We start from the raw sequence: 137091 nt of genomic DNA, 5'->3' as shown, positions 1-137091 counted from the left end.
TCTTGGCCAGTGTGTAATTACTCGTGTTTATGCAGCAGCCTGCTCAGTGGATGTTAGTGGAAAGAATGACTCTCACTTTTACATACTGTGCTGTATGTAGTTTCCTGCTTCCCTGGTACTGGGCCTGCCCGGGGTTGGCCCCATTTAGGGAGCTCATGCTGTGGCGTCTGGGGTGGGAGGTAGATGGTACTCCAGTGTGGGGGGCTCAGGGGCAGAGGACGGGGGCACCTCCCAACCTCCCCAACCATCATGCTAAGACATAATCAGTAGCAAGATTACTGAATGCTCACTATATGCTGGGCTCTTCTTTTTTCTTTTTAATGTTTATTTTGTGTTTATTTGGCTGCACTGGGTCTTAGTTGTAGCACGTGGGATCTAGTTCCCTGGCCAGGAATCGAACCAGGGCCTCCTGCATCAGGAGTGTGGAGTCTTAGCCACTGGACCACCAGGGAAGTCCCTGGGCTCTGTTCTTAACATGAGCCCTCTGGTGTTTGCTGCAGCCCCACCCGTTACAGGTGGAGGCTGATTATACCCATTTCACAAATCAGCAAGCTGAGGCTCAAAGATGCCATCTTTCCCAAGCGAGGGGCTCAAGGTGGGCCTGGCTGCTCCAGGAGGCTAGGTGTGTAACCTTGCAAGATCCCACCCCCAGCCCTTCCCACCCTCTGTGCTCTCTCCTAGCTGCTCCCATGGTGGCTTGGCGTCAACTCAGCCACCTGTGACTCAAGCAGGCTCCGTTCCCAGACTGTCGCATTGGCCTGAGGCCCAGAAACTGCATCGCGGGAGGCTGCAGGCCAGGTACCCAAGGGACAAGAGGACGGATCCTTTCCTGGCCTGCAGAGGTCCAAGAGGAGGACATGGGGTCCCCTCCCTGGTGGTTCTCCATCCCCAAGGGCAGCCCAGCCCCCACAGAGGAATCACTGCTGTAGAGGCTGTGTAATCTTGGGGCAGTCACTTTCCCTCTCTGAGCTTCTGTCTCCTGTGAAATGAGGTTCTGGTAATTGCCACCCAGGGCTCTTAGAGGAAAGTGTTTATTGAGCACCTACTGTGTACCAGGTCAAGTGCCAGAAGGAGGAGATGCAGCAGGGGGCTCGCCATGGTCCTGGGGGAGCAGACCAGTGAGACAGTCACGAAAGAGTGTGGTGGGAAACTCAGCAGAGAGCCGGTACCCAATCTAGGGTGGGAGTCAGTCATGCTCTTCCAAGGAAGGGGCTCTTGAGATGAGTCCTGCAGGGGGGAGGGGTTACTGATGTGGTGGCCAAGATTGGAACCCACTTCCAAGCTGTGGAACTGTGGGAGACTCCCCTCCAGCCTCAGTTTCCACATCTGTAAAATGGAGACTCAAACTGTATACCCATCTTCTAGGATTGAAAGGACTCCACTCAACGACACAGGGGAAAACCAGGGCTCTCAGTGGCCCTGCCCAGCTCTCATTCATTGCTCCAGAAGCCTAGCTGAAGGGCGGGATGAGGCCTTGGACGCTGCCCACCTCAGGACCTTTGCATGGCTCTTCCCTCCATGGCAGCACCTTTCTCCCAGCCACCATCCCGTCTCACCCCTTCCTGACTCATGTCTCCACCCCTTGCCTCCTCTGTCCCCTCCCTGCCTCCTCGGCACTCTCCCCACTTAAGACACCATGTAATTTACTGATTTATCCTGTTAATCATGGGCTTTTCCTTCTTTTCTGCTGTGGAATGGCTCCAGTAGACACAGAGTAGGTGTCCAGTAAATGCTGGCTGAATAAACAAATGGTCCAGTGATGCTGAGGGCTATAGGTTTTGCCCCTGGAAGTGGGGGTTCTGGGGGGGTCTGAGTGGGGAAGTGTCTGTTGCTGCCTGAAACCACTGTCTTATCATCTCTCCATTCTTGGTCAGTGTCAGCCTGTTCCGTATACTGAGAGGGAGCCCGGGAGCATGTAGTAGACCCTCAGTGACCGGCAAGAATGTGCACATTGGCATTGCTGTTCTATTGCATTTAGCAGGGACACGGAGGTGGGCTTAGCCACTGAATGGCCTCTCTGGGCCCAGCATCCCCAGCGGGATGCTGCCATGGGGGCAGAGGTGGGTGTGGGAACGGGGTGTAGCTAAGGATTCCAGCCTCCCAGGTGGTGGGGTGGCAGTACCTGGTTGCCAAGGTTACGAACACCTGTGATGGGGATGTTGCCATGGAGACAGACCCCTGGGAGGAGAAGGCGGTTCCAGATGGGGGAGCTGTAGGTTGGGCAGGGGGTCTGGAGGTGGCTGCCAGCCCCAGGGGCTTCCCTAGCACCCCGTGTACCCCCCCAGCTGTGGGTGCAGCAGGGCCCTGACTCTCCCCGTCCTGTGTCCTCGTACCTGGGAAAGCCCGCAGGACCCCTTAGGCAACAGTAATGATTTCTAAGATTAAAGGCCTTCTCTTCTTTCCTTTCTCTGGTGAGATGTATAGGACTGGCAGTCGGGGCCAGGGGAAGCAGGGGTCACATGGCCTGGGGAGCTCAGCTGTGGCCTCGGACAAGTGGCTTTCCCACTGTATTGGGAGTGGAATCCTGGGTTTCTGGGAGACAAGAGTGCAGAAGGATTGAGGCCCTGGACTCCAGACCCCAGGGGCTACCCCAGGTAGGTCCCTGCTGGGACCTCTAGGAGGTTGACACGGGCCTGTGCTGTTTACGGGTCTACCCGACCCACAATAAACAGTGGTGTTATTTACTGAGTCAACGTTTCCTCGGGCTGTGCGTGGGGATGCTCCCACTGAACAAAGGGGCCCAAAGCCAGCAGGACAAGCTCTCAGAGTTGCAGAGGGTGGGAACGGCCCAACAGCAGAGAGCCCAGTGAAGGCACAGGCTGGAGGGCTTCCCAGACATGGCACTGGGGCTTCTGCAGCTTTTCTGTGTGGCCACACAGGGGCCTCAAACTGACACTAATTCCTGAGTAAGGTGGGCCCTCGGTGGCAGCCCCCAAGTCCCAAGTAAGCGTAGGTCCCTGATATGGTTATGATAAACAGTCTCCTCAGGGCCTCCTTGCATGTGCCCCATGGAGCTTACCAAAACCCAGCTCTTTTTTGGTTGAATTGACCTATCTGACTGCAGCCAAGGGAACCCACAGCAGGCACCATCATGATCTAGTTGCAGGGTCCTGGGGCCTGAATCACCCACTGGGGCCTGGGGCCTGAATCACTTGCAAGGATTTTCAGCAAGTAAATCTAGCAGTAGTAAGCAGTTTCAGATTTTGCAAATAGGGCTCATCTTAGTTCCTCCTTTCTTCTTTTTTAAAAAATATTTATTTGGCTGTGCTGGGTCTTAGTTGTGGCATGTGGGATCTAGTTCCTTGAGCAGGGATGGAACCCAGCCCCCTGCATTGGGAGCATGGAGTCTTAGCCCCCTGGGCTACCAGGGAATTTCCTTAGTTCTTCCTTTCTGACATTTATCATTAATTTCATTTTCCTGTCCTTTCATACTGTTCAGGCTCTCAAGTACAATGTCCAAGATGACAATGGACATCCTTTCCTTGCTCCTGGTCTTAGGGGGAAAGCTATCAGGTTTTCACCATTTGTGGTAATGTCAGCTGTCAGTTTTTCACAGATGACCTTTATCAGGTTGAGGAAATTCCCTCTTTCTATTCCCCAAGATTTCAACCTGAATTGAGTGTTGAATTTTGTCAGATGCTTCTTCTGCAGGTATGAAAAAAACGGGCGTAGGGTTTTTCTCCTTTCTTGTGTCAATGAAGTGAATCCCATTCACAGATTTTCCAGTGTTAAACCAACATGGCATTCCTGGCATTGGCCATACTCTGTGGTCATGACGTACAATCCTTGGGATCCAATCTACTGATGTTTTGTGAAAGATCCTTGCATCTGTATTTTTAAATTATTTATATTTAATGGAAGGATAATTGCTTTACAATATTGCATTGATTTCTGCCAGACATCGACATGAATCAGTCACAGGTACATGTATGTCCGCTTTCTCTTGAACCTCACTCCCACCTCCCATCCCTTCCCAGCCCTCTAGGTTGTTACAGAGCCCTGGTGTGGGTTCCCTGAGTCACACAGCAAATTCCCATTGGCTGTCTGTTTCACATATGGTAGTGTATATGCTTCCGTGCTACTCTCTCCGTCCCCTCCTCTTCTTCCTCCCACCCTCCTGTGTCCATAGGCCTGTTCTCTATGTCTGCATCTCCATTTTGTGCTAAGTCATTTCAGTCATGTCTGACTCTTTGGGACCCCATGGGTTGTAGCCCGTTAGGCTCCTCTGTCCACAGGGTTCTCCAGGCAAGAATACTGGAGTGGGCTGCTATGACCTCCTCCAGGAGATCTTCCTGACCCAAGATTGAACCTGCATCTCCTGCATTGGCAGGCAGGTTTCTTACCACTAGCACCATCTGGAAAGCCCCTGGGTCTCCATTGCTGCCCTGCAAATAGCTCCATCAGTATCATCTTTCTAGATTTCATATGTATCGCATCTGTATTCATGAGGGATATTGGTTTGTGGTTTTCTTTTTTCTGCATTGTTTTTTTTTTTTTTTGACAGATTTTGCTTATACTGCCCTCATGTAGCAGTTAGGGAGTGTTCCTTCCTCCCCAGGTTCCTGAAGCTGGATTAGTGTAATTTGTTCCTAAAACCTGACAAAGATCCCACAAAAAAAGAAAACTACAGGCCAATATCACTGATGAACATAGATGCAAAAATCCTTAACAAAATTCTAGCAATCAGAATCCAACAACACATTAAAAAGAAAAAAAAAAAAAAAGTTTTGGGATCAATTCTGAAGTAGAGTTGTCAGTACTTGTCAAGGGTGACCCCAGGGTTTTTTGGACCTGGACTATTCAAAGAGTTGTGGGGATGAATCTTGGGGTGGGGATAGCTGTGGAGGCAGCCGGAGGAAGGGGGAGTATCAGCTTGCTGCTAAATCGCTTCAGTCGTGTCTGACTCTGTGCGACCCCATAGAGGGCAGCACACCAGGCTCTCCCGTCCCTGGGATTCTCCAGGCAGCTTGGGGCACGTTAATTTGGGGTTCCTCTAAGACATGCAGTAGGTGTGGATGTGTACTTTGGGGGCAATGGGGTCCAGGAAAGGTCAGAATTTCCCAGCGACAAGGTGGAGTCCAAAGGCATATCTGTCCTGATTTCAGGCTCCTGGTCAGCCTCGCCCACACCCTTATTTCCCTGCCTCTCCACCAGCCCCCCTCCCGCCCCAACACACACACAGCCTCATCTACAAACCAGGAATGGTGTTTTCCGTCTGGGTTCTTCATTCCTAGGTAAGCCCTGACCCCTGCTGGCTAGGGTCAGCATGGCTGGGGACAGGGTGGGTGGGTGCTGGTTAGGGGTGGGGAGTCAGGGAGCTGACCTGGGCCCTGAACATAAGCAGGAAGCATGAGAAGACATGTGCTCGCCAGCAGAGGACGTTTATTGAGCATCAGAGCCTACCCCCACGAAGCTCCCAGTCTGATGAGGAGGTGTCAGGGGGACCTATTTCTGTGGATAGTGGAGGCTCCAGGTGGGATTGGAGCTGCAGGGGGAAGTGGGAAGCAGGAGGGCCAGACCCCCGGGGCAGGGGCATCGTCAGTCTCACCTGGGCGAGCCTGAGCTTAAACCAACAGCCCCAGGGATCGAAGACCCCTTCTCCACCCAACCCCCCATTTGCAAAGTTGACCAAAACTTCTTAGTTTTACATCCATGTCCACGCGGAACTGGAGTCCTCTCCTGTGTCACTGGCCAGGACCCTGGGGGTGGACAGCCATGCCCGGATCACCCTGGGGGGCTGCAGGGCTCTGCGGTGTCCCTGGTGCTCCGGGTTGGAGTGAGGGCTCCAGGGGCTGTGGGTGGCAGACCTGGATTGTGAGAGCAGGGGAGTCTGTTTCTTCCCAGTTCCTCCAGTGCCTTCCCCTCCCAATATGTGCCCCCCTTTATGCATCCAGGGCTTTCCCCTCCCAATGTGTGCCCCCCACACACACATCCAGCTTTGGGTCTTACTTTCTGCACCCACATGATGGGCTTCCGAACACAAGAGGGACATGGGGGGCAGATGGTGCTGGAGGCAGCCCACCTCTGGGCTAGAACCCCGGCTGTGTGACCCAGGACACGTTGGTTGACCTCTCTGGACCTTAGCTTCCTCATCTGTGAGTGGGGATAATGAAAGGGTTTGGGACTGGTGGCAGCTGAGTGAACAAGAGCTGAGTGAAGCAGGTACACATCAGCCCATCCTGTCACTAAAGCCGTTCAGGGGACAAGGCAGTGAGGGAGGGGCAGGGCTGACCGTCAGCAGGGTCAAGATCCTGTTCACCTTCGAGAGATTCTGGAATCTGCCATGGGGCGGTGTGCCGGGAATCTCGGTTTGGTCCGGGCTCCAGCTGCAGTCTGCAGGGATCTCTGGTGATGTCCCCCAGAGCGGGGCCTCAGCAGACAGCACCTGGGGCCTCTGGGCCAGCACCTGGAACCTGTAGGCTGCAGTGACCGTGGGCACGTGGAGCAGGACAGGTCCCCCGTCTGATGGCTGCAGCCCCCGGCTGGTGCTCCAAGGGCGCTGACTGTGGGCTGGGAGCTGGAAGGGCGGGATCCGGGCCGGGGTCAGTGGGCTGCCTCTTGAGAGCATGGTGGGCTGGCAGGCGGGGTGGCCGGCCACTGGGGATTTATACCGGCGTGGCGGGGGAGGGGGGAGCAATATCAGTGTCACCAGCCAGGTTGCTGCGTCCTCGTTTCTCCCTGTTCCTGCTCTAGTCTCCGCCTCCGTATCTGCCTTTCCCTGTCTCCCTCAGTCTCTCTCTGCATCTCCCTACCTGCTTCTGGCCATCTCTTTCTCAAATTCCTTGTAAAATATTAAAATTTCAATATAACACTCAGTGTAAAATATTAAATATTAAATTTCTCCTTGTGAAATATTAAAACAGTTAAGGACAGTCTAACATCCATTTCTGATCATCATCTTCAGTCCCAGGTCAGCAGGATCTTTCTAGATCCTTCTCTCTATATATATTTAAAAGCATAGAAACGTAAGATTTTCTTAAAAAGGATCATCTTGACTAAATGGTGTTACACCACCCGCATGCTACACTTGTATGTCAGCAAGTCTCAGTGACCTATCCACTGCGTAACAAACATCCCCCAACATAGGGGCATAAAACATATTAATCCTCGTGATTCTGTAGGTTGGCAGTGAAGTTATTCTGCTGGTGTCACCTAGGTTAACTCAGGGAATTTGTGGTTATATTTAATCCACCTCTGCACAGACAGCTCTGCCTCTCTGTAATAAGTCTCTGTGTGTGGCTGGAGGAACCTGAGTCTCTACAGCAGATCCCCTAGTGATGGGCAGCTAGGTTATTAAAAACAAAGTCAAAGTGACTCTCCAGGGTGGTTCAGTGAACAGGCTCATTTCATCTGCCTTTCTGGGGCATTCTGCCTGAGCCCCCAGGAGGTCGGGGTCTCTCTCTCTTGGCCCCCACAGCATTGTTCCCATCCTTAGACTTGAGGGCAAACACCTGTGCTCTTAACCAACTGGGTAGGGTCCCAGTGCCTGGCTGCAGAGTGGATATTCAATGGCTTTTCTTGAGCTTAAGAGGGAAGGAACGGGACCTCAGAGAGGTTGGGACACTTCCTGTCAGTCACATAGCAAGTGGGGGAAGGAGAACTGGAGCCTTGGACTTTGTGGCCACAGAGAACTTGTCTGTTCATCAGCTGGGAGGGGAAGGGTGGGTGGAGAGTGGTCTGAGGCCTGGGGGACTGCTGTGTGGGGGCAGAGGGTCCAGAGACAAGCCTGGCTGGGGGCTGGAAAAATCAGGTGTTCTTGAGTTTCTGTCCTAGCCCTCGGCTACCTCAGGGGCTCTAAAGAGGTCTGATTAGCCTCCAGGCCTCGCTGCTCCCCTACCCCTCCCACCTCACCCTGGGGTCCAGGCCCCTGGGCTCTCTGACCCTGAGTTCTGGGTCTCCGCCTTTGTATCTTGGTCTCAGACAGCACAGGCTGTGCAGGTGCAGAACAGAGGTTCCGGTGCCTGGATTCTCAGTCCCTCCACTGTGAGAGCCCCCTGCCTGAGTCCCAGGCACCAGCTGTCGATTGCTCCCCAAGACCAGAGCACAGGGGTTGGATGTTGGCAGGCTGGGTGCGTGCAGATTCTAGGTCACAGCTTTCCCCGGGGCTGTGACCCCAGCTTGCCCAGGGCCCCCCCATGCTGGCCAGGGGGCGGGAGGAGGCAGGGCTGCCAGATGGCAGGGAAGTGGGGCAGAGGGAGGAGCATGTGGGATTGGCTAGCGGCCCCACAGCTAATTCCTGGCAGCAGGGGCTAATGCTGCTGGGCCATGGCAGAGCTCAGATCTCTGAGATAAGCCAGCTGTTCTCCCTTTATTTGTTGGCGACGACGGAGGACAGGTAGCGAGGGAGTCATCCAGCCTGGTCTCCTTCTGTAGCCACTTCCAGTGTGTCCCCAGGTGTTGGGGGAGGGATCCCAGTTTAAACTGCCAGGACAACTCATGCCTACTCCTGGCCTCCCCCATCCACCCTCATCAGTGCTCCAGAGTGACAAATGAGAGACGAGCCTGCTGTCAGCAGGGATGGGCCCATGGGGGCAGGGTCCTAACAAGGACACTGGGTTTATGGAACGAGGCCAGGAGAAAGCCGTGCTCCTGAGGACAGGGACTGGGGATGTTCATGATGATGGCCTGGGGTCACCGGCTGAGGGGCAGGGTGGGCTTGTCCTCTGAGACGAGCGGGGAAGAGGTTCAGATCACCTCTGGGGTTGTGGGCCAGGTGGATAGCAGGCTGCATCTAGTCTGTCCTTTGTGGGGACATGGCTGTGCTGGGACATGACAAAGTGGACCCGGCTCTGCAGGACCCCTTGGGCCAGAGCATAGAGGCACTGAAAGGACAGGAGCTGCCGCTGAGAAGGTTGGCTGGGGTGTCCACAGAGGCGGTGACCCCTGGGGGGGTCTCTGCAGAGGCATGACCCATTCCCCGCCGGCACTATGCATGCTTAGTCACCACCAAGTCCCCAGCCAGGGCTCAAACTCTGCCAAATGAACCAAATCCCCAGGTCCGGGTTTTGCCAGAACACCAAAGCTGAAAGGAAGGTTCCAGGGCTCCTGGACACTTGAGGTTTGCAATTTTATTAAGAAAACAAAAATGTAAGTTATACAAAAAAGAGTTCCATTTGGACGGGTGGCCAAGTCAGAGGAGCAGTGGCCTGGCTGCTAGGCATCCTGCTGCTGGATGAAGGGGTTGGGGATGGCCTCCATGCCGTCCTGCGGGCAGATGAGCACCACCGAAGTGCCCCTGCACACCACCAGGCCCAGCTGCCGCGTGTCCTCTGTGAGCTTGTACTGGTCGTCGGGGTCTGTGGGAGAAGAGGGGTGGCAGTGAGGCGGTGTGGGAAGATGCCCGGAGATGTGCCTGGGTGGGAAGAAGTGGGGTGTGGGGGTTGGGGGGAGGGAAGGCAGGCCAAGCTCCCACCCCCGACCTCTGCTTCCCCCAGCCTGTTGGCAGCTTCTCTGGAGATGGATGGAGAGGCTTAGGAAGAGCTCTGGAAACAGCCCTGTGCAGCCTACCCTCCTTCCACAATGAGAACACAGCCCCGGGGAGATGGACCGAGTGCTCAGAGGGGCGGTGGGGAGAAGAAGAACCCATCTGCAGGATCTGGGCGTTCCTGGAGGGCCACCATTCACCCCCGCACCAACGGGCTGTTCCCAGTGGGGGGAAGTGACAGCACACGGAGGAGATCTTACTCTCAGAGATTACTGCATGATGGGAGAGGCTGAGTTGGGGTGCAACTCCCCACCCCCAGACCCTGCAGGACAACAGCTGTCCGAGCCTGCCCGTTCCCTCCTGGAGCTGCAGGGATGGGTCTGGCTGGCTCTGGGCCTGGGGCTGTTCTGGGGTGAGGAGAGGGCAAAAAGTCGCTGGACCAGCAAGCCAGGACCCCATGTAAGTGCATGGCACACACCAGCTCATGTGGTTCTCCCAGCAGCCCCACAGGGTGAGGCTGTCCTTTTCCAGAATGTCATCTGCCTGAGGATGCTGGGCCAGGACCCCAGCAGCAGGACTCTGGGTAAACCCCGAGGGAAGACAGAAAACGAGGGTGGGCAAGAGGCCCTACAGGGTTGCTCCTCCCATAAAGAGGGCCTCTGCCTGGTGGCCTTTGACACTTGCGTGTGGCCGCATTTACTCTGCACCAGAGTAACGTGTACTTCAACATCGACAGTCCCTGGAGGAGCGAGACCCCCTTCTCTCCTGAACCTGGGGGCTCCATCATGCTGCACTCAGGCTGAGCTGGCGGGTCTGGGGACTTGTGGAGACAGGGATGGGAAAGGAAGGGGAGGGGACCCTTTGTCAGCAGCAGGAGTTGACAGACAGAGACAGCAGGAGAGAGGGGGTAGGATGAGCCCCCTGGAAGCCAGCTTTATCGCGGCGGATGCAGCACCTTTCTAGCCCCACCAGGCAGACTTAACTCCAGCAAGTGCTCAGGGTCGGTGATGAGTGAATCCGGAAAACACTCCACTCTTGAAGTCCCGAGATTACAGTGTACTGAGCCCCACCAGGACAGTGGCAGAGCAATCACACCTGTCAGCCGTCTGACCCACCAGGTGCCATGCTCACGGTGGCTCAGCACGTGGGTGGCGGCCCAGGAACAGTAAGAAAGGCCTGGCAAGGACGCTTCCAAGCCCCGCAGCTGCACTCACCTCGCATGTACTCGATGGTGCCGTCCAGCACGAGGTTGAGCAGCGGGTCGAACCCTTTCAGGATTCCACTGGCTTGTCGGAATCACCAAGCAGAGAAGAGAGATGGACAAGCATAAGATCAATGGTCATTCTGGACAAAGTGCGAGCCGCACGAGGGTGTCAGCACATGAAATTGGGGTGCCCTCACTGGTGAGGGGCCACCCCCCAGCCAGATGCAGGTGTGGCAGCAGCCTCTCCAGGGACAGGACAGATGCAGGACCAAAGGGGGAGCAACGGAAGGGCTCCTGGGAGATGAGCAGTGACAGCTGACCCCACACCATGGCCGCCGCAACAGTCGGCAAATCCGCCTGCGCCTGTTTTGTAAACAGTTTAACTGGCACCGGGCCGCGCTCGTTTGTTAAATGTCGCTGTGGTGGCTCAGCTGCTGCAATGGTGGAGTTGAGGAGTTGCAACAGAGACCGTCTGGCCAGCACAGCTGAAAATGTTCCGTCTGGTCTTCTGCAGAACAAGTCTGCCAGCCCCGCCTGAGTACAAGGCCCTGGCTCTGCTTCCTCTACTGTTTACAGCCCTCCTCAAGCCTGTGATGGCGCTCACCAAGTGGGGTGATGGACAGTGACAAATCCAGTAATACATCTGGGCACTTGGCCCCGGGCAAGGTAGTAAGCCCACACCTGTGGGTCCTCCCTTCTTATATGGGAGAGGTGCTGCAGCAGGTGGGTGGGATTCTCAGATGAATCCAGCATTCCCCCACCGCCCCCTCTGGTGTGGGATGGAACCCTCGATCAGACATCGGTCTGGTCAGGCTGTAAAAGAGGGCGTTGTGGATGTGATCAAGGTCCATGAGTCAGTCCACCCTTAGTGAATCTAAAGGGAGGCTATGCTGGGTGGGCCTGACCTGACAGGTGAGCCATTAAAAGGATGGGCCCTTTCTGAAAAGAGAAGTTGAAAAAATGAGATTTTCCTGCTAGCCTTGAAGGACTTAACTGCCATGCTGTAGACAGTGTCCGTGGCAGGGGCGGTGGGCAGCCTCTAGGAGCCCAGAGGATCCCTGCCCAACACCTGCCAGAAAACGGGGAGCCCGGGCCTGAGATGACGGGCTCCCAGAGACACTCCCTCACTGCAACCTCGTCAGAGACCTGAGCCCAAGGCATCCAGAGTCTGGAACCACAGGTGCTGTGAGATAAAAATGGGTTGTTGAAGCATAGAAAATGAACAGAAGGGACTTCCCTGGTGGTCCAAGTGGCTAAGAATCCATTCTGCAGTGCAGCAAATGTGGGTTCCATCCTTGCTCAGGGAACTAAGACCTTACACCGCATGGAGCAACTAAGCCATATGGCATAATTAGAGAGACCTGGCCTGGAATTTGAGACCTTATGCAGCTAAATTTAAAAAAACACACACAAGCGCCTTGAGCCCCATCTCCTTGTACATCCCAGAACCGGCATGGTGCCAGTGTTTGTTCAGATTCAGAGCCTCACTGGGCTGGGTACCTAGACAGGCAGGCACTGTGTTTTTAGCCACTCTGATGCTACCCAGGTGTCCACATCTCAGAGGAGGAGGGGTCTGAATCACCATCTTACGAACAAAGAAACTGAAGATCAGAGGAAGCTGAATAAGTGAAGCACTGGGTGCTCACTAAGTGTCAGGACCTTGGCTAACGACATTACCCTGTAATTTCATCACCACTGCTGAGGTAAGTGGAGTTAACAGCCTCTGACAAATGAGACAGACTCAGAGATGGTAGCGACTTGGCCAAAGTCCCACAGCCAGTGAGCTGGGGCTCTGCCCTGGACCGCACTCTGCACATAACTCTGCATCATCTTTCCTGCCAGTCTCCTCACCAGATCGCAGAGAGAGATGCAGAGTTAAAGCCTCACAGTAACTGAAAAAACCTGCCAAGCCCTGACAGCTGCTGCTGCTGCTAAGTCGCTTCAGTCGTGTCCAACTCTGTGCGACCCCGTAGGTGGCAACCCACCAGGCTCCCCTGTCCCTGGGATTCTCCAGGCAAGACCACTGGAGTGGGTTGCCATTTCCTTCTCCAATGCATGAAAGTGAAGTCGCTCAGTCGCGTCCGACTCTTCGCGACCCCATGGACTGCAGCCCACCAGGCTCCTCTGTCCATGGGATTTTCCAGGCAAGAGTGCTGGAGTGGGGTGCCATTGCCTTCTCCGGTGACAGCTGCTACCAGGAGCTTATACCTGACTCGGGATGCAGAGTCAAGCAGAGCTTCCCAAAGCAGCTGAGAGCTGCCTGCCTCACTCAAAAGCAAAAGGCTCATTCTTTACCCTAGAACAGTGGTGAACAAGGAGATGAGGTCTGCTTTCAACAGGTGCCTCAGGTGGCTTCGTGTAAATTGAGTATAGGGCCTGGGTTCTCAACTGGGGCAATTCTGCCCCTGCCAGGGAACACTAGGCCATGTCTGGGATGCCTGTGGTCATCAGGACTAGAGGGCTCCTGGAATCGAGTCGGTGGGACCAGAGACGCTGCTCCACACCCTACAGCGCCCAGGACGGCCCCCTACAGAGAACAATGCGGCCTTAATGTCAGCAGTGCCGAAACTGAGAAACCTTGGTGCTGAGGGTGCCCGTGGGGGTCTGGGGCAGCCGCCTGGGTGAGACAAGACACAAAGGAAGCAGAGACCTGAATCCCAGCCCTTGTGGCTGCGGGTGAGGTTTGGGCCCCTCTGCGTGCATCAGTTTCCCCACCTGCAGAAGGGGTGTAACCGTTCCTACACGCCGGCGCCAGCAGCAGGCCGGACGAGTTGTCCGAGCCAAGCGCCTAAAGCGCGGCCCAGGCATCCGTTACCGGTACCGCCTCCCGTTACTCCTCGTGGACCGTGGAGGGGGAGGGCAGCGGGGCCTCACCTTCTCTGCCTCCCTGGAACTTCACTCGGATGGTCTTGTCGATGTACTTGGACAGGTCCAAGATGCTCTCTTTCTTTTTCTTCTCTTTGTCCTGCAGGGGATGCAGAGCGCTGTGAGGCGAGGAGCACGGCCGGAGTCTGTTCAGTCAGCCCCGCCAGCCCCGCCAGCCCCGCCAGCCCCGCCAGCCCGACGAACCCCGCCAACCCGGCGAACCCCGCCAACCCCGCCAGCAGCGCCGCACGCTCACCGCCATCTTGTCGCGCTGCGTCGCTATGCGCAGGCGCCGCCACTGCGCCCTTTGTACCTACCGCTGCGCGCATGCGCGAAAGACGCAGGGCGCCTGCGCGGCGCTCTGCGCCGGGGCGTTGCTGGGAAACATCTGCCGACGCCTGTGGCGGGGACCGGGCGACATGGCGGCGGCGGCGGCGCTGGCGCGGCTCGCAGCGGCCTTCCTTCTCCTCGCGGCCCAGGTGAGGGCGGCGCCGACCCCGCTGGCCTCGCCGGCCGCGGTGCCCCGGCTCCTCACCCCTCCCCGGCCCCGCGCAGAACCCCGCCCTGCCCGGCCTGGGGCCAGCTTAGGGGATCCGCGCCCCCGGTGCCGGAACCCGTGGGCCTGGGGCCCGGCCGTGACCTTGCGGGTCTGTCCCCCGGCCGGTCTCCCTTCCCTCTCTGGACGCCGTTCCCAGCCGTGGTGTCACTGGGTTCCGCCCGGATCTAAAGTTTGAGGTTCTACTACCCCGCTCCCTTCCCGGCCCCTGCTGGTCTTGTCTCGGGGTCTCCAACCGCCTCTGGGACGCCCTTATCTGACTCCGTGGCCTTAGCCGGGGGCTACCGCTCTCTGACCCTGGCATCCCCTGAAAGCGATACTACCCCTATTCCCCGTGGTTGTAGCCAACTGTCCAGCGTGGCACCCAGTGTCTGGCGGCGTCCAGAAGCAGCCAGGAGCCCAGCCCTGGAGTGGGGTCGAATCGCCGCCCCATCTTTTTCTCCAGTGACCTTGGCAGGGGAGTTCCCGCTTTGAGTTGGTCGTCTGCAAAAGGAGGAGAAGTGTACAGTGCACAGTCAGAGAGAGGATGTAGGGGATCACGGACGCGGGGCATGCTACTTGTTTGTCACTTGACCTCAAGGGTCGCCACTAGGGGACAGACCTGGAGATGGTTGATGTACAGTACCATGAGTGCATTTTTAATTTTCCAAACCCTCCCTCTCTCCCAAATTCCACAACTCTGGAAATGGTGCCACCCTCCCCCAACAGCCCTACAAACTGGGCCATTAACCTTGACCTTTCTGTGCCAGCCCCCCAACCTCTGCTTCAGGCTGTTGGCTTCTCTCCAAGGCCGCTTTTGTCCCCCAAACTCCCAGTTCATTTTCAGCCCTGCAGGAGGGCTCTCTTTCAAAGTGTGTCAGATCTTGTGTCCAAATGAGAGCTTTCTGGTGCCACTGACACATTCAGGAGGACTCTGTGATCCGGCTGACAGAAAACTATCCTTTGCTTCCAGCTTTAACATATTAAAGGCACTTTGCTCACTGGGCTCTGTTTCCCTGAATCCTAACTCCCCCCAACGTTGTGTTTCTGGTCTCAGCTTAGGGGTGCCACATTCCAGCAGCTTTCTGGCCCACCCCCTCCCCAGCTGCTTTGCCAGCCCTCTGTACTTCCCCCAGCCCTCTTTGCTCGTCTTCCTCAGCAGTCTGACCCATTGGAAGCAGGGATTTTGAGCTCTCTAAATATTTAGAAAAAGAAAAAAAAAAAGTGGCAAAGCGATAGGTGGGCAAAGGGTCACAAGAACACCACAGAAGGAACAGTGCGATTGGCCTGGGAATGATTTTCAGAAGCAAGAGGCAAAGGTACCGTAGGGGTGTTCTGGGGGATGAGTAGGAGTTTGCTGGGTCAAGAAGGTGTTCCAGGGAGAAAGTTGCAGGTGACGAGGGCAGGGCTGGAGGTGTGAGATCTGGTGATTTTTATTTTTTTAATAGCAGATATTTATTTAATTTTTATTGGAGTATGGTTGATTTGCTGTATTGTGTTAGTTTCAGGTGTACAGCACAGTGAATCGGTTATATATATATCTACCCCTTTTTAGATTATTTTCCATATAGGCCATTACACAGTACTGAGTAGAGTTCCCTGTGCTATACAGTAGGTTCTTGTTGTTGTTTAGTCATTAAGTCGTGTCCAACTCTTTTATGATCGCGTGGACTGCAGTCTACCAGGTTCCCTGTTCTTGGGGTTTCCCAGGCAAGAATACTGGAGTGGGTTGCCATTTCTTTCTCCAGGGAATCTTCTCAACCCAGGGTTCGAACTTGAGTCTTCTGTATTGGCAGGTGGGTCCTTTACCACTGAGCCACCTGGGACATACAGTAGGTCCTTGGTAGTTATCTATTTTATACACAATGGTGTGTGTATGTCAGTCTCGTTCTCCTCCTCACCTCCTGAGAGCTGATGATTTATCTGGAGATGGTGAGGGTCCACTATAGTGGCCCATAGGACGCTCCAGTGGTTACACCTGAGGAAGGTGGAGGCCTGTCAGGCACTCTGGCCGGCGGGGCTGTGGGGGGAGCAGCAGTGGAGCAGCTCCAGCATGGGATAAAGGGCAGGCGGGGCATGCGGCCTCCTTGGGCTGGGCTCCAGGGGAGTGGACTGCGCTGGTCGGAGCAGGGTGCTGAGGTGTTTGGATTTTATTCCCAGCTGGTTGAGGGTTTTGAACTTTACCCTGAGTGTGGGCAACCAAGGAGAGTGTGGGAGTGAGTGAGGAGGGCACCTGGGCCAGCTCTTTCTAGGACAGACCCCTGGGCATGGTTCTTCATGGCGCCCAAGGGTATGGCCAGCTCTCCATGGGGCCAGAGGATGCCTGCTCACGACCGTGAGCTCACTCCCAATCATTCTGTGATTGGACGAGGGATTGGACACCCCCACACCATTGGTACAAGTTGTGTATACAGTGGCCAACATGGGGTCTGTTACTCAGCAGATCTGAACGTGTGGGTGCCTTCTCTGCCCCTCACCTGCCCATGTATCCCTCCACCATCCCCCCACCTGTCCCCACCCCTCACCTCCCCTCCTCACCCCTCCTGCATCTTCCCCTTCACCCCTCCCCTGCCCCACATTGCTCCACCTAAACATCTCTTTCTAAGCTTCCCAGGTCCTGATTACCCCACCCTCTCCTAGAACTCACCAAGTGTTACATAGACTGCTCCCCATCTGGATCCCTTGGCTTCTAAGCACCCTGGCATGGATGCTGTCAGTGTCATCTTGAAGCATAATTTCCCTAAAGTTCCTGAACCTGCTTTGTGGTTGTAGTGCATTGGGAGGTGGCCTGTTCTTAGTGGCTTTTCTCATTCTCCAAACTGGAATGGGCAGTGCCGGAATGGGGGGAAGGAGGGGCACTGAGAGCTCTGGGCCCTTTGGAAGACCTGCTCCCAGTCCTGTACCTCCCCCGGGAGGAGACCGTATCCACAGCAAGACTGTGTTCTCTGGGCTTTGCCACAGCCCAGGCTGATATCTTAAGGGAAAGCCAGCTGTGCACATTGTGGTGGGGTGGGGTGGGGGGGGGGGGCGGGCTGGGACGTGTGCTCTTGTGCTTCTAAGTGACCTTTTTAAATTAAAAAGAAATGCTTCTAGCCATTCCTGTGTTATACAGGCAACTCAGGGCTCATAGACCAGGGGTCAGCAGACGTTTTCTAAAAGCTTTTTGGGTCGCATGGCCTCTGCTACAACTCCCTGGCTCTGCAGAAAGCAGCATAGGCTCTGCATTCAGGAACCAGGCAGCCATGTTCCAGTAAAACTTTACTGACAAATACAGAAGGTGGGCCGGATTCAGCCTGGGGGGTTGAGGGACCACAGACTCCCTGCAGTGGCCCAAGGTGGGGGCGTGGCAGGGGCTCTGAGTGTGGCACGGTGGTGGGGAGAACCTGGAAGCCAGGGCTCCTAGTCCTGCCTCAGGTAGAGGGAACAGGGTTGGCTGGGCAGGGGCAGGTGCAGGTGCAGGACGACGCTGACCTTCCCTCCCTCAAGCGCTGGTGGCAGCGCCTGCATACCTGGCTTCTCTGGCGCCCCATGCCCTGTAAACACAGCTTTGCCAAACACTTGACCCAGCAGCCCCAGGTGATACACCAAGACGCAGGGCCAGCTGGGGACCCCAGCCCCTCTCTGCACCACCGCCAGCTGACCCTGGCCTATGTTCACAGAGGACCGGCCTTCTGAGAGCCAGTCTGTGTCCCAGGCATGCTGTCTGGGCCACGGCCCCTGGGGACCCCTTGCTGAGTCAGAGCCCCCCCGCTCCCCAACTACAACACATTCTGGGGTGGGTGTGGGTCTGTCACCAGCACAAAGGGGCTCCTGCCTGTTGTCTCTGGGGAAGATTCTAGGGGGATACTGAGGGATACAGTCTGTGTCTCGCCTCCGTGTGGTACAGAGAGATGGATCCTGGAACTGCTGTGTGCAGAGCTGGGGTCCTGTTGGGCCCCTCTGGCTCCAAGAAGCCAAGGGGCTGGGGTGGGCCCAGGCCCTGTGTGTGTGTGGCGTGGCTCTACTCCTCCCTTTCAGCCATTGGAGCCACATGGAGGGGCCCTGGCACGGCCACGGTTGGTGTGCAGATTTCCCTGAGGAGGCTTGGCCCTGCCCTCCCTTGTGTCCGCCTGAGCTGAGGGCCCCAGCTGGGCTGGCAGAGGGCGGGACCATCCAGAGCTGAGCGGGGCCATAGGCCAGCCCCTGCCTACTCTGACTCCACCCCCTGTCCAGGTGGCCTGTGAGTATGGCATGGTGCATGTGGTGTCTGAGACTGGTGGCCCCAAAGGCAAAGACTACTGCATCCTCTACAACCCGCAGTGGGCCCACCTGCCGCATGACCTCAGCAAAGCGGTGAGTCCAGCGGGTGGCCCTGTGCTGGGGCCCCTCCCCATGGGGCTTTCCACCCAAGGCACCTCTCTCTCCACTCCTGCCCTGGGTCCTGGGGGGGACTCTGGAGGATGGATCCTGGGGAGGGCCCCTGAGGATGGAGGAAGTGCTCTGCTGGGAGTCCGAGGAGGGACGTGGCCCCAGAGGAGCTCCCAGCCTCTCTGGGCCCCGGTTTCCTCGGTTGTAAGTACAGGATTGGGACACTGCTGTGGGATGTCCCCTGTCCGGGGCATCAGCCACCTCCCATCCCTCCCACCATGCTGGGCTGGGGTGGCTGGCCAGAAATCCTTAGACAAGTGACACAGAGGTCTGCCCATCCCTGTCGTTGGGGCGGCCCAGACATGCTGCTCCCTGGTCCGGCCTGACTCCTCCCAGAGAACACGGATGCCCGGTGCCTGGTTTAGCAGGTGGATCGATTGTCATCACTAAGGCCAGAGCTCCTGCCTGCCCCGTGTGGTGTCTGTGACGGGCTCCAGACGCCCTCATCTGCCTGGTGATTGGGGTCTGTGTGTTGTGTGTCTGTGTGCACACGTGCATGCATGTGTCTGTGTGTGGTGTGGGTGTGGGTTGTGTGTGTGTGCTGGTGCGCATGTGTGTGTTTTGTGCAGTGCGTGTTGTGGGGCTGGCCCCCCCAACCTTGCAGTGAGGCAGTGTGGGGTGGCAGTCACTGGTGGCCTGGGTGCCCCGCGGGGTCCTTGCCACCTGGCTGCCCGGGCCACCATCCCCTCTGCCTCTCTGAAGGCCTCCCTCCCTCAGTCTCTCCTGCAGGTGCGGGACTGGACCAGCTCCGTGCTCTGCTCTCCCGCCGACCTCCCCCCAAAAGGCTTCAGCAACCAGATCCCGCTGGTGGCACGGGGGAACTGCACCTTCTACGAGAAAGTGCGGCTGGCCCAGGGCAGTGGGGCCCGCGGGCTGCTCATCGTCAGCAAGGAGGCGCTGGTGCGGCCCCCAGGCCTCCTGGGCAGCTTGGGACCCTGGGGGCGGGACCGGGTTAGGGTTTGAGGCAGGGGTCTGGGCAGAGGAGACAGGGAGCTTGGTTTTCTGACTGTGGTCTGGAGGGGGTTGTGTCCCAGAGCTGTGCTCGGGGTATGACCAGGCCTGGGAAGGATCTCTGAGGGGGTGGGTGGCGTGGGCCATGAGCCAGCCTCTTCCTCCCCGAGACTGACTGGTGCCCCCAGCTCAGCCCTGGGAGGGAGGGGCTGAACCCACAGGCTTGCCCTCCTGGCCCTGAGGACCCCGACACACATGCAGGACCCTCCCGCCGGCTCCGAGGGCAGGCCGGCTGTCGGTGGCTCGCAGTGCCCCACCCAGGGGTAGTCATCCTCTTCTGCCCCGGGCCCCACAGGTCCCCCCGGGAGGCAACAAGACGCAATATGAGGAGATCGGCATTCCCGTGGCCCTGCTCAGCTACCGAGACATGCTGGACATTTTCCAGGTAGGGCCGCCCACTTGCCCCCCACTATCTGCAGCTGGGCCAGGGCCCAGGGAGATGGGCCCACAGTGCCGTGAACCTCAGGAGAGGAGACCCCAACCCTGCCCACATGCCAGAGACCTTAAGTGCCAGCCCCCCTCATGCCTTCCTGGCCTGACCTGGGCTGACCAAAGGCTTGGTCGGCTTTGATGTGGGGAGTCGGGTCCAGAGCAGGTGAGCATCAGCACACGAATGAGGTGGGAACAGTCAGGGTCCCACTCTAGGTTCCCCGTCTCCCCACCGAGGGACCCATTGTCAACCTCCTGGCTGCTTCACATACACCTGGTTAGCTTGTCCCAGCAGGGCCCACTTCTCTGGGGTCAGACGTGTTGGGCGAGGGCATGGGGTGGGGCGAGGTGGGGTCTCCCCAGCCTTAGCTCCGTTGTGCTCTCCGAGGCAGACTTTTGGCCAGGCAGTGCGGGCAGCGCTGCACGCCCCCAAGGAGCCCATGCTGGACTACAACATGGTCATCATCTTCCTCATGGCCGTGGGCACCGTCGCGCTCGGGGGCTATTGGGCTGGGAGCCGGGATGTCAGGAAGTAAGTGCCCTGTGTGTGTGGGTGGGTGCTAGCCAGGCAGCCTAGACACTGGGCAGGGGACCGCAAGAGGGGCCTCTTTAGAAAGGCAGCATGAAACCCAGGAGAGCTGCTGAGAGGCCCCTGGGGTTCTGGCCTGGCCGGGCAGGGGCGTCCCCTGGAAAGCAGCAGCCCAGGGCAGCCTGTGGGACAGTTGGGGCGGGGCCGGGGCCAGGGCCAGGGTGGCCCCATGGGACCCACAGCCTTCCTCCCAGAGCACCGCCACAGCCTGGCCCAGGTGCCAGAGCCCACCTCCGGTAGTCCTCCCTGTGAGGACCAGAGCTCCCGGCGCCTTCCCGTGAGGTCCTGGGGGCAGGGTACTCCGTCGGGGGACCCTCATACACATGGTGGGCCTGGACGGGGGCCAGGTACGCTGCCCCTCCCCGTGCCTGCAGCCCCAGAAGCAGTGCCAGCCACAGGGCGCCCCTTGACCGGCCCGTCTTTCCAGGAGATACATGAAGCACAAGCGGGATGATGGGCCCGAGAAGCAGGAGGACGAGGCTGTGGATGTGACGCCGGTCATGATTTGCGTTTTCGTGGTCATGTGCTGCTCCATGCTAGTGCTGCTCTACTTCTTCTATGACCAGCTTGGTGGGTCCCCTGCCTCAGCCCCCAGGGCGGTGTGTGGGGGGTGGAGGCTGTGGTCCCTGCCTTCAAGGAGTGCCTCAGGCGGGGCCGCCCCTCCCTTCCCTTGGTGCGCCCCCCTGCCAGGGGAGTGAGGTGCAGAGCCCCCCTCAGCCCCTCACTGCTGCCCGCCCTGCAACTCCCCCCCAGTCTATGTCATCATTGGCATCTTCTGCCTGGCCTCCTCCACCGGCCTCTACAGCTGCTTGTCCCCGCTCGTGCAGAGGCTGCCGTTCTGCAAGTGCAGGTGAGCCCCCCGGGGCGGCCCGCACTGGCTCTACTCGCAGCGGTCCCGCTCTGCCACCTCTCGGCCTCTCCCCTCCCCGTCCTGCCTCTGAGGCGCCATAGCTTCCGTGAGGCTGAGGGCCCTCTCCAGAGCCCTCGGTTAGTCTGGCGCAGTGCATGCATATGGCAGGTGCCCCCTCAGGGCTGGCTGGGGGCTCCTGGGGAAGTGGGGATGGCTCTGAGCCGGCCTTCCTCCCCCCACATCCCATTCAGGGTCAGGCCCGCTGGGATCCGGGTAGGGGTGGGGGGCACCAGGTAGGGCAACAGGGGGATGGATGGGAGGCTTTGGGACGGGAGTTGAGCTGAGCCCACGGTGCTGGGCAGCTGGCACCGTGAAGGTCAGAGTCCTGATGCCCCTGCCTGCCTGCAGGGTCCCTGACAACAGCCTGCCCTATTTCCACAAGCGCCCTCAGGTCCGCACACTGCTCCTGGCGCTGCTGTGTGCGACCGTCAGCGTGGTGTGGGGCATCTTCCGGAATGAGGACCAGTAAGTGCAGTGCTGCCGCCCCAGGGGGGAGGTGGGGCAGCAGGGTGCTGTCCTCGGGTGCTCTGACCTCCTTCGCCTCCCGGAGCTGTCTGACCCGGGCACTTGGATCCGGGCCAGCTCCCAGTTATGAAAAGCCCTGCTGTCAGTGCTCTGGACGCAGTGACTGCATGCTGTCCAGGTGCCGACCAGGCTCAACGGATGGCTGCCCAGCTCTAGCTGCCTCCTGGCCTGTCTGGTGCCCTGGGGTCTGCAATTGCAATCTGGGCGGAAGATGCCACTGGCATTGCTGCCCGGGCGTGGAGCCATGGGCTCAGCGGCAGCCTGGATGTGGCCTGGCGCCACCGGGCCCACTGCTCTGCCTCTGCAAACACTCGTGTCCCCTGGGCAGCCTCCCACCAGAGGCAGCCACTGCCGGTCCCCATGTCCCCACCCCCGCTGTCACCGACACCATCTGGCACTTTCTCTGAGCTTCTCTGGGGCTGTTAAACACTCTTGGCTGTGCTGCCGTTTGGAGCCACAACAGATTTAACTGGCAGAAGGAAAACGTGAAAATATTTGGAGTTCTCTGTACACAAAAAGAATATGAGCTCTCAAGATTAAGTCCCAGCCAGAAGGCCCACTCCCCCACTTGAAATTAGAACAGGGTCTGGTTTCTACCATGTCTGGGCACCCACGCGGGGCACCGTTCCCACCAGTGCCCTGGCCTGGAGACTGACCCTGTGCTCAGATGAAGCTCTGAGGAGTAGGGGCAGGGAGGATGGAGCAGGTGGTGGGGGCCAGTTTCCAGCAGGGGAGCCCCAGTACTGGAGCTTCATCAGAGCATCAACTTGCAAATTTGGAAGTGGCCCTGCGTCCTGGGGCTCCAGACTGTGTCCTCAGAACCCCAGGCCTCTATTTCCCAAGAGAGTGTATGTGGCACCTGGCTGGGAAGGTGGGGTGTGTGTGTGCGAGTTTTCTTTTTCTAAATCACTTAAAAGATATTTTTGAAAAGTTTGAATCTGTAGTTGCAGAGCTCTCCTCTTCTCACCCCCTGCCCCATCCTGTGCCCCAGGAGTGAAGGCCACTGTTGCAGAGGGATGGGGCCATGGCACTTGGGGGAGGCTGGGCACCGGTGGCTTGGACCAGGTGGCTGGGGAAGGGGGGGCTGACTGGTGGAGGCTCTCAGGAGACCCTGCCGGAGGATGAGGCTGTGCTGCATTCCAGGTGGGCTTGGATCCTCCAGGACGCACTGGGCATCGCCTTCTGCCTCTATACCTTGAAGACCATCCGCCTCCCCACGTTCAAGGTGAGGGTCCTCCAGGGTTTGGGGAGCTCTGGATGAGGGCTGGAGCCTCCTGTGTCTGCCTGCTGCCCTCCTGCCACGTGGCCTTGCCCAGGGTCTTCTGCTCTGAGCCCAGCCCCTTGTGGGTGGTATGGTTTTTGCTTTTCTGTCCCTCTGGCCACCTTGGGCTTGAGGATTAGCACAGAGTTGCCTCCCGGCATGGCTGCTGCACTGGTGAAGGCTGGGCCAAGGGGATCCTCCCTGGTGATGTTGCAGTGTTGGTGAGGTGAATAGAGGAGAACCCACAGATGAAACCCACAGGCAGGAGGATGGGGCTCTGCCTGGAGCACCAGGCTGGCACTGTGACCCCAGCTGAGGCCCGACCCCGCAGCGGGAACCTAGAGACACACAGGGAAATGCAGAGATGGTGCTCAAACTTGGGGCTGGCCAGTCATGGCCGTGTGTCTCCATCAGGAACTCAGAAGCGAAGGGGATTCCCTGTTGGTCCGGAGCTTAGGACTTGGTTCTCTCACTGTATACAGCTGGGGTTCCATCCTTGGCTGGGGAACTAGAAATTCCATAAACTGAACAATGCTGCCAAAATGAAGAGAAGCCCAGATCTTGGCTCTCCCTGAGCCTCTGCTGCCCATGCTCTGATGTTCTCATCAAGGTGGCAAGATGTTCCTTCCTACAGGGAAAGTCCGAGCCTTGGGCGGGGTTGCTGATGCATCCTGGAGGGTCTGTGTGTCAGCACCCTGAGTGGGGGTGGGGGTGGGGCAGAGCTGGCGGAGGTCCCCAGGTGGAGGGCAGCCCTCCGGACGCCTGGTCCAAACGTCCGTAGGCCTGCACACTGCTGCTGCTGGTGCTGTTCATCTACGACGTCTTCTTCGTGTTCATCACGCCCTTCCTGACCAAGGTGGGCCCTGCCGCAGCCCACGACCCGCCCTTGCCTGCCCGTACCCCATGGCCCTTCCCCAGCCTGCCCACGCCCTGCCCCTTGGTCCAGCTGCTGCATTCAGCCTCTCCTGACGCAGCGCCCCCCTTCTCTTAGAGCGGGAACAGCATTATGGTGGAGGTGGCGACCGGGCCTTCGGACTCAGCCACCCACGAGAAGGTAGGAGTATCCTGCGGCGAGGTGCTGAGTGTGCAGGGAGCAGGGCTGGCGGGTACTGGAGACACTGCCCCTCTCTGCAGCTGCCCATGGTGCTGAAGGTACCCAGACTGAACGCCTCACCGCTGGCCCTGTGTGACCGCCCCTTTTCCCTCCTGGGCTTCGGGGACATCCTGGTCCCAGGTACTGGGGCTGGGCTTGGGTGGCCTGGGGGTCCCTGGGGGTGCTGGACCAGAGGGGCTGGTGGGTCAGTGAGCAGAGGTGGAGCTTGGCCGGATGGACCAGGACGGCAGGGAGGTGACTCCATGGAGGCATGGTCCCAGTTGCACAGACCTGCCCGGCTTTCCAGCTGCTCTGTCCCCAAGGTCCCTCCGCCTCAGGTGGCTCCTCAGCAGGTGGCCACTGAGCTGGGGTTTGCACTGGTCTGAGGCCTCAGTCACCTGCCAGGAGTCCAGGGCGGCACCAGGCCAGCTCTCTCCTGAGCTGGGGAGGAACGCTTGGTGCCCCATCCCTCCATGGGAGCACTGTTGCCCAGCTGGGGCACGGCCAGGCCGCTGCCCACAGCTTCCGCCCACGGCCTGTCTCTGCAGGGCTGCTCGTGGCCTACTGCCACCGCTTCGACATCCAGGTGCAATCCTCCAGGGTCTACTTCGTGGCCTGCACCATCGGTAAGCCCACCGTCTGGTCTTCCCCCTGTGTCACAGCCTCCTCACTGTACACTGTGGTTGCTGTTTCTCTGTTCTTTTTGGTCTTTATCTTTGTCTTTTTCCTTTTGTCTTCAGTTTGTTTTCGTTTCCAAATTCATTGACACCGACAGGATGCTTCCTCATTTTCTGTCAAGGCTGGTGGTTTCTAAGATGGTCCAAACCACTTCTCTTGTCCCACTGGGTCAGCTCTTCAGGATGAGTGGGGGTGCAGAGGGCACAGGCCCTGCCGCAGCCACCAGTGGGCCAGGCAGACGAAGGCTGGCCTTCCTGGCTGGCGTACCTTTGAGCCACTGCTGCCCGCCCTCCCCTGGGTTCCTGAGGTTGGGACCTGTCCTCCATGCCGGCCCCCAGGGTCACAGTCCCCGGGATCAGCCTGTCCACATGCACCCACAAGGTCCTCCCCTTTGAACCACAGTGTGTCAGATTGTCCTGTAGTTCCTGTCACTGAGATCCCTAGTTTGTGTGGATGGATTGCTTCAGGATACATGGAGAGTCCACATTCGATCATCTGGACTCTCCCAGCATAATCCAATTGCTCAGTAACGTGGAGGTGAGGGGCAGGGCAAGCGGCCTGGAGTGGAGGCCTGTGCTGGAGATGGGGCTCTTGGCTTGGAAGAGATGGTCCAGTGAGTCATCTTTCTTGTAACTCTTGAGCAGTTGCAAGGTCAGTACAACGGTCAGTACAGCGCCGCACCCTCTGCTGGGCTCAGGCCGACCCTTGCTAGCCTCTCATCGCATTTGCCTGTTGTATGTCCATCTTCGCGCGATCCCTGCATGGCTGCATTCACACAGCCCTAAAAAGCACCCTGTTTGTTCTGGATGACGGCGCCAAGTGTAGGTGTCATCTGACCCTTCAGGGCTTTCACGTGCTCACTCAGGAAAGATTTCATTTTCTAGTTCTGTACCTGTGTTACTTTGGTTCAGATTATTCTTCTGGTTAGAGGTTTATAAAACCGAGATATCGGGACACTTCTGCAGCTCCTTCTCAGCCATCCCAAGGATTCCAGGCCCTCCCATGACCGCACCCCCACTCTGGGGGCTGACCCCTGCGTGGGCTCTTGCCTGCCCCAGCAGGGCGGTGGGGTGTCCTGGAAGGTGGGGAGGATTGACTCCCGGTGCGTCAGTCACCATGGGGTGACACGCTGCCTGTCTCTGTCCCTGCAGCCTACGGCATCGGGCTCCTGGTGACGTTCATGGCACTGGCCCTCATGCAGCGTGGCCAACCCGCCCTCCTCTACCTCGTGCCCTGCACGCTGGTCACCAGCTGCGCCCTGGCGCTCTGGCGCAGGGAGCTGGGCGTGTTCTGGACGGGCAGCGGCTTTGCGGTGAATACCAGTTTGCTATGACTGTCTGCGAGCAGTAATAGCCTAATAAGCCCTAACTAGAGTTAAAGTTGAGTAAGACCTCCTAGTGTTCCACCTGAACCCCGCAGTGCCTGGTCCCGGTGCTCTGTTTGCTCCCCTCCTGCCACCGCCGGAGGTCGGGTGTCGCTGGGAAGTGGGTTTCTACTTGGGCTTCTCGCTGCTTTGGGGTGGGTGAGGCGCAGGCTGGGCCCTGTTCTTGTCTAAAACCGTAGAGAAGTGGGACCGAGGCCGCGCCCTGTGCAGGACGGGTCGACTGACCGTTGTAGTCTTGGAACTCAGGGATGGATTGCTGGCCCCTTGGAAAACCCCCTCCATCCCCGGGGCCTGCCTGTCTCCGGGGCCTCCAGTTCCCACTTCAGTCCGCCTACAACTGGACCCTCCCCCAGGCTCTCCGGAAGGCCTCTGGGGCTCAGTGCCCATCATCTTCAGAGCTCTCACTCCCTAGGGCCTTGCCCGGTCCAGAGCTGGTGGGTGGGTTCTGGAAGGTTCCCGAGGGAGAACAAGCCAGAGCAGTCAGGTCGCGGCCTCCCGGGGTCCCTGTGGTGGTGGTGGTGGTGGTGCAGGTCCCAGCGCAGCCCCTCTCCCGGTCTGAGCCCACCCTCGGGGGCTCCCCTGCCCTCCCGTCCACCCCGCGGCCCCGCCAACCCGCGGCCTCTCCTTCGCAGAAGGACCTACCTCAGTCGCCCTGGGCGCATGCCCCCACCGACGGCCCGCAGCAGCCCCATGCGGACCCAGATGCCGCCCCTGCCCCCGTCCCAGGCCGGCAAACTCCTGGCGAAGACGCGGTCCCAACCCCTCCGCCGGCAGAGCAGACTCCAGAACAGTCTGCGCCGGAGGAGAAGCTCGGGGCAGACGCGCCCCCCCAGGAACCCGAATGCCTCGCGGCCCCACCCGGCCCCTCGGCCTAGGGGAGGGCGCAGATTCGGCGCCGCGCTCCGGACTGGACTCGCGCGGCCCCCAACTTGGTGCTCTGGTCTGGCCGATGCGCACGTCCTCCTCCAGCCCGCCGGCCGCACCCCGGCCCCCAGCCCTGCTCCGAGCTCGTGTGGCCGCGAAGCCCCCAGCCGGTAGAGGCCAGCGCCGCGCGCGGTCCGCTTCCTGCGCGGTGGTGTCCTGGGGAGGGCAGAGCGGCACCTCCGCCGGTGGCCTCGGACACGCCCAGTTTGGTGCTTACCCTGCTGCTGCTTCCCCGGGGGCGGGGGCGGGAGAGGGAGTGGCTCTGGTCCGCAGGGCCCCCGGGGCTTGGACTGGGGTTGTCACCGGTTCGGTGGGGTTGGGGCCCCGCGGTGAGCACCCAGCGCCTGTGCTCCAGCTCCTCCATATTTTAATAAATGGCCACGACTTTTTGAGATCTTGGTGGTGTCGCCTCTTCGGGTGCGAGCCCCTCGGACTGCTCCTCCGAAGCAGGGGGGTGGCTGGCGCCAGGCCGGTGGCCCCATTTTGCCTTTTCGCTTAGAGGAACTCGGCCCCCACCCTCGCCGCGGTCACCTGCACGCTCAGCACCCCATCAGTGCACGCACCTGGGCCTCCAGCTACCGCGGGCGGGCGGAGAGCTTCCGGAATGTGGGAGGGCGGCGGGGGGGGAGGGGGGCTCTGGAACTGGCTTACGTCTTCTACCTCACAGACAGGGTTCTCTGAACCTCAGGACGGAGATGCTGCCGCCCCCACGTCGGGCTGGCCAGGGAGCCACCGCCCGGACAGGCACTGGGGGCTGTGACCGCCAGGGCCCCGGCCTATCCTCCACGTCCATGACGAGAGGCGAGGCCCAGATCCTTCGACCCCACACCGGCTCCGCGTCCCTCCCGTCCCGCCGCTCTGCTGCAGACCGGCGGGGGCCAAACCATGATCCATTCCAAACGATACCAGCGCCAGACTCAAGTCAGCCACGCCTCCGAGGAAGAAACCATTTTTGTTTCTGAAAACAAAACAAAAAAAAAACCAGAAGACGTCTTCCACCTGTTTCTGTGTTTCCTAAAAAGAACAGGTGACCCCGCGGTTGGGTGAGGGTGGTGCAGCTGGACCTGCCCCGCCCCACCCCACGGGAGCCCCTGGCCTTGGAGGCGGGACGGGGAGGCAGCCACGGGGCAGGAGAGGAGGGGAGGGAGGGTCCGAGCGGACCCCGTCCTTCCCCGGAGGACCACGCCTTCCTGTAAGCCATTTTGTACGTCGTCAATGTTTGAACGCGGATGGAATTTCTCTTTTCCTTTTTTTGTTTCTGAAGTTTGACAAATGTCAAGGACTTCAAAGCGGGATATTAGTTCCTGAAGTTTCCGTTTGCAGTTTCTGCCTTGCTTCTGTTTGAATCTTGTAATTAAACACAGCTTTTGATATTTATGTCCGGGCCTTTGACTTTTCTGTGGCTCAGTGGGTTGGGAATAAATGGGCGGGGTGGGGGTAGGGAAGCTGTGAGAGGAAGCCTGTGGTGTGCCGGGCCCAGGAGGCCTTGGTCCTGCAGTAATTCCTGTGTGGAGGGACACGTCCTGAGCAAACCCGTAGCCTACGTGGGTAGTGCCACGCAAGCCAGGTTTCAGCTTTGCCGCTGGACAACCACTTGTTCTGATGAGCGGGGGCCCTCATGTGGGGAGGGGCGTGTAGTATGCTCTGTTGCCTGCGATTGATGCTGTCAGCTTGTCTGTGCTGATCTAAGAAGCAGGGACGGAATCACCCATGGCAGGAACCTCAGACTGTCGGTAAAGAACCAGGTGGTCATTGTTGGAGCTTTTTAGAGCCACATGGTCACTGTCACGACCGGCAAAGTCATCAACCCAGCGATGTAACCAGAAACATCAGACAACAGTTAAGCAGACAGGTGTGATTGTGGCCAAAAACTTGGTGGACACCAAAACGTGTGTTCATGTCATTTTCACAGGTCATAACATACTCATTCAAAATCGGTTAAAAACATAGAGAACCAGGCTTGTGGACACAGCAGAGAAAGGAGAGGGTGGGATGAATTGAGAGAGCAGCATTGAAACATGTATATTACCATATGTAAAACAGCTAGTGGGAATTTGCTGTATGATGCTGGGAGCTCAGCCCGGTGCTCTGTGACAACCTAAAGGGGTGGGATAGGGTAGGAGGTGGGAGAGGACATCTATATACCTATGGCTGATTCACATTTGATGTATGGCAGAAACTAACACAACATTGTAAATTATTCTCCAATTACAAATAAATGGTTGTTGTTCAGTCATTAAGTTATATCTGACTCTGCGACTGCACGGACTGCAGCACACCAGGCTTCCCTGTTCTTTACCATCTCCCAGACTTTGCTCAAACTCATGTCCATTGAGTTGGTGATGCCATCCAATCATCTCATCCTCTGTCCTCCCCTTCTCCTGCCCTCAATCTTTCCCAGCATCAGGGTCTTTTCCAATGAGTGGACTTTTCACATCAGGTGGCCCAAATATTGGAGCTTCAGCTTCAGTCCTTCCAATGAATATTCAGGGTTGATTTCCATTAGGATTGACTGATTTGTTCTCTTTGCAGTCCAAGGGACTCTCAAGAGTCTTCTCCAGCACCGCAATTTCAAAGCATCAGTAAAATAAAATAAAAGTAAATAATAATGCAAATCCTTTGCTTAGCAAGAAGCTGGGCAAAGGCAGGCAGCAGCCCCAGCCATTAGACTCCTTCCTGTCCACGGGAGCACTGGGCTTTCCTTGTGGCTCAGCTGGTAAGGAATCCATCCGCAATAATGCGGGAGAACTGGGTTCAATCCCTGGGTTGGGAAGATCCCCTGGAGAAGGGAAAGGCGACCCACTCCAGTATTCTGGCCTGGAGAATTCCATGGGGTCGCAAAGAGTCAGACACAACTGAGCGACTTTCACTTCACTCACTGCCTATGGGAGCACTGGAGTATGTCAGCTGATGCCAGACCCTCCTTCAGGCTGCAGGCCCAGCTCCTCCAGGCTCCCACCAGGCTGTACCTCTCACCATATCAACAGCAGCATCTAGTGTTTGAACTACGAAGCGGACCTGAGCATAGCAATTCTCTTCCACTAAGAGACCAGATCTTATGCATTTCTCATCCGTCCACCTGCTCATTCACTCACTGGTTCACGGCACATCTGCTTTGTGCCAACCCCTCTGCTCAGACCTGGGACACATCTGTCTATGAAGGCAGTGGGTCGGAGGGTCAGCAAGGGAGCGGCCCCCAGCTCTATCCTGTGGGGGCAGGTGTCAGGGAAACTTCCTGGAGGAGGTGACCATCCAGCCTGAGGGACACCGGACAGTCTGTGTGGGGCTCTGATGGGGGGGGGTGACAGGAGGCTGGACTGTGGCCTGGAGAGGGGTAGGCAAGGTATATCACCCGCAGGTGAGGGGACTAAAGTTCTAGAAAGCTCTGAGGCTGCTCCGAGGGAAGGAGGGAGTGGAGCCAGGGTCAGGGGCTCCTCCTGTGGAGCAGCTCCAAGGGGAATGCAAACAGCAAACAGCTTCCTGGTCACCCAGTTGTAGCCTAAGGGATTAGGGAATATGGTTGGTAACTGTGCCCACGAACCACCACACTAAAGCAAGCTGTCAGGAACACGGGGACCTTGGACCAAGTATGTATGTAGGAGCTCTCCATACTATGTTCAGGAATCTTTCAAAACTCTGAAACCATTTTACAATGTTAAAGTTCGTTTAATAAACTACCCTGGATATTCACATACACACTGCTCCCCCCAGCTCTCTGCTCCACTCCGCTGCCCTCTGTCCCAGGTCACCTGCCCACGTGGGCTCACCTGCCCAGGCCACACCCTCTACCTGGACCGCACTGGCCTCCCCAGCGCCCAGAAAATCCGAGGGGCCAGAATTGGGCTCCCCACGTGGCTCCCGGGGCTCCAGGGGCACGGGCTGCCCACTCCCTCCCTCCGCCGGCCCAGCTCCTTCATGGGGTCCACCTGGGCTCCTGACCAGGTGCGCAGGACGGCCCACACCCAGTTGTCCTTTCGGAGCCTCGGGGAGCCGGGAGCGGCGCGGGTGGGTCTCAGGTGAGCAGGGGAAGGGGTGCCGCGTCGGGGGCGGTGATGGGGGGAGGGGTACCTCGGGGGGCGGTGATGTAGGAGGAAGGCGGTCAGCCCAGGAGTTGCCCGGGTCGGGGGAAGGCGGTGCTCCCACCTGGTGCCGCCCTCAGCCCCGCCCCATCCCCGAGGCCGCTGGAGTCCGGGTTGATTGTCCGGGAGGGAGCCGGGTCGCGCTCTGCAGCCTCGGGCAGAGAGCGGTGAGTCTAGGGTCTCCCGTTCTGAGGTGGCCGCCCTCTCCCCACGCCTGGGTTCAGGCTGTATAGACGGAGCAGGTGCGGTGCGGATGTGGTCCGGGTTGTTGGACGCGTCGGGCTGTGTAGACGCCCTCGGGGAGTGTGAATGAGGCCTTGCTCTGTAGACGTGGCCGGGGGCCCTGTGTTTTTCCCGATCCTGAGGGCTCCCTGTCCCCAGTGGCCGCTCTCCTGCCTTCCCACCATTAGTTCGACTAAACCCGCATGGGGGGTGTGGGTGGATGGGGCGGCAGAAAACGGGGTTGGGGAGCAGAGACCGGGAGGTCTCCAGGGTTTTGGGGAGGGTTCCTCTGCTCGCCTCCCTGTGGCTTCTTTCAGCCAGTCCCTTGCTAGGGCGTGAAAAACCGACCAGGATTTGGGGTGGGGTGCTCACAAGGCCTGGGTTTCGAATGGGGTCGTAGTCAGTTACCTGCAGCACGTGTGGTGTGTAAGCATAATTGTGTGGTCTCAAGCGTGGGGTTGCCTGTGGCTGTGTGGGGTGGTGTTATTGCCTGTACGTTGTGTGACCGCGGGTGTGCGTGGCCGTATGACTGCACTGTGAGATCCTGTATGATTTTGTGGGTGGTTGTGTGTGTGGACCCCTTTTCCAGTTTGCTTGTCTGGGAAGTGGGGACAGAGTCCGTGGGACCCCCCAGGATGCCACGTGTAGCCCTCCTGTCCCACCAAATAGCCAGTCAGGTGTTCTGATTCATTGTGATCTGATCAGGTAAAGAGTCTGCCTGCAATACGGGAGACCTAGGTTCGATACCTAGGTTGGGAAGATCCCCTGAAGAAGGAAATGGCAACCTGCTCCAGTATTCTTGCCTGGAAAATCCCATGGACGGAGGAGCCTGGGGGGCTACAGTTCATGGGGTTGCAAAGTCAGACATGACTGAGCGACTTCACTCTCCTAATTGTTGCTACTGATGCGACTGCAGTGAGGGATTAGGGGGCGGACCCCACAAGCCACCGGAGAGGAGATGTGTGTGTTCAAGGCAGGATTCTCAAAGTTCAGAGTGTAAAGTGTGGAACTGGAAGAGCCTCAGAGGGAGGCAAGCTGGGTTGCCTTTGGTTAAGTCTGGGCACCCCACTCGGCACAGGATTCGTGGAGAAAGGTCTGTTCCTGGTACCACAGACATGGGTGGCAGGAAAGAGACCCTGGGGGGAGCCCACAGGCACGCACAGGGGAGTGTGTCCTTCCTGAAGGAGGATGTGAAGGTCTGGGCATCTGCTTCCATCCGTGGAGCCCAGGAGAGAGAAAGAAACCAGTGGCAGGGAGGCGGGAAGCACCTGTGGGTCTGTGGCTGGCTCCAGAGGAGCTGGGGCCTGGACCCAGTCACTTCCCCCTCTTACCATCTCTCTTTCTGCCCTGGGGAATGGTTTAGAGCTCTCGGTCCCTGTCCCCACGGCTCACCTGCTCTACCTGGCTGCACGGTCCTGGGAAGCCATGCCCATTTCGTGATGGAAACCCACAGACAGGGTGGGGGACATTCCTGAATTCCAAGAACTCTGTGTGTGTGTAGGCAGGGGGTGGGCGAAGGAGACAGAGACACCTAGAGAGACAAAGAGACAGAGACAGAGATATGGAGAGGCAGAGATAGAGACAGATACAAAGAGGGAGAGAAAGAGGGAGCGAATGACAGAGACAGACAGGAGCTGTCTCTTGAAGCCGCAATGTCTTCATCTGTAAAGTGGGGATAATCCTGCTGGCCCCCTCTCCGTGGGGGTGCTGGGAGACTGAATTAATTGACTTGAGGCTGTGAGCCGCACACAGATCTTAGGCGCTACCTTTCTGCTCCTGGCTGCTTTTCTTTGCTCATAAGCACATCCCACGGATGTAACAGTGGGACCAGGGGAACAGCTGTTCCCCATTATCCCCATATTCATATCCCACTGAATATGCGTGGCTCTCGAGTAAAGCAGAGGATAACGTGTCCCGGGTGGCTGGCTCATGTCTACATCAGGCTTTGCTGTTTTCTCCACTTTACCTCTATTAACTAAGAAAGGTGATTTCAGAATCCTGTTCATTGCAAAGACGGCAGTGTCCTGGTACACCCTTCACCCAGTGCCTCCTAGTGTTCAAACCTTGCGTTGCCAGAGCCTAGAGATAACACTAAGAAAACTGGCCTTAGGGGCCATCCTTGAGCTTCCCAGGTGGCGCTCGTGGTAAAGTACCTGCCTGCCAGTGCAGGAGATGTAAAAGACGTGGGTTTGATCCCGTGGAGGATATCGTGGCAGTCCATTCCAGTATTCTTGCCTGGAGAATCCCGTGGACAGAGGAGCCTGGCCGGCTATATAGTCCATAGGGTCGCAGAGTCAGACGCGACTGAAGAGACTTATTATGCGTGCCTTGGTGGATCAGGGGGTAAGACTGCACTCCCACTGCAGGGTGTATGGGTTCGATCCCTGGTTGGGGAACTAAGATCCTACAGGCTGTACAGTGTGGCCAAAAGAAAAAAAGAGAAAAAGAAATTGACATTAAACATAAACACTCGCAATCAATTTTGCCTAGATTTCCCTGTTTCTTGCACTAATGACCTTTTTCTGTTCTGGTATTTAATCTGAGATTTCCCGCTGCACTGAGAACCTGTACTTTTTTTAACTATACAAGTCACAAGTGATTGGAAGTTTCTTTTTTTCATGTACATGTCTGTATCTATTTCCCTGGGTATCGCCCATGTTTATCAGCTTCTTGCCTCAACTGCCTCCCTCCACCCACAGGCTCTCTGACTCCCCTTTCCTCTGTGCACATTAAAAAGCTACAAAAACATGAGATATCATCACCGCAAATAGTTCTCTCACAAACACCTCTTCCTATGAAAACCTAACAAAAAGTCCACAGACAAAAAGGAAAAAAAAAGACCAAGCTTATTAAATTTCCTAAAGGCTTGCTGAGTGATTGATTTCATGAGGTTGGGGCAATGCGGGAGGGGCAGTGTCCTGGCTGGACGTGAGCCTGAAGAGTGGAGCCGGGTGGGGAGAAACAGGAGAGGTAGCAATGCAGATGAGAGAAGCCTGTTGTATAGATCAGCGCTGGCTGCCGTGGAGGCAAAGAGGGAAAAGCAATGGGATGGAAGACTGTCTTGGATGAGTGGCAAGAAAAAAAAGTTACACAGAGAGGTGGGCAAAGAGTTGAGAGTGGAGAGGGGAAGAAATGTAGGAATCCGGGAGCAAAGCTGGGGTGAGGTTTGGGTTTTTGCTGAAGTTGGTTTTTTTTTTTAATTTTTTTTTTTTGGCTGCACCACAGGGCATGTGGGATTTTAGTTCCCTGACCAGGGATTGAACCTACACCTCCTGCATTAGAAGGGCAGAGCCCTAACCACTGGACCACCAGGGAAATCCCAAGGCTTTGCTAAGTTGATAGTTGACTCTGCTTGGAAAAAAGTGACCCCGAGCCCCTTATTTCCTCTTAGAGAGACTGAATTATGGTTTGAGCCGACGAGATATAATTGGCTGTTAAAGACAAGCAAGGAGGGACTTCCCTGGTGATGATCCAGTGGTTAAGACTCTGTGCTCCCAATGCAGGATGCCCGGGTTCCATTCCTGGTCAGGGACCTAGTTCTCACAGGCCAAACTAAAAATCCCACATACTTTAACTAAGACCTGGTGCAGCCAAATTTTAAAAAACTCACAAAATGAAGATTCAGGGCAGAATGGTGTGGAACACCAAGAATACAATGTGTGTTTCCTGAGAAGGAAACTGAAAGCCAGACAGAAAAGTCCTGGGCCTGGAGTCTTGTATATCAGTTCTCATTTGCTCTGTAACAAATTCTCCCCGAGTTCACACATGAAGGCAAATGTTTATTACTCCAATTTCTCTGGGCAAGAATTAGGGAGTGCACTGGGGATTCTGACTGAGAGTCCCTCATAAGGTTGCTGTCTCTCAAGGGGACAGGGGTTGGAGCTTCCAGGAGGCCCCTCACGACTCCTCCTCAGCAGGACCTCCCATGGTGCTGCTTGAGCCTCCTTACTACATGGTGGCCAACTCCCCCAGGACAGGCAGGGGAGAGCCTCAGTGCCTTTTACGACCTACTCAGAGGTCTCAGGCCATTGCTTTTGGTTTTTTATTCATTAGGCATGAGTCAAGTCTAGTCCACGCTCTAAGGGAAGAGAATTGTTGTTCAGTCACTAAGTCATGTCTGACTCTTTGCAACCCCATGGACTGCAGCCCGCCAGGCTCCCTTGTCCTTCACTATCTCCCGGAGTTTGCTTAAATTCATGTCCATCGAGTCGATAATGGCATCCAACCATCTCATCCTGTGTTGCCCCAACTCCTCCTGCCTTCAGTCTTTTCCAGCATCAAGGTCTTTCATAATGAATCAGCTCTTCACATCAGGTGGCCCAAGTATTGGAGCTTCAGCATCAGTCCTTCCAATGAACATTCAGGGAAGAGATTTAGGCTCCACCAAAGAGAAGAGTGGCAAGAAATCTGTGGACCTCCTTTAGAACCACCTCCTCATGACCTTGGGCACGTGTCCCAGCTCCTGTGCCTCTGTTTCCTCTTCAGTCAGAGTACACTGGTCTTGTAGGGCAGTTGTGATCATAGGTTAGGTAACATGTGTAAATATCATTCAGTGCAATGCCTGCCACGTAGACTTCCTAGGTGGGCTTCCCAGGTATAGCCAGTGGTAAAGAACACATCTGCCAATGCAGGAGACACAGGGGACGAGGGTTCAATCCCTGGGTTGGGAAGATCCCCTGGAGTAGGAAATGGCAACCCATTCCAGTGTTCTCGCCTGGGAAAGAGGAGCATAGCAGGCTACAGTGCATGGGGCTGCAAACTTCGACACAGCTGAGCGATTGAACACATACATCTATCTGCCATACATGCTTGTTGACTTACTGAAGGCATTTCCCCAGCATACTTCAGTTCTCTTGAGAAATGATATATCACCTGGAGCGATCAAACTAGAACTCTCTGGCGCTCGAGGTCAGGGTGGAGGGTAGGATAACTTGCTTTTTTCGTACATATTGGGCTGTGCTTGTTCTCGTCCTGGCTCCCTTTCCAGTGCTCGGCCACTTCTTCCAAAGGGACTCCAGGTTCCACACCTCGGCAGATACCACCTTACCTTCTGCTGTCACTGGTGCAGTTTGGCACCCTGTGGGAGAAAACCTACACAGCAGGGGATGCAGAGGGGAGATGGAGGTAATGGCCTTGAGGGTGTAGACAAGCTCATTGGGTAGAAGGCACAGACCGTCCCTGGGGCAAGGCCATGTCTCTGTATTTGAGGAACAGCCAGGGGACTGATGTGGCTGGAACAGGAGGAGGGAGCTCAGGACACACAGCAAAGAGTGTGTGAGGCGGGGTCATGAGGGGCTTATGCCCTGAGTGGGAGCCAGTGGAAGTCTAGGACACGGCCCGGGTCAGGTTTCAGCGGCCAGCCCTAGGACTAGGTCTGGGAGATCTCTGCTTAGCCCCAGGCAGAGGTGGTGCAGGTGGTAAAGAATCTGCCTGCCAAAGCAGGAGACATAAGAGACATGGGTTCAATCCCTGGGTTAGGAAGATCCCCTGGAGGAGGAAATGGCAACTCTCTCCAGTATTTTTGCCTAGAGAATCCCATGAACCAAGAAGTCTGGTAGGCTACAGTCCATGGGATCACAAAGAGTTGAACACACATGAAGTGGCTTAGCACAGGCAGAGGTGGTGCAGGTGGCCGAATCCTAGGTGCATTTTTAAAATGTGACTTTTAGTGGGTCTTTTAAAAAATGTGGACCATTAACAAATTATTAATTTTGGGCTGTGCTGGGTCTTTGTTGCTGCGAGGGCTTTTCTCTAGTGGTGGTGAGTGGGTGCTACGCTCTAATTGTGGTATGTGGGCTTCTCATCGAGGTAGCTGCTTTTGTTGCAGAGCGCAGGCTCTGGGGCACATGGGCTTCAGTAGCTGCGGCTCCTGGGCTCTCGAGCACAGGACTGATTGTTGTGGTGCCTGGGCTTAGCTGCTGCAAGGCATGTGGGATCTTCCTGGATCAGGGATGGAACCCGAGTCTCCTGCATTGGCAGGCAGATTCTTTACCACTGAGCCACCAGGAAAGCCCTAATGTGGACCATTTTTAAAGTCTTTATGGAATTTGTTACAGTGTTGCTTCTGTTTTATGTTTTGCTTTTTGGCTGCCAGGCATGTGGCATCTTAGCTCCCCAACCAGGGATCAACCCTGAGGCCCCTGCATTGGAAGGGGGAGTCCTAACCACTGGATTGCCAGGGAAATCCCCCATGTGCATTTTTGGAGGAGGCACTAACAGCATGATCAGGCAGACTGGATGGAGGTTGCGAGAAAGGCCCCAGGAGGACCTCAGGCATTGGTGGTCTGAGTGATGTTGAGCATGGAGTTTTTGTCTGAGGCAGGGAAACCTGGGAGGAACAGATATCCTTGGGGCCGAGACGGGCTGTCAGTTGGGCGTGTGTCAGACTCAAGACATTTGTCAGTCACTGGCCTGTGGTAACAAACAGCCATCAGTTTGGCAGCTTGAGACGGCTCATGTCTATCATCTCCTGGTCTCTGTGGGTCAGGAGTCTGGGCATGGCTTAGCTGGGTTCCCTGCTCAGGGTCACACAAGGCTGTGGTCAGGAGGCTGTCTGGGCTGTGTTCTCATCTGAAGGCTGGATAGGGAAGGATCCACTTCCTAACTGGTGCAGGTGACCAAGGGTCTGGCTGGTGGGCACCCCCAGCTCCTAGAGGCACCCAGAGCTCCGCCCGACACAGGCTCTTCCAATAAGCTCACCCTTTCAGCAGGCCAGCCAGAAAGGTCTTCAGTCTGCTAAGATGGGCGTCTTATATGATATAATTTAGTCCTGACAGTGACATCACATCTGCCATATCCTACGGCCATTTTTTTTTTTTTTTCTTTTTGACCATGCAGCTCGTGGGATCTGGTTCCCTGACCAGAGATTGAAACCAGACAGTGAAAGGGTGAAGCTCTAACCGTTGGACCACCAGGGAAGTCCCCACTTTGTTGCTGTTCAGTTGCTAAGTTCTGTCTGACTTTTTGTGACCCCGTGAACTGCAGCACGCCAGGCTTCCCTGTCTTTCACTATCTCCTGGAGTTTGTTCAAGTTCATATCCATTGAATGGATGATGCTATTTAGCCATCTCATCCTCTGCCGCCCCCTTCTCCTCTTGCATTCAATCTTTCCCAGCATCAGAGTCTTTTCCAGTGAGTCAGCTGTCTGCATCAGGTGGCCAAAGTATTGGAGCTTCAGCATCAAGTCCTTCCAGTGAATATTCAGGGGTTGATTTCCTTTAGGATTGACTAGTTTAATCTCCTTGCAGTTCAAGGGACTCTCACGAGTCCCCATATCCTACTGCTAAGAAACTTAACACAGGTCCTGACCACACTCAAGGGGAGGTGATCACACAGGTGTGGGGGTCACCTCAGGTCACCTGGAAGGAGGTTCCAGAAGCTAACTCAAGTGGGGCATTCAGAAGATAATTCTGGCCTGGAGCTTGGAGATGTCAGGGTGTTATTAAAACCACAGACTGGATGGGATCACGGGGCAAGGTGCATATCTGCAGGTAGTCCGTGAAAATATTTATTTAATACTCTTTAAATGGTCTACCTTTTTCTTTTGATTTTTTAAAATAACAGCTGTATGGAGATATAATTCACATTTCATAAAGTTCACCAATGTTCAGTGGTTTTGGATATCTTCACAAATATATGCAACCACCCCCACAGTCAATTTTGGAACATTTTCTTTTTTAAAATTTTTTATTTATTTTTGTTTTTGGCTTTGACTTCATTGCTGTGTGGGCTTTTCTCTAGTTGTGGCGAGCAGGGGCTACACTTTAGCTGTGGTGCGAGGACTGGTCATTGGAATGACCTCTAGAGCGCAGTCTCGAAGAGTGCGGGGGCTCATTGTGGTGCACGGGCTTAGGTGCTCCGAGGCATGTGGGATCTTCCCAACCCAGGGATGGAACTTGTGTCTCCTGCGTTGGCAGGCAGATTCTCACCCATTGGACCACCAAGGAAGTCCCTAGAACATTTTCTTTTTTAATTTGTGAATCTACTTTTTAAACCTAAAAGCTTTTTGAAAATGAAAACTTGTTGCTGATGCACACAGACAGAAAACGAATAAGAGTGTGGAACTAAAAAACAAAATGACTGAGGAAAAAGTCAGACAGGGCTATTGGATTGTGACCATCCTCGGGGGCCCAGACTTGGAATGGTAAGCAGGACCCTCACCTTAGGCCCAAAGTTTAAGGGAATACCAAGAAGCTCAAGATCAAGAGAAATGCTATCCCGGTGCAATAATGGACACACCCAGTGAATGCAAGAGAAAGCTTAAGAAGCAAAGATGATGCACAGAGGGCTGGGATGGGGAGGGAGAGAGAAAGGTGAGTGAGTGAGTGCAGTGTGGGAGCCTGCCTTTATGTAAAATGTTGCTGTTTCATTGGTCATGGATTTCTTGGTGTTAATTTTGAGTTTTGATTTCAGAAAATACTACTGATCTTTAAGGACTTCCCAGGTGGTGCTAGTGGTAAAGAACCCGCTTGCCAGTGCAGGAGATGAAGAGATGTGGGTTCAATCTGTGGGTGGGGAAGACCCCCTGGAGGAGGGCAAGGCAACCCACTCCAATATTCTTGCCTGGAGAATCCCCATGGACAGAAGAGCCTAGTGGGTGTAGTCCCTGTATGAAGTCACAAAGAGCTGGACATGACTGAGCATACACGTAGTTGATTCACAATGTTGTGTTAGTTGCAGGTGTACAGCAAAGTGACTCAGTTATAAATACACATGTGTCCACTATGCTTTAGGTTCTGTTCCCATACAGGTCGTTACAGAGTATTAAATGGAGTTCTCTGTGCTGTACTGCAGCTGCTGCTAAGTCGCTTCAGTCGTATCCGACTCTGTGCGACCCCATAGACTGCAGCCCACCAGGCTCCGCCGTCCCTGGGATTCTCCAGTCAAGAGTACTGGTGTGGGTTTCCATTGCCTTCTTGGCTGTGCTGTACAGTAGGTCCTTCTTAGTTAATCTATTTCCGGTGTAGTCATGTGTGTATGTCAGTCCCTATTTGACGGAGGAGGTGATTGCTGGCCCCTGAGGCGGTTGTCTCATCACCCCACCCCCGCTCGGCCTGGCTCCTTCCCAGAGGCTCTGTACAGGAGGTTCACTCTCTCCACTCTTGTTGGAAACAGGCTCTGGCAGGCATTTGAGAGGCAGTGAGAACACACTGGCTTTACACTGAGCTACTTCGCGGCACATCAGGAGGCTGGAAATAGACACTGTTCCTGCCTCATTCACAAGGACAGCTCAGTTCTTGGGGTGCGCTGGCTGAGTCCTTCCGTGTGTGTGCGCGTGTTCCGTTGTGTCTGACTCTTTGTGACCCCATGGACTGTAGTCCACCAGGCTCCTTTATCCATGGGGTTCTCCAAGCAAAAATACTGGAGTGGGTTGCCGTGCCCTCCTCCAGGGGATCTTCCTGACCCAGAGATCAAACCCGCATCTCCTGCATTACCAAGAGCACCACCTGGAAAGCTCAAGCCCTTCCTTGGGAACCCCAAGATGGCTCCAGACCCTCCCTGGCACGTGAAGACAGAGGGGGAGTAGGGTGACCAAATGTCCTGATTTCCAGGTTCAATATGGAAGAGCCCCAGGGGACCTGGGGTGCTTTGTCACCCCATATTGGTCACCCCATCACTGCCTTGGCGGGCAAGAGTTGGGCCGTGGGATGACGGTGGTATATATTCCAGGGAGGGGGCTGATGCAGCTGTGGGCTCAGCTGGAGACCTGGGTGCTGAGCTTCACAGTTTGGATCTGCGGTCTCTATGTTCTGATAATAGATTCTACCCCTTTTTCCTTTTTTTTTTTTAATTTCTTTTTTAAACTTTTTAATTTTATATTGGAGTCTAGATGCTTGACAATATTTGGCTCAGTGGTAAAGAATCCATTTGCCAATGCAAGAGACTTAGGAGACTCGGGTTCAATCTCTGGGTTGAGAAGATTTCCTGGAGGAGGAAATGGCAACCCACTTCAGTATTCTTGCCTGGGAAATCCCATGGACAGAGGAGCCTGGCGGGCTACAGTCCAGGGGGTTGCAAAAAGTCAGACACGACTGAACGACTGTCGCTAGTTGATTGAAATATTGTGTTAGTTTCGGGTGTACAGCAAAGTGATTCAGTTATACATATACCTATTCTTTCCTAAACGCTTTTTCCATTTAGGTTATTACATGATACTGAGTACAGTTCCCTGCACGCCACAGTAGGTCTTTGTTGGTTATCCATTCTATTTTTTTAACGTGTGTCAATTTTTAAAATTGTACTAGAATTTATAATTTTATTTCTTTTTGGCTGGGTCTTCTCTAGATGCAGCGAGCAGGGGCTACTCTCTCGTTGTGGTGCTCGGGCTTCTCACTGCAGTGGCTTCTTTTGTTGCAGAGCACAGGTTGTAGGGTTGAGGGCTTCCACAGCTGTGGCTCAGGGGCGCAGTTGTGGCTAGGCATGTGGGATCTTCCTGGCCCAGGGATTGAACCCGTGTCCCCTGCATTGGTGGGCAGATTTTCATCCACTGTACCACCAGGGAAGTCCACATGTATCTATTCTTTTACAAATTCTCTACCCATTTAGGTTGTTATATAATATTGAGCAGAGTTCCCTGTCCTCTACCATAGGTCCTTGTTGGTTATCCATTCTATTTTTTAAAATATTATTTATTTATTTGGCTGCACAGGGTCTTAGTTGTAGCATGAGAACACTCAGCTGTGGCATGTGGGATCTAGTTCCTTGACCAGAGATCACACTGGGGCCCCTGCATTGGGAGCATGGAGTCGCAGCCACTGGACCACCAGGGAAGTCCCCTATGTAGTCCAAATATAGCAGTGTGTACATGTCAGTCCTGAACTCCCTGACTATCCCTCCTCCCCAGCCCTTTCCTTCTCCATCCCTGTGTCTGGGCTCATGTTTCTGGTCTCAGAGCCAGTGCGGATCCTTTTGGAAGTTTTCAAGGATCATTCCTGTAACTGGGGATGGCGTCTCCCACCTACTCATTTCTCTTGCTTCACTGCCTCGGAGTCGTTCTTCAGATCTGCCTGGGGTGTTTTCACGTATCTCTCAAGCCCAGGTGGTAACTTATCCTCCAAAGTTGCTTTTAGAAAACTAAACTAGGCTTCCTCCTGTCGAGGGTGCTCCCTCAGCCTGAGGTCACCGAGTGGAGCCAGCAGTCTCCTGTTCTCTCTTATCTTCCCTCCTTCTACTCCGCTTTTGTATTCCACCCCTGATCTTTGCAAAAAATAAAAATGAAGCCAATTCTAGAAGATATTTGGCTGTCTGAGATTAGGGGCTCGAAGGATCTTCTTGGATCTTCCACCCCCTTTGCCTCTGTCCCTAGTGAAACAGCTGCTTGTTGCAGCCAGGCTGTCTCCATTACATCTGAGTGAAAGGGAGGAGAGACAGCTGTCTAAGCTGACTTTTAAAAAAAATCCTAAATGGACTTTACATCTTTTTTTTTTTTTTTGGCTGAATAGCGCAGTATGTGGAATCTTAGTTCCCCAGCCAGGATAGAACCCACGCCTCCCTTGCAGTAGAAGCACCGAGTGTAACCACAGGACCACCAGGGAAGTTCCTGGACTTTATATCTCGCTCAGAACTTTATTTCAATTTAGAAATAGGGGTATTTAGGGAAAGCTGGATTTCAAATGGACTTTACATGATGACTGAAGACAAAATTCACTGGCGATCAATCCCACCTTCAATTTTTATACCTCAACATTATATGGAGTGGAGAAGGCAATGGCACCCCACTCCAGTATTCTTGCCTGGAAAATCCCATGGATGGAGGAGCCTGGTAGGCTGCAGTTCTTGGGGTCGCTAAGAGTCGGGCACGACAGGGCGACTTCACTTTCACTTTTCACTTTCATGCATTGGAGAAGGAAATGGCAACTCCAGTATTCTTGCCTGGAGAATCCCAGGGACGGGGGAGCCTGGTGGGCTGCCGTCTATGGGGTCGCACAGAGTCAGACATGACTGAAGCGACTTAGCATAGCATAGCATTATATGGAGAGGACTTCCTGGTGGTCCGGTGGCTAAGACTCTGTGCTCCCAGTGCAGGGGGCCGGGGTTTGATCCCTAGTCAGGGAACTAGATCCCGCATGCTGCAACTAAGACCTGGAGCAGCCAAATAAATAATTAAAAAAAAATTATATAGAAGATAAAGCAACCCAGAGATGTTGCAACTCGGAGGGCTTTGGTCCACTTTTTGCAGAGCTAATCAGCAGTCACCTGTTTCTCCTTTGGTAAAACTGTCAGCTTTTCACTTGAGCAATAAACACATTTTCAGGACTTCCCTGTTGGTCCAGTGGCTAAGACTCCACACTCCCAATTCAGGGGGTCCAAGTATAATCCCTGGTCAGGGAACTAGATCCCAGATGTTGCAACTAAGACCCGGTACAACCAAATAAATAAAAATTAAAAATATTTTTAAAAAGTAAAGAAACAAACATGTTTTCTGTGTCAACCATTTGCAAAGACTTGGCATGGAGATGAGGTAAGGGACAGGTGTGGAGGGCCCAGGTTTGTCCTTGAGTTGATGAGAGTCTGGAAATTTCTCTGAACTGGGAGTACCCACCTGGTACATCTTCACGTCAGGTGGCCAAAGTATTGGTGCTTCAGCATCAGTCCTTCCAATGAATATTCAGGGTTGATTTCCTTTAGAATTGACTGCTTTGATCTCCTTACTGTCCAGTGGACTCTCAGGGGTCTCCTCCAGCACCACAGTTCAAAAGCATCAATTTTTCTCTGCTCAGCCTTCTTTAGGGTCCGGCTCTCACCTCTGTACATGACTACTGGAAAAATCATAGCTTTGAGTAGATGGACCTTTGTCGGCCAAGTGCTGTCTTTGCTTTTTAATATGCTGTCTAGGCTGGTCAAAGCTTTTCTTCCAAGGAGCAAAGCATCTTTTAATTTCATGGCTGCAGTCACCATCTGCAGTGATTTTGGAGCCCAAGAAAATAATGTCTGTCACTCTTTCCATTTTTTTCCCCATTTATTTGCCAGGAAGTGATGGGACTAGATGCCATGATCTTAGTTTTTTGAATGTTGAGTTTTAAGCCAGCTTTTTCATGGTCCTCTTTCACCTTCATCAAGAGGCTCTTTAGTTCCTCTTCATTTTCTGCCATTAGGGTGGTATCATCTGCATATCTGAGGTTGTTGATATTTCTCCCGACAATCTTGATTCCAGCTTGTGATTCACCCAGCCTGGCTTTTCACATGATGTACACTACATATAAGATAAATAAGCAGGGTGACAATATATAACCTTACGGTACTCCTTTCCCAATTTTGGACCAGTCTGTTGTTCCATAACGGGTTCTACCTGTTGCTTCTTGACTTGCATACAGGTTTCTCAGGGGGCAGGTAAGGTGGTCTAGTATTCCCATCTCTTTAAGAATTTTCCACAGTTTGTTGTGATTCACACAGTCAAAGCCTTTAGCATAGTCAATGAAGCAGATGTTTTTCTGGAACTCTTGCTTTTTCTATGATCCAGTAGATGTTGGCAATTTGATCCCTGGATCTTCTGCCTTTTCTAAATCCAGCTTTAACCTCTGAAGTTCTCCGTTCACATACTGTTGAAGCTTAGCTTGAAGGATTTTGAGCATTACTTTGCTAGCATGTAAAATGAGTGCAATTGTGTGGTAGTGTGAGCTTTCTTTGGCATCGCCCTTCTTTGGGATTGGAATGAAAACTGACCTTTTCCAGTCCTGTGGCCACTGTGGAGTTTTCTAAATTTGCTGGCTTATCGAGTGCAGCATTGTAACAGCAGCATCTTTTAGGATTTGAAATAGCTCAGCTGGAATTCCGTTAGCTCCACTAGTTTTGTTGGTAGTAATGCTTTGTAAGGCCCATTTGACTTCATACTCCAGGAATCTGGCTCTGGGTGAGTGACCACACCATCGTGGTTGTCCAGGTCATTAAGACCTTTTTTTTGTACAGTTCTCCTGTGTATTCTTGCCACCTCTTCTTAATATCTTCTGCTTCTGTTAAGTCCATACCATTTCCGTCCTTTGTTGTGTCCATCTTTGCATGAAATGTTCCCTTGGTATCTCAATTTTCTTGAAGAGATCTCTAGTCTTTTCTAGTTTTTCTCTATTTCTTTGCATTGTTCACTCAAGAAGATGGGTTTCTTATCTCTCCTTGCTATTCTCTGGAACTCTGCATTCAGATGGGTATATCTTTCCTTTTCTCCTTTGCCTTTTGCTTCTCTTTTCTCAGCTATTTGTAAAGCCTCCTCAGACAACCATTTTGCCTTTTTGGGTTTCTTTTTCTTGGGGATAGTTTTGATCACCGCCTCCTATACAATGTTAACGAACCTCTGTCCATGAGAGAGGTGGTACCCTAGAACTCAGGAGAAGAGGGGTGAGAGGTTTGTCAGGGGAGGATTCCCCCACTCGGGAACACACTGAGCTGCAGGGGGAGATGTCCAGGTCCAGGTGAGTCCTGACTGAAGCTCCAGAGCAACTTGAGCTGGAAATTTCTGTTAATACTTGAAGGTTGTCAGTGGATAAGTGATCCTTGCTGCCGTGGGCTCTCCTGGGGAGGAAGAAGGGCTTTTGCACAGACTGTGGCGTGGGTGCCACTTACAAATCATTTGACAGGCTTTATTTTGTAACTGCTTAAGCTGTCCATCGGAGTACCCTGGTGGCTAAGACGGTAACACGTCTGCCTACAATGCCGGAGACCCGGGTTTGAATCCTGGGTCAGGAAGCTCTCCTGGAGAAAGAAATGGCAACCCACTCCGATATGCTTGCCTGGAGAATCCCATGGACAGAGGAGCCTGTTGGGCTACAGTCCATGGGGTCGAAAAGAGTCAGACACGACTGAGCAACTTCACTATCTATCTATCAATGCTGTCCATCAAGATTTTGCCCAAAAGGAGGCCAGTGAATGAGAACATGAAGACCTGACGTGAAGGCTCCTTTGTCTCCAGGGACGCTTTTCAGACTTGGATGGTGCACTTAGCGAGGAGGTTCTCTCCTGACCATGGGCTGTACATGACTCTGCCCAGGCCTCATGGAAACAGGATCCCCATGTATGCAGAGGTGACACCATCTAGAATTTGGATAAATCTGATGTTGTGTTGATCAAGTGGTCTCTCTTTTTACAATGGTGGAGAGGTGGTGAAGGGCTGTAGGGTCCCTGTAGAAGTTACAGCTCCCTATTTTGGTTTGTCCAAGATTCATGTAAAAGAGACAACCCCAGCTTGAACCATTCGAGCCAAGTTTGGCTCCTGTGCCTGGCCAGTCCAGAGAAGACCTGGCCCCAGGCAGGGCTGAGTCACTTTGTCTTGTCCCCTGAAGTCCTTTCCTGGCTGTGCTCCCTACATCCATCCAGCCTCTTCCTTCAGAATTGACCGCATCCTCCTGCCATTCTTTTGGAGGTCAAGATGGCAGTCGATAGCCTCAAGCCTAGTCATGGGAGCCAAGGAGCCCCACTGGGAAGAAGGCTGCACCCTCCCTCCTGTTGTTAGTTGTGTGAACGTGTTAATTGCTCAGTCAGGTCCAACCTTTTGCGACCCCATGGACTATAGCCCACCAGGCTTCTGTGTCCATGTAATTCTCCAGGAAAGAATACTGAGGTGGGTAGCCATTCCCGTCTCCAGGGGATCTTCTCCACTCAGGAGTGGAACCCAGATATCCTGCATTGCAGACAGATTCTTTACTGTCTGAGCCATCAGAGAAGCCCCCATGAAGTTGATCATGTCCTATTGTTTTTGGCCTACGAAAGTGGCAATTTCATACAGTTGAAATTTAGAGAGGAAAGTTGGTTGGCCTGCAACCCTTTGGACCAGTCACTGATGTGGGTGAAAGGGTGGTTACTGTGATTGGCGGATCTGTGTCCAGTGTGGACCAGTCATCAACAGGGATGGAGCAGTGGTTACTGTGATTGGCTGGCTTGCATCCAGTGCCCCAATCATCAATAGGGATGGAGGTATGGGTACTGTGATTGACAGGCCCAGGTCCAGGATAGACCAATCACTGATGGGGGAGGAGGATTGGTTATTGTGACTGGCAGGTCTGGGTCCAGTGTGGACCAGTCACTACTGTGATTAGTGTAGTGGGTGAGCCATATGACTGGGGTGGACTTTCCCCTTGGAAAAAGAATTCTAGGAAGACAAAAAGACATGGTCAGCCGCTTGCTATCGAAATTAGAACTAAAGGCACAAAGCCGATCAACGACCAGCCAGTAACTGAGGCCTGGAGAGGTTCACTGCCCTGCTGGGGCCATGAAACTATTTGGGCTGAAGCCAGAATGTAGTCATTGGTCTTCTGGCGACTAGCAGTTCTTGCATCTGACCAGAGAGAGCAGTGGGGAAAGGGCAGTTCCCATTTTCAAGGTTTTCTTCCTATAAAGATGCTCAGTGCCCCCGCTCAACACACAGCTCTGTCTTGGTTGAGCACTGTGTGGCATGGCCTGCAAAGAGCCTATATTAGCTTCCTGTTGCTGCTGTAACTTAGGGAGCCTCCCGGGGGCTAAATGCCTCTGTGGGCAAGGCCGGTCCCTCCGGAGGCTCCAGGGAGCACCGGCTCCTGCCTTTTCCAGCTTCTAGAGGCGCCGCATCCCTGGATCGCGGCCCCTCCCTCCATCCTCACAGCCAGCAGAGCAGCATCTCCCATCTCTCTGCCTTTGACCCTCCCCTCCCACTTATAGGGGCCCTGTCTCAGGGGCCTTAATCCCACCTGCAGAGTCTCTTCTGCCCTGTGACATGTCCCCATGGTCCCAGGACTAGGACGGGGGCGTCTTTGTGGATATTATCTTCTCTGCCACAGTGTCCAGGCGAAATGCTGTTTCTGTGGAAGTGCCTGGAGACACTGTCGGGTATTTTGGACCAAACAGTCATTGTGTTTTCTGAGCTTCGCTTGGTTCCAAGGCAGATTTCAGAGCCTGATTTTTATCTGCCCTACACCAGACCTGCCAACATCTGGATGCGGTTTCTGCGCCCTCCGAGGAGGCCGCTTCAGGGTCGTGCCGGGGCATGAATGCGCTGGTGCGCGTCCAGGCCAGAATTTGTTGGACTCCTAGCTGGGGCAGGGCTGCCAGCGGCCTGGCCTCTTCTGGGTTTCCTCGTTTGTTCACAGATAATCCCTCTTGGCCTTCACATTCTGGGTGTTTCTGTCTGTGAACAGTTTTCCCTTCTCGCTTCTCTACTTCTGGCATATGTCAGTTCCTCTCTCTCAATTCCTTTCTATTTTTATTGGGGTAGATTATGTGTGTGTGCTTAGTGGCTCGATTGTGTTTGACTCTTTGCAACCCCACGGACTGTAGCGTGCCAGGCTGCTCTGTCTATGAAATTCTCCAGGCAAGAATACTGGAGTGGGTTGCCATGCCCTCCTCCGGGGCATCTTCCCAACCCAGGAATCGAATCTAGGTCTCCCACATTGTGGACGGATTCTTTACCATCTGAGCTACCAGGGTAGATTATACATAATGTAGAATTCACCATCATAACCGTTTTTAGGTGCACAGCTTGGTGGCACTAAGCACATTCACATGGTTGTGCAACCATCCCACCATCATCTCTAGAACTTTCTCATCTTCCCAAGCTAAACCTCCGCTCTCATTAAACAGACTCCCAGTCCCTTCCGCCAGCCCCTGGGCCCATCATCTACTTCCTGTGTCTGTGGGTCTGGCTCCTCCAGGACCTCCTGAGAGTGGAATCAGTATTTGTCCTTCTGTGTCTGCTTCTGTCACTGAGCATCATGTTCTCAAGGCTCTTCCAGGTGGTAGCACGTGTCTGAATCTCCTTCCTTTTTAAGACTGAGTAACATTCCACTGTGTGGATGGACCACGTTGTGTTTACCCATCACCCACCAATGGACACTTGGGTTGCTTCTACCTTTGGCCACTGTGAATATGCTGCTGTGAATATAGGTGTGCAAATATGTTTGAGACCCTGCTTTTTGTTCTTTTGGGTGTATGTATACCCAGGAGTCAGCTTACTGCAGCGTATGGTTGTTCTGTGTTTAATGTTTTGAGAACCCTCCAGACTGCTTCCCTGTTGGCTACACCGGTTTGCACTCCCAGTGATGGTGCATGACGGGGCTAACTGCCCCACATCCTCGCCAGCGCTTGCTATCTTTTGGTTTTTGGCGATAAGCATCCTAATGGGCATATACCCTCTCTTTTTAACACTTTTCCTTTGTGAGGCTGGTGGGGAGAACTGCACGGTCAGAGGTCACAGTCTCTGTGCAGGACTGTCCTCGATTCTGAGGTCATTTGCAAGTTGAGGGATGTTTCCCCACCATTGCAGTCCTAACCCCCAACACCTCAGGAAGTGCCCTCATTTGGATATAGGGTCTTTGTAGATACAGTCAAGTTAAAACGAGGTCATCAGGGTGGGCTTTAATTCGATACAACTGCTGTCCTTATAGCAAGGGGACATTTGGACACTGGGAGAAGGCAGTGTAGAGATGGAGGCAGAGACATAGTGAGGCTGCCGCAAGCCAAGTAACATCAAAGGTCACCAGCCACCTCTGGAAGCCAGGAGAGAGCCTGGAACAAGTCTGCAGAGGAAGCTACCCTGCTGACATGCTGACCTCTGATTCTTGACCTCCAGAACTGGGAGTCAACAAGCATTTCTTATATAAGACCCCATGCTTGTGGTGCTTTGTTATGGCCACCCCAGGAAGCTAATAAGCAGGAGTGGTTCCCAAAACCACCATGAGGTTTGACAATTCACTAGAAAGACTCAGAAATCAGTAAGTGCTATCATAGTCACAGTTACGGTTTAGGATTAGCTGTAACAGTTAGAGGGATAAAGATTATGGATTAAGGGATTTCCCTGATGGTTAAAGACCTTGATGCTGGGGAAGACTGAAGGCAGGAGAAGAAAGGGGCAAAAAAGGATGAAATGGTTGGATGGTGTCAATGGCTCAATGGATATAAGTTTGAGCAAACTCTGGGAGATGATGAAGCACAGTGAAGCCTGATATTCTGAAGTCCATGGAGTCGCAGAGAGTCAAATATGACTGAACGACTGAGTAACAACTGGTGGTCCAGTGGCTGAAACTCCATGCTTCTAATACAGGGGTCCCGGCTCCATCCCTGGTTGGGGAACTAGATCCCACAAGCCACAGTTAAGACCTGATGCAGCTAAATAAGTTAATAAAAATATTAACAAAAATAAGATGATGGATTAAGATCAACTAAAGGGAGAGAGATATAGGACTGAGTCTAGCTGTCTGAGTCCCTTTGGGCTGCCGTTCCAAAATACCAAGACTGGGCAACTGATACACAACACAAATTTACATCTCAGAGTACTGGGGGCTGGAAATCCAGCATCAAGGCACTGGCAGGTCCAGTGTCTGCTGAGGCCCTGCTTCTTGGCTCACCGATGGCGATCTCTTTGCTGTGTCTTCTCATGGCAGAGGGTCCAGGGAGGTCTCTGGGGTACAATGGCATATTAGTGTCTGCTGTACAGCAAAGTGAATCAGCTGTGTGTTTATACATACTTGGTGGAGCTGGTGGTAAAGAACCCACCTGCCAATGCAGGGAACGTTAGAGCTGAAGGTTTGATCCCTGGGTCAGGAAGATCCCCTGGAGGAGGAAATGGCAACCCACTCCAGTATTCTTGCTGGAGAATCTCATGGTCAGAGGAATCTGGTGGGCTGCAGTCCATAGGGTTGCAAAGAGTCGGACACAACTGGAGCGACTTAGCATGCATCCTCTCTTTTTTGGATTTCCCTCCCGTTTAGGTCACCACAGAGCACTGAGTTCCCTGTGCCATACAGTAGATTTTCATTAGTTGTTCATCTCATTTAAAAAAAAATTTTTTTAATAACATTCTATTTAGCCCAATATAGTCTAGATACCTTTTAACATATAGTCAGTATAAAGATTGTAAGATGTTTTACACTCTTTCTCTCTCTCTCTCTTTTTTTCACACTGTCTTGGAAATCCAGTGTGCATTTTTTGCTTATAGCATACCTTAACTTATTTCAAGTGCTCAGTAGTCATATGTGGCTAGTTCTTTCATCACTAAGTCGTGTCTTGACTTTTTGTGACCCCATGGACCATAGCCCACCAGGCTCCTCTGTCCATGGAATTTCCCAGGCAAGAATGCTGGAGTGGGTTTCCATTTTCTTCTCTTCTGGGTTCCCTTTATACGGGCACTAATCTCATTCCTGGGGAGCCCCACCCTCAACACTTCCCAAAGGCCCCACCTCCAAATATCATCCCATGGAGGGTTAGGGTTTTAACATATGAATTGGGAGTGGGAGACACAAACAGGAAGTTCCATGTCCTCTCCCGGCACAGTCAGGATGCAGTATTCTCCCGGCATTGTTGTGAGACAACACACACGAAGCATTGCCAGTCAGGGTGGCTCCCCCAAGCGCCAGGGTACAGAGCTTTCACTGGGCACAACTGATTCACTGACTGACTCATCAATCATCCACATGGTTGACCTCAGTCTCCCAGAGACCACTTCCCAGAACTGGGGGCAAAGGCCAAAGTTTATTTCTGTTTGCTTGTTTGTTTTTAGAGTGTTCTATTTTATCCACCCCCCTACACTGTTTTGTCATTAAGTCATAGAATAGGGACTTCCCTAGCAGTCCAGTGGTTAAGACTCCATGCTTCCGAAGTAGGGGATATGGGTTCAATCCCTGGTCAGGAAACTAAGATCCCACATGCCATGTGGCACAACCAGAAAAAAAAATAACAGTCATATAGTATGAGAATAGCTTCCCAGATGGTTCTAGTGATAAAGAGCCTGCCTGCCAATATAGGAGACGGAAAAGACAGGTTTGATCCCTGGGTCGGGAAGATCCCCTGAAAGAGGGCACAGCAACCCACTCCAGTATTCTTGCCTGGAGAATCCCATGGACAGAGGAGCCTGGCGGTCTACAGTTCATGGGGTCGCAAAAAGTTGGACATGACTGAGCGACTAACACTTTCACTTTTTACTTTCATATTCACTATCATTCAGTTCTAAATAATTTTTTAAACCTTCAGTTGCTCAGTCACGTCCAACTCTTTGTGATCCCATGGACTGCAGCATGCCAGGCTTCCCTGTCCATCACCAACTCCCGGAGCTTGCTCAAACTCATGTCCATCCAGTCTGTGTTCCAGCCTGTTTTCAATTATTTTATGTCTGAATGAGTTTTAAGCATATAAAATATTGTCATATATATTGTTTTATAATCTCAGATGGTTTCACTTTCAGAATGTCTTCAGTATCTAGTACTGTCTTCTTTTTTTCTGCTGACTCTTGCTGATTGTTTTTTTTTCTTAGTGTGTTTTGCTATTTTGAGATTGAGGACTTATCCTTAGCATACTTTTATCTGTTGGAATCCTGCAGAATCTAAGATGAGGGTGTGTCTCTCTTGTCTGACTTTGTTTTTCTGCCCTTTACCCATTGGGTTTGACTGCTGAAAAGCAGAAGAGTAACTGGGTTTTCCTGGTGAAAGATCAGTCTGGCTCTAGTGTGGATAATGAAGTGGAGAGTCCAAGTTGTTGCAATAATTCAGATTTGAGGTGGTGACAACTTGCATTAGGCAGTGTGGATGAAGACAAAAGAGGAACCCTAGACCGAGGGTCCCATATTATGGCCCTCAGATTAACCCCAGCCAATCCTGTTTCATGGGAACATAGCCATACCTGTGTGTTTACATGTGCCTGATGCTGCTTTTATGACGTGACAGAGTTGTATTAATAGTAGACTGTGGGACTACAAAGCTGAAAATATTCACTCTGGCTCTCCGCGTATGAAGTTTAGTGCCCCCTATTCTAGAGAAGTGCAGGATATTGAATCTGCAGGACTTGGTGATAGACACGGTCTGAAGAGACTAATTACACTCATCCCTCACTGTCTGAGGGACACTGAAACACATAGGTGCTCAAATCCCTTATATAAAATGACTTAGTGATTGCATACAGGGGCCTCCCAGGTGGCTCAGTGGAAAAGAATCCACTTGCCAATGCAGGAGACACAAGAGATGCAGGTTTGATACCTGGGTAAGGAAGATCCCCTGGAGGTGAGCATAGCAACCCACTCTAGTATTCTTGCCTGGAGAATCCCATGGACAGAGGAACCTGATGGGCTACAGTCCATGAGGTCACAAAGAGTTGGACAGGACTGAGCAAGTAACACACACACACACACACACACACACACACACACAGATGCGGGGCTTATGTGGCTAAAACAGAGAAATCCCAGGGAAACTGAGACAGTTGGTCACTGTAGGTGTTGGCAAGATATCTAGAGGGAGAGTCAAGAGAGAGCTGGAAGTGCTTTCTGAATTTGTGTGAAGCTCAACAGCTCTCTGCTGCTGACAGCAGCCCCTGGCTGACAGCCAGCAGAAAGAGGGGGCCTCAGCCCTACAAGCACAAGGAACCAGATTCTGGCCACAGCAGGGAGCTCGGGAGTGGATCCTCCCTGGTTGAGCCTCTGGATGAGAATGCTACCCAGCTCACACTTCTTTCTCTGCACTGCACAGCTTGTTGGATCTTAGCTCCTCTAGCAGGAATTGAACCCGTGCCACAGCAGTGAAAGTTCCTAATCACTGGGCCTTCAGGGAACTCCCCCAGTTTTGTTTGCAGCTGAGTGAGACCCTGAGCAGAGGACCCCTAAAACGTGCCAGATTCCTGACCTGCAGAAACCACGAGATAAGGAACATGCATTGTTTTAAGCAGCTATGTGTGTGATAACTCGTTACGTGGCAGCAGCTGACTAGCACACCTCCTCTAAGAGGTCCCTGGCTTGCTCCCTCCTGCCACAGGGCTTTTACGTATTTTGTTCTTCCTGTATGAACATCTGTTGCTTCCACCAGGCACTGCCTGGATTCCTGTTTATCCGTCAGAACTCATGTAACTCATCCCTCCATCAGGAAGCTTCCCCTGACCCCTGTCTAGATCAAAGCTTCCTTTTGACAGAGACCCAAAGCCCCATGGACGCAGCAATTATTGTAGCCACAATTTTAACTTACTTGGGTCTCTCTCACTAAGATTTATGCTCTGTGAGCTGAGAATCACATCTGTCTCATTAAGAGCCGGGTACCCAGCACAGAGCAGCCAGGCCTGGCCGGTCGTAAATATCAGATTGACGGAGACAGTGAATGGAGCTTCTATGTTCAATGCTAAATAGCAGTGGGGCCCCTCTGTGCCCTAATGATGGTGATGACAAGACAATTTGGAGAACACAGGAATCCTTAGAAAACCCAAGGGGTAGGGGGTGACAGGGCCAGCTGGGGCTGAATGAATGTAGTGTATGTGTCTGTGGGGGGGCTGTCAATGAGCTCATACACTACACTCGTGTTTCCAGCCCTAATCACAAAAGTGAATCTTGGTGTCTTTGTCCTTAAAACATTTCATCAAGTGATTCTTAGAGCTTCTCTGGCTACTCAGACAGCAATTCAGCTCAAGTGTAAGAATAAAGGGGTAAGCATTATACGACCTTGCTCCCCACCTCTGCACTACTCCCCTTTCTTACCAACTCTGGATGGTGGTGGTGAGGTGCAGAGTGGCTGTTCCCAGTAGGACGTGTTACCTTGATCGGATAGGACATTCTGGCTGGGCCCCGGTGTGGGGTTCCAGATTTAACAGTAAACATACAGCACACCCAGATAAATTTGAATTTCAGGCAAACAACAAATACATTTTGGGGAGACTTCCCTGGCAGTCCAGTGGCTAAGACTCTGTGCTCCCAATTCAGGGGGCCTGGGTTCGATCCCTGGTCAGGGAACTAGATCCTGCATGCTGCAACTGAGATCCAACATAGCCAAATAAATGACTTGAATAAAAATTTTTAAATGCTTTTTCTTAATACAAGTATGTTCCAAATTTTGCACAAGACATGTTAGGAACTGTATGTGTCAGGTTCTCTAGAGAGAGAAGCAGTAGAATGGAGAGGAAGACAGACAGACAGACCAGAGTTAGCTCACAATCATGGGAGCTGGCAAATGCAAAATCTGCAGGGCAGGCTGGAGACCCTGAGAAAAGTTGATGTTGCAGCTCAAGTACAAAGACTACCTGGAGGCAGTATTCCTTCTTTGGGGGGAAACCTTGATCTTTTCTCTTAAGGCCTTCAACTGATTGGATACAGCCCATCCAAACTACAGAAGTTCATCTGCTTTACTCAACATCAACTAGTGAAATGTTAATTATGTCTTCACAGCAACGTCAGGAACCATGTTTGGTCAAAAGCCAGCATCATGGCCTAGCCCTGTGGACACACAAAGTTAACTATCGCAAGACGTTTTTGTCGTGTGTTTTGTTTGCTTGTTTGTTTTGGCTGAGCTGTGTGGCATGTGGGATCTTAGTTCGCTGACCAAGGATCAAACCTGTGCCCCTGTACTCGAAGCTTTGAGTCTTAACCACTGGACCACCAGGGAAATCTATAGGTCTTATTCATCTGAAATTTAAGTTTGACTGGGTATACTGTATTTATGGGCTTTCCAGGTGGCGCTAGCGGTAAAGAACCTGCCTGCCGATGCAGGAGACATAAGAGATGTGGGTTCAATCCCTACGTCGGGAAGATCCACTGGAAGAGGGCATGGCAATCCACTCCAGTATCCTTGCCTAGAGAATCCGATGGACAGAGGAACCTGGTGGGCTACAGTGCACGGGGTTGCAAAGAGTCAATACAAGTGAAGCAACTTTGCACACACACACTGTATTTTATCTGATGCGCAGACCCGCTGTCCATCCATACGGGCCTACAAAGCAGCTCCATTCCCCCCAGAGAAGCACCTGGCCAAGTGCTCACCTTCATGGAGCCCTGTCAAGGGAAGTAGAATGGGATTGTCTCCCCACTTCCTTCTGGGTGGTGTTCAAATGGGGAAGAGTGTGTCAGAGTCCAGATATGAGTCATTCTCTGCCCACGCAATGGAGGCAGCATCCATGTGGAGCAGGGGTGGGGGTAGGTAATGAGATCCACCGCTGCAGAGCCATAAAGGTGACTCATCTCCTCCTAGACAAAGGCTTCTCTGCAGGCTGAGGCTTTAGAGTAGAGGTCTGCTCAGGTCTCATGAATGGAAGGGAGTTATCCAGCCATGTCGGGGGCAGGGATATGCTGTGAGTGGGGAGGGCTGAACACATTCAAGGCTCTTGTAGTTGCAAGGAGCAGAAGCCAACTGCCTGAAGTGAATTTATTGGCGCCTGACACAGAGACACTTCAGAGGCAGAAGTGCCGAAGTTCAGCCTGTCACTACCTCTCAGCTCTGCTCTCTGTGAACTGAGAGTCTGAGATCCTGGATCCTGAGAGGCAGGAATTAGCCAGATGGCAGCAGGCATTGTCTTCTGCCCATTTAACAGAGAAGGAAGCTGGAGGCCAGAGCTGTTAGATCTCACAGCTTATTCTTACCCTTTGTTGTTTTAGTCGGTCAGTCATATCTGACTCTTTGCAACCCCATGGACTGTGGCCCAGCAGGCTCCTCTGTCCATGGGATTTCCCAGGCAAGAATACTGAAGTGGGTTGCCATGCTGTCCTCCAGGGGATCTTTCCAACCCAGGGATCGAACCCTTGTCTCTTGCATTGGCAGGTGGAATCTTTACCACAGAGACACCATCCTCCCTAATAAGAGATTTTAAAATATATATATATCATTAATTGTTATGATGGAGTCAGCCTAATGCTAAAATTTTGCATATTCTTAAAAATGCCATTGTTGTAAAGCAACTATACTCCAATAAAAATTAATACAATTAAAAAAAAACAAAACGGGACTTCCCTGGCGGTCCAGTGGTTGGGACTTTGCCTTCCAAATGCAGGGGGTGCAGGTTCCATCCCTGGTTGGGAAGCTGGGATCCCCAAAAAACCAAAGCATAAAACAGAAGCAGTGTTGTAACAGATTCAGTAAAGACTTAAAAAAAAATTTTTTTTAATGGACTTCCCTGGTGGCACAGTTCATACGACTCTACCTGCCAATGCAGGGGACACTGGTTTGACCCCTGATCTGGGAAGATCTCCTATGCCACAGAGCAGCTAAGCCAGTGTGCCTCAACTACTGAGCCTGTGCTCTAGAGCCGGGGAGCCGCAATTACTGAAGCCTGCGTGCTCTAGAACCTGGGCTCCGCAACAGGAGAAGCCACTGCAACGAGAAGCCCGAGCACCACAGTGAAGAGGAGCCCCGCTGTCTGCAGCTGGAGAAAGCCCAGCAATGAAGACCCAGTACAACCAAAAATAAAATTTTAAAAAACTTGAAAGAATGAAGCCATTGGGAATTCTCTGACAGTTCAGTAGTTAGGATTCTGTCTGCACTTTCGCTGCCACGGCTGTGGGTTCAATCTCTGGCTGGGGAACGAAGGTCTCACAAGCTGTGTGGTGCAGCCAAAAAATAAAAATAAAAACCAAAGCCATTAGTTGACTTTCAGATAGCATTTAATGGATGAAGGAGCATTGTAGTCACTGTTATGCCACACCACAACATCACCTCATGCTTAATGGCTTAAATCAGCTCACATCTGTTAACCAGAGTCCAGGCTCGCCTCAGGCGCTATTGATGGCAGCTACATTTGCACAAGCAAGACCCTTGCTTAGGGGAAGAGAAGTGCCGCCCTAGCTCTGACCTCACTTTTCTGCCTCTCTCCTGCTCGCCTCCAGGTCTCCATCCCTGTGTCCGGGAGCCATGGAGCCCACTGCCAGTGACTTACAGCTGGTGCCTGGAGCCACCAAGGACGTCCTGGCTGCAGATGCCATGTGCTGCCGGGCGGCCCTGTCCACTGTTGTGGCCACCAGCATCGTCCTCGTCATCCTGGGAGTCCTTGTGGGTGAGTGGCCTGGGCTTGCTTGGGTCCACACACCAGGAGACTGGCAGAAAGATGCCCAGGAGTCGCTCAGGGGTGTCCCAGAGCAAAGGGTCGAGCGTACAGGCCCCGGAGGCCACCAAGAGCGAGGCAGGGGGCCCGGCGCTGGATGTTGCCCTTAGCGCCAGGCTGGGCGCTGGGAGCCTGGGCGCTGCGGTAATACCTGTGAATTTCGGGTCTCCCACATGTGGGGTTCTTAATGGGGATTCATGGCCAGGGTGAAATGGAGACCAGTAGGGAAATGGAACTTATTTTGAGAAATTTGGAAAGTCCCCAAAAATATAAGAAATGAGTGAGCAGTCATTAACTTTCCCACCTCCCACAGTCAACAGTGGCTCCCACTTTATTATTATTACTTTTTGTCATGGCACACAGCATGCTGGATCTGAGTTCCCCAACCAGGAACTGAATCCATGCTCCTGCTGTGGAAGCACTGAGTCTTAACCATTGGACCCCCAGGGAAGTCCCTCTCACTTCATATTTGAAGTCCCTCTCACTTCATACAAAATAAGGCTTCCCAGGTGGCGCTAGTGGTAAAGAACCCACCTGCCAATCCAGGAGGCATAAAAGACACGGATTCGATCCCTGGGTCCGAAAGATCCCCTGAAAGAGATGGCAACCCACTCCAATATTCTTGCCTGGACAATCCCATGGACAGAGGAGCCTGGTGGACTACAGTCCATGGGGTTGAAACGAGTCGGACACAACTGAGCGCACACCCACACATACAAAATGATGACCCGTTGTGAATGCCGTGGGCTGCAGTTACAGAAACACACGGAGGTCTTTTCATGTCAGTGGAAGGCTCCAGCAGATGCCTGCCAACTATACAGAGTTCCAGGGCTGCCCTGCACCTCCGCATGGTAGCCCTGAGCCCCAGTGCCATTTAGACTTAATTTAAATGACAGGTAAAATCCAGTTCCTCCATCCCTGCCAGCCACATTTCACGGGTGGCTCGTGGTTCCTGCAGGGGAAGCTCAGATCTAGGACCTTCCGCCATCACGGGAAGTTCTGCTCTGACCTGAGCTCCTTCTGAGATATCTGAGTTTCTTAGTTCTGTGTGGAGGTGTGAAAGTCACCCTTCGTTCATGAAATGATGATGGTAACTGGCAGTTTTGGGGGGAAATGGTGTCATGTGGCAAAATAATAAGTTGGCAACCCAATGTGGGATGTATATATTTTAATATTTTAAATGTATAGATGTATGTTTGTGAATATCTGGACTAGCTGGAAGTCTGGCATGGCTGATAGATGCCCTCTGATGGCTGTGAGGTGAAGTGCAGGAAAACTGGTTTTTGTGTGTGCATGGACGCATGCGCCGCCCCCCCCCAACCCTGTCCCCCGCCCCCCCCCCCAACCCTGTCCCCCAGCAGGTGTCAGTTTCACAACTCCATTCTAGAAGCACAGATACATTCTCGGACAACAGTTAGATCAAATCTCCAGCAGAACCTCTGAAGCCAAGGAAGGCTTTAAGAAGCACTTAAAATTTAAAAACAATTTTAAAATTACAGTTCAAATTTGTCCCCTTCCCAGACAGCTCAGAATTTTACTCAGCGGTGTACAGTTTTACATGGGCCCTTGGCTGGACTGTTTCCCCAAGTGCATGGGAACCATGGGTATTTCAGAGGAAAAGTGTGGGGCTTATTGGGGGCCCAGAGCATAAGCACTTGTGTCCACATAGCAGGGTTCTTGTTACCTTTCTTTTTAGCTCCTTGCAGGAGAAGACAACCATTTTTAGAATTGTTTTAGTCTGTTTGTTCTATCCATTCAATAAGTAAATATCTAAATATCTATCTGGATGAATATTCATTCCAGTAAATAGAGCTGGGACCTGACTTCCATAGTGTAGATGACAGCTACTTCTATTTTTAAATTAAAAAAAAAATTTTTTTCTTTGGCCGTGCCAGATGGCTTGTGGGGTGTCTTAGTTCCCCGACCAGGAATTGAACCCAGGGGCACAGTAGTGCAAGTGCTGAGTCCTAACCACTGGGCCAAAGCACATGGCATGTGGGATCTTATTTCCCTCAACAGGGATTGAACCCAAGCCCCCTGAATTGGCAGCTCAGAGTTTTGAAAGATTGCTGCTACAAGCCATGAATGATGCTGGGATTCTTGGCCTCCGGAGGAGAAGAATTCCATCTGGGGCCAGTGATGAGGCTTGATCGCTCAGAGCTTTTTGTATAATAAAGTTTTATTAAAGTATAAAAGAGAGAACCCTTCTGACCTAGACATCAGAATGGGGTGGAAAGAGTGTCCCCTTGCTAGTTTATAGTAAGGAGCTATATACCTATTAGCAGGCTGCTAATTAGAGAAAGGAAATGCCTCAAAACTGAGAGAGTTGCACCAGGTCCCTCCATCACAACATGCATTTTGAGATAGCATTGTCACAAGGTGAGTTATCCTAGGCCATAAAACAGTTGACATGAATCTTGAAGAAAGGCAGATTTCCAAGTAAGTACAGTTTCATTAACTTAGCTTAAGAGAATATTTCCATGAGTAAAACATTCTGGTTTGTTGAGCCCTTATGTTCTGAGTCTTAGGCCAAACCAACTTGAAGAAAAGCAGATTCTAAGATAAATACACAGTTCATTAACATAGCTTAAGAAAAACATTTCCATAAGAAAAACTGCATTGGGTAGCTCAAGGTTTGAGAAAAGTCAAGTTCAGGTGGAACCAGGTGTCTTCATGGCAACACAGAATTTTAAAAGAAACCTCCTTTTAATTTTGCGTAGAGAAGGAAGAAAAACCTCTGACACTCGTAGTTTGTTCTGACACTTACAGTCTATTTCCTCCGCCTGGGGACCTCTAGCCTTCCTGCCTGTTACCCTCTCAGTTTTAACTATTGGACCGCCAGGGAAGTCCCCCTGTTTTTAAAATTTAGCAAGTATGATCATTTTTGACTGGGGGCCCCTTTGCCAGTCTTGCATATTTTTTGACAGAAACAGGTGTCTTCGTGTGCTCTGTAGGGTTATATTCTTTACTTTAAGACATTAATGTTCTTTGCTGTATGTGGTTCCCACAGTGTTTCCAACAGTCGGAAGCTGTGTTGTTCAGAGGGTGGCGGCATGGGTGGGGGTCTGAGGGTCCTGGTATCCCTGACTGTGGCCATGCCCCTGTCATATTAGATGCCCTCTTCCAGGGAAAGTGAAAGTGTTAGTCATTCAATTGTGTACGATTCTTTACGACCCTATGGACTGTACCCCACCAGGCTCCTCTGTCCGTGGGATTCTCCAGACAAGAATACTAGAGTGGGTAGCCACTCCTTTCGCCAGGGGATCCTCCCGATCCAGGGATCGAACCCTGGTCTCCTGCTTTGCAGGTGGATTCTTTATCATCTGAGCCGCCAGGGAGGAGGTGGGAATTGCCCCAAAGTTGAGGTAAGGTCTTTTGAGGCCATTTCAGCCATTTTTGGCTGAAGTTGACCTGGGGTCCCAGGCCAGGCGTTTCTAGGGAGAGCCAGCCTTCCCCTTAAGGGAACCTGGGGACGCCTGGGGCTTTTGTGCTGGACCTGGGGGCCTTCAGGTGAGTGATGGGTGAGAGCGGATGAGGGGGCATGCAGTGACTTCCCTGACGGTCCAGTGGTTAGGACTTGCAGGGGATACAGGTTTGATCCCTGGTAGGGGAGCTATGATCCCACATGCCTGGTGGTCAGAAACCAAAAACATAAAGCAGAAGCAATGTTGGAGCAAATTCAATAAAGACTTAAAAAAATAGTCCTCTTTAAAAAGAAAAAAAAAGAGCACTGTTAATAGTCACTCAACCCCCAGGGAGTCAGCCCACCCCCATTAGTTGGGATGAGCAGCCCTGGGGTGGTGGGGGGCCTTGGAGGCCTGCTTCGCTGACTGAGCCCTGCCCCTGCAGTGGGCGCTCTCACGGGGCCCTGGTCTTGTCCGCAGCCTCCCTCTCTACACAGGGCGTCGACGTAGAGCACATGGCTGAGCTGCGTGGGATCCGGTTTGCCCCCAGCTTGCAGCAGGAGACCTCAGAGTACTACCGCACGCTGACGCCCGCTCTGGAAATGCTGGTGAGGGTCCTGGGAGCCAGGGGTGGGGGCGGCAAGTGGGTGGCCAAGGGCTCTGACTGAGGCAGCAGGGCAGAGGGGAGACTGAGGAAGGGAGAGGGTCCATGGGATGAACAGGGCACAGCTGGTGCTTTCTAGAAAGCAGGAGATGGCAGCATCAGGTGGGAACCTCCGACTATAAGACCCATAGGTCTTATTGGAAGGTTGTAAACTGCATTTCAGTAGAGAAATCAGAACTTTCCTACGTGGCTGGTGGGGATCTGAAAAGGGGCAGCCTCTGTGGAAAGCAGTGTGGCAATTTGACCCTGATGCTGGGAAAGATTAAGGGCGGGAGGAGAGGGGGGCAGCAGAGGATGAGATGGTTGGATGGCATCACCAATTGAATGGACTTGAGTCTGAGGAAACTCTGGGAGTTGGTGATGGACAGGGAAGCCTGGCGTGCTGTAGTCCATGGGGTCACAAAGAATTGGACACGACTAAGCATCATGTATGGATGTGAGAGCTGGGCTGTGAAGAAAGCTGAGTGCCAAAGAATTGATGCTTTTGAACTGTGGTGTTGGAGAAGACTCTTGTGAGCCCCTTGGACTGCAAGAAGATCCAACCAGTCCATCCTAAAAGAGACCAGTCCTGGGTGTTCATTGGAAGGACTGATGCTAAGGCTGAAACTCCAATACTTTGGCCACCTCATGCAAAGAGCTGACTCATTGGAAAAGACCCTGATGCTGGGAGGGATTGGGGGTAGGAGGAGAAGGGGATGGCAGAGGATGAGATGGCTGGATGGCATCACCGACTCGATGGACGTGAGTTTGAGTGAACTCCGGGAGTTGGTGATGGACAGGGAGGCCTGGCGTGCTGCAATTCATGGGGTTGCAAGGAGTCAGACACGACTGAGCGACTGAACTGAACTGAATGACGAACAGCAATACCACCTGACCCAGCCATTCCGTTCCTGGGTGTCTGCCCCAGAGAAACAAAAACGTGTGCCCACACAGAAACCTGCACGTGATGCTCACAGCACCATGAGTCATGATAACCCCGAAGGGAAAGCAAACGGACTGTCCATCAGCAGATAATGGATAAACAGCTGTGAACCCTTCACACCCGGGAGCGTCACCCAGCCCTGACACTCACTACGACGTGGAGAGAACACGACGCTCAGTGAGAGAAGCAGACACAGAAGGACACGAAGGGTGTGACTCCACTGACGGGAAACATGTGGAGCAGGCCGATCCACAGACACAGAGAGTGGGTTCCTGGTGGTCAGGGGCTGTGGGAGGGGATGGGGGGGTAACTGGTAATGGGGATGGGCTTCTTTTGGAGTGATGAGAATGTTTTAAAATCATGGTGAGCTGTACAAATCTGTGAATGTACTAAAACCCCATCTAACTGTATACTTTTAAAAGGTGAGTTTTTATGGTAGGTGACTTATACCTCTTTTGTTTTGGCTGCATTGTGTGCATGTTGAACTTCCCTGACTGGGAATTGAACCCATGCCCCCTGCAGTAGAAGCACAGAGACTTAACCACTAGACCACCAGAGAAGTCCAACTTATACCTCACTTGTTTTTTTTTTTTTTTTGCCCATGCCATGTGGCATGTGGGATCTTAGTTCCCCTGAAAGTGAAAGTGTTAGTCACTCAGCCGTGTCTGACTCTTTGTGACCCCATGGACTGTAGCCCACCAGGCTCCTCTGTCCATGGGATTCTCCAGGCAAGAATCCTAGAGTGGGTTTCCATTTCCTCCTTCAGGGGATCTTCCCCACCCAGGGATCAAACCCAGGGCTTCCGCATTGCAGGCAGGTTCCCCTTCCCAGGGATGGGACTAATGCCCACTGCAGTGGAAGCGCAGAGTCTTAAACACTGGACCTCCAGGGAAGTCCAAATTCATCCATTTTTAAAGTGACATTTAGTACAGTCACAGAGTTGTGCAACTATTACCTCTAATTCCAGGAGCTTTCATCACCCCAAAAGGAAACCCTGTCTCCCCATCAGCAGTCACTCCCATCCCCTCCCCAGCCCCTGACCACCAGGAACCCACTCTGTGTCTTCGGATCGGCCTGCTCTGCACGTTTCCCGTCAGTGGAGTCACACCCTGTGTGTCCCTCTGTGTGCTTCTCTCACTGAGCACCGTGTTCTCAGGGTCCGTCCACGTGGTTGTGAGTGTCAGGGCTTCTCTCCTTTTCATGGCTGAGGGATGCTTCCGGGTGTGGAGGGACCACATGTTTCTCCATCATGTGTTGGTGGAGCTGTGTTTTCACAGGCGTGCCCTGGGACTGCCCACCCCATTGCTCACTCAGCAGTGTGAACTGACTGCACGCACGAAGTTGAAGAGGAGGTGCTTTTCTCCTCCTCCCCCGCTCTCCCAGCCAGGGGTCTCCATGGGGTCTCACATTTGTGGCTGCTGTTTCTGTTGCAGTTTGTCAGCAGCTTTCAAGAGACAGAGTTGGAGTCCAGCTGCGTGGGCTGCACGGTGCTGAGTTACTGGTGAGTGAGGGCCTCCTGGGGATAAAGGATCTTGGGGGACCCCTGGATTTGCAGAGAATTCCAGCTGAGAAGTGCCCTCCCTCTCAAGGCCAATGTCCTCCCCACCAGGGAGGGCAACGCCAGCGTCCTGGTGCGTTTCCGGCTGCACTTTCTGCTGCTGGCCCTGTGGACGCCAAGCCCAGGCCTGGAGGAGCAGCTATTGCAGCGGGGACTTCATGCGAGGCTGCAGGGCCTCGGCATCCCCCTAGCCCCCTATGGCACCATTGTGTCTGCCCAGCTCACAGGTGAGTGACCCCAGGCTTGTGGCAGCCCCCAGCCCCCTGTGGCACCATCGTGTCTGCCCAGCTCACAGGGGAGTGACCCCAGAGACAAGGAGACTTTGGGAGGGATGTGCTGGGAGAGGGGAGCCAGGTGGAAGTTTCATTAAACTTGACACTTTTCATAATCGACCCTTTCCGTGATGAGGAAACATATATACATTGCTTTACCTTCAATGGTAGACACCACAGGGTGGCAACTTGTAATTATTTTCATCTTTGCCGCCCATTGGGTCTCTGTCAAGATGACTCAACCTGGCTATCATAGCACAAAAGCAGCAAAGACAATATATAAACAAATGGACACTTATCTGTGTATCAATAAAACTTTCTTTATAAAAACAAGTGGTGGGCCAGATTTGGCCCCTGGCCCCCTGGTATAGAACTAAGCGTAGCTGTTATGCTCTAAATTCTAAGATTACTGTGTGTTGGGATTTGAGAGCCAGATGTAATTTCAGAGTGTGCAGATTGAAAGATTGTTGCCTTGGCCTGGCATGGGAGGACATTTAGTCCCCTTCTACCACCCCTGACGCACTTGGTGTCTTAGTAACCTCACCAGAGCTGAGAGAGATTTCTGCACAGATGAAATTGTTTCAGGTCCACATCATCCACTCCGGCAGCCACCTTCCCCATGCGGCTGTTGTGCTCTTTATTATGAGGAACGGAATATTTGATCTGACTTTATCTCAGTTGAGTTAAGTTAGAATTTAAGTGGCTCCCAGGTGGACAGTGCAGTTCCCTGCTTTGCAATATGATGTTGTCAAAAAAATTCGCCACTTGCTAAATACTCTTTTATCTTTTCATTTTGCTGCAGGAAGCCAGAAGGGGCCGCTGACAGAAAGAGACTTAAAATCAGGTATGTTTTGATGAAATGATAAAGAAAATGTGGTGTTTACACCACACATGTACACATATACACAATGGAATACTACTCAGCCATAAAAAAGAATGAAATAATGCCATTTGCAGCAACCTGGATGGACCTAGAGATTCTCATACTAGAAGTAAGTCAGGCAGAGAAAGACAAATACCATATGATATCACTTATATGTGGAATTTAAAAGATGTTACAACAAACTTATCTACAGAACAGACTCACAATATTGAGAACAGATCTGGGCTTGCCAAGGTGGAGGAGGGTCAGGGAGGGAAGGATTATGGGTTTGGGATTAGCAGATGCAAACTGTTGTATATAGGATGGATAAACAGTGAAGTCCTGTATAGCACAGGGAACTATTAATATATTCAATATCCTGAGACAAAACCTAATGGAAAAGAATATGAAAAAGAACATATACACGTGTAACTGAATCACTTTGCTACACAGCAGAATTGAACACGTTGTAAATCAACTATTGCTGTTGTTCAGTCGCTCAGTTGTGTCTGACTCTTTGCGCCCCCATGGACAGCAGCACACCAGGCTTCCCTGTCCACTATCTCCAGGAGTTTGCTCAAATTCATGTCCATTGAGCCATCCAACCATCTCATCCTCTGTCATCCCCTTCTCCTCCAGCCTTCAATCTTTCCCAACATTATGATCTTTTCCAGTGAGTCGACTCTCTGCATCAGTTGGCCAAAGTATTGGAGCTTCAGCTTCAGCATCAGTCCTTTCAATGAGTATTCAGGGTTGATTTCCTTTAGGATTGATGGGTTGGATCTTCTAAATGTCCAAGTGATTCTCAAAAGTCCTCCAGCACCACAGTTTGAAGGCATCAGTTCTTCAGCGCTCAGCCTTTTTTATTTTCCAGTTCTCACATCTATTCATGACTACTGGAAAATCCATAGCTTTGACTATATGGACCTTTGTAGGCAAAGCAATGTCTCTGCTTTTTAATACGTTGTCTAGGTTGGTCATCGCTTTTCTTCCAAGGAACAACCGTCTTTTAATTTCATGGCTGCAGTCACCATCTACAGTGATTTTGGAGCCCAAGAAAATAGAATCTGTCACTGCTTCTATTGTTTCCCCATCTCTTTGCCATGAAGTGATGGAACTGGATGCCATGATCTTTGTTTTTTGAATGTTGAGTTATAAGCCAGCTTTTTCACTCTCCTCTTTCACCTTTATCAAGAAGCTGTTTAATTCCTCTTCACTTTCTGCCATTAGGGTGGTGTCATCTGCATATCTGAGGTTATTGATATTTCTCCCAACAGTCTTGATTCCAGCTTGTGATTCATCTAGCCTGACATTTTACAAGATGTACTCTACATGTAAATTAAATAAGCAGAGTGACAATATACAGCCTTGACATACTCCTTGCCCAATTTTGAACCAGTCTGTTGTTCCATGTCCAGTTCTACCTGTTGCTTCTTGACCTGCATACAGGTTTCTCAGGAGGCAGGTAAAGTGTTCTGGTATTCCCATCTGTTTAAGAAATTTCCACAATTTTTTTTGTGATCTACACAGCCACAGGCTTTAGCATAGTCAATGAAGCAGAAGTAGATATTTTTCTGGAATTCTCTAGTTTTTTCTATGACCCAGTGGATATTGACAATTTGATCTCTGGGTTCTCTGCCTTTTCTAAATCCAGTTTGAACATCTGGAAGTTCACAGTTCACATACTGTTGTGTTTTTTTTTTTTCACATACTGTTGAAGCCTAGCTAGGAGGATTTTGAATATTACTTTGCTAGCATGTGAAATGAGTGCAATTGTACCGTAGTTTGAACATTCTTCTTTGAGATTGGAATAAAAACTGCCCTTTTCCAGTCCTTTGGCCACTGCTGAGTTTTCCAAATTTGCTGGCATATTGAGTGCAGCACTTTAACAGCAGCATCTTTTAGGATTTGAAATAGCTCAGCTGGAATTCCATCACCTCCACTAGCTTCGATCGTAGTGATGCTTCCTTAGGCCCACTTGACTTCACACTCTGGGATGCTCTAGGTAAGTGACCACACAATTGTGGTTATCCAGGTCATTAAGATCTTTTGTGTATAGTTTTTCTGTGTTCTTGCCACCTCTTCTTAATATCTTCTGCTTCTGTTAGGTCCATACTGTTTCTATCCTTTATTGTGCCCATCTTTGCATGAAATGTTCCTTTGGTATCTCTAATTTTTCTGAAGAGATCTCTAGTCTTTTCCATTCTATTGTTTTCCTCTGTTTCTTTGCATTGTTCACTCACAAAAGCTTTCTTATCGCCCCTTACTGTTCTCTGGAACTCTGCATTTAAATGGGTATATCTTTCCCTTTGTCCTTTGCTTTTCGCTTGTCTTCTCATCTATTTGTAAGTCCTCCTCAGACAACCATTTTGCCTTTTTGGATTTCTTTTTCTTGGAGATGGTTTTGATCATCACCTCCTGTACAATGTTACGAACCTCCATCCATAGTTCTTCAGGCACTCTATCAGATCTAATCCCTTGAATCTATTTGTCACTTCCACTGTATAATCATAAGGGATTTGATTTAGGTCATACCCGAATGACCCAGTGGTTTTCCCTACTTTCTTCAATTTAAGTCTGAATTTTGCAATAAGGAGTTCATGATCTCAGCCACAGTCAGCTCCTGGTCTCTGTTTTTTTTTTTTTTTGCTGACTGTATAGAGCTTCTCCATCATTGGCTGCAAAGAATATAATCAATCTGATTTCAGTATTGACCATCTGGTGATGTCCATGTGTGGAATCATCTCTTGTGTTGTTGGAAGAGGTGTTCACTATGATCAGTGCATTCTCTTGGCAAAACTCTGTTAGCCTTTGTCCTGCTTATAAATCAACTGTACTTCAATTTTAAAAAATCAAGTATGTTTTTTCAGCCCCTTGCCCTCTGCCCAATTTTCTCTGTTTGCAAACACCAAGAGAGGTTTCCTGAAGCTTCTTTAAGGCACACAAAGGAAATCCCTCAAACACAGTAAATGCTAGTTCTGTGCACTAGCCTTTTATGGGGAAGATGGAGTCATGGTCCTGTGTGAGCAAAGGATTTAAAAAAATGAGGCACTTTTAATTGTTCAGAGCTAAGCATAATTAGAAGAAGGCATTATATTTTTTAAGTGATGTAATGTTTTTGTTAAAAGAAAAGACAGCAAAAAGTTTTGGGGGGGCGGGAAGAGTATGGACCACCTAGAATTTCACTGCTTTAAATATTCTGATGACTGCCCTCCCAGCTGGCTCACAACATGTGTTATAACAGTGTCCACCCCTTTGTGACCTCACGGACTGTAGCCCATCAGCCTCCTTTTTCCATGGGATTTCCCAGGCAAGAATACCCGAGTGGGTTGCCATTTCCTTCTCCAGGGGATTTTCCTGTCCCAGGGATTGAACCCATGTCTCTTGCATCTCCTGCATTGGCAGGTGGATTCTTTTACATTTATTCAGCTTTACATCAATGGTTCCGAACTAGGGGTGGTCCTGCCCCCAGGGGACACTTGATGATGTCTGGGAAGCGTTTGTAGTCATGACGGCTGGGGAGCTCCTGGCATCCAGAGGTGGTGGGCTGGCGAAGCTCTCCACCCCACAGTGCCCAGGACGGCCCCCTCCCCTGCAGAGAATGACTGACCCTAAATGTGAACCTACACTTCAGTGACAAATTTTATGTTATATGTACTCTACTACAATTTAAAAAATCAATTTCACCTATTTCTTTTTTTAAAAAATGGATGGTAGAAATGTACAAGTGCACACAGGGGGCATGTATGCTTGGGTTACACAGCCGGCCCGGGTGCTGACTGGTATTCTGGTGTGTTACCTGTCTGTACTCACTCTGAGAAGATTGTTTCAGAAAGACTCAGTGAAAAGAAAGCAGAGAAGTGATGTTTTTCCTGCTCTGGAGTTTCTGCCTGGAGAGAGAAATCTCTGTGCAGACAGGAGAGATGGTGTGAGGTCAAGTACCTGGTTCTTGTCTGCCCTCAGGCCACTGTCCAGGGAATGTCTTTTCCTGCGGGAACAGCCAGTGTGTGACCAAGGTGAACCCAGAGTGTGATGACACCGCGGACTGCTCCGACGGCTCCGACGAGGCCCACTGCGGTCAGTCTGCCTGTCTGAACTGGCCCACAGGCCACATTGCCTTTCCAGGGTCAGCTGCTGGCTCTGCGCTCTGGCCCACTGTGCCCATCACATGCTCTCATGTGGGTCTGGCATTCACTGGAGCTGGGCAGAGAAAGGGAGGGAGCACCTGTGATATGACAAGAAACGTGAGCAGAAAGCAGAGGAGGGAGAGCTCGAGGTGTATGGGTGAGAAGGGAAGATATCAGGCTGATAAGAGGTCCTGGTCAAACTGTGGGAAGCCTCGAATACCAGGAACTGGAGATCTGTCCTGTACATAGTGGGGAGTCACCAAAAGGATCTGAGCAAGGGAAAATTACAGTTGAAATGTCGTAAGAGTAGTCAACATTTTTCTAACAATGCTAGCCCATGCGATAAGGCAGGAACAGTGGTATAAGTATGGGAAAGGAAGAGGAAAAACTATCAAAATTTGGATATGATTATCTAAATGAATCAATATATTGACTAAAAGGAGATTGGAAAAATAAGACAGTTCAACAATGAGGAGGAGATAAATCCTAGCACATAAAAAAGTTATTGCTTTTCTTTATACAAGTAAGAACAGGTTAGAAGATATAATGGAAAAAATCTCACTGTTGATCAACGTGTGCTCAGTCGCTCAGTTGTGTTTGATTTTTTGTGACCCCACAGACTGTAGCCTGCCAGGCTCCTCTGCCCATGGGATTTCCCAGGCAAGAATACTGGAGTAGGTTGCTGTTTCCTTCTCCAGGGGATCTTCCTGACCCAGGGATTGAACCTGCGTCTCTCATATCTCCTGCTTTGGCAGGAAGATTCTTTCCCACTGTGCCACCTAATCAATAGGAACACAAAATAAACATTTCATGTCTATAATAGCAATTAAATAGAATTAGGAAATGTTGCTGAAGGACATAAAAGGAGACTAAATAAACAGATATGGCATCCTATGAAAAGATGGACATATAAAGACTTGGAAACTTTCAAAATACATGGTGAAGAACACATTCATAGTGTCTGGTGCCTGGATGTGCAAGATAATATAGAGGCTGGTTGAAATTGGCAGGTGTGGTCAGGAGTCCCCACAACCCCCTCAGACTCAGTGATTCACTGGAGGTATGCATAGAACTTGGTAAAGCTGCAGTATGTGTGGTTATACCGTCTTACAGTGAAAGGATACAGCTGAAAGTCAGCAAAGAAAAGTGCAGAGTCCAGGAGAGACAAAGCTCAAGCAAGCTTCCGTTTAGCCTCTGCCAGTGGAGTCAGGTGGACAGTGCTTAACCAATTTGCCCAGAAGCATATGTGGCATCACACACACAGTGTTTCCAACCCAGAGGAGCTCACCCAAGTTTTGGTGTCCAGAGTTTTGTGTTGGGGGTTGGTCACATAGGTACATAGCACTCATATAGCTGAGTTTAGTGTATGATTGTCTTGGATCTGCCAAAACAGAGGACCTCAGGCTCAGTGGATGAGACAGCAGAAGTTTACTCTCTCCCTGCTCTGGAGGCTAGAAGGCTGAGAGGAAGGAGTTGGCAGGGCCAGTTCCTTCTGAGGCCGTGAGGGAGACTCTGTTCCATGTGGTCTCCCAGAATCTGGTGCTTTGCTGGTTCAGATCTTTGACATTTGGATGTGGGGACCGTGGGGATGAGAGACTGGAGACAGATGTGCCAGGATGGCCCCTGTGCAACTGCAATCCTGCCTTCTGGGGGTCCTGGTTGGTGATCTCTGTCTTGCAGACTGTGGCTTGCAGCCTGGCTGGAAGACAGCTGGCAGGATTGTGGGTGGTGTGGAAGCGTCCCCAGGGGAGTTCCCTTGGCAAGTCAGCCTCCGTGAAAACAACGAGCACTTCTGTGGGGCCGCCATCATCAGCGCCAGGTGGCTGGTGTCCGCTGCCCACTGCTTCAACGAGTGAGTCCACGTCCCTGCAGGCTCAGAGCCCACCTGTATCCCATCTTCCTTCCACTCTGGGGACTCCACTACCCTGGGAGTGTCCTTGGAACTTGCTGTTTTCTTTCCTTCTCTTTTCTTTTTGTTAAATCTGAATGTATTTTAATTGTGGCAAAATATACATAACACAAATTTACCATTTCAAGTGCATAGCTCAGTGGCATTAAGTACATTCACATTGTCTGCCATGTAATCATCCCCACCATCCATTTCCGAAACTTTCTCATCTTCCCAAATTCAAACGCTGTCCCTTTAAACACTAACCCAGGGACTTCCCTGGTGGTCCAGTGGTTAAGACTCCACGCTTCCAACACTGGGGACACTCAGGTTCAATCTCTGGTTGGGGAACTAGGATCCAGCAGGCCAGGTGGCCAAAAAATAAGAACCAATCAACAACAACCACAAAATATCCATACTGACTCCGCATCCCCCCCAGCCCCTGGCCCCGCCATCTACCTCCTGTTTCTGTGGCTCTGACTCCTCTAGGACCCCCTGTGAGTGGGATCAGTGTTTGTTCTTCTGTGTCTGGCTTCTCTCACTGAGCATCGTGTCCTCAAGGTTTATCCAGGTTGCAGCAGGTGTCAGTTCTTTCCTTTTTTGGTTAAATAATATTCCAGTGTGTTGTTGGACATGTCTGTTCATTTATCCATCGATGGACACTTGGGGTTCTCCTGCCTTTTGGCTGTTGTGAATAGTGCTGCTACAAATGTGGCTGTGAGAGTATCTGAGTCGCTACTTTCAGGTCCTTTGGGTATAAACCCAGAGGTAGGATTGCAGGCTCATATGCTGGTTCTATGTTTTCTCCTTTGAGGAGCCGCCATCCTGTTCTCCACTGCGGCTGCACCGTTTTCCATCCCCACCAGCTGTGCGCAAGGGTTCCAAGGTTTCCACATCCTTGAGAAGTTCCTTTAACGTTTGTTGTAAAAGCGGGTGACTATGTGGGTGGTCTGGCGGGCTTGGCTGGCCACACTGCCCTGTGTAGGTGCTGTGGGCTGCTGTTTAGTGGGTCCTGGTCATGAGCTCTCTAGTTGTGGGATCCTAGGGGGCCCGGGGCTAGTGCTGACTGGCGGGTGGAGTCCGGATCCTGAAGACTGAAGTGGGGTTGTTGCCCACCCACTGGCAGGTGAAGCCGGGTCCTGGGGTTGGTGCCAGACTACTGGCAGGCAGAGCTGGTTCCTGGAGTCTGGCTGCAGGACCCGGGGATCCCAGAGCTGGTGTCAGATCATTGTTGGGGGTGGGGCAAGGGGGCTGGTTCCATACAGTCATGTATGGGTTCCAGAGTGTCCCAGAGGTTGCACTGGCTTGCTCGTGGGCAGGGCTTGGGCCTGGTCCCAGGGCAGGGTCTGGCATGCCTTGTGGGTCATGGTCTTCTTGCATCTGATGTCTGCCACCTAAGGGCTTTCCCAGTGGCTCAGTGGTAAAGAATCTGCCTGCAGTACAGAAGCCACAGGAGACGTGGGTTTGATCCCTGGGTCAGGAAAATCCCCTGGAAGAGGGCATGGCAACCCACTCCAGTATTCTTGCCTGGGACACGGCATGGACAGAGGAGCCTTGTGGGCTACAGTCCATGGGGTTGGACCCGACTGGAGCAACTTGGCGCTCACGGTGTCATCCCCCTAGTGGGTGAGGCTGGTCTAGCAGGTTTTCTGTGGTCTTGGTCCTCTGGTTGGCAGGGCTGTCTACAGGTGGCTACGGGGTTGGGGGCGGGGAGGTCTTGAGGCAGCCTATCTGCCGATAGGTGGGCTGTGTGCCACCCCCCCCCCGATTGGGTAGCTGCCTGGCTTTGGGTGTCCCACTACCTAGCACCTGCAGGCCATTGGGCAGGGCCAGGTCTTGGGGCAAAGAGCCAAGGTAGCTTCACTAACATCAGTGTTCACGTGGCTGGATGTTCCCCAGTATGCCCCTCACTGGTGTCTATGCCCCCAGGGTGACCCCACAGCTGCCACCCCCACCTCCCCAGGAGACCCTCGGAGTCCAGCAGGCAGGTCTGGCCCAGGCTTCTATCGAATTACAGCTTCTGCCCTGGGTCCCAGTGCATATAGGGTTCTCTGTGAGCCCTTTGAGGTTGAAGCCTCCATCTCCCCCGTCCTGTGAGGGCTCCTGCAGTTAAGCTCCACCAGCCTCCAAAGACAGAAGCTCTGGGGACTCCTCTTAAAAAAGTGTTGGACCCCTGGACCAGGGGGCCTGATGTGCTCAGCCCTCTCGCTCTGGTGGGCGAACCTCTGCAAAGCAGTTATTCTCCAGCTTGTGGGCCATGCGCCTGGGGGCACGGGATTTGACTGTGTCATGAAGCTGCCTCTCCTTGTCTCGCTGTGTCTCCTTCTCGGCGTCTTTAGTTGCAGGAGATCTTTGCTGGCAGGCTCCAGTCTTTTCCGTCGATGGCTGTTCTGCAGAGAGTTGCCATTTGGGTGTGCTCCTGAGAGGAGATGAGCTCAGGGTCTCTGCTGTGTCATCTTGGTGGAGCTCCCCATTTCTCCACAGCCTTGCCATTACTTGTTACTTTGTTTGCTTGTTTTGTTTTTTATTAGTTTATGTTTTTTGGCCACTTGGCATGCAGGATCTTAGTTCCCCAACCAGGGACCAAACCCATGTCCCCTGCTTTGGAAGTGCAGAGTCCTAACCACTGAACCACAAGGGAAGTCCCTATTTGTTTAATAATGACCATCTTAGTGGCTGTGAAGTGGCGTCTTATTGTGTTTTTTTTTAAATTAATTTGTTTTAAATTGGAAGATAATTGCTTTACGCTATTGTGTTGGTTTCTGCCATACATCAGCATGAATCAGCCACAGGCATGCTTATGTCCCCTCCTTCTTGAACCTTCCTCTCACCTCTCACTGTAGCTTTGACATGCATTTCCCTAATGATCAGTGATGCTGGGCATCTTTTCATGTGCTTATCGGCCATTTGTGTGTCTTCTTTGGAGCGATGTCTGTTGAGGTTCTTTGCCCGGTTTTGAATTGGGTCGTTTCTGGTTGTTATTGAAGATGGTCAGAATCTTTACAAACCAGAGTGGCCAATCAGAACGGAGCTGGCCAAAGGAAGGGGAAGGTTCTGGAAGGCTCTGGGTGTGCCAGGCATTGCTAGTTGGTTGTTTCCATCTGAGGAGTCCTTGGGGAGAGGGCAGGGCAACAGACAACGTGGACTTCCCTGGGAAACCACTGCCTGAGAATATCCGTGGGTCAGGGGGTCGCTAATTCCCAGGGTAACCTGGCTCTGGTCCTGGGAAGACTATCTGGGGGACACAGGTCACATAAGCAATGACATTCAGGTCAAGAAGAGTTGTTTTCTTTTTATCATTTTAAATTTCATTCCTCTCATCATTTTATTATGAAAATATTTCAATAGAAAAGATGGAAAAATAGTACAACAAATACCCATATGCCTGTACAGTAAGTCCCCTACATACTAATTAGTTCCATATTGAGAGCACATTCATTAGTCCAGTTTGTAAGTCTAACCAAGTTAGCCTAGGCACCCAGCTAACACAGTCGGTTATATGCTACTGTACTGTAATAGGTTTATGATATTCTTTATACAAATAATACATAAAAAGCAAACATAAAGCATAAAGAAAACATTTTTAATCTTACAGTACAGTCCCTTGAAAAGTACAACAGCTGGCATACAGGGGCACATTCACACCTTTGAAAGTTCCCAGCTTGAAGATTTGTATGTAGGGGATTTACTGTACCTGATTTCAAAAGTTGTTACTATTTCACCATATTCTCTTTCTCTCTTACTCTCTCCATCTGGCTGTATCTATAATCTATACCCCCCACACCTCTTCATACATACATATCCTTGCCAAGCAGTTTGAAATTAAGTAGAAAACATCATAATGCATCACCTCTGAGGCACCCTTGCACATTTGGACAACTAAAAAACAGTCTTGAATACACATATACCATCACACCCGAGGAAGTTTAAATGGCTACACGGTATCATCTAGTGCACAGTCCTCGTTCAGTGCCTCCTCTCCTCACCCTAATCCCGGCCCTGTGGATCCTGTCTTTGTTTAAAATGTTGATAATTCATGCACCGTGTTTTAATTTTTGTGCATTCGTTCTGATTTTTGCCAATGTTTCATGGAAAACATTCCCATCAGTTTCCATGGCTGAGTTTGGGGGCACCTGCCTCTTGGGTAAGTGCCCCGCTCCCCTCCCCACCCTTCCCACCCCACCCCTACCCCCCGGCTCCAGCCTTGGTGCGCCTCTGAGCCAGGGTCTGTCTGCCCCGCAGATTCCAGGACTCCCCGGAGTGGGTGGCTTACGTGGGCACCACCTACCTCAGCGGCTCAGAGGCCAGCACGGTGCGGGCCCGCGTGGCCCGGATCATCACACACCCATCCTACAACTCGGACACAGCTGACTTCGACGTGGCGGTGCTGGAGCTGGGCAGACCCCTGCCCTTCAGCCGGCACGTGCAGCCCGTGTGCCTGCCGGCTGCCTCACACATCTTCCCACCAGGGAAGAAGTGCCTCATCTCAGGCTGGGGCTACCTCAAGGAGAACTTCCGTAAGCACCCACCTCCTGCAGCTAGGATGCCAGCACAGCACAACCAAGCAAACATCACATGGTCTGGCCTGGTTAGCTGCGAGTTCTGTATTTGCAAATTCGCCCACTTGCGAAAATGCATCTGTCCCCCCCAGGTGGACACTTGTAGGGGACTGTGGTCATCCACAATGTGCGGAATCTTCCCAATGAGGTGGCGGAGCTTGGTGACCCCCTGCCTTCTTGGCTCTGCTGAGACTGGAAACTGGTGTCCTTTTTCTGGTCTATTCACCACCATGGTTTTTTTTTTTTCTTTCATTTTCGTGCTTTCTGTGGCAAGTTTGACCAAATCTAAACAGGCCCCAAGCATAGAGCTGACGTGCTGACTAGGGTCCTAAGCGCAGGAAGGCTGGGATGTGTCTCATAGGGAAGAAATCCATGTATTCAATGAGCTTTGTTCAGGCAAGGGTTATAGCGCTGCGCTATGGACTGTGAGCTCCCTGTTAGTGAATCAACAACACAGGATAAGTGAGGTGTCTCTAAACAGAAACACACGAACTGTCGTGAGGTTATGTGTGGATTGGCTGTGACCAGGGTCTCAGGGGAGCCTGGCCCTGGGAGGGTGGGGCAGGTTCACTATCAGTGTAGGGGTAACTATGTCAGATCAACTGTGATTGATGGTGAGAGGTGCTAGGAAGGAAACAAAAAGGAGTTGGGGTCGGGGACATCTTTAGGAAAGGGCCTGAGATGGTGGTGCCTAATATAAGATCAGGCATCCCTATTCCAGGGGTTGGGCAGCAGGCCATTCAGAGAGAGACCCCTGCCCACACGGAGCCCCCAGTCCAGGCTGGCACTGCCTGCTGGAACTTCTGTCGGTGGCAGACACCCGCCGTGTCTGTGCCATCCACTAAGGGAGTCAGCAGGCCTGTGACCGGGGTTGGCGTGACTGAGATACTGAATTCTCCATTTCATTTCATCGTGATGAGCTTCAGTCTGCATTTAAATAGCCTTACGAGGCCAGTGGCTATTGTGTTGGACAGCACAATTTCCGGGGCAGTAGACAGTAAACAAGAAAAGTGACAGATGGTGACGTACCAAGTGGAGTAAAATCAGGCAGGGAGGCAGGGGCAGAGGGCTGCAATTTAAAATAGGAGATGAAAGGAAGAAGGCAGACAGATTCCACAGGGACAAGCCTTGTAGGCAGCTGGAATGGCATGTGCAAAGGGCCTGGGGTAGCCAGGATAGGTGATCCAGGCTTGGGCATTCAGGTTCAGCTGGGGGTAGGGAAATGCCCTGGAGGGTTTGAGGGAAGGCTACCTAATTTGGTTTAATGTTTAGTCAAGATAGGACTACTGCCAGGCTAAGAAAAGTTTCAAGCAGGGAAGTGGGGGCTCAGGGTGGGTAGGTTTGGGGAGGGGAGGGAGGAGCCTAATCTTGAAATGTCCAGGCTGGGAGGGTAGTCAGTGGGCACTGGTGGGCCTGGCTCCTTTCTGAGCTGGGGCTGCAGCAGGTCGACCACACGGGGTGGGGAAACAAGCTCAGGTTCCCAGCTCGGGGGTGTGGACTGCCGGGGTCCTGGGGTGCTCCCCCCTCATCTCTCCCCGTCCCGAGCAGTGGTCAAGCCGGAAATGCTGCAGAAGGCCACTGTGGAGCTGCTGGACCAGGCCCTGTGCACCAGCCTATACGGCCACTCACTCACCGACAGGATGGTGTGTGCTGGCTACCTGGACGGGAAGGTGGATTCCTGCCAGGTGAGCCCAGCACCTGGGAAAGGGGCCAGGGGCCCCAGGGGACGCCCCACCAGTCCCTGAGGTCCTGGGAACAGCCCCTCATCCTCCCACCCGAGGTTCCCCTCTCCCAGAAGTTGGGGGGTCTTCTGTCTCTGGTCCACCACCAAGACCCTCTGCTGGGTTGGTCACATGGCTGTGGGTTTCCTTTTTAGTTTGTATCTTTGCTGTCCTTTCGAAGGCCTGGTGGGTGGGGAGAGGCTGCTAATGAGCTCTGGTTGCCACGTGAGAGTGGAGACTGGAGAAAACATCGGGAAATAGCAGGAGAGTGCTTGTGTTTAAGGACGTAAGAGTGCACGGTGAGCTGGGTGTGAGAAGGAGGCAAAGGAAAGCAAGACAGGAGGATGCTGTGGCTGCCCGTGAGATGACTGGAGGTTCCTAAGCCACTGGTGATACTACCCAAGATCTATGGGGCTAAGGAAAGGAGGGGATATTGTTTATATGGGCTGGGTTTTTAACTGCCAGTGGTGGAACTGAAAGAGGCCTTAGAGATCCAGAGTCCAAGTGTCCTATTGTATTTTTTGAGGCGGAGACTGAGGTTCTAAGATGTGAGTTTTCAGCGTGTGAGGAAACACATCCCACAACCAGGGCTCCCCCTGTGACCTGTAGCTCTGGATCTGGGGCCAGATGTGGCTGGGGAGCCCCAACCCCTCCTGAGGGTGTGCCTCTGTCTCCCAGGGTGACTCGGGGGGCCCCCTGGTCTGCGAGGAGTCCTCCGGCAGGTTCTTCCTGGCTGGCATCGTGAGCTGGGGAATCGGCTGTGCGGAAGCCCAGCATCCAGGGGTCTACGCCCGAGTGACCAGTCTGCGGGACTGGATCCTGGAGACCATCGCTTCTGCAAGCAAGCCTCCAGCCCCCACAGTGGCTCTCGCCTCCACCACTCTCAGCACTGCCTGGCCCACCAGCCCCAAGAGCCTGGTGACTGACACCCTCACCAAACCCACACTGGCCCCTAGCACTATGCCTCTAGACTTGGCCACCGCTTCTAAGCCACAAGGTATTTTCTGGGGAGACAGCAGCAGTGTGTGTCTGCTCTGCACAGGGTCGGATGGATTTGGTACTGGCTTTCTGAAGCACTCTGGGGAAGAGATGGGTGATTGATTAGTGATGTCTGTCAAGTGCATGGGCAAAGGCATGTGGTCAGCCTTCACATTTACTGCCCGATTCACTGGTAGCTCAGCAGTAAAGAATCCACCTGCAATGCAAGAGACCTGGGTTCAATCCCTGGGTTGGGAAAATCCCCTGGAGAAGGAAATGGCAACCCACTCCAGTATTCTTGCCTGGAGAATCCCATGGACAGAGGAGCCTGGTGGGCTACAGTCCATGGGGTTGCAGAGTCAGATGTCACTGAGCATCAGCAAAACTCAGGCCATCCAGGAGGGTGTACTCAGAATATCCTGAAGGTTCAGCAGGGGGCCAGTGACCAATGTGGGGGTGGGCAGGGTCAGAGAGAAGCTGAGTTGAGGCTATCACAGACATGGCACCCACAGGCAGCATATGCACTCTCCACCTGTCTGGACCATGTGGTTTCCGAGGACCCACGTCCAGGATCCCATTGCCCCATCTGATGCTGACCCCTCTTTATGGTCCCACAGACCAGCAAGGCTGAGAACCAATCCAAACTCTGCCTCATTTAAATACCGCCTGCACCTGCCCTGCCCCCAGCTCCATATAACCAGCTCTGTCCATTGAGCCGCCTGGGTTGTGCTGTAGGGACTGCAGATGTGTGTCTGCTGCGCTGAGGCTGGTAGGGCCGGGGCCTTTACGAATTTGCCTTCTCTTCTCACCCACATCCCCCGCTGGACGAGCACTTAGGGCTCCTTAAGTCTCGGTTTCCTCATCTGTGTGATGTGCCACTTCCCAGCCAGAGACCCGGGGTCCCCCTGGAACCAGGGTGGTCCTGACGCCAGCAGGCTGAGGTGCCTGGACCCTCCTGTCTTGTCCCTGCAGAGTGTGGGGCCAGGCCAGCGCTGGAGAAGCCCACTCGGATCGTGGGGGGGCTTGGGGCCTCCTTGGGGGAGGTGCCTTGGCAGGTCAGCCTGAAGGAGGGCTCGCGGCACTTCTGCGGAGCCACCGTGGTGGGGGACCGCTGGCTGCTGTCTGCCGCCCACTGCTTCAACCAGTAAGGCCCCCTTGACTCCCCTGATATCACCGGGCAGGTCCCCCACCATCAAATCCCCACGTGCTCAGAGACCACTCAGGACCGAGGGCTGGCAGGGGGAGTGGCCTCCCCTCCCCACCAGGCTCACGTCTAGATGCAGATGGGGTGAGGTGGTTGGGGGGCAGCGTGAAGAAGTAGGGGGCTCTGGGGAGCAGCTTCCGGGAGGAGCCTTGTCTGTAGGGGACACAGGGGCCAAGTATTTGAGGGGACAGTCCTCTCCCCTTTGCTCAAAGGCGGCAGCATTGACCTCTGATGGTCACAAAGCCGTGGGGGCCTCTTATACTTTCTTGTCCCAGAAGGAAATGAGGCCTGGGGTCAGGGGGCTCCCTGCCTCACCCTCCCCGGGGCCTGGGTCCCCCAGCTCTGCCTGGTGCCCTGGGGGCTGCAGAGGTGGGGGCGGGGAGTCTAAGCGGCCCCTTCCTGGCAGCACGAAGGTGGAGCTGGTGCGGGCTCAGCTGGGCACCGCGTCCCTGTCGGGCGTTGGCGGGAGCCCCGTGAAGGTGGGGCTCAGGCGGGTGGTGCTGCACCCCCAGTACAACCCCAGCATCCTGGACTTCGACGTGGCCGTGCTGGAGCTGGCCAGGCCTTTGGTCTTCAACAAGTATGTGCAGCCCGTCTGCCTGCCGCTGGCCATCCAGAAGTTCCCTGTGGGCCGCAAGTGTGTGATCTCCGGGTGGGGCAACACGCAGGAGGGCAACGGTGAGCTCCCCATGCCCCCTGGCCTGGGGCTCTGATCCCCCTGCTTGCAGACCACTCACCTTTCCACTACCTCAGGGTTTCAAACTCCGGCCTAAGGCAGCTGCTTTTTATTTTATAGTTTTATTGGCACATAGCCACACCCACTCACTCATAGATGGCCCCCTGGGGCAGCAAAAGCAGAGCTGAGTGGTCTCCATGGAGACTGGCCCATAAAGTGGACTGTATCTACTATGTGGCTCTTTGTGGAAAAAAGTTGGAGGACCCTTGTTATACCACGCATAGCCCCCCACCAAGAGTTAGTGCCTTCTTTGAAGTCTGAGTAGCCCCCTGCAGGGCACCCACGGTGCTAGGGAACCCACTTGTGGGCCATGGTGAGGCTCTTGGGCTCTGGGGTCTACCTCTGTCTTGCTATGTGACTTAACACACATCCCTGCGAGGACACGAGCCTCCGCACCTCCCTGTGGGTGGGTGCGGTTGTGGTCAGAGCGAAGCCCTCGCTTAACAGTGAGCCCTCTGTAAGTGGCCCTGGGTGGGTGCTCCTTGTCTTGGCAGCCACCAAGCCTGACCTCCTGCAGCAGGCGTCTGTGGGCATCATAGACCACAAAGCATGTAGCGCCCTCTACAACTTCTCGCTCACGGACAGGATGATCTGCGCCGGCTTCCTGGAGGGCAAGGTGGATTCCTGCCAGGTGAGTTCAGGAGGGACCCGGCTGAGAGGGACCGTGACAAGTCCTGATTTAAAAGGCTGCCTAGCACATGTTAACTGAGAATCCATGAGTATGTAAATGACCACCCTGTCACACCTGACATGTGGATGACCCATTTTTAAGGGGAAACCAATTGGATCCAGAACATAAAAAGCTAGCTAGACCACGCAATCAGGGCCAGAGACACTTACAGGGAAAAGAAGTCCAGGGAACGCCCTGGCCTGGGGCTCAGTCCCTGGTTAGGGAACTGAGATTCCAGAAACCACGCGATGTGGCAAAATAAATATAAAAAAATATAAAGAAAGAGAAAAAAAATTCACAGACCAGTGTTACCTAGAAGCATAGACACAAAAAAGCCTAACAAAAAGCAAATTCAATTCACTAGGGTATTATGAGGAAAAACATCACAACCAAGGTGAGTCGATCTCAAAAATCTCGGCTCCACACAGGAGACTCTGTCAATGTTATTCAACGCATTTGTACTTTGAAGAAGAGAAATAGGATCATCTTCAAAATCAGAAGAAAAGCATTTGAAACACAACAGAAACCTACAGCAAACATGATGCTTTAAAATCATTTTACTGGAGTATAGTTGATTTACAATGTGTTGGTTTCTGATATACAGCAAAGCGACTCAGTTATATATGCATATACTTTTCATATTCTTTTCCATCATAATTTTAAAATACTGAATATAGTTCCCCATGCTATACAGTAAATCCGTAATCTGTTTTCTATTTAGTAGTGTGTATCTGTTAATCCCTCCCTGACCCTTCCCCTCTGGCAACCACAAGTATATTCTCTGAGAGTCTGTTTTTGTAACTTGTATCATATTTTAGATTCCACATATAAGTGATACATGATATTCGTCTGACTCATCTCACTTAGTATGATCATCTCTACGTCCATGCATGTTGCTGCAAATGGCACGATTTCATTCTTTTTTGTGGCTGAGTAACAGTCGATTGTATATACGTACCGCATCTTCTTTACCCGGTCCTGCCAGTGGACATTTAGGTTGCTTACATGTCCTGGCTATTGTGAACAGTGCTGCTATGAACTTTGGGGTGCATGTATCCTTTTCCAGTTAGATTTTTCGCCTTTCCTGTATATATTGTCCAGGAATGGGACTGCTACATCATATGGCGACTCTCATTTTTTAAGGACCCTCCCTACTGTTCAGAGTGGCTTCGTTAATTTACACTCTCAGCAACAGTGTAAGAGGGTTTCTTTTTCTCCACATCCTTTCCAGCATGTTATTATCTGTAGATTTTTTTAAAAATATGATGGCCATCCTGACTAGTGCGAGGTGATACTTCATTTTTTTTTTCACTTTTCCATTGTAGTTTTGATCTCCATTTCTCTAGTAATTAGTGATGATGAACATCTTTTCATGTTCTTATTGGCCATTTGTCTTCTTTGGGCAAATGTCTATTTAGGTGTTCTGCCCATTTTTTGATGGGGTTATTTTGTAGTACTGAGCTTGTGTATTTTGGAGATTAAGCCCTTGTCAGTTGCATTGCTTGCAAATATTCTCTCCCATTCTATAGGTTGTTTTTCATTTTATGCTTCGCTGTGCAAAAGCTTGTTAAGTGTGATTAGATCCCATTTGTTTCATTTTGCTTTTATTTCTCTTGCCTTGGGAGATTGACCTGAGAAAACATTGGTAAGGTTTACATTTTGCCTATGTTAACTCTTCTAGGAGTTTTATGGTGTCATGTCTTACACTTAAGTCTTTAAGCCATTTTCAATTTATTTTCGTGTAGGGAGTGAGGAGTGAAATTCTAACTTCATTGATTTACATGTGGTTGTCCAGCTTTCCCAGCACCACTTGCCTCTTTTTCCCACTTTATATTATTCCTTAGGAGGGCTGTTTTTTTCTTCAGGGTTTTCTGATGTTTTGTTGCCAAGGCAAAAGTAAGAGCCATCTCAGCTCAGAGGGGTGACCTGCTCCAGGTCACACAAGGTCCCACAGTCCTGCCTGGGTGTGAGGCTGGCTCCACTGAGGAGCTGCTGCACTCGTGGGCATGTGGGAGGGCCTGGCAGCACTTCCACAGTGAGGATGCTGGGTGCTCAGCCAGCCCTTTGCCTTCCTTTCCAGGGTGACTCTGGGGGACCCCTGGCCTGTGAGGAGACACCCGGTGTGTTTTATCTGGCTGGGATCGTGAGCTGGGGCATCGGCTGTGCGCAGGTCAAGAAGCCGGGTGTGTACACCCGCATCACCCGGCTCAAGGGCTGGATCCTGGCCACCATGTCCTCCCACTTGCTCCCCACGGCCCCGCTGCCCACCACGAGGATGCCCACCAGCAGTCATGCCACCAGGACGACAGCAGGCCTCACAGTCCCGGGAGTCATGGCCAGCACACCCACTCCCTGGGCCACCAGCAGGGTGACCAGTCAACCTGCCGACAGGACCACCACAACTGTGACCTCCACCCCTAGGGGCCAGACACCACTGCCCCCAGCTCCGAAGACCACAGTGGGCGCCCAGCTACCAGGTACCTGGGGGGATGGAGTGGAGCCTGTGGGTGGCAGGTTATTGTGTCTGTTGTGGGGGTGTGTCACCGCGACCCAGCTGGGGGCCTAAAATGTTTGTCGTCTCCCGGTGCTGGAAGCTGGAGTCGGAGATGGCAGTGTGGGCAGGTGGCTGCCTCCTCCCCTGTCCTCAGGTGGTCTCCCCTCTGTCGGTGTCTGTGTCCTAACCTATAGGACCCCAGTTGTACCAGATTAGGGCCCACCCTATTACTAATAACCTCATTTTACTGTAATCATCTCCAAACAGTCTCATCCTGAGGGTCAGGGCTTCCACTTAGGAATTTCGGAGGGGAGAGAAGTCAACCCATTGTGGCCCCGACTCTGCAGATGCACACGTTAATGGCCAGTCCCACAGGATCCCGTTAGGGTCTAAGTGGGGACAACTCGGCAGTAAGTAGCCGAAGATGTCATGACAGAGAATGTGGCCCTGGGCTTGTTTGGGACATTATTAAATATTAATCAGAAACATATGAAACTGCTGTGTTTGTGGGTCAAAAATAAAAGCCCCATCAACTGTAGGCAATTTTCTGTGGCTGAACCAGATGCCAGAGGCAGTATCCTAGGCTTTGGGGGAGAATGGGGCCTGTCCCCACTTCCGCCACCCCCAACATTCACAGAGCCCAGGCGGCCTAAGTCCCCAGACATAGACCTGCACCCACAAAGTCAGGTTTATGGACTCACTACAAGGCAGGCCACACCCCCAAAGAACCATGGGGAGACTCACCAGAGGAGAGGCCAGCGCTGTGGGGTGTGGGGACAGAGCAGGTGCTGGGCATGCTGGAGTGAGCCCAGAGCCAAGCAGACCACGTGTGTGTGTGTATGTGGTGGGGGTATCTGCACCCCGTGCCTCCTGGCTTCCACTCAGGGACCACAAGTTTAAGACAGGTGGGACGTTGAGCCCAGAGCCCCTGCGAATCAGGTCAGAGTCTGTGTGATTCCTCTGGATCCAAGGGGATCTCTGCTAGCTGCGACTCCCGCAGGCTGCTCAGAGGAGGGTGTTGACACTGCAGAGCCGCAGTGTGCCCTCAGAAAAACACTGTGTCCTATTAACCCTGCGGCTGGGTCTGGTCTCCAGCCCAGTGACGCCTATGGAATTTTCCAATAGCTACAGTTCTTACCACGGGGCCGGGAGGTGGAGGGAACCCTGAAATGGCCCATGTTGTTCTACGTGGGGGTAGTGTTTCCAGGAGAGGGGTGCAGCTTCGGCCGAATTCTCCAGGCCTCCTGGTCCCAGGCAAGCTCCAGATAGGGTCAGGTGGGCCAAGGTAGTGGCCCCCCTCTGTCACCACCTCCAGGTGTGGGCACTGAGCCCTTCTGCTCCCTGCAGCCTCTCTTTCCCCTGCTGAGGGGGGCAGGGGAAACAGCTGGGTGGTGGGGACAGAATCAGATGTGTAACCTGAGCGTCCCTTCAGCTGGTGATGGGGGCCCTGCAGCACCCCCTGAAACCACCCATCTCTTCCTACTCTCTTGTTCTGAGGGTGCACCTTGTGCTGGGGGTGGGGGGGTCCACAGGATGGGGGACACCCTGGGAAGGACCCCAGGTCACTGGGACTCGGGTAAAGAGCCCATTGCCGGCATCCAGGAAGACAGGCAGGGCCTCCTGGGAAGCCGCTGGGTGTGCGAGGGCTTGGGAGCAGCAGGGAACTGGACTCCTGGGGACTGAAGGCTGCCTGAGAGGAGTCGGGATGGGAGGGGATCCTGGCACGGAGCCCCAGCTGGGGAGGTGCGGCGCCAAGGCTAAGGGTACAGGAAACAAATGCATTTCAAGCATCTGGGACCAGAAGAGGCGCTGGTAGGACCAGGCCCAGTGTCCCGTGGGTGGGGCGTTTTCCTGAGGGGGGTCTCCTACCCCACTCCTCCGCCCTAGCACAGCCAGGCAGGGCTCCATGGTGGGGCGGGACAGTTGGCATGGAGGAGGCACGGGCCCTCTGACCAGCGAGCACCTGCCTCTTTCGCAGACTGCGGCCTGGCGCCGGCTGCGGCGCTGACCCGGATCGTGGGCGGCAGCGCTGCGGGCCGCGGGGAGTGGCCGTGGCAGGTGAGCCTGTGGCTGCGGCGGCGGGAGCACCGCTGCGGGGCTGTGCTGGTGGCGGAGAGGTGGCTGCTATCGGCGGCACACTGCTTCGACGTGTGAGTCCTGAAGGTCCTGGCCCACGTCGGTGGTTCACCAATCCCAGCCCCTGAAAATTCAGAGCGTGGCGCCTCCGCCTTCGCCCGGAACGCCCTTTCCACACACTCACAGCCCCGGGTCCCTCCTTCGCGCAAACCTTCCCTGCCTACCCACCACCCCAAACCTGGCTGCAAGGGGTGAGTCCAGCCCCCACCAAATGCGGGGTTGCAGGGGGCCTCCGGCCAGATCTCTGGGGGGCAGTGAGACACTTTCATCCCCAGCCCAACTGTCTTGGACCGGCACCACCCTAAAGGCCCTCCAAGGTGAGAGGAAGTTCCCCTTCCTGGCAGGGTGCCCAGGAGGAGGGCCAGCCAGGGTTCCTGCCTTCCATGGAAACACCCATCTCAGGATGCGCCTCACAGTGCCGAGGTCGGAGCGGTTGGGAGGTGGGACAGGGGGTCCTCCAGCCACCAGAGCCCCAACATTAGGCGGAAATGGACACAGCGTGTAGTGTCACCTCAGTGCCTGGTGGCCCCTCATCCTCCCCGCCCCCCCCCCCCCCAATTCTAGGGAAAAGGAACACTCAACTGAGGTCAGGTGCCGGCCACGTGTGCAGGGGAGCCCCCGATAGGGCAGGGGCGTGAGGACCCGGGCGGACGCCTATCCTTCACATCCCACAGCTACGGGGACCCCAAGCAGTGGGCAGCCTTCCTGGGCACGCCGTTCCTGAGTGGCGCTGATGGGCAGCTGGAGCGTGTGGCGCGCATCCACAAGCACCCCTTCTACAACCTCTACACGCTCGACTACGACGTGGCACTGCTCGAGCTGGTGGGGCCAGTACGCCGCAGCCGCCTGGTGCGGCCCATCTGCTTGCCTGAGCCCGCCCCACGGCCCCCCGACGGCGCGCGCTGCGTCATCACAGGCTGGGGCTCTGTGCGCGAGGGAGGTAGGTGCAGCCGCCCCTCTGGGGCATCAGGAAGGATCCCGCCCAGACCCCCACTGGGGATCCCTGTGGTACCGAGTGGGCACACAGCCGTACTAAGTCCCGTCTTGCCGCTCGCCTGCAGGCTCCATGGCCAGGCAGCTTCAGAAGGCGGCCGTGCGCCTCCTCAGCGAGCAGACCTGCCGCCGCTTCTACCCGGTACAGATCAGCAGCCGAATGCTGTGTGCCGGCTTCCCACAGGGAGGCGTGGACAGCTGCTCGGTGAGCGACTGTGCAACTGAACCGGGGGTCCCCGGGGCCCCACCCTCACGACACAAAGCCCCTCAGCTGCCCGCCCCACCTCCAGTGCACTTCCTCAAACAGAGCAGCTTTCTGCTCTCCTGGAGTTTCCCCTGAACCCCGCCTTGGCGGACACCTCTAGAGAGCCGGGTTCCACCCCACGGCATCCTCCCCCAGTCAGGTAGAGGGGTCAAGAGCAGTGGGGCAGAGGCCGTGTCTTCTCCAGGCCCACCAGGCAGGTGTCCACCAATGTCTGCCAGCTGGATGAAAGCTCACCTGAGCACTGAACCCATTTCTCAGATGGTAGTGAGGCTCTCCCAGGGGCAATGACTACAACTTACGTGAGGTCACGGAGGTCAGGCCAGCCCACCCTTGGCTGCTGCGGGGGAAGTACTGCCCGCTCTGAGTACCTTTCCTCTCTCCCCTCCTCAGGGTGACGCTGGGGGACCCCTGGCCTGCAGGGAGCCCTCCGGCCGCTGGGTGCTCACTGGGGTCACCAGCTGGGGTTATGGCTGTGGGCGGCCCCAGTTCCCGGGCGTGTACACCCGGGTGGCTGCTGTCAGAGGCTGGATCGGGCAGAACATCCAGGAGTGACCACCACATGGCTGCCCAGACCTGGACCAGAGTCGAGGAGGTGGGGGGGCGGGGGGGGGGGGCGTGGGTAATGGGGGTGCAGTTGAATTGCATATTTTGTTCCAATAAACACAGCCCCTCGTCTGTAGCCTGCTGGCTCGGCACCTCCGTGTCACAGCAATGACCAACTGCCCACCCCTCACACAGGGCCTACAGCGGGAGGGATGGGGGGACTTCCAGGGAGAGGCCCACCCTCAGCCTCTGGGCAGCCTTGTCTGCAGGCTCCCCTTTACATGAATAACACTCCCTGTCACCTGGGAGTCCAGGGTCACTGGGGAAAGAAAGGGAGGGGTGCTGACGCCAGTCCCCAGAGACCCCAGCAGGGAAGACACACAGGGTCCCCCCAACATACCCTCCCTCCCTCAGCGATCTGTCTCCAGGAGGTCAGAGTATAGAAGGAGCCTGGCCACAACCACAGGTCCAAACCCCGATTCTATGCTCAGGCATGAGGCTGCCTGACCTGGGCGCAGTGCCAGAGCTGCCCTGGGTCTTTGCTCTCACCCCTCCAGCCCCCACCCTGAGGAAGGCTCCCAACCCTGACTCCCCCACCTTCAGCAGGAGTGAACACAATCTCTAAGTTAAAGGGTCCCGAGATAAGAAACAGAGCTACACACACACAAATGGTAATAAATGGCACCTCCACCAGACTGAGTCTCCCTGGATGCCCACTTTATATTAGCATATTAGATGACACACCCACCAGCAGCCAGGACCAGATATTAGGGATCAAAACAGGGCAACCAGGGTGGCCCCCCTCAAAAAAGCCCTGTCTGGGGAGACTAGTGCACATGCCTCCCCAGTGTCAGCCTCTCCTCCCCCTTTTAAAATTAAATCCCTTTGGCCAGGTGGGCAAGAAGTTTACGGTTAACTAACCTCCTGATCCCCCGTTCTCTGGTCACTGAATAAAGCTGCTGTGTCCATCTCAGCTTTGGTCTCCTTATTCACCTACTGGAACCTGAAGAGAAAGAACCTCCCCTGAAGCAGAGAGCTGTGGCTGGGAGACCAGGGTCCACACCACTTAGTTTGATTACAAACTGGCACTCAACGTGGGGTCTACTCCCTCCTGTAACTCAGGGCTTACTCACTGACACAGGGGGGACAAGACCAGCTGAACCACCGGGCAGCTCTGAACCCCTTGGGCCAGTGAGGGCTACTGAATTCATCCTGAGATCTAAGAGCAGCCGAGGATCGAGCAGAGCGCTCCCCAGGTGAAGAATGTCTCCAGCCCCAGCACATCTACAGCAAGGCGGCTGCTCGCTGCAGACTGGGGCCGGGTCCAGTAGGACTGGAAACTTCCAGTCACTGACATCAGAGGGGACCTTATCACCTCAGCCCTCTTCCACAGCATCTCTGCTCCCAGCCACACAAGGACTGGGTCAGATTTTAGCCAGAGACCTAGACCACATGGTGGGTGCCGGATGTGGTGGGTGCCAGATGTGGTGGGCGCCGCATCACCAGCTAGCCAGCAAGGCCCCAGGGAGCTGGAGACAGACTAGAAGCAAGGGCTCCCGGGAGGCTGGGGAGGGGGGTTGTGTGTGTATGTGTGTGTGACCAAGCTGCTAGCCACGCAGAACTGCCACTGGGGTGCACCCTCCATAGCTGGACATCACTGCCACTAAGAGAGAACTCATGATCTTTTGAACTGTCACCTGGCCCCAGTATAAACCGGTGGAGGGGGAGAGCTGCCCAACCATGCTCTCTAAATCCTAACACCATTTCCCAACTGCATTTCTACCACCAGCATCTGAAGAACATGGGCCAAGACCTATGCATGAAATGTGGGGTTACTTCTAACCTCCCTCCTGGTATTGGGGCCCCAGCCTGAGGGTCCTCATGGCCTCCTCTCCCACCCAGGGCCGTGTTCCTCTTCCACCGGCTCACCCAGGACTCCTGAGTCACCTATCCCACCTCTCCTGGTTCCCATGCCTTCTACTCTCTCCAACCCCCATCTCTCCACACCTCCTAAGGGGATCAGTCCATGGCACACCCACCCTCTGGGCTCAGTAGGCAATTCCTCCCTTGGGAGGTCCCCAGTGGAGGGAGCAGTGTGACCACTGTATATGTAGCCCTCTTCTCCTAGATCTACAGGACTGAAAGGGCAGATCCAAGGGTTTGAGGGGCCCCTAAGAGGGTCCCCTTAATTTAGTCCAGGGAATGTTCCAAACCTGTTTCCCCACTTAGTGAACATTTTATTCTCCTGGGGAAGAAAAGGCACTGATTATAACCCATACAAAGGAGGAAGCTGGTAAGACCCATCAAAGTCATGCCAGACACGCTCTGTGGTGTGTTAGTCGCTTAATCGTGTCTGACTCTTTGCAACCCCATGGACTATAGCCTGCCAGGCTCCTCTGTCCATGGGATTTCCCAGGCAAGTATACTGGAGTGGGTTGCCATTTCCTTCTCCAGGGAAATCTTCCCGACCCAGGGATTGAACACAGGTCTCCTGCACTGCAGGCGGATTCTTTACTGTCTGAGCAACCAAGGAAGCCCATACCAGCCTGGAATTCAGGCTGTTTCCAACACAGACCCCACGTGGGACCATCAAGAGGAAGATGGCCAGCAGCACCTCACTCTCGGGGATGTGATTTGTAGGGTTCCTGGAATGCCTCAGGGAATGCCTTCGCGTGTACATGAACGTGAACCTGGGGTCAGTGGGTGGGCAGGCCATTCTTAACAACTTACTGACCACAGGTGGATGAATGCGTCTTTTGTTACCCGAACATTATTGACTGGAGACATTTCAATATTCACTTACATAACAAATCGCCACAGACATTAGTTCCTGCAAAAATCCCTTGGTCAATAATGTGCAAAGTCCCATTTCACTTTCCAGAGTGTCCAGACATTAGAACATTATAGAAGCTGGAGACAGGGCCCCCCATGCCCACTTCCCGGGGGTGGAATCAGCATTTAGGGTGTTCAACTGGGACCTGGAGGCAGATGCCAAGGAAGACAGACAAGCGGAACCAACAGCCAGTAACCTGGCTTCAGCTATTTGGCCCCCCAAAGGGACTATGTGGTATCAGTGAGTCGCCCTGGCTTCAAAAGACCACAGTGGGGAGCAGAGCTCAAAGCCAGTCATCATGCACAAGGGCTGCAGCAGGGCCGCCGGGAGGGTGACCCACGGCAACCTGGTTCATCCTTGCCGGCTGCACACGTTTAAGAGGACTGAAGGTGCCCAGGAGCTCCTTGGAGAAGCCTTGGCTGTCTGACCACAGGGGTAAAGCGGTGGACTTTCTAGTGGACATGGGGCGCCACTCTGTCTTGAACACTGGACAGGATAGAATGAGTGAAGATAAATGCGGAATGACGGGAGTGGAGGGGAAGCTATAGGAACAGAGCTCCCAAGTGTGACTCGGGAGAGGGTCATCTCACTCTTTCTTGTGTGTCCTGGAACACCTGCTTTCTCTAACACGGAAAGACGTACTATAGAAACTGGAGGCTGTGGTTTATCTCCAAGACAAACACCTCAACGCGGAAACCCCTTTGACTGTGGAGTCGCTTCTGTTCTGTCACCCTAGTGCTATTGCCCTTGCCAAGAATACTTCTTTTGGGGGGGCCACCGAGCAGCATGTGGGATCTGAGTCCCCCACCAGGGATCAAACCCCTACCTGTGCATTGGAAGTGAAGAGTACTAATCACTGGACCACTGGGGAAAGCCGTTTCAAGAACAATGGCCTGATTAATCTTGAGGGGGTTACTTCCTCTGTATGGTCCCGAGATCAAAGCAGTCCATCCTAAAGGAAATTAATCCCGAATAATCATTGGAAGGACCAATGCTGAAGCTCCAACATTTTGGCCACCTGATTCGAAAAACTGACTCATTTGGAAAAGACCCTGATGCTGGGAAAGACTGAGGGCAGGAGGAGAAGGGGACGACAGAGGATGAAATGGGTGGATGGACAGGAGTTTAAGCAAACTCTGAGAGAGAGTGAAGGACAGGGAAGTCTGGGGTGCTGCAGTCCATGGGGTCGCAAAGAGTTGCATAGGACTTAGTGACTACACAGCAACAAGCTGAGGATTGCAGGCACCTTGAGTCAGAATAGGAGCTATTCTCCAATGAGTGCTGTGTGTGTGCTAAATCGCCTCAGTAGCGGCCAACTCTGGGACCCTATGGCTATAGCTCGCCAGGCTCCTGTCCATGGGATTCTCCAGGCAAGAAGACTGGAATGGGTTGCCATTCCCTCCTCCAGGGATCTGCCCCACCCAGGCATGACCCCACCCTGAGTCTCATGTCTCCTGCACTGGCAGATGTGTTTTTTTTTTTTTCAGATGTGTTCTTTACCACTAGTGCCACCCGATGAGTGGATGACATTCTGCCAGTCCATCAAAGAGCTGTCTGCCACAGCACAGTTAACATCGTAAATCCCCTGGCTGAGAGAGGACCTCAAGTTTCAAAGGAGAAAACTCAACCCTCCCCCAGCAGGCAGAGCTTTGAGGGCTCCTCAGAGCAGAGGGGCCCAGGGCACAGTTGAGGGAGAGGAGAGAGGGGCCTTGTCAGAGGGCACCCCCAGTACAAGAAAGCAGCTCTGGGGTTTCCTGGGGATGGCTGGGTGGGTTCTGTTGTATAGGGATCCCTAACTTTAGCTTAGATTACTAAGCCCTGGTATGAACAATTAAAAGTGAGGGACCGTGGAGAATGAAATGGCAACCCACTCTAGTATTCTTGGCATGAGAATTCCATGGACAGAGGAGCCTGGCGGGCTACAGTCCATGGGGTCACAGAGTCGGACACAACTGAGCACAAAACGCACAGCAGATTGCAAAGACTTTAATATGAAAAAGAAATTTTAATGTCTCAAGAATAAACCTTTAAAAAAAAGGGAAGGACCAGGCTTCCTTGGGGGCTCACTGGTAAAGAATCCGCCTGTCAACGCAGGAAACATGTGCTCCATCCCTGGTCTGGGGAAGGTCCCACATGCCACAGAGCAACCACTGAGCCCAACCACTGAGCCCAGGGGCCGCAGCTACTGAAGCACATGCCCTCTGGAGTCCACGCCCCGTGACAAACGCCCAAGTGCAAGGAGAAACCTGTGCACTGCAGCTGGAGAGAAGTCCCCGCTCTCCCCAACTAGAGAAAGGCCCACGCAGCAACAAGACCCAGCATAGCCAGAAATAAACAAAAATTTTTTAAAAGTGAAGGAGCCTGACCCTTTAGAGTGGACCCCTGACTCTGACCAAGTGCTCCTGGAACGTTCCCCGCATTAGCTTCATGGGACCCATTCACAGCTCCATTCACATGCATGTACACACACATACGGAAGAACTCACCAAGAGACACACACACACACACAGAACTCACCAGGAGAGCCACGTACACACACACAGAAGAACTCACCAGGCCTCTGACTCAGGCTGCAGCCTATTCTGAACAACTGGACCAAAGTTCTGAAGGACTGCCTTGTGCTCACAGGCTGTAGCTGTTAATTCTCGGCTCCTCAGAGAGGTGAGGATTAACTTCTGGATAGCTCCTGACCATCTGAAGCTCCCCACCCCACCGACCATGTCCAGCCGTTCATAAGGAAAGAAGCAGGGGGCAGACAGGGTGGAACCCAAGTTGCACTTCTGGATGACCTGCTGGTGACGGGGGCCCTGCAATGTCCTCACCACGCCTGCCTGCACCCTCAGCCAGGTCCAAGGTTAACCTGTGATCGGGAGGAAGTCATGGGACAGGGTCACCCCCGGAGGCTGGACCTGCAGAATCCGAGTGTTTCACCCATGGGAGGAGCTTCACAAAAGATGGAAATGCAAGGGAGGGCATGCCCTGGGTCTATCACTCTAGCAGAGGACGCTAAAGCTCTGCCCTCTGGCTGCTCTGCGTACAAGCCAGGGCACTAAAGTTGGGGAAAGGGCAAGCTGTCTGCAGCTACACTGACTCTAAAGCCAATGGAGGCAGCGGTCACTCACCACAGAGCCTATCAAAGGGGAAATGCAGGAATAACAAAAGGAAGTAACAGGGGAGACACAGCAGCTGAACAAGTGGAGAGGGGATCATGGACTTCGATATGCTGCCGTCTACACCCCAGAACAATGGCAGCAGGCTTTCAGATGGTGATATCTTAAAAGCCCTGAGTGCCTGGGGTGGATGGATACTGGTCATGGGCAGCTGTCCCTCCTGTCGGCCATCACACTGCAGGCCATCCGGGCAGCTCACCTAAGTACACAGGACAGTCAGGAGGCCCCATGTCAGTGGCTCATCAAGTCCACGACCATCCCTGTTCTCCAGTCTCCTTAAATGGGGTCGGAGATCACTTTGTCTGCCTCCGGAATAAGCCCAACACTCACCCACCCCCCGCAAGGTCAACGGAGTGACCCCCATGTGGGATAGAGCCACACATCCAGGTCAAGACTGGCAGACTGATTTTCTAGGGATGCCCTGGACACAAGGAAACGTCAGACGTTTGCTGACTGTCACCGACACCCTTGCCAGCTCAATAGAGGCATGCCCCACCCAAACGGATACTGCCCTGGAGTTCTCCAAGACCCTGCTCAAGGAAATAACCCCTCTGTTTGGGCTCCCCAAGTCCATCCAGAGTCACAACAGGCCCACCATTGTTTCCCAAATTTCTACGGAACGCTTTAGCATTCTAGGAATTAAGTGGGCTTTTCATGCCACTTGGAGACCACAATTGTCGGGAAAAGTAAAACAAATCAAACCCTAAAAAGAAACTCAGCCAAACGATGTCCAGATACTCACCTGCCCTGGCTCTCCCTCCCCTAGAGCACTTGTGAGAACATGGACAGCCCCCAAGGAACACGCAGGTGGGGTTCACGTGGGGGCATGTGACGGGTGCCCCTTCCTCTAGGACCCAGCTCCAAAACCCACCTCAGGGAGACAGAAGCACTGAAACATGCCTTAGAGAGGAGAGTCAGAGCTGTACACACCTACAGGGATTTGGAACTGCCTCCCCTGACATCACTTCGCATCCTTTTGTCCCTGGGGACTGGGTTTGAGAACCTGGGAAGCTGGAAATCCACAAGACCAGTTAGACCCCCAGGTGCTGCTGTAGCCTGCCAGATTCCTCTGTCTGTGTGATTTTCTAGGCAAGAATACTGGAGTGAGTAGCCATTTCCTCATCCAGCGAAATTCCTCGACCCAGGGATCGAACCTGCATCTCCTACATTACCAGGAGGATCCTTTTACCACGGAGCCACCTGGGAAGCCCAGACCCTAGGTGGGCAGGACCTTCCCAAGTAATCTCGACCACCCACTCTGCAGAACGATTACAGGGCATGACTCCACGGGCCACCAAAGTGACATCACCTACACCTGAGAAAGAAGTTATTGAGCCACCCACTCAATATACCAGTGAACCTGCCACAGACCTTAAATCACCTCCTTTTTTTTAAACCATGCCTCGAAGCTTGTGGCACCTTAGTTTCCCAATCAGGGATTGAACCCCAGTCTCCTGCAATGAAAGTGCTAAGTCCCAATCACTGGACTGCCAAGGAAGTCCCCAGCTCACCCTCGCTTAGACAAATCCCAATTTGTGCACAATGCACGCCAGGCCGGCTAAGTTCTCACAACCCAGATATAACCATTCATGACATCTCCCAGCCCCAAGAGCAAAGGGCAACGGGACTCACTGTGGCAGGAGGAGGGATCAGTCATCAGCCTCTGACTAGCAGCCTCCCAGAGTCTCACATAGACCCTAGAAGACTTGTCTAAAAATATGGCGGATGCCTTACAAGGACTCCATTCTTCTCTGGACTCAGTAGCAAATATTCTCGACAACAGGCTGCCCCTTGATTATCTCCTACCTGAGGAAGGGGAAGTCTGCACAGTTAAGACCTGCTACATGGGAGTCAATAATTCTGGTCAGATCAAAGTAAATACAAAACACAGGTATGAGCAAGCTCAGTGGTCACACAGATACTCCACAGTGGAGACACACACACTCCAAAATCCAATCCAAGCTCCATTTAGTCAGAGGCCTCCTTGGCTTAGCCTGGCTTCTTCCATTTCTCTACCCACTAACTGCTATCATCTGCCTGCTCATCTCTGGGCGGGCCTCCTTAATTGCCTCGACTTCCGTTAGTGAACAGCTTGAAGTCATCAAACTTCAGGACGATTCGAATGCAAGGATGCAAGTACATGGGACTGCAGCCTGGTGACCATCACACATATTTTAGGCTCATCAGGGAACAACCACACCCGTGTGTTCAGCAAAAAACAGCCTCAGCTTCGGAAGTCAGACCATCTGTCCTCCAGCACCCCTCAAGAATGAGGAGCAGTAACAAGAAAAGGGGAGGCTTTGTCACCAGGGATAAACCAGGAATTTGCTCAAAACATGCCAACCACACTCCCTCCCCACTTTTAGCAAGAGTTAACATAAACCTTTAAGTTCAAGGGTCCAGAAATAAAAAAGGAAGCGCCCTTCCCGCACACAAACACACAAAGAAAAAAACAAGTGGAACCAGCTGAGACCAAGATGGCAGCAATCCAAACTCCAATAGACCCTGCATCTCATTACATGTTGATTTTACTGTATGAACGTATTACACAACACACCTCATAGCAGCCAGTACCATACATTAAAAGACCAAAACAGGATAAAGAGAAGGTGGTCCCCCACTCCCTCAAAAAAGCCCTGCCCCTTCCCAGGTAAACTAATGAACATGGCTCCCCATCACTGACCTCACTCCTCCCTTTAAAATTAAATCCCTCTCGCCAGGGGTTGTCAAGTTCAGCCCTGAACTAGTTCAAGCTTCTCCATTCTCTGGCGGCTGAATAAAGCTTGTGATGTGTTAACCAGCACCCTCCTCCCAGGCAGACAGCGTAAGCCGGGTTGAGGCCCCACAACGGTCCATACGACTCAATCCGTTAACAGGCGCACAAAGAGAGGTGGCACCCGGAGCCAGGGCCGCCCCTACCAAGATCCAAGCTACACCGGCCTAGCAGTGGGCGGCTAGGCGGAAAGGACGGGTAGAGTCCCAACGGTCCCAGCACCAATGTCGTCCTCATAAACTTCTGGTAGGCAGTACGCATATGCAGGACCCCGCCTCACAAACAGTGTTTATGGAAATGGGTCCGGGGGTAGGGCAAGGGTCGGGGGGTTGGTCTGCAGGCGCGTCGCGGTCACATGTTGGCTCGTTCCCGCTGCAGCCGCGAGTTGTAGGCACGTGACACGGTGTTCCAGGCGTCCATGTAGCGGTCCATGCACATGGCGATGCACTTCTGGGGAAGGAACCGGCGAGCCGCTTAGGTCTGGACCGCGGCTGGTGTCCCCGCCCCGGCTGCGCACGCGCAGCATCCTCTCCACGCCTCTTCATTAAGTCAGCGCACGCGCGGAGGCCACCCTACCGGGTCCAGCCCGCGACCCCGCCACCCCGCCACCCCGGTTTTACCTGCTCCGAATTGTCCAGGGAACCCCCCGGCTTCCCGATACACTTCCGGAAGCACTTGTCCGTCATCCTCTGTGGGGACACGCGAGCCCTCAGTTGCGACACCGGTCCCGGCGGATCCCGCAGCCCTCAGCCCCCCACCCCGCCCCCAGCCAGCCCCGGACCTGTAGCAGCTCCTGCGCGTTGGCCACGGCGATCTGCACTTTCACCTGCTCCATTATGAGCCCTGGGTCCAGCTTCCCCCCGCCGGAGCCCCCGAAATCGGAGCCGAAGCCGCCCTCCATGGCTCCGCAAAGTCAACCGGACCGCCGCCGCGTGCGCCGACCCGCACTCACGCCGGAAGTCCGCTGCCCCAGGGCCCCACGGGAAATGGAGTTCCGGTGGGTGGGAGCAGGGTCCGGACTACGAGTCCCATAAGGCCGCGCGAAACTTCCCGCGCACGCGCAGAGAGGAACGGGCCGAAGTCCGCTTTCCGTGTCGAACTCCGGGTCGAGAGGCCCGCACCTCCGTGCTTAGGCTCCAACCCCCCCAAAGGTCCCGCCGCGCGTGTACTGGACGATGAGCGCGTTTACCCCGCTCTTTGCAGACCTGGTAGCGCCAGGCCGTATTAGGGGACCAAGAGCGCTGCGGGGTGTCGGTGTATCAGATGGGGGAATGCATAAAACTAGCGGTCCGCGCGGTCTGATGGGGGTCCTAAGACATCCGCTTAACTAGTGGCTTGGGCTCCTACTACAGCAGCCTGGCGTGGGAGTAGTAACTCACGGGCAGAATTTAAAACCAAAATGTTTTATTGGATGTTGTACAAAAAAGTTTCCAGTCTTAAAATGTATATTACAAATCATTGGAGGAAACAAAAGATCACACGTTTAGCATGCATCTTAAAAATCACCATCTGAAATGTGTCTAGACAGCCAGTTGCTGAAACTGAGTCCCCTGGCGTGTAGTGCTGATGATCCCTTTCGGGCTTGGAATTAAGACCTTTCCAATAGCGTCAATGTCCTTGAGGAATGGCAGTCCCCGCTCGGATGTGCTGATATAAATAGAACTGCTGAGTAGACGGTGTGGTGAAAACGAGCCCAGGTCAGAGCCTGGCTGTGATGAACACTGAGCGCCCAGACCACAGGGAAAAAGGCGTCCGTGTCTCCCCGGCACTGGGTCCCTTCCGAGGGCTGGGCCGAGTGGCTGTTTTTCTAGAAGGGTGCTTCTCCTCACATGACACGGGCTCAGAAAAAAAGAATCGCTTCTGTATCAAGTGGCTTAAAGTTAAGCATGTTTAAGGATAAGTGCAAATTCTGTTTTTCAGGCCAAGGCTGACATTGTAACATTGGACTTTGTCCTTTGTTTTCAACTACTTAATTACCAAAGACTGGTAATTACCAAATTACCACCAACCTCCAGCCCCAACTGGCCACCAGTCCAGCGCACCCTGCCCTCACCAGTCAAGGGCTTCCCAGCCTGCCAGGGCCACTTCCAGGCTCCACTCATGATCTCAGCCAGGCAACCACTGGGCGGTGATGAGACCAAGAACTGGCTGAATCAAGAAGTCATCTAATGAGCCTGGGGGTTCTGCAGTTTTTTAGGCCCTCTGGGCCTGACAGGAGGGTGGGGCCCTCTCCTTTCCTTCCTGAAGTCCTCAAGCCCAGCCTGCAAAACCGCTTCACACCCAGAATTCCAGGACACAGCTTCGATCCCCAGAGATTTCCAAAATACCCTGAAGGGTGTGGCTGAGACCAGTGCAGTTTCCACTCGCCCCAGGACCACCCAGACCCCATCCCGCTCTCCAGACCCTCATGGTCTACTCAGCTCCTGTTATGCCAGGGGAAGGGAGCAGCCTATACCTGGAAGCACTCCTGGCAGGGGGGTGGGGGTGAGGGAGGGTGGAAAAGAGAAGGTGCTGTCAGGACAGGAAGCTTCTCATGGGCTGCACCATTTTTCTGGTGAGGCCACTTCCCTCCACAGGGCAAGCACAGCCCTCGGGCCAAGGACTCTGGTAGCCAAGGAAAGATGCCCAAAGCTTTGGCCTGCAGGGAGATTCTAGACTTGGCAGAAGCTTGGTTTTGCCGGTGGCTGACACTTTCCTGTCCTGGGGCTTGGGCCCTCCTCACCATGAGCAGTTCCCAGGGAAAGGAGGTGGACGGGCTGCTCCAGCCTTGGGTAAACCCTGAGGGGCTGGCACTCAGCCTACCTGGAAGCAGGCTGCCTTCAGGGGCCAGCCTGCCTCCATGGCTCAGTATTGCGTCTTTAAGACTTGAGCTGCGCTTTCTGAAGAGTCAGCCAGGGGCGCAAAGTCCACAGGGACAGAGCCCCCTGATGACGCCACCTCCCCACCCCCAGAGGGGACTGTCCCAGTGACCCTTGAGTGAGCCCCTGAGGTGGGAGCCTGGCAACCTGTACTGACCAATGTAAAAAAATAAATATCCATTAAAAAAATAACTTCTGTGTATCTACGTGGCGCGGGTCAAAGGTCTACTAATGCAGGGAGGGGGGTCTCTGGGTGATCAGAAGCTGGGCTGTGGCACGGAGCATTCCACAGAGGTCTGCTGGCATGGGCAGGTCTGTCTAAGAAACACCGTTTCAGCAGGAAGCTACAGAGGAAGCTAGCGTATCCGTGTGCACCCAAGAACACAGGAGTGGGCATGACCTGTGCTCAAGGCACAGGGCTGGAGGTCAGGGAGTCCCACGGCTTGCCCTCGTCACCCTCCACAGATGGGAGGGCAGAAAGCGGTGGTTGCACATGGATGTCATGTCCAAGGTTGTCACACTCATCCCCTTGATACTGACCTGGGGATAAGTCTCAGAGAGGAATCGCCCCCAGGTCCCAAGCTTCCTTCTTGCCTGTCCCACAGGGTGAGGAAGTTGACTGCAGAAAGGCCCAGAAACGTGAGGCTCCGGCAGCCAGAGAGGGAGCCGACAGGCCCACCCCACACACCCGACTCCCAAGGGCTGAGCAGAAACCACCCAAAGCCCAGGTCTGACAGTACAAGCTGCTTCCAGCCCTCCTTCGGGTGCTCAGTTGGCTGAGTCACGGAAACCGCAGGGGTGCCCCTGCTCCCCACCAGGTCAGAAGCTGGATTCTGAATTTGGTTTTTTTGAAAGCTTAAATGAAACAAACTATGGGATCCTTATGCAGTTCTGCTCTGTCCATCCCAGGCCTCCTCTCCGGCCCCGACTCCAGGCTGCAGAAGAGACCCACGCAGCCAATGGGCCTCCTCCCACCCCTGCTGGACTCCCCAAAGTCCGCTAGCCACTAGGCTCCTGGGCTGGTTGGACAGGGCACCAACAGAGTCTGGTCAGTGGTGAAGGGTCCCAGGAAACCCGCCGACAGGAAAGATCAATAGAGACCCACCCCCAATGCTCTGGCAGTTTGCTTAAAAATTCTCTAGAAATGTACCAAGGATTAAAGAAGCCAATGATATAAAAATAGTTTTCAGTGGCTCTGGGTAAAGAAAGACGTGATGAGGCATGTTCGGTTCACATGACGCGGCAGCCTCGAGAGGTGGTCCTCGGGTCCCCCTGGAAGGAAAGATGGTGTAGTGAGGTGAGCCCAGGGTGGCAGGCACATGCCAACCTGGCCAGGCAGATAGCTGGTGGCCCTCGGCCCTCCCACCAGGGGGGGCTGGACCAGGCTGGGGCCTGAGCCACCAGGGAAGCTCAGCTTCCAGCAAGACGACCCCAGCTTCCGCGGCTCCTGTTCCAGAACCTTCCATGTCTCCCTCACTCCTGAGTCACAGGACTCGTTACAATGGTCTTAGACCCAGAAGAGTCCTGCACTTGTGTCTTGTTCAGTGTCGTTCCTCGGGCCCCCCACCCTCCCCACAAAACCATTATGAAGTCACCAGCATACCAGTCTGGAGGAATCACAGTAACAGCGGGTGGGCTGAGAAGCCCTGGGGCTGTACCAGGGTCACTTTGAGATATAGCAGCTTTGCAACCCCATTCCCGGTGTCCCTAGGTGGGTACCAGAGGTCCGCACGACAGGCAGGCCCAGGAGGCAGGGCAGCTGACCCCACAGCCTATCTGCTGTGAGCTCTGTGGCCTGGGTGATGCCCAGGGCAGCTGCATGAACAGGGTCTGGGATGTGTGCGTGTGTGTGCACGCCCGTGCCTGGGAGCTTCTACCTGCTGGTGGAAAAGATCCTCCTCTCCAAACTCAGCTGCCTCGTCCTCGCCCTCCTCCCCATTCTCGGTCTCCCGCACCACTGAAGACTGCTTCACGGTTCTCATGGCCACTTCCTGTACGAGACGAGAGCTGCAGACAAACCCCTCCCCACCCTAGGAGCCCAGCCTGCAGGGGAGGCAGTCAGGACGCCCAGGCCTAGGCTGCACTCATGTGCCTGGCGGCCAAGGCTCCATCTACCCAGGAGGGGCCCCAAGACCCAGGCAGCGGGGAGGCACTCACCTCCCCATCAGCATTGACCAGGGTGGTCCGGAAGCTCTCACCGGTGCCCCAGCTGTTCTGGCTTTTCCACACGAGTGTGGATGGGGGGCTGTGAGCCACCCCCGCTCCAGCTGCCCACACCTGGGGATACAGGAAGGCCTCCCCGTTAAAGTGGGCTCCAGTCCTAGTGGTCACCAGCCAGCCATTCATCACAGGTCCCCTTGATGCCCTGGGTGTTTAATCCTTCTAGGCCTCTTAGATTCTGGCCCAGGGATGTTAATCAATCACCCCAGTATGGAAGAAGAGACTGAGGTTCACAGTGGCCAAGGACTTTCATCTCAGCAAATGAGCCAGGCTGGGATGAGGTGCCCTAGAGTCTGTGCCCGTGACTGTTAACATGGCTGGCACTTTGCCTGCCAGCGCAGACAACCTAGACCCAGTCCCGCCCACACTGGGGACCCCTGGCACATCACTCAGGCCTCCCAAGAGCTCCAGGGAGGCTCCGATGAAGAAATGTGGACACAGGCAATTGGCTACCGCAGGCGGCTGTTCTCAGCGGCGGGGCTCCACCCTGCGGTTCCCCTGGCCCCCTGCCCCATCCCAGCTACACCTCACAACCTGCCCCTCCGCAGCCACCTACCGTGACAGTCTGGCCGGCCCGCAGCACATACTTGGGGGTGAACTTGTAGGAAATCTCCTCCCCTTCCAGGACCTGCCTCTTGATCCTCCAGTTGCCCAGAGACTGATCCTGAGGAAGGGCGCTGGCGTTGGCACAGGGCTCTGGGAAACCCCGGGGGGCCTCCCCTGAGGGGCGGTGCGGCACGGGGCAAGGCCTCACCTTGTCAGAGCTGTTCTTCAGTTGCACGAACCTGCCCTCCAGATCGATCTCCTCGATGCTGACGCTGCCTGAGGCAGAGGCCTGCTGCGCCAGGTGGAAGCTGCCGCCGCTGCTGGTGCTGCTGCTGGAGCCGAGGCCACTGGAGCCCGTGCCCGGCGGCTCCTCCACCTCCAGCCGCTTCCGTTTGCTGCGGCCCTGGCGCCCGGCTGTGGATACACTGCTGCCGCTGCTGCTCGTTGTGGCCCGAGAGATGGTGATCCGCGATGACGGGCTGGGGGACAGCTTCAGCCTGGGGGCGGGGGTGCGGGGTTACCAGGGGCTGAGGTGCAGGGGTGGGGTGTTGGAGGGGGAGGGACAGCGCACTCGCCCAACCCCCTCTCCTCGCCCCGCCCCTGCTGCGCTCACCTCTCCTCCTCTCCCTCCAGCAGCTTGCGGTAGGCGCTGATCTCCATGTCCAGGGCCAGCTTGACGTCCAGCAGCTCCTGGTACTCGGCCAGCTGCTGCTGCATCATGTCCCGCACTTCCATCATTTCTCGTTCTTTGGCGTCCAGCATCTTCCGGAACTTGTCCCGCTCCCCAGCCACGGTCTCCTCTAGTTCACGGATCCGGTCCTCGGCCGCGCTCGCCTGCAGCAGGGTCCACGCGCGTCACGGTGGGGAAAGCCCACTCGGCTGCAGGCCTCTGGGGGCGTGGGAGGGGATGAGACGGGACAGGGCCCGAGGAGGGGTCGGGGCTGGGGCTCTGGTGAGTCACCTGCTTCTGAAGGCTGGAGAGCTGGTAGCTGAGGGATTCAACCCGCATGCGGGCCTCCTTCAGCTCCTCCCGAGCGGCGCTGGCAGCCTTGTCATTCTGGTCGGAGCTCAGCTTGGCGTTGTCCAGCTGCGGGGAAAAGGGCAGGCATGAGGGCCGGCACAGAGGGTGGGAGTGGACGGCCCAATGCCCACCGGCAGGCATGCTCGCGTGCACACCTTGGCTTGGTAGGTCTGCTCCAGTTCCAGACGGTACAGCCGCACTTGCTCGTCGTGCTGGGCGCGCAGTTCCTCCAGCGCCTGGGCCATCTTAAAGTCATACTCCTGCTGCCGGCTGCTGTCCACCTCCACCAGGCGGCGCTCATGCCGCCGCCGCGTCTCACGCACTTCCTGCAGACATAGCCATGCGCTCACTGCACGCTTTGGCCCTGTCACAGGCATCCCTGACTCTCCCCTGGGGCCTGAGCGAGGGTGCCCAACTCTGCCACTGGTGACCCTCTGGGGTAGGCCCGGGCCACCTGTTCACACCCACACCACGATTTACAACCACCCAAGAACCATGACCCAGAGCCCCCAGCTGACTGTCGATTAACACACCTATGCCTTCACACACAGGAGCATCACCCGGCCCTGAAAAAGAGAGAAGCCCTGACATTCGCTACCATGTGGACGGATCCTGAGAACAGGATGCTCACTGAGAGAAGCAGACACAGAAGGACATACAGGGTGTGATTCCACTGATGGGAAACGTGCAGAGAAGGCTGATCCACAGAACGAGTGGGTTCCTGGTTGTCAGGAGCTAGGGCAGGGGGTGGGGGTGACTGCTGATGGGGGTGGGTTTCTATTGCAATGATGGAATGTTCTGGAACTAAACAGTGATGGTTGAACTATCCTGTACTAAATTTCATTAAATTGTATGTTTTAAAAAGTTTTGTTATATAGGAAAACTGGAAGAATGCTAATGGAAACACCTACAGAATTTATTTTGGGGGTAATGTTCTGGAATTAAGAGGGGATGGCTGCACAGCTCTGGGAATGGACTAAGCTCTAGTCTACGTGGTAAACTTTGAAAGCTTTCTGGTAGGGGACTATTTCAATAAAGCTGTTAATAAAAAAAAAGAATTCTTAAAAAAAAAAAAAATCCTAATGTGGCTCATCACAGGAGCCTGGGGTCTAGGATAGATCAGCAGTGGGTCATGGCAGTGGCCAGCTGGCCCTGGCCACATGTACCAGGAGCTGACCAGGCAATGGTGGGGTCAAAAGTAGGTGGGGGAGCCCCACTTGACAAAACTCCCTGCACAGATGTCAGTCACATGTGTCTGGGCCCCGTGGATGAAGACAATAGGAATGTGTCCACAGGAAGCCACTGTGTTCACAAACAGCCAAGAAGCACAGTTGGACCCTCAGCCCGCACCCCACCCCTGGCCCACCTCAGGGGCCCTCCCGCCCCCTTGGCCTCCTCACGGGATCCAGGGCGGCTCTGGTTGCAGTGGGGCCTGGCAGGAGCAGGAGGCCGCTCCGCAGTTGCATGGGCATCTCACCTGCCTGCACGCCGCAGTGAGCCCAACAGTGGCTGCCTCCGAGTTCCATCTGGCTGTGACAGCACAATGGGCCAGGACCAGGCGGGAGGCCAGCGGGGCCAGGGCTCTAGTCAGTCCTGCCAAACCAGGGAGCCGAGGCCCAGAGGCAAGGAGGCCAGGGAGGGTCTGCAGGAGCCTGAATGATGACCCCCAAAAAGCATGCCCATGAGCTGATCCCCACAGTCTGCCAACGTAGCCTTCCTGGACACAGGTCTTTGCAGGTGTGATTAAGATACAGGGCTCAAGACCATCCTGGACTATCTGGGTGGCCCCAAACCCAAGGACAAGTGTCGCTATAAGAGACGCAGATGCACAGACAGAAGAAAGCCGCGTGATGGTGGAGGCGGGGATCAGGAGATGAGTCCCCAAGGCAGGGAGAGGCAGGAAGTGGGGGAACACCCTGGCTCCCGCTGGGGGGTGGGGGGGACGACCCACCTCCTCAAAGACATCCTTGCGGAAGGCCAGCTCCTCCTGCAGGCTCTGGCAGCGGTTCTCCAGGTCCACGCGCATCAGCGTCTCCTTCTCCAGCTGCTTCTTAGCCACCGCATGCCCATCCTCCGCCTGGAAACGTGGGACAAGCAGCTGGTGACGCTGTCTGCTGCCATGTGAGGTCCTTGGGGATCCCGAGTCCCCAAACTCCCCTGGGGTGTGGACTGGGCAGGGGTGGGGGTGAAGGGGGAGCCCACAGCCTGCACCGCCTGCAGCTACCTTAGCCAGCTGGGCCCGCAGTTCTGCCACATCGTTCTCCAAGGTGCGCTTGTCACTAAGTGCGGCCGCGAGCTCGGCCTCACTTCGGTGGAACACAGACTCCAGGTCCCTGACACGGCCCTGGGCCACCGTGAGCTCACCCTCCCTCTTCTTGGCGCTGGAAGTCAGGAGCAGAAGTTAGTAGGCAGCACTGACCCCAAGGCCAAGTTCATGGCTGCCTCGGGGCCCAGACCCTCACCTACCCATGCTTTCAGTACCAGAGCCTCATCTGTCAGCACCAAAGGGGCCTTGCCTTCAAACCCGTTCTGCCCCATGGGGACCCCGCCAGCCACTCAAAATAATCCACAAGATGTGGGTTTTCATATCCTTTTCCCTGACTTTTGGGCACAGGAGGAGGGACCACTTAGAGGAGACTTTTTAATGTATAATTTATTAAAGCAATGAATTAAAATCCTGGCCTTTGAAATGCTGATCTCATTTGTAAAGTCAAGCTACTTCAGGCAGGCTCACTTAACTTTTAATAGATATCTCTAATGTGAAACATCTAAGATGCCAAAGAGACTTTCTAAATACACAATTCTCTCTTTTGTTTTTTGGCTGCACTGTGCAGCACCATACAGCATCTTAGTTCCCTGACCAGGGAGCGAACCCAGGTTCCCAGCACTGGAAGCTTGGAGTTAGCCACTGGACCACCAGGGAAGTACCAACACACAACTCTTACTAGCGTGAACACTTCTGAATGGTGCTCTAAATCTCTTGAATTAGAAGTGGGTAGTTGAAAGCTACCCACTTCCCCACCAAGGAACTGAAGCTGCGCCCTGCCCAGCACCAGTGGGGACAGCACAACAGGGGTCAGATCAGCACCACCCTTCCTGGGTCCTGATAACCACAGACATCCCCAGACATCACCTGGTGTCCCTCAGGGGCAGGATCGCCCTGGGTGACAATGATCGGGGACACCACACCAGTTTGAGTGAGGTGTGTGGGGGAGGGATAAAGCCCAGTGACTTCAGTCACCAGGCTGGTCCTGTCCTCACAGCAGTCCTTGGGACAGGACCTCCAGGCAGACGTGGCACCCACAGCCTCCATGAGGGCCTGGGGTCCCGCAGTCCACATTCCTGAGCCATACAGTCCTTCCACTCAAGGGAGGGGGGTGGGCTGCAAACCCCACATCCCTAGAGGGTTTGGGGAAACTGGACTCATCTGTCCGGTAGACCACTACTGAGAGCCAGTTTCGTGGACATGCTGTCCTCTCACCAGAGAAACGTCTGTGGACTCCCCATCATCAGGAGGAGCTTTCTCGTGGGTGCAGAGAGCAGTGAGACCCGCTGCCCTCAGGTGAAGGGGGAGGAGACAGGAGACAGACACGCAGAGCGGGAGCTACTGGGCACAGCCCTTGAGAAGCCAGGGCCCGGGGCCTGGGCCAGGCCGTGGTTCCCAGGGCACTGGGGAGAGCAGAGAGTACACAGGCCTAGGGTGAGGTGGGTGGGCAGGTCGAGATCAGCTGTATGGCCAGGGCAACAGGAGCAGAGGTGTCAGGAAATGTCGAAAATCTCTCAACACCGCCACCCTGTGCCACAGAGATGAAGGAATGGAATGGTCTGGGAAGCAGGGGTGCTGGCGACCCTCAGTGGCTTAAGTTTCTGCTGCTTGACAGCTTCAGGGTATGAAGTTCCTCCCCTGGAACCCTAATTCCTGGGGGATTAGGCAGGAGAGCCCAGCCTATCAGGTCCTCCGCCCGCGTTCCCATCATCACAGGGTTTTCACAGCGCTCTTGGTTGGAAGAGAAAAGCACAGGCTGCCATCTCACAGCAGGTGCACTTCGTTCAGGGTCACGGGCCACCCACACTGTCTGCAAGAGCTTTGCGCCTCAGAGCAGGAAGTGAGGCCGGTAGGCAAATCGCCTGCACACCCAAGTACTCGAGACTGGGGAAGCCTTCCCTCGAGAGCGGGGGCCAAGGTAAGTCGCTGGCCCGGGTGCCCGATGGTGGGGCAGGGCTGTCACTGAAGCTGTCGTAGGAGCCTGTGACGCGGCCCAGGCATGGGGGAGGCATCGCGACACACGTGACATCAATGCCAGGCTCGAGCTAGACAAAGCGGTCTGTTATCTAAGGGTGTCCACCATGAGTGTAAATTCAGAAAGGCGGAAAAGCAATACCCCAGATCGGCCTCGGAGGTTCTGTCTGGGCGGAGGCTCATGGAGACTTTCAGTTTTCTCTCTTTAAAATTTTTACTTATGTATTTTGGCAGTGCTGGGTCTTCACTGCCGCGCAGGCTTTTCTCTAGTTGTGGCAAGTGGGGGCTGCTCTCTAGTTGCGGTGCGCGGGCTTCTCACTGCAGTGGCTTCTCTTATTGCAGAGCATGGGCTCTAGGGCACACGGGCTTCAGCAGTTGCGACTTGTGGGCTCTAGAGCACAGGCTCGGGAGTTGTGCACAGGCTTAGTTGCTCTGAGCTGTGTGGGATCTTCCCAGACCGGAGACTGAAACCGTGTCCCCTGCATTGGTAGGTGGATTCTTTACCACTGAGCCACCAAGGAAGCCCTTGTTTTTCTCCTTAAGTTCACTGCGTTATCTGCTTTCTCCCCAGGGAGCATCTATGATTCTGACAAGCAGAAACGTGACTTCTCAGCCCACCCAAGGAGTCACACGCAGGTTCAGGGTGTCTGGAAGATTCCAGAACCTGTGTGGATGTGACAGAGAGAGGCTGGGGGAATTCCAGAATTCTCCAGCATTCATCCTCTTACTCGTCTCCAAAAAGCATGTCACTTTTTAATTCAAAGTCATAATAAATGGATGGGGTCTCCCATCTACCCGACCTGAAAAGCACGCAGACTGCCTCTCCTGCCCTGTCAGACACCAGCTGATTGTGTTGCGTGGGTCTGTCTCAGACTGTCTCACTGCTCTGTTCCATGAGGGAATCAGAAACACACCGCTAAGAGACAGGGGACAGTCTGAGGAGGCGACTGGAAAAGGCAGAGCTGTGGAGACATGAAGGACCCCCAGCCTGCAGGGGTTGGGGGGAGGATGAGTTGGGGGTGTGGGGAGGCTTAGGGATCTTCAGGGCAGTGACCACGCCCTGTGACGCTATGCTGGTGCACACGTGTCAGTGTACATGTGTCCATACCCAGAGAGCGCAGGACACCAAGGGCGAACCCCTGTGTGAGGTATGGACTCAGCTGATAAGAATGTATTCATATGGGCTCATCACTTGTAACAACGTAGCACACCCGTTCCTGGGAGATGTCCGCAAGGTGGGGCCCTGGAGAGGGGTCTGGGGCACCCTGTGTTCTCTACTCATTCTCCTGCAAACCTAAAACTGCCCCTCCCAAAGAAAGTCTCATTAGAAAAGAAGAATCCCGCACACACGAAGGTGGCCTCCGGAGCTGGTGCTGCTGAGCCCCCTGACCTCGTGCTCAGCGTCCCTGTAGCCAGTCTGGCCTGCCGGGGTCGCTGCGAGCGAGGGTGGAGGGGCCCTGGTCTAAACACTCGCTGAGTTCACGTCACTTCCTTCCTTCTGCCACCATCACCACCAGCGCTGCCTCATTCTCCAGACTGGTGACACTTTTACTGGGGAGCAGCCAGGAGATGGTGCTTTGGGATCAGGAAGAGAAGGTCACCCACCGCTCCCCGGCTTCCCAGGGCGGGCACAAGGGGGGAAAGGGCTGGGAGTGTGGTGGTGCCAGATACCAGGGGATTCAGTCCCAGGGGAGCTGCTGAGGTTTCATCTCCGGGGGCCAATTCTTTGGAGGGGATAATGGTGCTGGACAGGGCAGCCAGAGGGCCAGGCCCCAAGAACCCACATGGCCCGCTCCCAGGAGGGCTGTGCAAGTTGGGGTCCTCCCACCACACACAGCGTGACAACCCCCGCCTCCTGCCCCGTGCGCCGTCACACCGCCACAGCCCCACCTCTTGGTGGCCTCCTCCAGCTCGGCCCTCAGCTTGCCCATTTCGATCTGCAGGCAGGCGCGGTCCCGGGCCGTCTCGTCCAGCACCCGGCGGGCGTCAGCCAGCTCTGCCTCGTACAATGTCTTGATGCCACTCACCTGCGGGGACAGCCGGGCCGAGGTGAAGCCCTCTTCCCCACCAACACAGTGCCACTCACCCCCATGGGCCCCCCCATCTGGGCCCCCCGGAGTCTGCCCAGGTCACCAGCCCCTATCAGGCCACACCTGTCAGCTGGACACACACTCAGGTCTCCCTGCCCCACCCAGAGGGGCCCAGAGCAGTGAGCATATTTAAAAGTATCAGAGACCAAAAGAATAGGGAGATGCCATCTGCCCCATAAGGATGGCCATCACAGAGACCACAGCAAGTGTCAGGAGGATGGGGAGAAGCTGGCACTCCCATGCATGGCGGGGAGGGCGGGTTGGTGCCGCCATCATGGAAGACAGTTGGCGGTTCCTCAGATGGACAAACAGAGCAACCACTGACCCAGCAACGCCATCGCCCGGCATCCACCTGGGACAAGTAACACACGTACACAAAACCCAAGCACAGGCATTCACAGCCCTGGCACTGCTACCAGCCCCAAAGGGGAAATACCCCGAGGGCCCATCGGCAGGGGACGATGGACACAGTGTGGTCCCGCCACACCTGGGGCGTCCCTCAGCCCTGAAGAGTGAAGCCCAGACACTCGCGACCACGTGGACAGGCCCCGAGAACACGGCGCTCAGTGAGAGGAGCACACACAGGACACACAGGGTGTGATCCCAACAGGAAACACGCAGAGCAAGCAGATCCGGAGACACAGAGAGTGGGTTCCTGGCTGTCAGGGGCTGGGGAAGGAGTATGCGGGGAGGAGAAAGCTACGGGCACGAGGTTTCCTTTTTTTTTAAGTGCGATTCTTGTTAGAGATACAGATGAACTTGGGCAAACTCCAGGAGATGGTGAGGGACAGGGAGGCCTGGCGTGCTGAAGTCCATGGGGCCAACAAAGAGTCGGACATGATGTAGCAACTGAACATCAACACCATATGAGTTATAGATGTACAACATAGTAATTCACAATTTGTAAAGGTTATTCTCCATTTATACTTATTATAAAATACTGAGTATACCCCCTGTGTTATAAGTATATCCTTGTAGTTTATATACTTTATACATAGTGGTTTGTTCCTCTTAATTCCCTTCCTTGCCCCTCTCCAGGAAGGAGCTTTCTTTAGGGGGATGGAATGTTCTGGAATTAGATAGAAGTGATGGCTACCCAGTTGTAAATATACTAAAACCACCAAACTTAAGAGTTTAATTGGGTGAACTGCATGAGATTAGAATTCTGCCTCTACGAGGCAGTTACAGGGGTTTCCCTGGTGGCTCAACGGTAAAGAACCTGCTTGCCAAAGAAGGAGACCCAGGTTCGATCCCTGGGTCAGGAAGATTCCCTGGAGAAGCAAATGGCAACCCACCCCAGTATCCTTGTCTGGGAAATCCCATGGACAGAGGAGCCCGGCAGGCTACAGTCCACGGGTTGCAGAGTCAGACACGACTGAGCAACTAACAAAAAAAGCAGTTAAAACCCTTCCTGGGACGGACAAAAGGCTGACAGAGGGAGACAAGGCAGCTGGCTTTGCAAGTGGCCAAATCCTTCAAGCTGGGCTTCAACAGTATGTGAACCGAGAAATCCCAGATGTATAAGCTGGATTTAGAAAAGGCAGAGGAACCAGAGATCAAATGGCCAACATCCACTGGATCACAGAAAAAACTAGAGAATTCCAGAAAAACATCTGCTTCATTGACTACGCTGAAGCCTTTGACTGTGTAGATCACAACAAACTGTGGAAAATTCTTAAAGAGATGGGAATACCACAACACCTTACCTGCCTCCTGCAAAACCTGTATGCAGGTCAAGATGCAACAGTTAGAACTGGACATAGAACAACAGACTGATTCAAAATTGGGAAAGGAGCACATCAGGGCTGCATGTTGTCATCCTGCTTGTTTAACTTACATGCAGGGTACATCATGCAAAATACCCAGCTGGATGAAGCACAAGCTGGAATCAAGATTGCTGGGAGAAATATCAATAACCTCAGATATGCAGATGACACCACCCTTATGACAGAAAACAAAGAGGAATTAGACTCTTGATGAAGGTGAAAGAGGAGAGTGAAAAAGCTGGCTTAAAACTCAACATTCAAAAAATGAAGATCATGGCATCCAGTCCCATCACTTCATGGCAAATAGATGGGGAAACAAAAAAAACAGTGAGAGACTTTATTTTCTTGGGATCCAAAATCACTGTGGATAGTGACTGCAACCATGAAATTAAAAAACCCTTGCTCCTTAGAAGAAAAGCAGTCACAAACCTAGACAGCATATTAAAAAGCAGAGACATTACTTTGCCTACAAAGGTCCGTCTAGTCCAAGCTATAGTTTTTCCAGTAGTTGTGTATGGATGTGAGAACTGGACAATAAAAAAGGCTGAGTGTCTTCTAACTGTGGTGCTGGAGAAGACTCTTGAGAGTCCCTTGGACTGCAAGGAGATCAAACCAGTCAATCCTAAAGGAAAGCAACCCTGAATATTCATTGGAAAGACTGATGCCAAAGCTGAAACTCCCGGTACTTTGGCTGCCTGATGTGAAGGGCCGACTCACTGGAAAAGACCCTGATGCTGGGAAAGACTGAAGGCAGGAGGAGAAGGGGGTGACAGAGGATAAGATGGTTGGATGGCATCACCTATTCAATGGATGAGTTTAAGCAAGCTCCGGGAGATAGTGAAGGATAGGGAAGCCTGGCATGCTGCAGTGCATGGGGCTGCAAAGAGTCAGACCTGACTGAGCTACTGAACAACCACCACCACTTCCCACAAAGCTACAGACAGCAGTGAGTGTCTGTGCCCAGGCTCAGAGGGCAGCTGAGCCGGGGAGGGACCCTCCCTTCCACAGGAAAGATCCAGGGGAGCTGCCGGGAACCTGCCACTTGGTAGCCGGATCACTATCCTGGTCTGCCTGAGACCTGGAAATTCTCAGATGTGGGGTTTTTAGGGTTAAAACTGGAGTGTCCCGGGCAGATCAGGACCAACCCGTAAGAGTTGGATTTGACAGCGGGTCTGAGACCCCCACCCTCTCCAGCCCTCCCACCTCAGTCCAGCTCTCCTAGTCATTTCATCCCGCAGGTATGGGGTCTTAGTGCCATTTCACACATGGGGGAACTGAGGCACGGGACAGCACACTGCCCTCTCCTAACCTGTCGGTACAGGCCAGAGAGGTCTGCTGGGGACAGTTCTGAGAGAGAGACACATGTGGGGATCAAGATGAAACAAGCCTCTCCCTCCTCTGCCCTCTTCACCCCACCCCCATCTCCACCTTCTGGAATAAACCCACCATCACCAAGAGCAGCCAGCCTCACTGTCTAAGGGTGGCCGGGAACCCGGGTTCACAGGAGTGTCTCTGCCCTGTCTCCCTCCTGACCCCAAAGGAGGGCCTGGCACCCAGGCTGCCGTCTCGGACAAGATCTCTGGCCCCACAGACTGGCTCCTCCTGGGCTTTCCTCCCCAGCTTCCCCTTGTGGCAGGAGGAGCACTGATGGCCAAGACAGCAGGAAACCAAGGTGAGGTCAGGTGGGAAGCTGTCCCTCCCTGGGAGCCCAGGGTGAAGGAAACCTAGCACGTGCACCTGACGCTTATCTGACAGTGACGTCAGAGTTAATTTTGATTTTTGAAATATCTCATTAAGATGCCACTCATGGGGATTTCCCTGGTGGTCCAGTGGTTAAGACTGCGCTTCCAGTGCAAGGGGAATAGGTTCGACCCCTGGTCAGGGAACTAAGATCCCACATGCTGTGAGGTGAGGCCAAAACAAACAAAAAACAAAAAAGGAATGAAAACAACAACGTATAGCCCTTATTTAAAACACTTTATTGCTAAAAGATGCCAACCATCAACTGAACCTCAGTGACTTGTAATCCTTTTGCAATAGCAATATTAAAGGTCACTGATCACCCTGACAAAATAAAACAAATGAGAAAGTCGGAAATATCTCAAGAACTATCAAAATGTGACACAGAGACCCAAAGAGAGCAAATACTGTTGAAAAAAAATAGCACCAACAGCTTTTTTTTTTTTTTTTGGCTGCACAGCTTGTGGGATCCTAGTTCCCCCAGCAGGGACCGAACCAACACGCCTGCAAAGAAGCACAGTCTTCACCACTGGACTGCCAGGGAAGTTGTGCACCAACAGACTTGCCAGAGGCAGGGTTGCTGCAGACCTTCAATTTATTAAAAAACTGTGTCTTAGGTGATCCTCCATAACCAGGTCTGCAAACTCAGGCCCACAGCACAAAACCCCAGCCACCTGCCTGCAGAACTAGAATGGCTTTTATATTTTTAAATGGCTGAGTAGAGAATAACAAATTTTTCATGACACAGGTACCTATATGAAATGCACACTTCAGTGTGTATAAACAAAGCTTTATTGGCACGCACCCTGGCCCGCCCCTCCATGTACTGTCCCTGGCAGCTTCCCCGCCAGCTGTGACGCCTGAGTTGAGTGCTCACACTTGAAACTGTTCACCCACAGAGCTGAAACCCCAGCCCTTTCCCAAAAACCTCTACTGAACCTGGAACCTGATCTATGGCACCAGGACGAAGGAGAAAACTCTGTAGAGGAGGCTGCGAGGCCGCAAAAGCTCTTTCAGAGCAGGGAACAGCTGTTCCCCGCAGGCCTGTGCCTCCATGTGCTGTGACACTTGGGATGTCCCATGGGAGCCCCGGGCACAGCTTTGGCTTTTGTTCTGTCTTTAACAGCCAGGGCTGCACAAGTGAGGAGCTTGAGGAATCCCAACAGATGTGTTAGCATGTGTGGCCGTGAGGGGAGCAGAGTTCGCATAACCCGAGGTAACCCTTTTCCTAGGGTCCCAGACTTGCCCTGAGGCGCTGCCTGCATCCTCAGGGACAAAACTGCCCCGGAGTTGACAACCACTGCCAAACTCCACAAACCCTGACCCTCTGCAAATCCTCCAACTCCCAGAGCCCAGCTCCTGCTCCCTGGGTCTACCTGAGGAGCACCCGCCCCCTGGTCCGCACAGCAACAGAATACATGGGCAGGAAAGGAAAAAATGTGAAGCCTAGGGGAACTCAACACCTGTTTGGGGACTCCCTGGAGAACCCCCTTCTTCCCTGGTCCACTCGAGCCACCCCCCCTACCCCAGCACCCAAGACTCTTCCCATACAGAAATTTGGTCAGCCCTCAGCCTCCCAGAAACCCTTCAGGGATGCATGTGGCCATTCACCCTAGTTAGTACAGCTCACCAAGCCAAAACACCCATCATCTGACTTTCAATGGGAAAGGCAAACGTCCACACACGACCGGCCAAGGTCTATGGGGCGGAACGTGACTTTATCTTAGGCACCTGAACCCTTTGCGTTGATTACAAGCCCACGGTACGCTCACATTTTAAACAGCATCACCACTGGGTTCCTTAAGTGGCTTCTCAGCTTTGACACTAATGGCATTTGGGGCTGGATCGTCCTCTGTAGGGAGATGTCCTGGGCTCTGGGGGGAGGAGTGTGTGGGGCAGCCTCCCTGGACCCACCGCCTTGATGCCAGGAGTCCCCCAGTGTGACAACCACAGACGTCTCTAGCCATCACCCAGTGTCCCCTGGGGGCAGGTTCTTCCAGGGGAGAAGCTGCCATCCAGGTCGGAGGCCTGACACACCATGCCCTCCCACAGCCCTTGGCCACTTCCAGGTCACTCCCGCCATGCAGCGCACATGACCAGTCCACCTCACTGCTCCAGCAGGTTACTAGCTCCCTCCACTGACCAGCTGAGGGGGCATTCGTCACCTCATCCCTAAGCTCCAGGGGATCAGGCAGGTGGGAACTCCCCACTCCTGCTGTGAACGAACACCTGTCATCTGGGTGGCTCCAGATCCTGGGCACAGTCCTGGGGTGCACGGTGTGGCAGGGCCCCTCCCGCTCCCACCCGGCAGTCCTATGTCCTAACCAGCACGGGCAGCCGAGAAGTAAACCACGCCACTGCCCAGACACATGGACAGCATCGAGTTCCCCAGGTCCGGCCCCTGCGCTCTAGGGCATGACACTCATCCATTGGGGCCGGCACCCCACGTCCACTGCCTGCAGGTGGGAGGAGAGGCCGGGGTGAATGACCCAGTGCTGACCAGCCCAGCAGGTGGAACTTGGGCCTGTACTCCGAGGACCCGCGTGCACTGCTGAGGCAGCACCACTGGGGCAGCCATTCCAGTCCCATCATACAGACGACAAAACCAAGGCTCTGGGGGGCTGAGTGACCTGCCCAAGGTCACAGATTAAAACCAGGGTTTGGATCCCAAGCTTTAATCTAATCCCAGGCGACCTAACACACCACCACCCACCAAGTCTCCCACCTCCCCAGACACCTGAGACACACTTTCGGGCCCATCCTGATCCCGGGGACCCAGGCAGGGGCAACAGAACCCACGGAGTGTTCCCTCAGGGCAACTGATATAGTTCCTGAGGGAACACTATATTTTATTGCCTTTATTCTAGAAAACAAATGTGAATTCATGGTGGCCCCACATACAAACCCCAAAAGTAGGCATTTATTATTATTTGCACTTTACAAAAGAGGCAGTGAGCTCAGAGGTTAAGTGATCCACCCAAGGTTATACAGGCAGTAAATGGCTCCCAGAAATGACCAACCCCCTAGCTCCACTCCACCCCCCACGCTCTCCTCCCAGAGGTCATCACTGCACCCATTCTTTGGAGAGGAAAGCTGAGGCTCCGAGCACTAAGTGCCAGCTTCAGGCCCTGACTCTCCCACCAGGCCCACAGGGAACCACATGGTGGCCCCTTCCCCCTTATTCTGAGGACCTGCCCTTGGGTTGTGGGGGGACCTGTGGGAGAAAAGGAGCCCCCCAGGTTGGCAGCCAGTTTTGACACACCCCACCCAGGATCCCCAGACCCCTGCCCTCACACCCACTTAGGGGGCAGGGCTTATCCAGCCTCTTCCCCCTCACCTGCACCAAAACTTCCCCTGGTTCCCCAAGGCCTCACACCTCCCCCTCCCCTCACACCCCCCAGGACAGGGCAGAAGCTACCAGACTCGTAGGCTCCTGCCCATTAGCCAGGGGGGTCCCAGGGCCCAACATAGGGCCTTCCAAATTTCCCATGGGACCAGGGAGACACTGGACTCCCCTGCTCTGACCCCTAACCCCCAGGTCCTAGTAAAAGACTGAACTTTCTTCCTGTTCTGTGCTGTGTTTAGTCACTTAGTCGTGTCTGACTCTGTGACCCCATGGACTGAAGCACCCTAGGCTCCTCTGTCCATGGGGATTCTCCAAGCAAAAATACTAGAGTGGGTTGCCATGCCCTCCTCCAGGGAATCTTCCCAAACCAGGAATCGAACCCAGGTCTCCCACGTTGCAGGCAGATTCTTTATGCCCCAGGTCCTGGTAAAAGACTGAACTTACTGCCTAATCCCACTCAATCCCCAAACTCCCCAGGATGCATTATGGGACTCCCGCAAAGTTCTAAGGAGAACTGAGACCACTGACTCATCCCAGACCCTCCACTCCTCCTCAGAGACCCAAGAACGTCCCCTAAGTTTTCTTGTAGAACACCCAAACACAAACCCAAAGACTCTCCACAACTCCTCTGCGGAGGAGGGGTCCACCCTGGCTCACACCCCATCACTCAAGGGCTCCCCAGATCTCCTCAGATCCCTTGATAGGCAGGGGCTGCCCCATCTCCCCCTACCCTCCAAGGCCCCTGGGGGCCCTTCAAACGGTGGGGCCTGACCAGGTTGTATCCCTCAATCAGGGCACCTCCCACCAACCCTTGGGGACACCTCAGAGAAGGGGTCTGCCCTAATGGACCCCTCACTCGGGGCCCCTCCAATCCCGAGTCCACTTCAGGGGACTGGCCAGCCCCAAACTCAAGGGACACAGGAAACACCCTGGAGACCCCCGGTGGGTGGGGGGACCTGTCCCAGGGTGCAGCCCTCACTCAGGGTACCCCAGCTCCCCCTGGGTACCCATCAGAGGACACGACTCACCCCAGCCTGCACCCCTGTCTTAGGGGATCCCCAGATCGGCAGGGATTCCCTCGGGGGCGGAGCTAGTGCCAGTCTCCACCTCTCGCACGCGGTGGGGGAAGGCGGGGGGTGGGCAGAAACCCTTGGGGATCTCTCGTAGGCGCCCGCCCCAGCTCCCACCCCTCACTGAGGGCCCCTTGAACCTCCCCAGGGGCCCCTCAGGCATGCACCCCTCACTCAAGAGACCCTGAGAAGTTCCCGGACTCCTCGGTGGGCGGGGCAGGAACCAGTCTACCTCTTGCAAGGGAGAAGTCCCCGAAACCCTCGAGGACCCTCAGAGGCCGCAGCTCAGTCAAGCGTGTGACCCTCGCGCGGGGCCCCCGAAGCTCCCTGGGGACGCCTTGGTGGGCAGGGCCCGCCCCAGTCTCCCCCTGTCGCAGGAGCGTCCCCGAAACCTCCGGGGACCCTGAGAGGCCGACCCGCCCCAGCAGGGGCCCCCGGCGCCTGCGCTCACCTCGCGCGTGGTCACCTCCTCCCGCTCGGAGATCTTAAGCTGCAGCCGGTCGTTCTCCAGCTCCAGCGCGCGGACGCGGTCGATGTAGTGCGCCAGGCGGTCATTGAGCTCGCGCAGCTCCTCCTTCTCCTGCAGCCGCGACAAGCGCGTGGGCGACAGCGGCGTGGAGGGCCCGCCCGCGCGGCCGGGCTGCGGCGTGGCCATGGCGGCGGCGGCAGCGGCAGCGGTTCGGGGTCCGCGCTGCTCGGAACGGCGGCCGCGGCTCGGCGGGCTCATTCAATCCGCGCCGCCGACCAAGATGGCGCCTGTCGCCCGCCGCCGCCGCTGCGACAGGGCAGCCTGGGACTTGTAGTCCGGCCGGCGCCGCGCGCGGCACGCCGGGAGCTGTAGTCTCCTGCTCAGTTTCGCCCGCTGTCCCGGAGCCAAACAACTGGACCCCAAATCCCAGCTTGACCCATGTATGACCCCGGGTTTCTTTCCGGGCCTCAGTTTCCCCACTTGCATAACCTACCTACGTCATCGGAGTCTCATTAAAATTACAGGTGGAGTGGTGAAGAAACTTCAGAAATATCTTCGGTGATTTCACCAATATATGGAATAAAAAACAAAAAACCCAACACATCAGAAATACTCTAGGCTGCAACTAAGACCTGATGCAGCCAAATAAATAAATATCAATATATTTCCCAAGCTCATAGAGATATTGCCAAGTTGTCCTCTGAAGAAGTTTACCAATTTACATTTTTGCAACAACAATGTATGCATCATCTAACTTAATTACTTCATTTAATTTCTTTTTAGGTCTATAAGCAACGTTTTGCAGTTTTTTGTGTGTGGGGGTTGGCTTTTAAAGTACACTTATTTACAAAGTCGTGTTAGTTTTAGGTGTACAGCCCAAGCACATACATACAGAGAACGGATTGGTGGCTGGGGTTTGGGGATGTGAAGTGGGTGAAGGAAGTCAAAAATTACACATTTCCAGTTACAAAATAAATGTCATGGGGCTGTAATGGATAGCATGGTGACTATAGTTAATACTATATTGCAATTTGAAATTTGCTGAAACAGTAGATCTTAAAAATTCTCATCACAAGAAAAAATTCTATAGCTATTAATATGTAAGGTGATAGATGCTACCTAGGCTTATCAAACTATTAGTTTGTACATCTAAAGCTATATAATGTTATGACAATTATACCTCAATTTTAAAAAAATGCTCAGTGAAAGAAGCCAGACACAAATGGCCATACAAATGTATGATTCCACTCATATAAAATGTCCAGGGATTTCCCTGAAGGTCCAGTGGCTGAGACTCTGGCTTCCAGTGCAGGGGGAATGGGTTTGATCCCTGGCGATGGGGTGGGAGGTGGGGAGCAGGGAGGGGGAGGTGGTGTCCATTCATTGTAGGATGTCAGGCAGCACCACTGGGCTCCCCTCCCTGCCACCTTGATGCCAGTAGCACCAGCCCCCAACTCCAGTCAAGACAACCCAAAGTGTCCCCAGACTTTGCCACCTACCACCAACGGGGCAATGTCACCCTCAATTGAAAATCACTTCCCCTAATCCTGGAACTTGCCAGTTGTTATTTTTGTCTTGAAAACCCCTCTCACCAGACATTTAACCTCAGAGGACTTGATGCAAACAACCTTCTCAGGGACCCCAGCAAATGACACATGAAAACTTGATTCCTTTTCCAGACGTCTGGTGGAGGGTCTGACCTTGGTGCTTACCTCTCTTGACTCTTGATGTTGTTGTTTAGTCACCAAGTACTGTAGGACTATTTGTGATTCCATTGGCTTAGCTCACCAGGCTCCTCTGTCCATGAGATTGCCCAGGCAGGATGCAGGAACCTGCGTCTCCTGCATTGTCAGGTGGGTTCTTTACTACTGAGCCACCAGGGAAGCCCCTCATACTAGGAGAAACACCAAATACAAAACAGTAGGTAGAACGTGAGGAAGCTTGAGGTAAAGACTCTGCCTGCAATGCAGGAGATCCAGGTTCCATCCCCAAGTGGGGAAGATCCCCTGGAGAAGGAAATGGCAACCCACTCCAGTATTCTTGCTTGGAGAATTCCATAGGAACCAGGCGGTCTACAGTCCATGGGGTCATGAATATTCTGAGAGATTAACACTTATCACTAATAAGTGATACAACATAACGAGGGGTGGGAGGAAAGAAAAACGATTAACGTTTGGGTTTGAGGTAGTATGGGATCACCTTCCTCCCCTCCACCCTCTAGACATAGCTGCAATCCCCTCCCCATCAGAGGTCCCACTGACCACCGCCCGGGTCTTCTGCCATGCAAGGCCCCAAAGCCTACCCTGCGTCCACCAGGCTGGCCTCTCACGGAATGTGGATGTCCCATTTGCCTCCAGGTCTCGGCCTGCGCTGTTCCCTCCTCCAGGAATTCTGTTCCCTGCGCTCATCCCCCACCCGGGGCTGCACGGGCCTGACTTCAGTCTGGAGTTTGGCCCCTTCTCTCCGCCCCATCTGTGCCCCGAGCGCCCTCCCCGCCCCTAGCCCATCGAGGAGCCCGGGGGGAGGGGGCTGGACTCCAAGTCCCAGAAAGCCCTGCGCTTCCCGTGGGTGGGGCCGGTGCTTCCCCTCCTCGTGCTCAGTTTGGGAGGCGCTGACAATTTTCAAATTTTGGCGCTGAGCCGGCGGGGCGGCGACTGCTGGTCCAGACCCCTCACCCCAAACCCCACCCCGCCCCGCTGAGCCCTAGGTCTGGCCACCCGGAGAAGATGGCCTGTCCACTTTACGGGCTCACCAGGCGCGACACATGGCTGGGGTTGGTGGTGGTGGTGGTGGTGGGATTCTCGGCCCATTTCCAAGACGGGAAACTGAGGCACGGGGCGATCCGGGGACCTGTCCTGGGAACCCCCGCCACCAGGGGCGGGGAGGGGATGGGGTTCGAACCCAGGACCCTCTGACCCCAGGGCGCTTGTGAGTTAATGGGCAGTTGCTGCCTGCTTTGGGTGTGGAGGGTGCGGTCGGTGGGCGAGAAATCCCTGAGCCCGGGAGGACCGGCCAGTCTCTGCCCGCCGTCCACTCTCCCTCCCCGCTCCATCCCCCATCCCCCGTCCCTTCCGCGGCATCTTGCTGGAGTTTGGCGCCAAATTTTTCAAAATCTCAGTCCAACGACTCCCGCTGGCTCCCAGCCCGGAACACGAGCCTGGATGCTGAATTCCGGCGCCTGGACCTGCAGGACCGCGGAATCTGGAATCTGGAGGGGTGGGGCGGGCTCAATGCAAAACCTGGAGCTAGGGGGTGGGGGTGGAGGGCGTGGATTCCGGATGGGAGGAGAGGGGACCACTCGCATTGAAGGGTCTGAATTTGGGGGACCCTGATTCTCGTGTCTGTTGGGGAGCTGGGGTTCTAGACCCTGGATCGGGAAGCCCTGTTTCAGAGCCCAGAGGAGGACAAGTTTGGTCGGATTCCTGAGCCTGGAGGCTAAACCTGGAATCTAGGATCAGAAGTCAGGAACCTGGAGCTGGAACCCTGAAATTCCAACTGAAATCTGGGGGGAAGGGTAGCGCTAGGACTGGAGGGACAGCTGCTTGTTAAATGGGCTTGGGGGAAAAATGAAATCAACAGGTGTGGATTGACATCTCCCAGTGCCAGACACCAGTGACCAGAACAAAGGTCCGTCCCTGCCCTTGGGAAGCCGGCAGGAGTGGCATGTTAGAATATAAGTACATGGGCTTCCCTGGTGGCTCAGTGGTGAGGAATCCGCCTGCCAATACAAGAGACACAGGTTTGATTCCTGGTCTGGGAAGAGCCCACTTGCTGCAGAACCACAACTACTGAGCCTGCACTCTAGAGCCCAGGCTCCGCAACAAGAGAACCCACTACAACGAGAAGACCAAGCACATTGCAACTGGAGAGAAGCCCCCGCTCGCAACTGGAGAAAACCCACGTGCAACAAAGACCCAGCACAGCCAAAAATTAATTAATAAGTAGGGCTTTCCAGGCGATACTAGTAGTAAAAAACTTGCCTGCCAATGCAGGAGATGTAAGAGATTTGGATTCAATCCCTGGGTTGGGAAGATCTTATGGAGAAGGACATGGCAACCCACTCCAGTATTCTTACCTGGAGAATCCCATGGACAGAGGACCCTGGCGAGCTACAGTCCATGGGGTCGCAAGGAGCTGGACACCACTGAAGCGACTGAGCACACATGCACACATAAATATGTTGTGGCGGGGGTGGGGGTGCGGGGGTCCTTTGATCATGGAAGCTGGGTGCCATTTAGCTGGGTGGTCTGGCTCCAGGGTTCATGATGCTGCAGTGAAGGTGTCCCCTGGAGCAGGGCCCACTCCCAAGCACACTGGTACTGATGTTAAAAGGATATACATCCTTGCTGGCCATTGTCCCAGAACTTAGTTCCTTATCATATAGGAGAGGACTTGATTTGAGTTTCGAAACCCTCACTGTTTGTTGTTGTAGGGAAACAAAAACTGAAAACAGCTCAAATATCCTTCAATAAGAACACACCCATGGGAACTATGTTCAGTATCCTGTGATACCATAATGCAAAAGAATCTGAAAATTTATATATATATATATGTGTGTGTATTTATATATATATATATACATATATATATGTATGTATGTATAACTGAATCACTTTGCTGTACATTTGAAATGAGCGCATTGTCAATTGTACTTCAATTTGAAAAAAAATGGTGTGTGTGAGGGGATTCCCTGGTGGTCCAGTAGGTTAGGACTTGGCACTTTCACTAAGTGCCTAAGTGGCCTAGGTTCAATCCCTGGTCAGGGAACTAAGGTCCCACAAGCCATGCAGCCTGCCCCCTCCAAAAAATAATAACAAATTTTAAAAGATTTAAAAACAGAATACACTGATACCTTTGTGTAGACTCACAGTGGAACACTATACAGCAGTAAAAGTGAATGCCCAGAATGACCACCTAAACAAAAGAGCATGTAAAAAACAAAGTGCAGAAGACTAGCTCCAGTAGGCTACCATTTGTATAGTTATTTCAGGGTGCTATAAATATTAGAGAACTGAAAGGAAAAGTGGGGACGTGGTTAACCCAGAAGTCAGCATGGTGGTTGTGTTCTGGAAGCCTGGTAGTTGTGAATGTTTCTATGCTTTAGGCTAAGGTTGCCTAAGACATAGATGCTCTTTGTCTGTTTGATATGTTTTGTGTTTCAAAAATGAAATACACAACCTCCCTCAGACTGCTGTGCAGAACAACATGGTTCCAACACAAACAGAATATCCTACCATAAAAAAAAAGAGATGATAATTATGTGACCTGGATAGAGAGGTTAACCTTTGGTGGTAATCATACTGTAACATATAAATGTATCAAATCAACACCTGAAACTTACACACTGTTATATCTCAATTATATCTCACTTTAAAAAAGGAATATCCTCAAGAAAAAAAAAATAGAACACCAATAGAATGCCATTTATATTATTCTGGGGCTTCCCTGGTGGCTCAGATGGTAAAGAATCTGCCTGCAATGCAGGAGACCTGGGTTTGGTCGCTGGGTCGGAAGATTTCCCTGGAGAAGAAAACCTCAACCCATTCCAATATTCTTGCCTGGAGAATCCCATGGACAGGATACAGTCCATGGGGTCACAAAGAGTCCGACAAGACTGAACGGCTAACACATTACTTTAAATATTTTAGTCAGTACTTTAAAGACTGAAGGAAAGGAGAGAGATTAATTTTTAATATGTTTTACTTAACCTAACATACCCCAAATATTTTAACCAACATTATAATCAACATACACAATTTTTAAAAATTTTATCAAAGTATTAAAAAACTTATTGAAGTGTATAGTTAATTTACAGTGTTGTGTTAATTTCTGCCATATAGCAAAATGACTCAGTTATAAATATATATGGGCTTCCCTTGTGGCTCAGCTGGTAAAGAATCCACCTGCAATGTGGGAGAGCTGGGTTCGATCCCTGGGTTGGGACGATCCCCTGGAGAAGGGAAAGGCGACCCACTCCAGTATTCTGGCCTGGAGAATTCCAGGGACTGTGTAGTCCATGGGGTTGCAAAGAGTTGGACACGACTTTATATATATTTATGTATATATATTCTTTTCATATTCTTTTCTATTAACACAAATGATTGATGAGATATTTTTACATTCTTGTTTTTTCACATTAAGTCTTTGAAATCCACTGTTTTTCATACTTTCAGCCTATGAAAACTTGGATGCTCAATTTTCAACAATTTAAGGAAACAATAAAGTTGTTTTTAACGGAGAAGTATTTTACACCACTTCTTTGTTTTCTTTTCTAGTTTTTGGCTGCACTGCATATGGGATCTTAGTTCCCTGGCCAGGGATTGAACCCTTGCCCCCTGCAGTAGAAACACAGTGTCTTAACCTCTGGACCACCAGGGAAGTCCCTCCACCATTTCTATTTGTAGGGTTTTTTTTTTTTTTAACTAATTATTAATTTATTTGGCTGCATAGGTCTTGTTATGGTATGCAGGATCTAGTTCCCTGACCAGGGATCAAACCCAGGCCCCCTACAGTGGGAGCACAGAGTCTCAGCCCTTGGACTACCAGAGAAATCCCTGTTTGTGGGTTTTAGTTCATTAAAATGAAATTCAATTGAAATTCAGTTCCTCAATCACTCCAGCTACATTTCAAGGGCATGGTAGCCTCAGGTGGCTGCTTACTACCTGGCCAGCACAGGTGGAGAGGATGCTGGATAGTCCCCAGGTGAGGGACTGTAGTTACCTGGGCTGGGGTCACTGTTGCACTTAAAGTCTGCCTGTCCCCCTTTGGGACCTCTCTCCACACCTCCTTTTCCAGCCCTCACTCTGGTACCCACGACTCGGGAATTCCTTGTCTCCTGATGCAGGGTACATCCTCCTAAGGCAGGCAGTGTCCCCAGTCTGCACACCTGCATGACCCAGAGGTGGCAGAGGGCAGCTGTTTGGGGGGAGGGCTATGGATCTGTGAGCCGAGGTGCCCTTTGTGTGCAGGTAAGGACTCTCATGATCCAGGGCAAACCCTCAAATCAAAGGCAGCAGACCATCAGCGTGGGGCCAGCCCTGCCCACACTGCCACATTCTTGTGCAGAACCACCAGGAGTCTGAGAATCCTAAATGTGAACCAGACGTGCCAGGAGGCTTTGCAGGTTTCGATTCCAATCTACTGCTGTGTAACAAACTACCCCCAGACTTTATGATGTCTCATGATTTTGTGGGTTGGGAATGCAGGTGGGGCTCAGCAGAGTGGTTCTTCCATGTAGTGTTGGTGTCCAACTTGCAGCTGGGCTGGGGGATCTGAGCTCCTTCTCCCGTCAACCTATAGCTTCGCCAGCCCCTTTTTCTTCTGTGTAGCCTCAGGGTCTCCCCAGGGCCCATTGGTACAGCACAGACTTCCTATGAGACATCTCAGGAATCTCAGACATCTCCTCCGAGAGCAAGACAGTAGCTGCTCCTGAAGTTAAGGATCATGGTTGGCAGTGTTGCCTCCCTCAGGACCCTGAGGTCAAGGCCATTATAGACCCAGCTCAGATAAAGGGGAGGGAAATGGGTCTGCCAAGAAATCCTAGAATTGCAGCCATGTTGTTTATTCTAATAGCTTTATTGAGATGTAATTCACACCTCATATGACTCACCCCTTAAAGTGTATGATTCAGTGGTTTTAGTATATTCACAGATGTATGCAACCATGGCCACGATCAATTCTAGAACATTTTCATTACCCTAAGAAGAAACTCTGGGGGAACTTCCCTGATGGTCCAGTGGTTAGGACTCTGCACTTCCACTGCAGGGGGCACAGGTTCAATCTCTGGTCAAGGAACTAAGATCACACAACCTGAGTGGTGAGGTTAAAAAAAAAAAGTAATATTATAATGTAATACTTTTTTAAACTGAAACATATGTGAAAAAGTCTCCACCCGTGATGAACTTACAGCTGGTATCTGAAGTCAGGATTGTCATATGGGAACCATGTCCACCTAAAATACAATGGGTTGAACTCCATGCATCTATACAAATGTAAATCATGTAAATGTAAGTCATCCATGCAAATCATGGAAAAAGGACGATTGTACTGTATCATTTTGCATCAACTAAACAAATTCAATTCAGTCTCTGGATGGCCTAGAAGACATCTTACCTGTCCCTTCATTAGTTAACGAGTTCCTTGCAAACTCTGACAAATATTGATTGGATATTCAAGCGAGAATCATGCTTTTACCTTTCTTAAAAAGTGCATCTCTGTTTTGGGTTGGGGGGAGGGACCGGCAGGGGCAAAGGCACAATCAGAGAACAGCGGGAAGGGTGAGCAGAAGAGGGGCATGGTGAGACTGTGGGTTTGGAGGAAGCCCTCTGGGTACTCCAGGGAGAACTTGTTTGGCAGGGGGCATGAGCGTCTGGGGACAGGGGGTTGGCTTCAAGTGGCTTTCAAGGTAATTGCCATAGGGAAGGTGTACAGTGCTCTTTCCACAGGCCAAGCCCAGTCTAGGTCATGGGTTTTTATCATCCTTTTCACAACTTGATTTCCCCAGGAAAAAAGGGAGTTTCAGAGAGGTTAGGTCACCAACCTGAGAACACACAACTTGTGAGGGGTGGAATGGGATTGGAACCAGGTGAGCTTGACAGAGCAGAGTGGCCCCTACCAAGCACCTCGCCCGGATGTCACAGACACAGACATTCTGGCCCCTCCTGCCTACTGCTATCCACCCCCAGCACCCCCGGAAGTGACCGGGCCTCCTCACCTTTGTCCTTGACATTTCTGCCACCTGGTGTGTGTCCTGTTCACCTCCTCCCAGCCCATCCTGTCTTCCCAGCGTCTCCAAGTTCAGATGGTGACTCGCCTCCACAAGGAAGCTGCTCCTTGGGGACCGGAATCAGGTCTTGTTCATTTTTGAGCAAAAAGAAAAAAAAAAAAAAAAAAAGATGTCAGAGGCCAGCCCCTCCCCTGCTTCAAGCCTGACAATGGTTTCCTTTGCTATATTGACCCCAAGTCAAATTCAGACCCTTCCAATATTTATTTATATGACTGTGCTGGGTCTTAGTTACGGCATTCGAGATCTTCTTTTAGCTGTGGTGTGTGTGATCTCATTCCCTGACCAGGGATCGAACCTGGGCAACTTGCATTGGGAACTTGGATTCTTAGCCACCCACTGGACCACTACGGAAGTTCCTAGCTTACTTTCTTCACGACACTCAGATTTCAGCTCAAATGTCACCTCCTCAGAGAAGCCCACCCTGACCACGCCACCCAAAGCAGTTGCATTATCACCACTCCCAGCGCTGAATCAGCACCCAGTAGGCCTTCAATCAATGCCTAAATCCCCCACTTAGAGGGCAGTCACCATACACAGAGCCCTCTCCTAAGTGTGGACCAGAATGAATGCATTCCATGCTCAGAAGGATCCTAGGTAATACATTGTTTCCATTTCACAGAGGGGGAAACTGAGGCACAGGTGTGGGGTGGCAGGATGGTCAGGGGGAGATTCAAAGCCAGGCAGTCTCCTTGGTCATGCCCACTGCCCCTGCCCCATGCTCCTCACCCCAGCCCCTCACACCCCTCCTGGCTTACTGGGCTTGAGTTATAACAGAAACACCACAGGCTGGAGGGGCCTAAATCATAGACATGACTCTTCCATGTCCTGGAAGTCTGGTGTGGCTGGTTCCTGCTGAGGACCTGGTTCCTGGTCTCACTGTGTCCCCACCTGGCAGATAGCGCTCTGGGCTCTCTCTTCCTTTCCTTATAAGGACACTAATGCCAGGGGCCCCACCCTCAGGGCCTCATCTCACGCGACCCCTCCCAAAGGCCCCACCTCCAAACATCCTTAAATATTTTAAAAAACTTTAAAGAAATGCAAAGAAAAAAAAAAACCCACACCATGCTGACTACATTATCAAAATTGTAAATCAAGATAGGATGGGGGGGCGGGGCGCTTCCCTGGTGGTCTAGTGGTTAAGAATCCACTTGCCAATGCAGGGAACCTGGGTTCGGATCACTGGTCAGGAAACTAAGGTCTCACAAGTCATGTGGTGCGGCCAAGAAAAAGGAAAATAGTTTGTCTAATTCTGGACTACTGGTGATGGTTGCATAAGCTTGTGATTCCACAGAAACCCACTGAACTAGACACTCTAGATGGGCGGGTTTTATGGTATGTGATTTCCATCTTGATAAAAAATGAGAGAGAGAAAAAAAGATTATCTCGATGACCGAGTTTTTGGTGCCTCTTTAAATTTTGCACCCGCCTCCCCAACAATTTTCCTTCCTTCCTCATCCTGGTCCCACCAGGGCAAGCCAAGACGTTCTGAATCAGCCTCATCAGTGTCTCCCCAGGGGGCCAGGCCCCGGCCAGGCTGGCCGTGTTCTCTGCTGGGCAGACCACTTCCTGGCTCCACCAGGAAATACCTCCTCATCCTTCAAAACTCACTTTGCTTGTCTGGTCCCCAGTCTGACCTCCTGGACCCGCATCCCCCTAGCCCATTCCCTCTGGACCACATATCCTGTCCTAACCCCTGCCTCTGGGAATAGCTGGAGTATCTAGGAATTGTTGTTCAGTCACTCAGTCGTGTCTGACTCTTTGCGACCCCATGGACTGAAGCATGCCAGGCTTCCCCCTGTCCTTCAGTTTGAGTTTGCTCAAACTCATGTCCATTGAGTCAGTGATGCCATCCAGCCATCTCATCCTCTGTTGTCCCCTTCTCCTCTTGCCTTCGATCTTTCCCAGCATCAGGGTCTTTTCCAACAAGTCAGTTCTTCAAAGCAGGTGACCAAAGTATTGGAGCTTCAGATTCAGCATCATTCCTTCCAATGAATATTCAGGGTTGATTTCCTTTAGGATTGACTGGTTTCATCTCCTTGCCTCCAAGGGACCCTCAAGAGTCTTCTCCAACACCACAGTTCAAAACCATCTTGGAATAACCTCAGACAGCTCTGAGCTCTGTGCCTCTGGATAAACAGCATGGTCTTCCTGGGTCTCTATTCCACCCCCCTGCAAATGTGCACCCACCACACAGGGCTGCGTCCTGGGCACTGAAGGAGAAACTGCTTATGAAAGGCTTAGCATGTAATAAATCCTCAAAAAAAAAAGTTTGCTCTTATGCATATCCATGTGGGTTTTTTTGGCCACTGCATGTGGGATCTTAGTTCCCTGACCAGGGATCAAACCCATGCCCCAGCAGTGGAAGCACAGAGTCCTAACTGCTGGACCACCAGGTGGTCCTCTTATGTGTGCCTTGAATGCGATGTAAAATTAAATTTTAAAGCACTTACGTTTATCAGTTCTAGAGACAAGGGAATCTCATTTGCAAGGTGAGTGTGGATATGCTCAATTCTCTGACTGGGCAAATCCCCAACTCACACGTTCTCCAGGAGGAGGGTGTGGGTTTCCCCCTCGGAAGACAGGGTCACCTCTTCTAGAGCAGACAGGGACATTTTCATGGTTGCACCTACCTTAGGAGCAAAATTTAAGAGGGTGCCCGAAGCTCAATCATCAAGAGAAATATTTCATTTATTTATTTTTCCTCTTTTGGCCATGCTACATGGCATGTGGGATCTTCATTCCCTGTCCAGGGATCAAACTCATGCCCTCTGCATTGGAAACACAGAGTCTTAACCACAGGACTGCCAGGGACGTCCCAAGATAAATACTTTAATGTAACATTTTAAAAAATAAAAATCAATGCAAAAAAAATCATGATGAAGAAAAGCTCAAAATTGGAAATAAAGCCAGGATTTAACCTTGCAAGTGAACAACTCACCTCCCTGCCCTCTACCCCCGACCCTGTCAGATAATGCTTGTTTTAAAACCTTGATTTTTGCTCATCATGGATGGGAGTCTTGGGGCATAGATTTTGGTTAAGAATAGTATATTAAGATATTGTTTATCTTTTTTTTTTCTTTTGGCCTCACCATGTGGCTTGCAGGATCTTAGTTCCCAGACCAGGGATCAAACCTGTCTCTCCCCAGCAGTGGAAGCACAGAGTCCTAACCACTGGACTGCCAGGCAAGTCCCTATAATATTATATTGATGACTGAGTTTTATGGCATTCCTTTAAAATTTGTGCCTGAGGTGAGTACGTTGATTCCCTTACTCTATACCCTGCCCTTGGTCCCAATAAAACTTTGTTGACAAAAAATGGGGTGCACAATAGCCAAATGGTAGAAACAACCCATGTGCCCATCAACAGATGAATGAACTAAATGCAGTCCATCTATACAGTCCAATATTATTCAGCTTCAAAAAGAGGGCAATTGTGACACACACATGAATGAACAACTGTGGATGAGTCTTGAGGATATTACGTTCAGTTAAGTAAGCCAGACTCAAAGGACGAATACAGTATGACTCGATTTATACGAAGTCCCTAAAGGATCAAATTCATAGAGACAAAAAGTCAATGGTGCGTGTCAGGAGATGGGGGTAGCTCGTGTTCCATTCCCAAGAGTTTATTCTGGGGATGATAAAAAAGATTTGGGTCTAGATCACGGTGATTGTTGCCCAGCATTGTGCATGTATATCATGCACTGGTATACTTACAAATATCGAAATGATAAATATCGTGCATATTTTACCATTAAAAAAAAACCCCACAGTAGCCTAGGCAGTTAGTTTGATTAAAAAATTAAATCTATAAAGTTATTTGTCACCCGTTCCGGGTTTTTCACCTCCTCTACACTCCGCCCCCGCCGGTTGGTCCCTTCCGGAACTGCGGACGCAGGGACCTCGCGTGGACACCAGGTGGCGCCGCCGCGCCTCGCAGGGCCCGGGACATTTCGCGCCTCCACGGTGGGCGGCACGGAGGCGGCGCGATGCGTCAGCGGGACCGCGGGCCGGGGAGCTGGGGGAATCAAGCCGTGAGGCCGAGGCCAGACCCCAGGCTGGCGGGGGTGGGGGTGCAGCTGAGTCATACGGGAGCCCCCGATCGACCGTGGGAGCCAGTCCCACGCGGGCCTGCCCGCCTGGCTCGTGAACTGCTTTCCCAGGGAGATGGCGTGGCTGGCGGCTGTCCGAGCGCGCGGCCGCGCCTGGCGCACACGTGTAACTCCAGCACGAACTAACCGGGGCCTTGGATTAGTGGAGGCCTCACCAAACCTCAGTCTACCCTTTTGCATCCTGCAGATGAGCATAGCCCATGCTTCCCGGGTTCTTAGGGATTCAATGAACCGTGATACGGAGAGCCTGGGACTAAGTGGGCGCTCTATACTTTCAGCGCCCACACCGGAGGGAATAAAAGCGGCCACCATCACAGCAAGCGCGCCAAGCTGGCAGCGCGCAAAGGTGGCAGCGCGTGGCGCACAGATGAACCGGCTCCCCTCGCTCTCTCTCGAGCCTGGATTTCCCCCAACAGAGGCGCGGTGAACAGGGGCAGTCAAACCTTGCAATGCGAGGCGCCTGCAGGGGGCGTGGAGCCTGCGAGGCCGAGCCACCTGCGCCTCCCACGCGCGCCCCACCCTGAAACTCGCAGGATTGTAGAGGGGGCACCGGGTCTCGGCCCTGGGCTCTGCAGCCCCTGGTTCTGGGGAACTCGAGGCGACCTCCCAGACTACCAGGCGACGTTTATCAAGTGCCGCTTGTGTACTCCACTTATTAGTTAATGTTTCCTGCAACCCAATGAGGGCGGTGTGCATTGTCATAGGACAGGTGGGAACTCTGAGGCCGCCTTCGCAGCCTGCAATTTTGGGGATCTAGAGGCGGCCTCCTGCGGCCACCACCGCGTGCTAGGCGCTTACTGTGCATCCCTCACTTTATTTAGGACTCTCTGCAATCTAATGAGGCCAACTTTGCATTCCCATTAGACAGATAAGGGCATAAACGCCCAGAAAGTAAAGTCACCCAGGGGCTGGGGTCCCTGCAGCCTGGTGCGACCCCCACTACCACCACCTAGGGATCGGGCTGCAGACTGGGCTCCCTCTCAGTGTAAAACTCCTGCAGAACCTGGAAAGACTCGGGCCGGGGACTCTCCGGGGACCGGGAGGGGATTCCAGGCCCCCCCGAAAGTCTGGGCCGCCTCGCGCGCTGGAAATCCCGCGCGCGCCCCGAAACGCGGCGCGGCTGCCGGGAAATCAGGAGAAAACTTCTGCTTTTTTTTTTCTTTTCTGGCACTCAAGCTCCCCCCGGCTCCACCCCCCCGGCGCCCTCCTCCCGGCTCTCGCCCCCACGTGGGGCGCCCCCGCGCGGCGCCCCGCCCCCTCCCTGCCGCCGGCCAACCGAAGCGCGAATTTCTCTCTCCTTTGTGTTTTGTCCAATCGGAGGGGCGAACGGGTCACCGTGGCCACGCCCCCAACTTCTTAGTCTATAAAAGGCGGTGCCGGCCGCTGCAAGCTCAGATCGCTGACGCCGAGGACTCGGATCTTACGGAGTTGCTACTTGGATTATTCTTGCTGAGACACTTGCAATTTTTTTCCGCCTTTTTGGGGGTGGATTTCGCTGCCTTCCGAAGGTCTTAACTAACGCTTGGTCTCCGTGGGAAGGCTTTGGGCTCTCCAGCCTTGGATATTGCATTTTCTTCCTTGAACCTGTCTTAAGGCTGTTTTCCACTGTGGATTATAACTGCAACATGACACTGGAAGAGCTCGTGGCGTGCGACAACGCGGCGCAGAAGTAAGTAGCGGCGTCCCCGCCGCCTGAGGTCGGCCGGGCTGGGCCGGGCGGGGACGGGGCGCCCCGTGCCTGGCCTGGTGCTGATCTCCGCTCTCCCTTGGCCCTAGGATGCAGACGGTGAGCGCCGCGGTGGAGGAGTTGCTGGTGGCCGCGCAGCTCCAGGACCGCCTCACCGTGGGGGTGTACGAGTCGGCCAAGCTGATGAATGTGTGAGTCAGATTCTGTCTCCCGGCTGGGCGCGGGTGGGGACCCTCTCCGCTCTGCAATCTCCCTGCTGCACCCCTCTCTTGCATGGGTCTGGGACACCCCCAAGTGTCCCCATTGTGGGTTGGGGATCTTTCTGCTTGTTTTTTTTTTTTTTTTTTGAGGCGTGGAGGCTGCAGTATGCTAGGGCTACATCACTTGCAAACAGTCGCCTGTTTGTGTCCCTGACTTGCCCCCCACCCCCACCCCCGGCCTTTGAACCGAGCATCTTCCCCACCCCAGCATCTGCTTGCAGACGCCATCCCCTGCACACCTGCAGTTGCTTTCTGCTTTTGCAAACTCCCCGCCGAACAGGAAGGGGGGCCCTTCCGAGTCCCCAGCTGACCGACCCATCCCCCTCTGGCCCCTCAGGGATCCCGACAGCGTGGTCCTGTGCCTTCTGGCCATCGACGAGGAAGAGGAGGACGACATCGCCCTGCAGATCCACTTCACGCTTATTCAGTCCTTCTGCTGCGAAAACGACATCGACATCGTGCGGGTGTCGGGGATGCAGCGCTTGGCGCAGCTACTGGGCGAGCCGGCCGAGACCCAGGGCACCACCGAGGCCCGTGACCTGCACTGTCTCCTGGTCACGGTGAGCAAACTGGGTCTCCGCCCTGCCCCACCCCCACCCGGCACCTGGGCCCGTGTTTGTCAACAAAGTGGAGCTGGCCGGTGTGCACCAGCTCAGCGCTCAGCCACGCTTGGCATGTCCCGTGGGCAACCCGCTGGCCTCCAGGCCTCTTCACCCAGAGAGTTATTTTGAGCCAGCCTGTTTTCCCCATGGGAGCCCTGGGAGAGGGAAACTCCCCACCCACTCCTGGGGGCTCCTGCTGAACCCCCTCTTCTCGCTCTCCCACAGAACCCTCACACAGACACCTGGAAAAGCCACGGCCTGGTGGAGGTGGCCAGTTACTGCGAAGAAAGTAGGGGGAACAACCAGTGGGTTCCCTACATCTCCCTCCAGGAGCGCTGAGACCCCGCCGGGCATCGGAAACTTGCTGCCGAAAACACAAAACCACATAAATATTTGACCCCCCCTCCCTCCCAGAACAACCCCCCCTCAACAACCCAACCCGTGAGACCATCGGGGGCAGGATCGCTGGAGACTGAAGACAGGAGAGGGAGTGCGCGGCCACCCCAGGGCGGAAAGCTTGGAGCCCGGGGGCCAGCGGCGGCCACTGTGTGAGGAGAAGACAGGACCCGGGCCAGCAGGAGAGGGGACCTGGGAGCTCAGGCCTGGTGACAGAGCAGATGCAGGAGTTGGGGAGGTGCTTGCTTCCCCCACCAAGGAGGGCCTGGGCTCCACACTACGGGGGTGGGGTGGGACTGACTGCAGCCCCCACCCTTCTTGAGACCGGAGCTGACATCTGCAAAAAACGGGCCTTGGTTGGCCGAGGGTCGGCACCCAGGCCAGGACAGTACTTTGGGACTTGGGAGCAGGGGCTCATGTTGCTCTGTACCCATGAACTCCCAGCTTGCAAACTCATTATATTGACAATCTATTTTGTTACTTGCACTTGTTACTTGAACCACTGAAAGACAGAGGGGAAGCTTACAGATACGTATATTTTTACTTCTACTATGATGGCCTTGTAATAAATTTTTAAAGCTTCTGGGTTCTTGTGTATTTGCAATCCAGCCTCTGTGAGGGACCAGCCCCCCCAACCCCCCAGCCCCAGACTCCAGCAGTGTGCCCCTGCACCCCCTCCTGCAGGCTCACCAGGAAGTGTTACTTAAGTCCGAGTTAGCCGCTCCAGGCTCCTTGCAAAAACAGTGCCTCTTCTCTCTGCAGCCGGCGCCACCCAAGTCCAACAAATCTTTGCCTCTTTTTTTTCTTCTCCTGCCGTCCTGCCCCGTAGCAATTAAAAGACCGGTTTATTACGAAACCTGGCCGCCGTGCGGCTGCTGTTACTGGCGGTGCTGGAGCCAACCCCAGGTTCTGGGCACATGAAGACGCACCCCTGGGGGGCTGGCTGCAGCCCCTGCCTGTTCAGCCGCCACCGCAGCCCAGCTCCAGAGAGGTCAAGGGGCCACCTGTGACCACACAGCGAGGTGGGCTTGGAGCTCAGAGCTGCCCCTGGGCTCGGGCCTAGCAAGAAGAACTTTGGGGATTCCCCAGAGGGCACCCCCCACCCAAGCCTGCTCCATCCCAGGATGGGCCTCTTCACTCCACTGAAGAAAAAAAAATTTTTTTCATTCCTGAAACTAAAATCAACCAGCAGAAAAATACCCCAGGAAGTCGTGCTCCCGGCCCAGCTGGGCTTGGCACGCGGCTACGTTTTGCCTCTAAATCGAAACTGCGAAGCCTGGCCGTCCACCTCCTTGTTCTACCAAAGTCTCAAGTGGGTGACCCCCTGCGGCGGGGGTGCGGGGCGGTTAGGAGGGCAGCCCGGCTGGAACTCCGGCTTCAGTCTTCCTGCCCGGAGCCTGCGGAGTGGGCTCGCGACACCTGTGCAACACACCCCCTCCCCTCAGCGCTGCACCTCGGGCCTGGGAACCAGGTTGCGGGGGGGCGACCCGACCCGGGGACCAGCCCAGGCCGCGACCTTTCCACGGAGCCCCACGTGGGCGCGTGAGGAAAACCCCGACGGCCCCGGGGGAGTCACGGGGCTCGGGGGAGCCCCGCCGGGGGAGGATGGGGGAGTGAAAAGAGCAAGGGGAAGTCCCAGAGGGGGAGGTGGGGGCGGGGCGGGGATCCCTCCTGGAGCGGAGATCTGAGGGGTGGAGGAGACGCAGAAGCAGCCGTGATGGAGTAAGGACAGTTCCACTCAGTACAGGGGAGGGGGCGGAATCCCAGTAGGGGGTGGGGGAGGGGAGGTTCTATAAGTGGAGAGACCGGAGCCCTGGAGGGTGGAGGTGGGAGTTTGAAGAGAAAGGGGTGTGGGGCGAGGGGGCACCCAGAGCGGGAGGGGGAGAAGGGCCAAGGAATCCCTGTAGTGGGTGGGCGCGCGAAGTGAGAGAGAAGAGTTGAGTGGGTGGAGGAGGAGCCAACAGTCCGAGGGGAGAGGGGAGGGGGTTCCTGCTGGAGTTGGGAGGTGAGGGGACGGAAGGCCCGCGTGATGAAAGTGGCCTGTGAGGGGGTGTGGGGGGATGGGGCGAAGGATCCCTGAGATAGGGCCCAGAGAAGGGAGAGGGAGCAGAGGCCGAGACCTCAGAGTGGGGGGCGGGGCGCGGCGCGACGCGGAAGGACTAAGGTGGGGGGGGGGGGTTCATTGTCCCAGAGCTGATCTGGAGATCCCCCAGTCGGGTCAGCTTGTGGGAAAGCTCCCGCTGGCTCCGCCTGTGGGTGTGGGCCGCTCTGTCCCCGTCCTGACCTTGGCCACACAGAAAGGCCGTATGACCTCTGACCCTCTCCTCCCTAAGTCTCCTGTGCAGTGGGGGCACGATCCCAGGCCCCTGGGCTCCAAGGAGACACAGGGCATGGGTAGGACCTCGGCTGTGTGACCCTGAGCTGGTACCTTAACTTCTCTGTGCCTTTAAAGTTTCCCTTTCTGAAAAGGGGGAATAATAATGCTACCTGCCTGCCTCATAAATTGCTGAGGTTAAACGAAATATATATTCCTCAGATTAGCTTCCCTGACATAGAATGTATTAAGAGGATTACCCATTATTACGACGAGGGCTATTATCAGCACTGTTATGTCCCCTGCATTTCCAGAATCGTCTCCTTTAATCCTCGCACAGCCATCCTGTGAATTAGCAAAGCCGAGACTAGGGTGAGGCGAGCGGCACACACTTTCCGTGCAAAATTTAAGGCACCAAGCGCCCAAAAACTCAGTCGGCAAGATGAAGAATATTTTCAAGCAATATTTTTAACTCGGATGCAAACATTAAAAAAAAGACAGAGAAAATCCCCTGGGGACCAAAACCTGTA

General features: G+C 53.5%; 6 protein-coding genes, 1 long non-coding RNA gene and 2 other non-coding genes across 16 annotated transcripts; 5 read left to right on the top strand and 4 right to left on the bottom strand.

Annotated features, from left to right (window-relative positions):
* Nucleotides 1-379: 379 nt before the first annotated feature.
* Nucleotides 380-452, bottom strand: TRNAR-CCU (transfer RNA arginine (anticodon CCU)). The gene has a single exon. It is a non-coding gene; the product is annotated as a tRNA-Arg (tRNA).
* Nucleotides 453-9053: 8601 nt separating this feature from the next.
* LSM7 (LSM7 homolog, U6 small nuclear RNA and mRNA degradation associated) lies at nt 9054-13817 on the bottom strand. Its single transcript, XM_061422781.1, has 4 exons — nt 13750-13817; nt 13503-13593; nt 10639-10710; nt 9054-9296 (listed from the first exon to the last, which is right to left on the bottom strand). Exons 1-4 carry the CDS (start codon nt 13753-13755, stop codon nt 9154-9156), a joined length of 312 nt encoding a protein of 103 aa, XP_061278765.1. The 5' UTR covers nt 13756-13817; the 3' UTR covers nt 9054-9153.
* A 22-nt stretch (nt 13818-13839) lies between these two features.
* Nucleotides 13840-28616, top strand: SPPL2B (signal peptide peptidase like 2B). Of its 4 annotated transcripts, none has more exons than XM_061422778.1 (15): nt 13840-13972; nt 18241-18360; nt 19165-19335; nt 19742-19831; nt 20268-20407; nt 20892-21034; nt 21218-21314; nt 21723-21839; nt 23043-23124; nt 23942-24016; nt 24152-24214; nt 24295-24394; nt 24802-24879; nt 26083-26243; nt 26948-28616. In XM_061422778.1, exons 1-15 carry the CDS (start codon nt 13913-13915, stop codon nt 27188-27190), a joined length of 1740 nt encoding a protein of 579 aa, XP_061278762.1. In that variant the 5' UTR covers nt 13840-13912; the 3' UTR covers nt 27191-28616. The 4 variants fall into 4 exon arrangements, with proteins under 4 accessions (XP_061278762.1, XP_061278763.1, XP_061278761.1 ...); XM_061422777.1 differs by having other exon boundaries at nt 13843-13972; nt 19153-19335; XM_061422780.1 differs by having other exon boundaries at nt 13845-13972; nt 19153-19335; nt 26083-26310; nt 26948-27037.
* Nucleotides 28617-31414: 2798 nt separating this feature from the next.
* Nucleotides 31415-88303, top strand: TMPRSS9 (transmembrane serine protease 9). Of its 2 annotated transcripts, XM_061422764.1 has the most exons (19): nt 31415-31485; nt 58053-58219; nt 62152-62279; nt 64691-64758; nt 64867-65042; nt 65890-65931; nt 69913-70026; nt 71757-71928; nt 76207-76481; nt 78072-78208; nt 78923-79241; nt 80195-80366; nt 80833-81104; nt 81657-81793; nt 83913-84309; nt 86305-86476; nt 87137-87402; nt 87524-87660; nt 88111-88303. In XM_061422764.1, exons 2-19 carry the CDS (start codon nt 58078-58080, stop codon nt 88270-88272), a joined length of 3288 nt encoding a protein of 1095 aa, XP_061278748.1. In that variant the 5' UTR covers nt 31415-31485; nt 58053-58077; the 3' UTR covers nt 88273-88303. The 2 variants fall into 2 exon arrangements, with proteins under 2 accessions (XP_061278748.1, XP_061278749.1); XM_061422765.1 differs by lacking the exon at nt 31415-31485 and having other exon boundaries at nt 58059-58219; nt 62169-62279.
* An 8473-nt stretch (nt 88304-96776) lies between these two features.
* TIMM13 (translocase of inner mitochondrial membrane 13) lies at nt 96777-98011 on the bottom strand. The gene is made up of 3 exons (XM_061422773.1): nt 97821-98011; nt 97660-97728; nt 96777-97489 (listed from the first exon to the last, which is right to left on the bottom strand). Exons 1-3 carry the CDS (start codon nt 97938-97940, stop codon nt 97391-97393), a joined length of 288 nt encoding a protein of 95 aa, XP_061278757.1. The 5' UTR covers nt 97941-98011; the 3' UTR covers nt 96777-97390.
* Nucleotides 98012-98426: 415 nt separating this feature from the next.
* Nucleotides 98427-120882, bottom strand: LMNB2 (lamin B2). Of its 3 annotated transcripts, XM_061422767.1 has the most exons (14): nt 120708-120882; nt 120118-120299; nt 118388-118958; nt 109815-109951; nt 105909-106065; nt 105636-105761; nt 103840-104010; nt 103625-103750; nt 103277-103497; nt 102872-103160; nt 102674-102781; nt 102055-102174; nt 101775-101888; nt 98427-101169 (listed from the first exon to the last, which is right to left on the bottom strand). In XM_061422767.1, the coding sequence occupies exons 3-14, from the start codon at nt 118661-118663 to the stop codon at nt 101128-101130; spliced, it is 1887 nt and encodes a 628-aa protein (XP_061278751.1). In that variant the 5' UTR covers nt 118664-118958; nt 120118-120299; nt 120708-120882; the 3' UTR covers nt 98427-101127. The 3 variants fall into 3 exon arrangements, with proteins under 3 accessions (XP_061278751.1, XP_061278752.1, XP_061278753.1); XM_061422768.1 differs by lacking the exons at nt 120118-120299; nt 120708-120882 and having other exon boundaries at nt 118388-118966; XM_061422769.1 differs by lacking the exons at nt 105636-105761; nt 105909-106065; nt 109815-109951; ... (1 more) ...; nt 120118-120299; nt 120708-120882 and adding an exon at nt 105085-105240.
* Nucleotides 103436-109244, top strand: LOC133250927 (uncharacterized). 2 transcript variants are annotated; one of them, XR_009737454.1, is made up of 5 exons: nt 103436-103523; nt 104236-105421; nt 105678-105805; nt 106519-107868; nt 108496-109244. It is a non-coding gene; the product is annotated as an uncharacterized LOC133250927 (long non-coding RNA). The 2 variants fall into 2 exon arrangements; XR_009737453.1 differs by having other exon boundaries at nt 105678-107868.
* A 5244-nt stretch (nt 120883-126126) lies between the features above and the next one.
* Nucleotides 126127-126199, top strand: TRNAG-UCC (transfer RNA glycine (anticodon UCC)). The gene has a single exon. It is a non-coding gene; the product is annotated as a tRNA-Gly (tRNA).
* A 6487-nt stretch (nt 126200-132686) lies between these two features.
* GADD45B (growth arrest and DNA damage inducible beta) lies at nt 132687-134830 on the top strand. The gene is made up of 4 exons (XM_061422772.1): nt 132687-132971; nt 133079-133180; nt 133587-133809; nt 134077-134830. The coding sequence occupies exons 1-4, from the start codon at nt 132928-132930 to the stop codon at nt 134188-134190; spliced, it is 483 nt and encodes a 160-aa protein (XP_061278756.1). The 5' UTR covers nt 132687-132927; the 3' UTR covers nt 134191-134830.
* Nucleotides 134831-137091: the final 2261 nt, after the last annotated feature.

Source organism: Bos javanicus, chromosome 7, assembly GCF_032452875.1.
Source record: "Bos javanicus breed banteng chromosome 7, ARS-OSU_banteng_1.0, whole genome shotgun sequence".
In the NCBI taxonomy this organism is placed as follows: Eukaryota; Metazoa; Chordata; class Mammalia; order Artiodactyla; family Bovidae; genus Bos; species Bos javanicus.
This window is presented reverse-complemented; position numbering and strand designations above follow the sequence as displayed.

Excerpts from the sequence above, each read along its gene's own strand:
- LSM7 (XM_061422781.1), bottom strand. Across the intron at positions 10,711-13,502 it reads GTTCCAGGGAGGCAGAGAAG|CCAGTGGAATCCTGAAAGGG; the intron begins GTGAGGCCCCGC and ends GATTCCGACAAG. Across the intron at positions 9,297-10,638 it reads CACCATCGAGTACATGCGAG|ACCCCGACGACCAGTACAAG; the intron begins GTGAGTGCAGCT and ends CTTCTCCCACAG.
- SPPL2B (XM_061422777.1), top strand. The coding sequence starts at position 13,913 with ATGGCGGCGGCGGCGGCGCTGGCGCGGCTCGCAGCGGCCTTCCTTCTC. Across the intron at positions 21,315-21,722 it reads CTGCCGTTCTGCAAGTGCAG|GGTCCCTGACAACAGCCTGC; the intron begins GTGAGCCCCCCG and ends GCCTGCCTGCAG. Across the intron at positions 26,244-26,947 it reads GGACGGGCAGCGGCTTTGCG|AAGGACCTACCTCAGTCGCC; the intron begins GTGAATACCAGT and ends TCTCCTTCGCAG.
- TMPRSS9 (XM_061422764.1), top strand. The coding sequence starts at position 58,078 with ATGGAGCCCACTGCCAGTGACTTACAGCTGGTGCCTGGAGCCACCAAG. Across the intron at positions 71,929-76,206 it reads GCTGCCCACTGCTTCAACGA|ATTCCAGGACTCCCCGGAGT; the intron begins GTGAGTCCACGT and ends TCTGCCCCGCAG. Across the intron at positions 76,482-78,071 it reads CTACCTCAAGGAGAACTTCC|TGGTCAAGCCGGAAATGCTG; the intron begins GTAAGCACCCAC and ends CGTCCCGAGCAG.
- TIMM13 (XM_061422773.1), bottom strand. The coding sequence starts at position 97,940 with ATGGAGGGCGGCTTCGGCTCCGATTTCGGGGGCTCCGGCGGGGGGAAG. Across the intron at positions 97,729-97,820 it reads ACGCGCAGGAGCTGCTACAG|AGGATGACGGACAAGTGCTT; the intron begins GTCCGGGGCTGG and ends GTGTCCCCACAG. Across the intron at positions 97,490-97,659 it reads CCCTGGACAATTCGGAGCAG|AAGTGCATCGCCATGTGCAT; the intron begins GTAAAACCGGGG and ends TTCCTTCCCCAG.
- LMNB2 (XM_061422767.1), bottom strand. The coding sequence starts at position 118,663 with ATGAGCCCGCCGAGCCGCGGCCGCCGTTCCGAGCAGCGCGGACCCCGA. Across the intron at positions 104,011-105,635 it reads GCAAGGATGTCTTTGAGGAG|GAAGTGCGTGAGACGCGGCG; the intron begins GTGGGTCGTCCC and ends CTATGTCTGCAG. Across the intron at positions 101,170-101,774 it reads AGGATCTTTTCCACCAGCAG|GGGGACCCGAGGACCACCTC; the intron begins GTAGAAGCTCCC and ends CTTTCCTTCCAG.
- GADD45B (XM_061422772.1), top strand. The coding sequence starts at position 132,928 with ATGACACTGGAAGAGCTCGTGGCGTGCGACAACGCGGCGCAGAA. Across the intron at positions 132,972-133,078 it reads TGCGACAACGCGGCGCAGAA|GATGCAGACGGTGAGCGCCG; the intron begins GTAAGTAGCGGC and ends CCTTGGCCCTAG. Across the intron at positions 133,181-133,586 it reads TCGGCCAAGCTGATGAATGT|GGATCCCGACAGCGTGGTCC; the intron begins GTGAGTCAGATT and ends CTGGCCCCTCAG.